The following is a 110,492-nucleotide window of genomic DNA, read 5'->3' as shown; positions in this document are numbered from 1 at the left end:
ATCGCAAGGAATATAGAATTCTTCCGTCGAGCTGGCTAAAGGCGTCTGCTGTTTTGCCTTGGTACACGATCGTGCCTAAAATTATACTCGGTCGGTCAGGGTTTTTTTTCTCCACCAAAAGAAATATCTGCAAGCCGCCAGAAGAAACTAAACGGACACATGAAAAATAACAATGATATCAACATTGTATGACACCCCTCCTAAAATATTTGATTGAATAATGTTTATAAAATCCGCGTATAACTCAAATCGGACACAAAGCTCAAAACATAATAGGCATTTCTACTAGGTGTTGGTGATATATATCAAGTTTCATTTCAGTCAGATGGAAACCGAAGGAGGAGTTGAACACACAATTGATGATGTAGTTGTCCAAAAATGAGCTGTTACTTCAGCAAAACAAAAAAAAAAAAAAAAAAAAACAAACAAAACAAAACAAATCCTGACATGGAAGTCCCTACAATATGCGCATGTCCATTTCATAATGTGTATAAAGCTGAGTACGAGGGCTGTTAAAAATAATGTAGATTTTTTCTGTTGCTTGTATATACTTTCATGAAATAAAACCAGAAACAATATATAATAATAATGCCCCATCTTTCTTCTTACTTCTTAGCAAATTAGCAAATCATACTGTCAACAGTTATTTCTCATTGAAAACAGTCAATAACGAGATCCCGGCGCACGGGCATCACATTTCATTGACGTTATCGACGTCGTTACTTCAGCAGAATGATTCATCAATTTTATATTAACCATATTTGTAAATTACTGTTGTTGTTTTTTTCATAAAATGCGATAAACAATACATAAGTCATAATCAGTTCGTTTAGAATATTGTAAAAATAATTAGCTTAAGCGAAACACCCACGACAGAACGCCCACCGTAAATAATCTGTCTTCTTTCAAAGCATCCTGGATTGGCGTTAACGTAATTTCACTGATTTCTTTTTCACTCTCGGCCTTTATAGTCTTTTAGCAATGTTTGGCCATCCGCGAATCGTTTTTATCATAAAAAACACAGAGGCAAGGATGATTGAGCATGGCCATGACGTGTGTTGTATTAATACATAATTTTTATATTTCAGAATGCGTTGGCCAAAATCTCTTCGGAATTGTCCGATTTTCTTGGCGGCTCGATTACGTCATAACTGAAGTAGAAACAGCAATACACACTTAATTTAAACTCTCATACGTCCGAACTGTTCTTTGTTTTCGGTGCACGTCATCCAGATGTGCATTTTAACGTAATTTCTGGAGAAATATCTGACTGTCAGTGAGAATATAAGCAGGCAAATTCAAATTATCACAGGTAATAAACGCAAACGCGAGCTTCACCTACCAGGGAAAATGCTGTGAAAATTTATGACCAAAACAAAAAAGAAAGCTACGCAAAGATTGAAGTTAAATGAAAATTTCCTTTGCACAATGTACATTATGCGACTTTTGACAGAGAAAGCCACAGGAAAGTGTGACGGATGGACAGGCAGTTCAAACACAATTTGCCCCTGGGTTTTCGACACCGCAGGATAAAATATGGTTCAGCAGCACGTGTTAATGTAGGCAAAGGTCCATACGCTTAAAAAAACACACTTATTAAACATATTCTGAAGCTTAAACTGAAATGAAATTTCCGTTGCAGACTTTGCTTGTTAAAAGAGATTCTGTAACTTATATCAGGGAGAATATTTAGCCGTCACTCAGTATGACCGAGTAATTGCTCTTTCCATTTAATTCAGACAGCCGACTATTACATTAAAGAGACCATTTACAGCCGATACATAGAACATGTTGTAAATCATGCTATAGGTCATAATTAATCAAAAGATCAAGATTCTGGTAACTTTATTTCTTCTACGAGTATAATTTCTTAATAATATAATGTCATTTATGTCCATATTACATTACCACATCATTTCCCAAACGAGTCCTATGGGACGCCAACTTTCTCAAATCATTTGCTTTAATGATCCATATATTGATAGACTATCATGGAAACTAAATCGAGGATAAATGGCTACAATTTGTTACGATTTGCTGTGCTAGCAAACATGTCAATTAAATGCGCATGCAAATCTATTCTTGAAATAAATATCCCGATTATCAATTACAGAAGCGACCCGAAGGAATTGTCTAAAGTCGTTTGTGACATTTATAATGGAATATTCTTGATCTATTTTGTAATTCATACGAAAGTGTGAATATCTTGGAAGCCTCTATAGCGTGTAAAGGAAATCAAAATTGCATTTTCCAGTTATAAGGTCAAAATGTTTCATTTGGCACCGGCAGATCTGAATGTCCCAAACGTATAAGGAAACAGTCATTTGAACATTATCAGTTAATACTCCTATTTCAGCGTTGATATGAATTTTATCTGGGGAGAATAATGATGTTTTTATGACGTGACAATACTCTGCCACATGAAAACTCCATGATCCAATTGGGAAATGTCTTTAGATTGACCTATTACGATGAGGAATTTGGAGCCATTTCGTTACATGATGTATTAAGGCAATGTTAATAGACGTCATTCCCAATTTTTGTTTGAGAACAAAAGGCGACGGTGAGCTGGAAATGTAATTCTTGGAATTGGCTCAGATATTATTTTTGTCATAAAGGATATTTCAAAACTTGGTTAGCACTTTTGGGGAATAAGAAAGAAGAAAATCTGCGTAAAAAATGCCTGAACAGTAAAATAGCGGATTTACTAGAAATATAAAATGTTTCCAATAGCTATTAGGCAAAGGCCTACCCAGGATGAAGCAAATTAACCCTTACTCTGCTAAATTTCTATATTGAACTTGACCATCTTTCAGTTTGGACAGTACAGGAGTGCTTACAAAGAACTAATGATGGCGCACAGTGCGTCTGATCAGACTGCACGATTGCAGCTGACCATGTCTCCATGGCTGCAAACCAGAATAATTCGGTCCACATGTAAGGTTTAAAACTAATCATTGGCTTTTTATAATTATGGTGAGGGACAGGGATCTGTCCAGTACTGTAGATCCGAGCTTCTCCCATTGGTATCGAATCATCGCTAACTAACTTTTAGGATCAACCCAATACAAATAAAAAAGTCTGGTAGGCAGACAGAATCTTTCCGCGCGCATGAAAGATGCGATATTATCATCGTACCTGGTAACAACTGACATTTTTCGGCTACAACTAGGAAATGACTCAAACAAAGTCTTTGCTTGTACGATACTGATATATTAAGTTATAAGAGGTATACTGCATATGATTTTAATACCATACTGGTATCTGATGAGCTTCACTGAGCTGAAATATAAATGAATGGTATAAATTAGGTAAAAGTACTATAGATCAATATAATTACATCTTTACTTATCCTACCTGTTATATACTATAACACCTGTTCATAAATGTGTCGTTTTGTTACAAGCAAAACTGTTTTATGTCCACTATTAAATATTGAGTGGTACTTCAGTTTATTGTAGAATTGTTAAAAGTCATTGTGGTTCTTTTTTTTTTTCTTTTTTTTTTCAATAAATAAGCTGACAAAAACATTTGAAACATTGAAACAGAGGTTAATTATACACAGTAGAATACTGTCTTGATAATGAAAAAAATAGTACGTTGCAATTGTAAAAGTGCACGGGAAGTAAACTAATAGCTGTACCTCGTAAACAACTACGCCTGACGGCTTATAGTCTTTGAAACTTTCAGGTTTCTTCGCTTATCCTCGAATCCTAGAATGACTTAATGTACCATAAGAATGCATGTTGTTTCCCGCCAATATCTGATGAACCATATACAAAAATCTATAGATATTCAAAGATTCTTTGTATGCATTCTGTAAAATAACGATATGCCTTTTCGAAATGCTGTTTTCTCTCTTTCCAGGCGGAAAATGAGAGCGATGCTGAATAACCTATTCTTTTTATTGAGTGATAATTGAATTTTGAGGATAATTATTTACTGACTGAGCATCTTTCATTAAAATAGCTTATTTTCAGGCACTTACTTTAAATGAAGAAAATCTTCATCATTTGAACTGACTTTACTAAATGTATAAACAATGCGTTTGTAGAGCTATATTCACAATTCAATGTCATATATAACAGTCATTTGTAAAAGAAAAAAACAACTTCCATTTTAGTGGTAGTACATATTTATATTATGCTTAGCTATACATGCTTTAGGTGTACACCACATTAAAGGTGCCACATTTTCCGTTATGAACATAAAATACATTAATTTCTGGTTAAATCCTATTTCTGATAGTTACTTTCTTTAACATTAAATTTTGTCAAAGGTTTGAATATTGGTGAATATACTAGAATGTTTTATGGAATCTATTGGTTTTTTATTACCTCCCTTTAGCAGTTCATGTACAATATTAAAAGTAGTGTTTTTCTAACCATGTAAGTACGCGTAACATCTATTTGGAAACTGTTTCATTTGTTATTGAGATAAAAAAAAAATTAAGCATTATGGACCTTTAAGCAAACAGTACTGTTATATGTTAAATTTATTTGTACACATATACCAGTAAGCAGTTATTCATAAATTCAGATATGAATTTGGGTCTAACATGTCCTTAAGCCTTAAGCCTGTAAATGTGCGCAGGTTTTACGATGGAAGAAGGACGTACAAAAACAGAAATTAATGCGGTAAAAGTTTTATCTATGTCAAATGAGAAAATTAAAGAAATGTTTAAATTATTAATGATCTTCCTAATTCAATGAAGAGGCAAATTAACTGTAGATTTTCTACATTTAAGTCGACGGTAGCGACTATCAAAGTCAATAAATTTCGTGCTAATGCGCTTAACATTGTTAATCAGTGATGATCGCAGAATCAACGTCGGATCAAATATCGGACAAATCCATCTCATTTCGGGCATAATCGCTTGATATTTGTCTTAATTCACTGGCATTGATCGTAAAATTCGAAGAAAAAAGACCAATTCTACACCAAGTATGACTACTGGCTAATATACAAGCAGCAGAGTAAGTTAAATCATCTCCTTCCTCCAATACAATTTGACCTTTGGAGCGTCCTGACAGAAGATAAGACAGTTTCTGAATATAGCAACCAATTTAAAAAGGTGTGACAAAATGCTTCATACGGTTTTGGCGAAACTTACAAACTTTTGTTTGTGTGTGTGTGTGCGCACGTGCGTGTGTGCCTGTTAATTTGTTTGGTGCAAATAAGCCAACTGAAATGTTATTTTCCTTTTACAGCATTTTGAATACTGCTTTCATGTGCAGTCACATAATTCTGCCTTTGGCTTTGTTAAGATCTGTCTCACAGTTTGAAAGAGTTAAACTGGACAAAAAGAGTGACCATGTTTGATTGGATTTATGTTCTCAATTATCTGTATTCAATATTCCATATTGCGAATGAAATGTTTAAATAAGCAAAACGAGCGATAGATATACGTTCAGCACTTTTTTAGAAGCCAACATCTTCCGGATATATTATTCTAACTTTTTTGGAGGACAGGCTGAAATCTAAATTTTATCTTATAAAGTGTTATCTACTTGAAACAAAGAAACGGATGCCTGTGGAAACATGATACCATTTAAAGAAGTTGCTGTCTCCAGATGATACTGATAATATAGTGAACAATATAAACCCTGATTACTGTTGTAATCTCGCAAATCTGAAGAATTTCAGAAAATTTTACCAAATCATCAACAATAAGTGTCACATTTCACATTTCTCCTGTTTTAAAGATTATGTTTTATTATGTTTTCACGATCGGAGATAGAATTAAGATATGAAAACCATATACTTTGCCAATAAAATAACGCTGTTGCGTGCTTTATTATAACATCTTTCATATCTTTTGTTTAAACTAGCGTGATGGAAAAATCTAATTTTCACAACACATTTATTTCAATGAAATTCTTTTCCTACTAAAATGCTTATATATATATATGAAAGAGGTTTTGAATATAAAGGAAGTTGAACGTTTTGATATATACCAGTTTTCTTTTTTTTTTCTTTTTTGAAAAGGCTCGCAGTGCCTTTAAATATATTCTATACATAGGAAATATTTAAATAAAACTGTGAAAATAAAATGTTCTATATTTCTCGTTTCTAGTATTGTGGTAACAGTTTTTTGAAAACTCTACAAATTCTAATTTCTCTTCCCGTCTTCTTCTTCACCGTTTCCCATCTCATGTTCTGCAACAATCACTTGTTATCTTCTACTCCTTATCTTCTTCTTTGACCTTGTCTTCTTTCATCTCTTCTTGTTCACCACATCTTCTTCTTCCACCTTTTTGTCTTCATTTTCTTCAACCTATTCTTCTCCATCTTCTTGCATCACATCTTTTTCTTCTTCCGCTTATTCGTCCTCTCCTTTTTTGCCACCTCTCCTTCCACATTTTCTGCATTTCATGTTCTTTTTCCGGTGCCTTGTAAATCAGCAGTGTTTACAATTCTGTTAAAGGCGTATGCTAGAATTCCCTGTATATGAGATGGGCGAAAATTTTCCCAATAACAGAATTTCTTTAAACTTCGGATATTGAAGGACGATCATCTAAGAAACAAAAAAATGCAATAAAAATCATAGGTCACCGGATTCGAAAAAGAGTTATCTGCCCTTGAAAACGTCATTTTTTGGGAAATGCCGGTTTCAAGGGCAGATAACTCTTTTTTGATACCGGTGACCTATGATTTTTATTGCATTTTTTTGTTTCTTAGATGATCGTCCTTCAATATCCAAAGTTTAAAGAAATTCTGTTATTGGGAAAATTTTCGCACCAAATTCTAGCATACGTCCTTAAATCTTTTTTTACAGGAATATACCAACTAGAGCAAGTACCCAAAGACTTTGACAATCTATAGCATATCAAACCATAATATTATACAGCATTTATCGAATTAAAAGGTGTTTTTTTATTATTTCTCCATTATATGTTTGTTTAATCTCGCCGCCGAACTGCCTTTTTTAATAAATGTGTTACAATTTATGTGAGCATATGTTGTTTAAAGAAAGTGATTTATTAAGTGCTTTAATACTAAATGTTCTTCTCTTTAAAGGGATGCTCGGGAACTTTTTTCATAGAACCATGATTTATCTATACTAAATTACTCGGACAATCAAAGGAAACAAAAAGAGGCTGATAGATGCAGTGTCTATTTTGGAAGTCGCCAAACATGGGACAAATTGCCCAATCACTATTCCTAATATGAAACTCTAATATCATTTGAAAAGAATAGTGAAATTTGACATTTTATGGCAATTGTCATGTGTTACGGTCAGGTTAGCAAAATAATGAAAATTACGCACTGCTATCAAAGAGAAATAATCTATCATAGCGCTAAATTTTAAGCAAGATCGATTCCCCAAAAATTAAAAGGATTTTCAATTTTCATCCACTATTCCGTCTGTCGTGTATCATTTTAAGGCTTTAAAGAGAATTGCTTCACACTGGTTCCAATTTCTGCTTGTGTCTTTATTTTAGAAGATAGATTCATGATTAAGTATTTATTTAATTTTAAAAGGGAAGGGCCGTTAATCAATAGCTCTAAATGGAATTAATTTGTATCCACCATTGTGCTACTAAAATACATTGATAATGGTGCAATTTTATGTGAATGCTGCCTCTACAATGTGTCCCATATTTATGATACAGATCTATGAATGCCGAATAAAAACAACAAAGAAATATCTAATTGTTCTTTACTGTAAAATATTAACAATTCCCATTTATTACCACGCTTGATTAAAATCCAACTGAAATAACATTTATGACAATAAAGTGTCATGCAATTCGTTACATTGTTAAATGCGTTTGATATGTTTAGAAATAGGAAAGATACCAATAGTTTAATGTGGTAAAACTGATATTATTACATATGAAACACAAGTTTGTCATTTCGAAAATTAGATTGTATCACAATATCAATATATTCGATATGAAAATTGCCGGCGCCTTATTCACAAGAAATATTTATTGCAGCCATATCAGTTTTATTGAGACCGTTCTAGCTGTCGGTCACATTACACGATTACATGCAGATAGGATTCTATAGATAGAAAATTGCTCGATACAACGATCATTTCTAGGTAATTCATCGAACTTAATTGTAAGATTTTCAGTAAAATCGTTTGATTTATTAAGATCCAATAAAATATAAAAAAGAATATTTTCTGAGCAAAAAAGTAATTTCCGCAGGAAAATCCCAGTATGGAAGAAAAGTATATATTATATATTTCATATCCAGCAATTGGCAGAGTTTTTCCCCAGAATGCTGGAAATTTACAACGTTATTTTCAAATTAATCTAGATACATGTTAGGTTCCTTCTTAGAACCTTAGAATGATGTAAAATATTAATTGTAAATGAAGGGACACCTTGTAACGGAACGGTGATTCTACTCTACACATTTTCTTTTGAATAAAGTTGTACGAAGTTCATAGGAGACAGGTTCTGCAGGAGTTGAAGCTTTTTGAGGCAATTCTATACTTTTTTTGATATTCATGTAGGGTGAATTACTAGCAATCGTATGCGTACTTCTGAAACACCCTGCAAACTGTTGGGGGTCTGTTTTTCACAAGATATGTTCTAAAGTCACTGTCCTTGCACATGAACTAGTATCTGACCAGCTGAATTTTAGAAGAATAACTTTACCACTTTTCAGTAAATGTAGACAAAAACATTTCTATTTGCGAAAAATTTTACTGTAAAAGACACTGGCAGAGGGAGATTCGACATAGACTGAGCAGTTATGCGTATAGGTATGATGTCCAAGAAAAAGAAGTGATTATCCCGACGTCGATAAGACATCATTTCAGTACACAGAAATTTATATATAGTAATATGTTTATAAAGAAATGCTTTTTTTCAGTAAGCATCTTGTACTATTTTCGTGAAAATCGCTTCAGTAAATTTCTGTTGTATCGGACCCGTTTATCTTTAACACGGTGCTTCTATAACATAACACCTCTCAAATTTCTTTCACTTCTATTTCATAAGCGATAATATCAATTCAAAAATTATTAAAAACCGAAATTAAGTGAGTCGGTTATAATGTTAACTTGAACGCGATCAATGATTCATGAAATAATTAATAGACACGAAAAGAACGTGTCGAAAGTCAATTGGAAACTCACACCGTTTAAGGCCACATTGAAAGGGACGAGGCAGTGTTTTAGATTTTATCGCCGTTGACACAATTTGACTCAAGATTATTTTGTTTTTGAACGCTCTGTAATTTAAAGCAATGTGAAGAAGATAAAAAAGAACGTTGATTCTTCGGTGAATAGATAAATTGTGAATCAAATAACGACCACTTTCATAATTATGGTATTTAATTCATTGAAAACTGCGGTTTTGACATTAAACATTTTGCTAAAAATGCAATTCCAGTTTTGTGGCATAATCGATTATTAACTAGTAATTTTTACACCTTTAATCTATGCATTTTTCTCTGTTATTATCGGTGACTAAGGGGAACGAATAGAATACTTTAAATATTATCAAAGCCAAAAAATTAACATTTATTTTTTTGACACACACTCATAGATTTATCAAAATGATATCAAAAATACATGTACGGACTGTTATGATTGAGTCACTGTCTACTAATTTCGCGCTATTTCACAAACCCTAGAGATCAGGAATAAGTGCACGCGTTGTCAGAAAATTAGCACCATCGTCGGCTTATCAGTACTCTAGTTAAAATGTATATAAATATGATGAAACAGTAATATCAGTAATTTAACCCCATCCCAACTCGGACAGGAAGTGACGGCCCAGTGTTGTATTTGAAGTAGTCCCATACAGTTCCATGTTGTTGTTTTTTGGGGTTTTTTTTAAATGAATGTTGTATATACAGCGAGTTAGATAAGGATGTAGAAGTTATATTCTGGCTTAGTTTTTCTACATACGGGTAATTTCTCAACATCAATTTTCATTGCAGCATTTTCAGAGGGTGTTGTTTTTCAAATCAGTTTTTTTTTCTTACTATACATCTTACATGTAGTGTAACGTATCAACAGTTTTTCTTTCATTTATTGGTAAGAGCCCATGTTATGCAAACTGGTTTTTAATATGGTTTACGATTTTCATATTATTGAAATGCTCTAAAGCACTGAAATCAGTTCAAGATCTAAACTGCTGTGAAATTAAGAGGACAGGCATGTAACTGTAGATAGACATCTGAAAGCCGAACTCAACCCACTACAATTTGACATTCCTTCGCTTTTCTTCCACTTTTCTCATCAAGATATCATCTCTCGGCAAAAAAAGAAGACCCCTCGCTGTCTATAATTAAACAATTAGCTTTAAATGCTTAATTAATTCACGACAATACACAAGTTGTTGCTTCAATTGTACAGTTAAGTTTTGATAACTTTTCGATGTGTGCGGCTTTCGTAAATCATATCTACAATGAATGAATATTTGAAATAGAATACAAAATGTACAAGAGTTTATAAATAGTTAATTAAATTAAATTCTAGAATATGGTGTTGATATGCACAGTTGGTCTAAAACTTCGCACCGATTGTTGCAGGAATCAAATCAGCGATTTCAACGAATCAATCGCAGTTCTAAAAGATCGGAATAAAATATATGAGCCGTGCCATGAGAAAACCAACATAGTGGCTTTGCGACCAGCATGGATCCAGATCAGCCTGCGCATCCGCGCAGTCTGGTCAGGATCCATGCTGTTCGCTAACAGTTTCTCTAATTCCAATAGGCTTTGAAAGCGAACAGCATGGATCCTGACCAGACTGCGCGGATGCGCAGGCTGGTCTGGATCCATGCTGGTCGCAAAGCCACAATGTTGGTTTTCTCATGGCACGGCTCATATGCCAAGAACGTTCTATGCTTCCTGTTTGATTGACTTTCAAAACAACAGTCTTTGAGAGTCGTATGGTGGCTGTAAAAGTATCATCTCAGTCTGGCTTGGCGTCGAAAAGGTATGCGCGTAAGTCATTGCTAGGGACCGCCAGGATAGTTGCGAATTTGCCTATCATGAACAGAATCAGTTTGCTATTAATATGCTTTAATGCTTTCATTACCAAGTGTGATTGAAGTGCAGTCGTTGATAACGGTTTGGGAGAAGTCCGGGCATTCGCTGTGGCAGAGGAGTAGAATAAAGTTACATGCAGCAATGGATATTTTGGGGAGCCAGTGCAGTTTCATCCTTTGAGCACCATACTGAAAATACTGGCTAACGAATGTACATGTAAGTGAAATTCCAAATATTGAAGAACGAACTAGAACAAGGGACATTTGTTCTTCCTTAATAATTGAAACGATTCAGAATCTTGTATGAGATTTCTAAGAAATCAGACTCTGATTGTTCAGTTCTCATTCGATCGACCTAATATAAATTACGATTAACAAAGGTTCTCATAATGGTCGCTAACATCATCTAACATAAGTAAAGAGGCCAAATTGTATAGACAATAGTGATCAGATCGATTTTAACTCGCTGACACCGTCTTACTTTCTAAATAAATAAAAACCCTTTCAAGATATATGATCCCTCCAAATAAAATATTTACAAATCAACAGGCGCCAGCGATGTGTCTATATAAGGGGCTAATTTAAGGGTCCACACAAAATAAAAATTACAGTTCAATGGACACTTTATATGGTTTCTAATCGCTAGCAATAGCTGATTTCTATATTTGAACTGTCTTTGTACGTGGTTTTTAGATCAAACGATGATTACAAAATAAAAGAACTTAATGCGTATTTATTCGTTTAACACTTTATTTATTCCTTTGTAAGATGTTTGAAAAGATGAAAGATTAAAACTTGTGTGACATTTTAGGTATAAAGTAAAAACAGATAGCTAATGTGATATCGAATGTTGTTTTCTCTTAATTGATAGATTAACAGCTCATAATTAGCTGCCTTTTCTCATGTCAGGCAGAAAAAGGTAGTCCGTAAACAGCGTACTAATCTAACATACGGCTAATTAGTACAAATCATGCAGACGATTGTTTGTGAATGTTTCGTTCATAATTAGATTAAATCTTGTCTGAAAAGGAATAACTGAAATTAAACAAATTCATTACTTCGCACTGATTAACAGGATGGGAAAAGTAAAGTATGCACAGCTGAAAGTAAAAGTTACATGTAGCTATTGATGTATAGGGTATGAAAATACTAATAGGATTGTTTAACTTTTACTTTCCTTTCGTCACAACAAACGTACCAAACACAATAAACCTCAGCATACAACAGTAACAACCACAGTCCTCCTTGTTCTAGTGTTGTTGTTGTTGTTGTTGTTGTTTTGTCTAGTATGCTTGCCTCCTTGTCTGCTCCGATTAAAGAAATTTGAAAAGTTTTAACCATGCTGAGCTAATTTTTGGTTAATGTTAATAAAATTTGTCACGTTGAGGACTTCCTTCAACGTATATTATTATTAAGACATATTTCGGCAAGGCTACTATAAGCATCATAATGCGGATTAAATTGAAGGCAGTCCTGCGACAAGGTACAAATGTATATCGTAGGGCCGTTATATACAAACGTCTTAAGATTCTAGGCAATGACAGTATTTGGTATAATCATAACGTAAGGTTTTATCAAAACGGGCTATGACTTGATTAATCTGATACCTTGGACGGCATGTTGTTCTTTTAACTGTAGACTGTTGTCACGTGGTGACGTATTCCACTTTGAATCCTACGGGATAGATGGAATGCATCTGTGGCTCAGCAGTTTTCAAGGCCTGCTTTGATGTTTGTGCTCGTAGGTTCTCGTGTTGTGCTGAATACATGCATATGTCTTGAATACATGCATAATTATGTCTGTAGAGCGTTAGGTTTTCGTTTGACGTATATTTTCGTGAGCATGTCTTTGAATTACTTAGTGTGTCTTTATTTTTTCGATGCCGATGTTCATACGCGGACAAGGACATTTATTTGAAGTGGGATCAAGTAGGTTTCATGTACATTTAGCCTGTTTATAATCCCCGATACATGCAGATATTGAGTTGATATTCAGTTTGTATCGCTACAGATCGAAATTTACCTTTTTTTCAAGTCGTAATATTCATGTTGCAGTTATGGTCCTTGCACTTCCAACTTTTACCGTGTCTTCTGGGCGTACATTATGTATGTTAGTCTCGTTTTATGTAGACCTACAATAAAATTATACACCATGACTAGCTAAGCCCCTATAGTTTCATTTTTTTTATTATAAAACATAATATAATTTGAGGTCTGAACGGAAAACAGAAGTAACTCTTTATATAAAGGAGTTGCGACTGTTTGCCGTTCAGACCTCTGCTTATCATTTGCAGTATGTCGCATCATGCGCACAACAGGTCATGCACCAGCAAGGAACGAGAAATGAAGACTTCAGTGCTATTTTTTTTTTTAAAGATTTATCTATTTTAATGAAACTGATATGAGCAGGTACGTTTTCAAGCGCAGGATTTCACATTCGTCATGAAAGTGATCTTCAATTTACCATCATAGAAAACCAGTGGCTCGGATGAAGCTAAAAACGCTATGATCTTATCTGACTAATCCCTGATTCAGTTTTAATTTGAACAATGACTTTTTAAATCGTTGAATTTGATAAGCTGTTATTTGGTGGAACAGATTTATCACAAAATGTTCTATTGGGAATCGAAACCAATTAATTGAACGGAATTCAGCTTTCGAACACAATAAATGAACTCGGTTTTTTATTTTTTTTATAACGCGATGCCAATCCGTGGCATTTTTCAAACCGAAGGACGAATTCCAAGTGAGCAATAAATAATCAAACATCTGTTCAAGTTAGATTACCATCAGATATGAAAAGAAAATTTTCTTCAACAATAAAATCATCATTTTGACATCCAAAGTTAGCTGGTGAAGTGATCAGCCTTTTTTTATCGTGAAAATCAAACTGTTCCTTCGAGTCAGGCGAACTACCCAAGTGCCCAGGACAAATTCAAGGCATATGCGGGAAGTCACACATGCTTCTACCGAAGATGACACGGGAATAAGTCGAAATCTTCGCGTTTAGGTAAATGATTGAACCGTTGAACTTTGAAGAAAGTAGTCCGACTCTTAGCGGAAATGAGCACAGGCTGGACTTAAGCGGACGTAAGACTGAAACTTTGCCGTACCTGATCTGACCTGTGGCAAATAAATTAAAGAAAGCCAAGAGTTGATAAAGGTCATAAGGTATTATCATTTCTTTGGCGGTACTCAAAATGAAAAAATGAGTTGAACTTGAAATGAAAATCGATGTGTTAGCAGACGACAAGAAAGCCGAGTTCTTGTTCTGCCAAAGCTATTGCCGTTTCAAAGCTGTCACCGTTATCCTAGTCAAAATAATGTGTATTATTTTCACTTAATTGTTAAACATTAAACCTATCAAGGACGCAGAACCATTAAAGCAATTTAGAAATAAAATGTAACAATTCCAAATGAATTTTTAATAGAAAAAGTGGCCACTTTCGCATGCAATAAACATATTAGTAATAAGAAAATATTTAATATCCTGTAATTTTCAACAAAATGGAAAACCGCATTTTAATGCGCAACAATGTTATCTTGATCTATCATCTTTGAAGTTAAACGCATTAAGTTATACAAATCACTTCTATTTCAATGGCACTTAATAACCATCTTTCTCCACTGAATGAACTAATTCGACCAAGATTCACCATGCTTCTATTATTAACCTTTATCCTGCTAAATTCCTAAAATGGACGGGTCCATAATTCAATTTGGGCAGTACCACTTATTATTCAAAGTAGTGTTCTCTGAAGATTTACTGACTGAATAGTGAACAGTGCCGGTGTAATGAAGTATTTCGACCCCCATAGAATAATGACCCCCCGGTCATTATTCTATAGAAAAAGTGACCCCCGGTCATAGTATTATGACCTCCAGATCATAGTACTATGACTCCCCCACGTGAAGTAAACTGAACCTCACGAAGAATATTGACTCCCATAAAAAAACGACCCCCGGTCATTTGGTCAAATTTAGTGATAACTCATGTATCTAAGGCTAATTGCTGCATTTTATGCCCCACCCCTCGGGGGAGGGGGGCATATAGATTTGCCCTTGTCCGTCCGTCCAGCCGTCCGTCCGTCCTTACGTTTGACCATTAGCCCCAGATACCATCCCTTGACACAGAAATCAGAGCATTCCGCAACGGGAAAAGGGATTCTATTTCTAGACGCTGTATCTTGGTGTATACATTTTTTTCAGGAAAATCCCTGCAAACTTCGGTATGAAGTAATTCTTCAGAAGAAAACTGCACAAGAAACTGCTAGCATAGAACTTAGTATTATTAGAAGTTGCAATACTTAGCAGTGGCAGTAAAGTACGGTAGCGGCAACAATAGAAAGTAGTAGTAGTAGTAGTAGTATAGTAGTAGTAGTAGTAGTAGTAGTAGTGGTAGTGGTAGTGGCAGTGGCAGTAGCAGCAGCAGCAGCAGCAGAGGAATAAGTGACAGCAACAACAGCAGCAGGAGAAGAGGTAGATGTACAAGACGTATTAGTGGAAGCAGGTATAGTAGTATCAGTAGTAGCAGTTGTAGTAGTAGTAGCAGAAGTAGTAGTAGTAGCAGAAGTAGAAGAAGAAGAAGAAGAAGAAGTACATGTAATAATAGCAATAGAAGTAGAGGCACCAGTAATAGTAGTACAATCAAAATGTTAACTATTGGCAATGGAGGGTATTAGAGTTGTAGATCTAGTAAAATTGTCCGTTAGGTTTGGTGGGGATCACTTTTTAATAGATATCATCGTCGACAGTCTTTTTAGGAGCCGGTGTTCTACACGGAAGGAGTAACTTTTTTAAATAGAATAATGTCCGGGAATCGATATTGTATGAGAGTTCGAATGTAGTAATTTCGGCAGTGAGTATTTTACATGAAAGGAGTCACCTTTTCTATAGAATAATAACCGGGGTCGTTATTCTATGAGATTCGAAGGGAGTCATCTTTAGGGAGTCAGTATTTTACTTGGAGGGGTCAGTTTTTCTATAGAATAATGACCGGGGGTCGTTATTCAATAGAGTTTTCAAAGGGAGTCAGTTTTTTTATAAGGGGAGTCAATATTTTACAGGAAAGGAGTCACATTTTCTATAAAATAATGACCGGGGGTCGTTATTCTATGGGGGTCGAAATACTTTATTACACTGGCACGGACGCGGAGGCTGATGATCTGCACTGTTTGCCGAGGCGGAATCACTTGCCGCCAGCAGGCTAAAAGTTAATATTTTACACGGTCAATACGCACTTTCATTTTAATGGTAAAAGACATAGCTGGGACGAGGACGGACGGAGGAAAGCAGTTAAAAGAGGTTGCTACTTTTTTGCAGTTAATGCCATGTTAACTTAACTTCTATCTTTTGTTTCAAATAACCGCTAGTATTATACCATTATATTCCTACTTAGACTGACCTGAAGATTATATATTTTTTTGTTTTGTCTCTCAAGTTGAGCGCAGTGTGAGGTTTGCATACTAAACAGGAAAGCTAAGGTGTCGGCCGCTCAACTCAGGTGTCGTGGGTTCGACCCACACTAGGGTCACGACCATGACTTTTCATATGACACAAGTACTGATTTTTCCGGGAAGCGGACGAGATTGGTTACAATAAGCTTGAAGCTTTCATCACAATCGAGCTAAGACAAATTAGTATTAAACTAAACTAAACAGATTGAGTCACCCCATTGCCTTACTTCACAAATGTAGGTTTTGCTTGTTTTTAATTTGCTGTCGGTTATAACCATATTAAATGGAGTTTGTCTTTCCTCTTTCTTTTACTTTTATCATTTGTGGTGTCCCTATTATGACTGCATTTTGGTAAAGAATCTTTTCTTTAAATTGTGCTGAAAAGCAGAAAGAATCACAGTTAAGCACTCGAGTCAGCAGCATCAACGTGTACCAGCATTGGACATGAATCCAAGAACTGGCAATTGTTGGTAGCCCAAGGGAAGAAGCTTAAGTTTCCTGAGGTTGTGACCCACATATCCCTCCAGCAAAATCATATAGTTATTTGGTCCAAGCCTTCCGGGCCAGTGATGTTGTTGGAACTTACTGTCCCCTGGAAGAAAACTGCAGACAAGGCGTACAAGCTCAAGAAAGGAAAATACCAAAACTTGGCTGAAATTTGTAGAGAAAGAGAGGCTGGGTATACAGACTTTCTATATGTCAGTGTGGAGAATGCTGGAAGCTGTGAGCACCAAAGAAAGAACCTAAAAGACAGCAGGTTAAGGTTCTGAGAAAGCTGATGTGGCTCGATGCAGTGAACCAGCTTGGCAGCCTAGGTTGACATGTTACTGACTAATCAACACTGTGTGCTCCGCCATCTTAAGGGTGTTCAAAACACCTAGTGACAGATGGAGACTGGACTGGCAATGCTCAATGTTCAGCAGTACAAATATATTTTCACAACACCTTGTTGATCAATATAAAAAGTTCCTTCTACCTTTCTGCTACACCCTTCTGAAATGTCTCAGCAGTTATCATTCTATTTCACTCTGAAACATTACAGCTGATACTTAGAGGTGTGCGAGAGGGAAGAGGGGGGACCGCGGGGTGGGGTGGTGGGGGGGGGGCAACTGTACCCTTAGTTTAGTATATATAAAGGCAGAGTGACCATAGGTAACAACCCTTTACATATAGTCTGACTTTCAATTCAAATATTTCTACCCAAATGTGGAGATATAAAAAATGATGATGCTTTACCATTCATTGTCCTCAAAATAAGTACATGTTCAGCCTTATATTCATTTGGACCCAAAGTCACCAATTGAAATAAGAAATGCTTAATATTTAAAGCAACACTGTGGTTTGTCAAGGATGGTTATATGATACATGTATATATACAATAAAGTTGGAATTCATATTTCTAACACTTGTTCCTTTCAGTCGTCAAGACTGCTGTGTATATCCAAAATATATTCTTTATTCTATCCAGTGTATTTAAAAGTAGAAAATAATCTTGAAATAAGCATTGAAATGATCTAAGGTCAATGCTGCTAAAATATTATGAAATCTTTCTGTGCAAAAATGGAAAAGAAAATATTTAGAAAATGTGTTCCTGAATATATCTTTTTATATAAACAAGTGTGTGTTCGGGTTTAACGTCTTTTTCAGTCGTACAAACGATGGTGTCTACTTGTAGCAGTAAGCACAATGCCCAACTTTATAGTGCTGTCTCACTGGAATATCACACAGTAGACACTTGACAAGATACCCCACCCAGTCACGTTATACTGACACCCGGCTGACCAGTCCTAGCACTATCCTCTTTACGCTGAGCCCCAAGTACCATTTTTTAAGTCTTTGGTATGACGGGCCAAGGATAGAACCCTGGACCTTCTGCAATCGAAGTGGGTGCTCTACCATTAGGCTACCAAGGCTTTTTTTTTCATATAAACAAACCTTACCCTTTTAAGTAAGATTAAATAATATGTAAAGGTTAAAAAGAATAGACCTGTATAATAACTTCACCAATTTAATAATAATTAAAACCAAAGGGAAGGATTTCAATTCTTAAATTTCTAAAATTATCTAATTTGTTTTCCTCACGTGGTAAAATCACGATTTATAATGTCCGCTGAACTTATTTGACTGTAATTTGCAACGCAGATTTTTTGCCACCACAAAAATAGTCTTGGACCAACTGTAACTTTTAATGCGTTATAATCATTAACAAAACAATAAAGTCCTATCCCTCAAGTTCAAATGTAATCAATAGAAGGCAAAGTTTATCTGGCTTATTTTACGATTCAGCAGTATTGTTATAATTATAAGGTTCCCTCAATTTCAATACGCATTATAATTCGCTTTCATTTAAACAATAATTTTGTCATTTACTTCAATAGGTGATTACAATGTATTACTTTAATCTATAGGCCCATGAAAGCAAACAACAGAAGAATATTTTAATTGTATCACATACTAAATCAATAATTACACAAATTAGAGATTTAGAGATCAATTTCGATTGTTTTTATATGGGCTGAATACTGAATATAAATGTCTTTTTTTTCCAATCATTGTACAATACTGAGAGGCCCTTCATTCAATTCTGTGACATTTTACTTTCCATAAAAGAATACTGATATACTAGTCTTGTTTCATCTGTTAATAAGTGTGGATGCTGGAAATATATTTCTAAACAATCAATTATCATCAATTAACCTGTTGCTTACGATGAAAATATCCAAAGTTGAACCTCTTTCCTTGTCTGGTTTGGGTTATGAGAACATCAGCAGTATTTCAGTATTCTAATGATTGATATTTAATCCAGCCAGTAAATTACTTGCCTATTCACCATATTCATTAGAGATGGCCGGATGCAACCTTTTGTCCAAGCATTATGGAGAACATACAACTTATGCAAGCAACAAAACTGAAATGAAAACTAATAAATTGACATTTTTGGTATCTCGTTTGTGTAATTATTGTGTTCTTTCGATTGAATTCTAAAGGTTATAAAACCAAGTTTCTAAACCAGTCTCAAAAAGCAGCCTTGCCATTGGTTGAATTTAAGACTCTGCTCAGAATCAACCAATCAGAAGCCTTATTTTAAGACTGGTCTTCAGGACTAGTCTTTATAACCCTAGGCACAGGGCATGCTCACTCTCATTTCAAGTTAGTGACAGTTGGTTCAATATATTTCTCTTGTTCAATTCATATTCTAAGATTTGTATAAACTAGAATTATCACAACAGCAAAATGCCTCCACAGAAGTCAAATGAGCCGTGCCATGAGAAAACCAACATAGTGGGTTTGCGACCAGCATGGATCCAGACCAGCCTGCGCATCAGCGCAGTCTGGTCAGGCTCCATGCTGTTCGCTTTTAAAGCCTACTGGAATTGGAGAAACTGTTAGCGAACAGCATGGATCCTGACCAGACTGCGCGGATGCGCAGGCTGGTCTGGATCCTTGCTGGTCGCAAACCCACTATGTTGGTTTTCTCATGGCACGGCTCAAATCATTTTTTCTATTATTGTAGGTGAAGTGTAACAACTGGTTTTCATTTTATACACTTGTCTAATCTTCTCTTTTTTACCGGAAATATGAAGTACCACTTAGAAGCTTCTGAATTTTTCTACTAACTCTGAATGTTGTTAAGAGCACCTTTGATTCTCCTTTAGTTTTAGTCCAAATTTTGTAATGTCGTGTCCTATCTTTTTTTCTTACTATAATAATAACTTGCTCATTTTTCAGGTCAGCAGATATGTTACGTTTGCAGTACGGAGACCAGAATGAGCATGTAACCTTGTGATTGATGTATTTCATAATCATGCTCTTAAATATCCAGCCTGATACTGTATCACAACTATAAGCAATCTTAAGGTAGTGGGCCTAAAAATCTATACTCATTTATTTAGGTCGATTGTGAAGCAAGTTCTACAACTTATATTAATCACTCTCAACACCCGATTGCTATGAAATCCATCACCACAAGGACATGAGAGAACAGAAGCAAATTCCACTTTAATGCCGAGCGCCAAGCAAGGGAGCTACTGGTACCATTATTTATGTCTTTGGTATGACGCAGCTGATGAATGAACCCAGGACCTCCCACACTCAAAGTGGATGCTCTACCACCTGGCTATCGAGGCGGTAGTGGGTCTGTAATGATAAATGGCAAATTACAGATATACTCCACATGCGATATCTGAATTAACTGCTTTTATAGAAAACCATGTGCACCTTGAGCTATATTTATGTCCAAAGAATGCTGAAGTGCCTAACCAGAAGATGTATTCACACGGAAATTGCTCAGTCCATTACCTTAAATAGAGAGAATATATTTAACAATTATTTGAGCCGTGCCATGAGAAAACCAACATAGTGGCTTTGCGACCAGCATGGATCCAGACCAGCCTGCGCATCCGCGCAGCCTGGTCAGGATCCATGCTGTTCGCTTTTAACGCCTATTGGGATTGGAGAAACTGTTAGCGAACAGCATTTTTATGCTGGTCGCAAAGCCACTATGTTGGTTTTCCCATGGCACGGCTCATTTACAAGAGAAGAACTAAGTTACAATGTACTTTAATTCTGATGCATCTAAACTGACCTCATAAACCCCTATGTGAGCATTTGTTACAGCCTTTAAAAAAAAAAAAGATAAAATTTTGAATGCATATTTTTCGATGACTCAACAAATCATATGTTTTTCATTATTTTTTATTATTAGCATATTTGAGCATCCAAAGAGCTTAGAAAAAAGAAGATAAAATTTTGAATGCATATTTTTTGATGACTCAACAAATCATATTTTTTTCATTATTTTTTATTATTAGCATATTTGAGCATCCGTAAAGCCTTAGAAAAAAGAAGACAACATTTTGAACACATATTTTTCAGTGACTCAACAAATCATAATTTTTTCATTATTAGAACCTCACTGTTATCCAAGATGACAATAACTTTCATACAACAATACCAAATTATTATCTATTGTTAACACTCTTTATTATCAAAGATCCTTGAAACAGTATCAGATCATATAACACTATTGTTTTAATTTACATTTTATTCCCTACAAAGACGTTTTAAACTTAATTTCATCCAATTACAGAGATAGTTTATTTCAGTGATTGTCAATATGAAATATGCTAATTGTAGAAAAAGGTATGAAATGGTATTAGAAGACTACAGGTTAACAATTAAGTGTACATGAGCAATGTTAATTGAGGTTTAATTGGACAAAAGTCACTATGAATCATGGCGATAAACTATGGCCCAACTTTTTTTTATCTTATCAAAATAATACCCAAAAATCTTCACAAATGAATCATCGTTTTGCTGCAATTGAAGTCAAAGCATTTAAATTCTGTACTTTTACCTTAAAAACTATCAAATTTGAACATGTCCATTTCAGTGCTATGAATCACTGTTTTTTTTCCTTTTGGTTGTTAAAGAATTTCCTTTCTAAAGTCTTAAAGGAACTGGCTTCCAGATCGAATGACAATAAAAACCAGAAAAAAATAGGTATCAGAAAATTAATGCTATATTTCTTAAGAAAGCTTTGAAACTTAATTACTGACAGACTATATGTTATGGAAACACATGAGAATTAGTTCTTTTTCACTAATTTTTACACTGAAAATCGAAAATGGCAGTATTGGTAAAGACAGTGGCAAAGTTTTTATTGCCATGGCGGCCCGGGTTTGATTCTCAGCACGGGCATCTTTTTTTCCTTGATTTGGCATTTTTAAGATAGTTTAGAAACAAAAACTCATATTCTAGTGTTCATAATATGACCAAACTTCAGTTTTAAAGAAAGATTATTTTTATGCAAAAATCTGGAGGTCACTGCCTTTAAAAGTATCATATTTACAATGTAACTCATGCAAAAAAGGCATTCATGTAATTTTATCAGTATGTAATTTATGAAGATGCTGTGTATATAATATATTTGGGCAAAGTATACTTTTTTCATACAAAATGTATTATTCATACCTATATATAGCAGTGAAAACTGAAATGAGCCGTGCCATGAGAAAACCAACATAGTGGGTTTGCGACCAGCAAGGATCCAGACCAGCCTGCGCATCCGCGCAGTCTGGTCAGGATCCATGCTGTTCGCTTTCAAAGCCTACTGCAATTAGAGAAACTGTTAGCGAACAGCATGGATCCTGACCAGACTGCGCGGATGTGGTCTGGATCCTTGCTGGTCGCAAACCCACTATGTTGGTTTCTCATGGCACGGCTCAAATTATAGAAAAAACTCATAAGTTTACTTCTGTTATTTCCTGGCAATACATTATATATATTTCAGTGCTCAGAAAGTCCTTTAATGATATTTTTTATTATTGCATGAAAGAGAGAATTATATCAAACAAAAGATTCAACTATTACGCGAGTTATTCTACTAAGACACTTGGAGGGCACGTCTCTATGTAAATCACAGTATCAGAGAGCAGTGTCTGTATAAAATATCATAAATTAGTATTATCTTTTGATTTCTATTATATAAAAGTGTGGGCCAATAATGTTTGGACTTGTGTCTTGAGGAAAATAGAATGGGAAATTATCAAAAGTTAGAGAGTATAGAATATTGCATGCAGCCATAACTAATCAACAAAAAATGAAAACAAATAATTTGACTGGAAGACTGGAGAGAGGCACCTCTAGACTAGACTTGGTACTGAAACTATATGACAGTATAAACCAAGTTTGGTTGAAATCCAATGTTGTAAGAATGACAAAAAACCTTTAAAACATCTTCTGGTATAAATTCCTAATTAAATCATAATTTAATAAGTTCAAGTTCAAAATTCTATTCATGCATAAATGTTGAAGAGACATGTCAAAAATAATCACTAATTTGGACAACAACAACAAAACTAAACATGGTTTTTCCTTTTTATTTTTTTTTTTCATTCTTTGAATCAAGATACTTCAGCACTCTGAGATGGTTTTAAAGTCAAATCATTTGTTTCTTGTTTAAGAGATGCACTGCTGTTTTCATTGATTGCCTCGAACTGTTGCGATGCCGAGAACAATGTATCTAGTTCCCCAATCACTTCAAGTAACTGCTTCGTGTACATTACTTCCTGTTCGATGGTTTCGCGTAGTTTATGTAACTCTGTGTCGAGAACGGAGGACGTCCCTATCTGAGGGTAGTAGATATCTGTGAAAATGTACAAAAACTAGCGGTAGTTAATTTTTCTTCAGTAGAAAATAAACATTCTACATTAGACAATGCCAGTTAAAAGAGAAACTATAAATAAATACCAAATACTATGTCAAATCAGGTTAATCAGTAAAAATTATCTGTTAAACAAAAACTTAAAATTAACTGGAACTTCTATCAAAAGACAGCAAGTTAAGTATGTTAATCACAAACCACCTGGAAAAAATTCTTTCAAGGATGGAAATAATCTAAATGTAAGTGTACTTTAAAAGGAAAGAGAAAATATGTCAAAAGCTAAACATCTATCAAAAGATGAAAGAAACAGAACAGGGTTGCAGTCCTGTTGGTAAGTCAGGATGGTTTGCAAACAAATAAGGCAGCAGTTTTATATAAGACACTGTAGTCAAAAAAATTCAAAAATAAAGATCATTTTAACTTGCTCCTATAAAATAAGGTTTTGAGACGTAAGAATGTAGCTGGAAGAAGAAAGCACTCTTACCTAATACCAAGTTAGCTATGTCAATCAAGGTGGAGGTAAATCTGGGATTTGATATATTCCTGCAATAGAGAGCAACTACTTAACCCTTAGCCTGCTAAATTAAAATGGACTGGTCCATCATTCAATTTGGGCAATACCATTTATTATTTGAAGGGGTGTTTGCTGCAAATTTACTGACTGAATAGCGAACAGTGCAGACCATGATCAGACTGCACGGATGTGCAGGCTGATCTTGGTCTGCACTGGTCGCAAAGGCAGAATCACTTGCCGCCAGCAGGCTAAAGGTTAATAATGGCATCAAGATGATAAAATATCACAGCCAACAAACTTTATAACAACTCAAAAATCTTTTCACATTACAGGAATTTTGTAAAGATTCCACTGGCACTATCCACTCTTAATTTTGAATAAAAATTTCTAAAAAATTCACAATATGAAACAAGTCAGATTATACATTTCTCGGATTAAACACTTCTCTATACCTTCAATGAAAATTAATTCATTGGATGATTCAAATTGTAAAGTAGGAAATTACAAAAATTGTTTACTTCAGTTAAAGTAAAGAAAACGTGATTTTGAACTCAGAAAAAAACAAGGAGCTGCGTTCAATAAATGCTTGGTGCCCCCGGTGGCATCCTTGTCGATACAAAGCAACCTAAGTCCAAAACGAGGTCAAGTTCAAGGTCAAACTGAGGTCAGGTGAAGTCTGAAGATGAGGAATTGTCACAGGTTTCATCTGCATTAGTATCAAGTCATTCTAGTTAGGGGTATTGATGCTAGACGAAACGGTCCCATTTGGTTAACCTCGTACGGACGGAAGAACAGACAGGACAATCACTATATGCCTCCCGCATCAGTAGATGCCGGGGGCATAAATAGAAGATGCTTTTGTAGAAAAGCGCATGTCTCTCCCAGTGCATAGTTGTATAGGCAAGAAGTAAATAGGGGACAGGAGCGAAAGTCAAAGAGACACTGATGATTGGCTGCAAAAGGGATCATCTACTTGGCATGTCCAATCATCCGACTAAGTTTCAACATTCTGGGCCATTTGGTTCTCAAGTTATGAATTGGAAATCATTTTCCATGTTCAGGACCCTGTGACCTTGACCTTTGATCAAGTGACCCTAAAGTCAGTAAGGTTTATCTACTCTGCATGTTCAATCATCCTATTAAGTTTCAGCATTTTGGGTCAAGTGGTTCTCAAGTTATTGATTGGAAAGCATTTTCTATGTTCAGCCCCCTGTGACCTTGACCTTTGATGCAGTGACCCCAAAAACAATAGGGGTCACCTACTCTGTAAGTCCTATCACCCTATGAATTTTGGAGGTTCTCTATGTCAAACGGTTCTCAAGTTATTAACCGGAAATGGATTTCCATGTTCTGTCTGCTGCAACCTTCACCTTTAATAGAGTGACCCCAAAATCAATAGGGGTTATCTACTCTGCATGTCCAATCATCACATAAAGTTTCAACTTTCTGGTTCAAGTGGTTCTCAAGTTCCTGACTGGCAATGGTTTTCCATGTTCAGGCCCCTGTGACCTTGACCTTAAATAGAGTGCCCCCAAAATCAATAGGGGTCATCTACTCTGCATATACAATCATCTATGAAGTTTCAACATTCTGGGCCAAGTGGTTCTCAAGTTATCGATCGGAAATGGTTTTCCATGTTCAGGCCCCTGTGTCCTTGACCTTTAACAGAGTGACCCCAAAATCAATAGGGGTCATCTACTCTGCATGACCAATCATCCTATCAAGTTTTAACATTCTGGGTCAAGTGGTTCTCAATTTATTGATCAGAAATGGTTTTCCATGTTCAGGCCCCTGTGACCTTGACCTTCGATGGAGTGACCCCAAAATACAATAGGGGTCGCCTACTCCATAAGTCCTGCCATCCTATTAACCTTTACCCTGCTAAATTTATAAAATGAACTGGTCCATCATTCAATTTGGGCAGTACCATTTATTATTTGAAGGGGTGTTTAATGAAAATTTACTGACTGAATAGCGAACAGTGCAGACCATGATCAGACTGCATGGATGTGCAGGCTGATCTTGGTCTGCACTGGTCGCAAAGGCATTTTCATTGCCGCCAGCAGGCTAAAGGTTAAGTGTGAAGGTTCTAGGTCAAATGGTTCTCCAGTTATTGATCGGAAATGAAGTGTGACGAACGGATGGATGGAAGGATGGACAGGGCAAAAACAATATGTCTCCCCCAGTTGGAGGCAGACATAATAAGTCACTTATCAAATTGAAAAGCAATTTTTACTAGAGCCCAAACTTACTTCTGTATGAAGACAATAAGTACTTTAAGAGATGATCCCTCTCTACCAGCTAATGCTGATTTAATCGCTCCCCTTCGTATCAGCTCCTGCATTACAGCTATAGTTATTTCTGGCGTAGTCCGCCGAATCCTGTGCTGAAATTTCAACAAAACCACTTAATTAATATACCTAGTTTTTGCATCTTTTGATGTTAATAATTGTTTACAAAAGATATCTTAGTCACTTACTTCACTCCCAAACATATATTCAAGTACAGAAGCCATACAGATGTTTGTAACCGACAGGCTGCCATCAAGAAATATTCTAAAGTATTTTAAATGATGTAATAAACAGATTTACAACTTCAAAACTGACATATGCAATGTTGAACACGATTTTGAGCACAGACCAAGACAAAGACCAGACAAATAACAGCATTACATCTACACAGCATTTAAATACAGACAATCTCTAATTCTACTACAGTAATATTAATTAACTTATTATATATGAATGGAAATGTTCTAAAGGATGAAGGATCTAAGATTAAGACCACTTACCTCTAAGACAGCATTAAGTGCTTTACTGTGTTCAAAGTGTTTGAAATATTTGTCATACTTGGCCAGTTGTTCTTTCTTCTTGTGCTCGACAACAAAGTCATCCTGAAAATATACAGTGATATATATAATAAACAGTTTCTTATTTATACTGTTACAACAGGCAAATACTGTGACACTGTGAATATTCATGATGGTTGTGTGAGAGGTGGGGACTAATTTTTGTGGTTTTATCAATCCATCGAAAATGTATAATTCCTATTCATTTTATATCAAATGTTGAAACCCACAAATTTATATCCCCGTCTGCAAGCTTCGTGGATGGCTTGCTAATATACAGTTCACTCAACTTTGGAATCACCTAAACAAACACCCATTACTGCAAGAAAATTACTGCCTTTTGTAAACAAAATATCAGCTCAACCAGATTCAATGTATTACCTTATTAGGAATGATAGTTTTCCCTCTGAGACCGTATCTAAAAGAGACAGGTTTCTTTTTGGGTTTCTTTACTGTCACTTCATCCTCGGGTTTCCGTCTTTGCAGCGACAGCAATCCTTCAACTGTACCAACGGCTAGTAAACTGTCATCTGCCTATAAATGTAAAGGACAAATTTGGAAATGTTTGCAGGCAAAAATTGTGTACTTGTAAAACATATGGGTCAGAACACTATGAGCTTTTCCATTATGCTCAGATTTCTTTTTTAGTTCTGTGACATACATGATACTTATGTAACAACTAAAGCCAAGATAATCCAGTATATGCAAAATGTATATCAACAGTAATAAACAGAGACTAGACAGTAAGTGTATGTATACTTTATACTTACAAAACACCATGAACCAGAACAATACGTACTATGTATATGTACTACATATTCACAGTAACCAGTAAGTGTATGCATATTAAATACTTACAGTATCACCTTGGACCAAAATAAGTGTACAAATGCTATATACTTTTAGTAACAATTTAAACCTTGACAATGAAAAAGTATGCATGCTTATACTTAAATACTGTAATACCTTATAGGCTGATCACTACCAAATAGAATGTAAGCCTCCGCAGGTCTAGTCACAAGTAGTCCAAATATAAATAGTACTAATCTTTTTTCCTTTCCTAGTGCATTTTCTCGGCAGCAATGTGCTTACTTTTACCCTATCGCGTTTCAGTATGTATCACTTTGCATTGTAATGAAATCGGCATGTTCCTATCGCATGCTAGATAAAAATGGCGGCGTAAGAATTTAATGTCACGAAAAGAGAAATTGAAAGAAGCGAAAAGTAGTAAATTCAGCGGGTTGTATTTAACGAACTGTAGTTTTCTTATATAAAAGTTAACACCCCTTTTCTTTTTGTTTTTCTAAAGTAGCGATCTAGCTCTTTATGGGAATATAAGTCTCTGAAAATCTGATATGCTAGAAAATGTCGAAACACCGTTATGAAGTGAGTGGATTTTATATGAAATAAAGAACAGCTGGATTTAGTGGTGTTCAGCCTATAAGGGGCAATACATGTTATTTTCTGAAAGCCCTCGAAAATGAATGGAAATGCCATTAATCTATTCTTTATGATGTAAAACGGTAACAAATGGCTGAAAACGCTTAAATTTCTTGTGTTTTTGGAATTTAGATCGAATTTTCGACCAGGTGGCACTATTTTGGTTCGTTTTAGGACCTAGTAAATGTCTTTTCTCGCATTTTAGCACTTCATTTGTCTAAATAATATTGAAATTAGCATGTTTCTGAATGAAAATGACAAACATCGTAACGATTAAATGGATGGTAAATGTAAATTCCACGAATAAGGTAAAATTAATTGAAATATTGCTTGCACAGGGCTAAATTTTGCATATTTTTGGGGATGGGGGTGACCTGTAATGAATGGTTATTTCTCTACATTTTCTCAATATTTTGCACCAAAACAAAGCAGAATCATTGTGAAATAGGTGTACCTTGAGAATGAATGCAAATTCATGGAAAAATCAGACAAAAATTTTCTCTTATAGGCTGATCACTACCAAATAGAATGTAAGCCTCCGCAGGTCTAGTCACAAGTAGTCCAAATATAAATAGTACTAATCTTTTTTCCTTTCCTAGTGCATTTTCTCGGCAGCAATGTGCTTACTTTTACCCTATCGCGTTTCAGTATGTATCACTTTGCATTGTAATGAAATCGGCATGTTCCTATCGCATGCTAGATAAAAATGGCGGCGTAAGAATTTAATGTCACGAAAAGAGAAATTGAAAGAAGCGAAAAGTAGTAAATTCAGCGGGTTGTATTTAACGAACTGTAGTTTTCTTATATAAAAGTTAACACCCCCTTTTCTTTTTGTTTTTCTAAAGTAGCGATCTAGCTCTTTATGGGAATATAAGTCTCTGAAAATCTGATATGCTAGAAAATGTCGAAACACCGTTATGAAGTGAGTGGATTTTATATGAAATAAAGAACAGCTGGATTTAGTGGTGTTCAGCCTTAAGTGTGAACTATCAGCACATGACTTGTATACTATACACGCGAGTAAAACCTTGGACATTTACAGTAACAGCAGAATTAAATATAGAACCTGGATACTCTAGTGTTTGCATAATCTATTTAAGGTAACACCAAGAACAACCTAAGACCTACTGCAATATTATACTTACGGTAAGACCAGACTGAAGAACAAAAATCAGGTAATCTAGTATGTGCATATTCAAGGGTAACACCAAAAATGACTTTAGAGCATGGATAAATCGCTTGCAATATATATTTCAGTAAAACCAGAACAAACTATAAAACCTGGATAATCTAGTATGTGCATAATGTATTTAGGTTATACACAGAATAACTTCATAGTAAGGATATTTCATCTAGATTTATACTTACAGTAACACCAAGACTGAGTATGGCACCTGGATAATCGAGTGTGTGCACCACTTGGTATGTACCAACATCATAAATTTTCACATGCCTGGAAATACAGGAAATAAGAAATAAGCATATTTGTAACATTGTTGGACTATTTCTTGGATGAACTGCTACGATTGATAGGATAGGTCCCTGTGACCTTGACCTACTGACCCCAAAAATAATAGGAGTCATTTACTTCATAAGCCCATTATCATGCTATAAAGTCTGAAGGTTCTCAAGTTATTGTGCAGGAAACCGTCCACTTTATCGACAGATGGACACACCAATTGATGCGACCAAGAGGTGCAAAGCAATATACTCTGCCTCCTCAAAGGCGGGTTTAACTCTGTATAGAGTACTAAAAAAAGGATTGAAGCGTAAGTTTTTTGAGACCTTGACCTTCTTTCATATTGACATATTGACAAAATTCAAGGGAGAAAATGATCCAAACATCCAAACACAGTATTTCACTACCGTCTAGCTAGAGCCTCTGTGAGGATGTTGCAAAATTGCTCCCGATGAGTCTTTTCTTCAACCATCTCCTCCTCTTATGTGTATATTTAATATAATTATAAAACACATTATGAACAATTTATATACATTAGGGGAAAGACTCATTAAGCTTGTAAGACAATAAACTATGCTAATATAAACCACAATCATAACTTTATGAGTGAAAAACATAATAAACAGTTGTAAAAATACCCGCAAGGTGTGCTTAAATTAATTTCGCGAATTTTGTCCCCGCCTCCCCATTTTTTTCTGCTCACACATATCTTTTATTCTATCCCAAGATAAAACTCATTTTCGTTTTATCATTCATTTAGGACAATTTACACTAATCCTTCAGACTTAAACGCTGCAGTTTATAAAACGTAAGTGTGCCGTTATTTTCAAAGTGCACCTGCTGTTTTTTGTTTAAATGCATTTATACGTTTTCATAAAGGCTACAAAACGAAAAATAAAAAATTCTGAATCATCTTTACGTTAAACAGACGGAACAAAAGTCTTGAAATGATTATGAAAATGATGTACCTATTATATGAAGAACATTTTATAAATGAAATTATATCATTCTTCATCAAGAAGGGATTATAAACTTAATTATAGCCAGTCTGAAATGATAAAATACAAGATTTTTACAAACTTTTTGATGATTTGTTATGAAATTTGGTATATTGCCTCAAATATAATGAACTTAAAGTCTCTCTTTGAAAGACATTAACATTTTCTTTAATCATACGAAACAGCCCTTCTTACCTCCACGTAGGAATGTTTTTAAGTGAATTTCAATGAAAAAAAAACTGATGGACTGGTGTTAATAATGTAAAAAAACTTCTAAAATGATGATATCCAAAATTAACTGTTTAATTATACATAGCATTTCAACAAAACAATTTTGTGTTTTGTATTGCTTTTATGATTTTGGAAATATGAAACTGATAATTTTTTTCTGAGATCAGAGACTAATTATTGTTGGAGTATGTGCACATTACAAACCTCAATTGCAAATACACAAGACATTTAAACAAAAATTTTGGAGTGGGGGTGGGGGTTAAAATCAAAGAAATTACTACAACTCATCAACACTGGAATGTTTTAAAGTTTCTTTGTACATATGAATATCCTGAGCAAGATGTTTTCAATACAACAAAACCAAAAAAACTGAGGACGAAAGGAAAATTCTGCACTTCTGAAAGATCATTCAATACCATTAATAGCAAATTCTCGGCAAATAATAATTTCATCATTTTGTAAAATGCACCGAGAGAGAGTAGTATTTTTTTGTACCTTTCCTATATTTTCGACATATGATTGAGTGTGGAAGTAATTCAGGTGTCAATTTTCCTCTATGATTTACGAGACAACAGATGATGGGAGTATAGTTCTTTACTTCAAGTTTATTTCTCCGATTCAATCCATCACTATATGCTTAATTTCCTCAAATCTTCTTCACTCTGGCACTTTTATTGTTTCATGTTTGTAAATATTCGGGAACCAAAAAAACATTCAATACATTATCATAAAGGTTCACATTCAGCAGCACTTAAACACTGGAAAAGAGGATGTGTAAGTACACAAGGAAGTGTGGTAGCAGTTCTCCCCCTTTATCAGAAAAAAAGGCTGTTTTTTTCTGTACGTAACAAACTTTGGGAATATTTTTCCCACTGTACCAGAAAATGTACAGACTGTTTCTGGAACGACTTTGTTTTGCACAGAAACAAAATAATAACACCCAAGTTCAAGTTTAGTGCCTTTTTTCAGCAGTATTTCAGTTAAGTAATGGCGGGCAGCTAACCTAACCAGTGTTCCTACATTCTGTATCAGTGCTAATCTGTCCTCCACAAGTAACTGCAAACTTCCCCCACATAAATCAGAGGTTGCAGATGAATTATTCCGGAAACAATGTCTTTTATCAATTGTCATGGAGAAATTATACCTTGCACAAAGATCAAACTCATGACCATGTGGTCCATAGATCTGCGATCTCCCTACTGAGCTAAGTGGATGGACCACTGAGTTGTAAATATTGAGAATAGCAGCTGATTTTTCCTATTATTCTGGGGGAAATGTCGTTTTCAAGGGCAGATAACTCTTTTTCAATACTGGTGACCTATGACTTTTATTGCATATTTTTGTTCCTTAGATGATTGTCCTTCATTACCCAAAGTTTGAAGAACTTCTATTATTGGGAAAAATTTTGCTCATCTCATATACAGAGACTCTAGCATGCGCCTTAAATATTTATATTTTCTCTGTTTGTTCCTTGAAAATAATGACTATCATCTTGTATGAACCACAAAAGAAAAGGTGTTAAAATTACTATAATGCAGCTTAGTGATAACCTGTTGCTGTTTCTGATGATGTCAAAGTGTAGTCAGGGAAAAGTTCATTTAACCCTTACCAATTGCTACATTTCTATAATGAACTTGTTCATCTTACAATTTGGACTGAACCATTAACTGTTAAAAGGGGTGCTTACCAAAAAGATACTAACTGAATGGCGAACAGTTCAGATCATGATCAGACTGCATGGATATGCAGGCTGATCATGATCTGCACTGGTTGCAAAGGCAGAATCAGTTTTGTCCAGCATGATATGGGATAATGACATCGCCAATGTTCTGCCTTGTGAACAAAATCACCATGAAGAAGATTCTAACATAAAAGTACAACAAAAAAATGTGCAGCATAGGAAAAGAACTTGTTAACAATTGGAAAGGAAATAACTTGTTAATATAAAAAAAAGATTTTTTTATTCATTCAAAATGAGAAATGGAATATGATCTGCAAATTAACCACAAAATGCACTGCTATTCATGGATTTGCAAATCATTCTGTCATTTATTTAAAAAGAACTCTTAAAAATAATTTCATTTCTTAATTGACTAGGAAAAAATGAAAGGGAGTTAAGTACTGTACAAAAATAACAACTGCTTTTAGTAAGCAAAGGTTTCAACATTCGGTCTCAACTTAACATTAAGACAACTTTCTACAAAATAAGCTTTATGGAACTAGAAGATTCAACTGTAAGTTTTTTTTCTTTTCAGGAGCAGCTCACCTTCAATTTGTTTTAAGTCTTAGATCTTTTAACAGTTTTCAGTTTCAGTTGCTCTTCATTAGGGAGATAAAATAACTATACTTTATTATTAACAGTTATGACAGAAATTCTTGAAATCATTAAATGCTGACTTATAAACATTTGCTATGAAGTATAACTTCAGAAATGGGGTAAGTGTACCTCCACAAAAGAAGAGTACTTTTTCAATTCACGGTCCCATTAAGGCACTTGAACAATACTTAATAGATAAAGTGAAAGTTGTTTTTATTTCCTGGTATTAAAGAAATAAAACCTCCATACTGAAGAGTCACAAATTTATGAGGGACAGGTGTTAATTACTCAATACATGAAATTTCCATTTGTGATTCTTCAACCATAATTATTTGATAGTTTTTGATGACGTGATTTACCTGACATATAAAAAAATTTCGACTGATGTTGCCTCTGCTATAATTATCATTCTATTATTTTTTTGTTTGTATCTGTGTGCGGTTAATGAGATTATTTCATAATTACAAAAAAATCGTAAGTACATCGTTATGAAAATGTAAAGAACAGTTTCTACAAATATACAATGATGTATTATAACATATGAATTACAAATGTAAAATATTTTTAAGTGTATTTGCAGGAACAGATGCTCTCTATCGAGTGCTTTCTTCGTAACAGCAGTTGAAAACGTGTTTTGTATAGCCTATTAATTAATTTACACTCCAGCAGTATCATTTTAGAATAATTAATTTGATACAAAATTTCAAGATTTTTCAATAATTCAGATTTATGATAAAAATGTAAAAAGGTAAACATCAATAAAGAGAATATAAAACCCTTCACGTTCTTGGCAATGAGGTTAAAGCTGTCACTCAAAATAACTGAACACTTTGGTGAAAATCCGTTAAAGGCTTAAAATGTGGCTGCCACATTTTTCCGTCATGAACAAAAATATATTAATTTCTTAGTGAATCCTATTTCCAATAATACTTTTCTCTTATATTTGTCAAAGATCTGAATATTGATTAACATAGTACAAAGTTTTATTGAATCCATTGTTTTTTTTATTCCCTCCCTTTATATTTCTAAGTGTAAAAGTTCACTTACAGTATAAAAGGTAGTGATTACCCTTGTAAATATGCAAAACCTCTATTTGAACAGCTATTACATGTGTTTTTAGCATAAAATTTAAAGCCTTGTGGAACTTCAAGCAGTTTGTTAAGAGTTACTCAAAAGTTTTTTCTATTTTTTTTGCTGTGGCAGCCCCCAAATGGGACCACATGCTCTCATTTGAAAACTAGAACTGTGTCCATAGGACACCGATACCCCCAAGCCAGTGTTGACAGGCATATTATAACAGTAACCATGAAACTGTCAATGTAGTATATATAAAATCTATCTACTATTGTTCCATTTTAAATGCAATTTACTTGTATACTGAAAACAGATCTTGAAATACCAGACTTCTATGGCAAATATTTTTTTCTCCAGCCCTTTGTCTACAGGTCATGTGAGAGGCATTTGAATTATTAATTCATTCATTTCTACGATTATACTTTATGTGAGGTTATATCCTTGGCATAACCTGTGATATTCCAGATGAATCCATTGTCCCTTCTCATACTGACTGTCAACTCCGAGCTATAAATAACATAATTAGAAATGCATTTTACAAAATTTCAGAATGAATTTCAGGGGAAAATAGAGACGTATCACTTTTCGCTTTACAATTAAGTTCAAATGGAACTGATAACTCTATCAATAATGCATAATGATGCAAAACAGTCCTTAAAAGGTATGACCATCATTTTCCTTCAATAAAAAGGGAAAACAATGTCAGACATATATGAAATAATGATAAATAGGGCTGGTATATGCAATTACCTCTTAAGCATAAATTTTGTATTTCTAAAAATATTATTTTGCTTAACAAATTCTTTTGTCTTTGAAGTCATTTTGAATTGTAAAAAATCTGCTTTTGTTCTGATGTCAGTTTCATTTTAAAATGAAGGGTAATTTTTCAGCGTTAACAATACACCATTTTGATAACAAGAGAACTATGAAAGCTCTTGATTGCTAACTGGGATTTTTTGCTGCAAAAATATGTGTATGACCATACTAGGCCAGAGTTTTTTATTTTTTTGTTACTCGGATTTTGGGCAGAAAAATGTTGACAGGAGGAGGGAAAAAAATAAAAATAAAAAGGCAGTAAAATTACTAAAACAACAGACGATAAGTGATCACATCAAATGTGTTGCCTGAAAGGATTTTAACACTACTTTAATACGCATTTAACATGTAATACAAAGAAAATTACCATTCTGTGTTTGATTATCTTGAACATAAAATTGATGTTTTCAAAAACTTTAACAAAATCACTCTTTGGGCATGGGTACTATTTGCCCTTGGTCATAATATCTCCGGCGAGTATTAAATTGATAACTGAATAGCAATTTTCAATGGTCTGATCGGCTGGTTTCATTTTTAGCATGTGCATACTTTTATTTTTAATTCATAAACTTTTCTGACCAAGATCTTTATTTAATACATTTTAATATTTATTTGTTGTGTTATAAGTCACACTGACACAATTTTATAGGTCATATGGTGACTTTCCAGACTTAAATGGTGCTGGAAGACCCCAGGTACTCCTCTGGGCATCATCTCAGGCAAGAGTTGGCATCTTGGTAGAATGGCCTACCTTCCGTCAGCCAGCTGGATATCTTTTTCACATGATGACCTGAGTGGGGCTCGATCCCACAGTGGTCAGGGGCACGTGATTCAAAGTCGGGCCACTCTTTATTTTATATTCAATGGCCAGAAAATGACTGAAAGCATAAGTAGCTAGATAGGTCCCTGAAAAGGATTTGTATGCAATGGAATATATAGATAAATACCTCCAATCAGGCAACTTGTAATATATATATATATGTCTTCATAAGCATATCACAGGGTTTTATCCCCTTCATAATAGGGTCCTTCCTCAGAACATATCTTTTAAATTATGCAGTTTTCCCCAAAAACTGACTTTACATAAGGTTTTTTATTCCCCTTTGCCCAAACACCGAGCTGTTTTTGCTCCAAATCACAGGCCTGGGCCCCTTTCCCTCCTGGTTAAAAAAAACCCCCAAAATCTGAAATCTGAAATCTGCACACTCGTGATTTAATTATTACGCATCCAAACTCCTGCCCATATTTTATTAACTGATAAAATATAGGAACAGATTTATTATTTCTTAAGTAAAATTTTTCAAGTTTCCCCTATATATCTGTAACGTAAAGTGACCACACCTGGCAGGTATTGGAAAAATTGTAACTGTCATCAAGGAACTTTTCTGTGAAATAATATCTAAATGTTTAAGATCACTGCATGACTTCAAATCACTTGCCCCTCATCGATGTTGGTTCAAGCCTCACTCAGGGCGTTGAATTCTTCATGTGAGGAAGCCATCCAGCTGGCTTACATAAGATCAGCGGTTCTACCCAGGTGCCCACTAGCAACGAAATAATGCATGGAGGGGCACCTGAGGTCCTTCTCCACCATCAAGGCTGGAAAGTCACCACATGACCTATAATTGTGTTGGTGCGACGTTAAACCCAACAAAACAAACAATAAAGTTGTCACTTGAAGATTTTTCTAGATTTAGCTCTGGCTGACCTGAAGTTCAGAACCTTCTGAACACCTTTGAAAGAGGTCCATCAATAGCAAGTTTCACTGACTTCTATCAAATGGTTCCAGGAGACCTGTCACTTGCAGAAAACAGTTCATGGCGACAATAACAGACAGTAAGAGATCACACAAGCTCACCTCACAATAAAGTGGGCTAAAATATATATTTATATGCAACAATCAGGGCTTCGGAAATTTGCCGGTTTGTCGGTTTTGGACCGATTTTTGACTTTTCAGACCGATTCGTGAAGTGAAAAAACGAAAAAAATCGGTCCAGTAAAATTGGAGAAAAGTATGAATTTCGGTCTGATATCTCAAAACACGATCACCTGTCAAGCAGGAAATTGTTGGTCGCATCCTCAGATAATCAATAAACGTGTCAAACTCTGATTGTCACTTTGATAATCGGTCTGTAATTAGCGCGTGACGCAATCAGTGCTCGCGCGGCACATCCTTTAATGTTTACAGACAGCCGACTGCAATGTATTAAACATTTTTGACTGGTTTCCAATTGTTTCTGACTGGATCCAAATCATTTCCACTTCATTTATTTAGAATCCGACGGATGGCTTATTTCAAAAGGCTATACAATTGTACATTATAGGTCTTTGATTTAATGAGACATCACACGGAAAACCGATAAAAATAATTTCTATAATTACTTGATTAGAAAAAATTACATGATTCATTTTTTGGGGCTTCAGTTGAAACAAGTGCAGAAAATCGTCTTTGCAACCCGGCCGTACAAAAAAGAAAAAGAAAAAAATGGACTGGCAAACACGAATGATAAAGAAAACCGGGGTGGCGCTGTTTATCAAATCGGTCTTTTAAAAAACGTTTCAAAATGAAATTTTGTAAAAAATTTAGTTGCTTACTGAAGTACAACGTAAGTGAAATGAAATAACCATGGCCAACCTACGTGATCTTTTGGTACTAGTACATGCGGGAAATTCGATCTCAGCATTCACATAACGGACACATTCGGTCCGCGGCAGAGTATTCTTAAAATACTGAGGCTGTTTAGCAGAGAATATATGTCGTGTAATTCACTTTGACGCATTGTATTTTATAGAATTCCATCAAAGAATGAGGAAACATCACAAAGTATCTGCCGTGTATATGGTACCGAAGTCACGTGCGTTGGCTTTTAGACTAGTTATGTGCGCCATGTCAATGCCTCGGCAATTTTATCCTTGCAAGTATTTTCTCGGAAAAACATCAAAATTTAAACAAAGTAACACTGAATAACTGTCTTCATTGTACGGTAACTCGCGGTGACCGGTAACTCATATTTAATGAATGACATGCTTATTTCTTTACTCTATCACGTTTTACAAAATGTGTAATATTGAGAATGCGGTGGGTGGGGTAGTGCCGATATCAGGATTTTCGTTTCGGACCGATTGAGTTACCAAAATTTCCGGAGCCCTGGCAACAATGAAAGATGAAAGTCGCTCTCTGTTCTTTCAAACAAAACGCAGAAGGGTGCCCGCAGTAGATTAAATATTGAGGCACTATCATAGCAGAAGACACGTTTTACTATTCCAACAAAACTGCTCATCAGCTTGACTGTTTCTGTTAAAACAGTTTAACTTTAATAAATGGTAGCTTAAAATGCATTAAATTCATCAAAACATATTTTTCATAATTAATCAAAGTTTAGATACAAAACTTTCCCATTGTATATTGAGCGTGAAAGTGAAAAGTTGCTAAGGCTTATCTGATGCCAAATTCATTTTCTGATTAAAGGGACACTACTGCCAGGAGCAGTGAATTCAGTTGATACCATAGCCTAACCTTTAGCCTGCTAAATTTCTAAAATGGAATGGTCCATCATTCAATTTGGGCAGTATCATTCATTATTCGAAGGGGTGTTCATTGAAAATTTACTGACTGAATAGCAAACAGTGCAGACCAATCAGCCTGCGCAGAAATGCAGGCTGGTCTTGGTCTGTACTGGCTGCAAAGGCAGAATCACTTGCCGTCAGCAGGCTAAGGTTTAAAATGACCAAATCTGTTACACAAGATTACTGAAACTGTGATGTTATTATGACACAAAACTGCTATTTGTACATCAAGATTATCAAGCAAATGCCATAGTGGCATGCTGAAAATGAATATGACACAAAACAAGGAAATATTTGATAGATGTTCTAAATTTCTACAAGGCAGTCTGAAAGACAGCTAAATCCCCCGCCACTGCTGGATAGTGAAAGGGTAAACCTTTGACCTTCAGCTGTGACCTTGACCTTGAACTGACATGGCTGACTCATGAATTTTGCACAACATCTTGATGAGGTGATCATTTGACCCAAGTTTCATGAAAATCCTTCAAGGGGTTTAGGAGATAAAGAGCTCAAACCTTTGACCTTGAGTTGTGACCTTGACCTTGAGTTGACATGGCTGACTCATGAGTTCTTGATGAGGTGATCATTTGACCCAAGTTTGATGAAAATCCTCCAAGGGGTTTAGGAGATACAGAGTGGACACAAAATGGAAGGCTCAAACATTTGACCCTAAGTTGTGACCTTGACCTTGAGCCAGCATGGCTGACTCATAAGTTCTGCACATTGTTTTGATGAGGTGATCATTTGACCAAAGTTTTATAAAATTCCTTCAAGGGGTTTAGGAGATATAGAGCAGACAAAAAATGGAAGGCTCAAACCTTTCACCCTAAGTTGTGACCTTGACCTTGAGCTGGCATGGCTGACTCATAAGTTCTGCACATCGCCTTGATGAGGTGATCGTTTGACCCAAGTTTGATGAAAATCCATCAAGGAGTTTAGGAGATATAGAGCGGACACAAATAGAAGGCTCAAACCTTTCACCCTAAGTTGTAACCTTGACCTTGAGCCGGCATGGCTGACTCATGGGTTCTGCACATCGTCTTGATGAGGTGATCATTTGACCAAAGTTTTATAAAATTCCTTCAAGGGGTTTAGGAGATACAGAGGTGACACAAAATGGAAGGCTCAAACCTTTCACCCTAAGTTGTGACCTTGACCTTGAGCTGGCATGGCTGACTCATAAGTTCTGCACATCGCCTTGATGAGGTGATCGTTTGACCCAAGTCTGATGAAAATCCATCAAGGAGTTTAGGAGATATAGAGCGGACACAAATGGAAGGCTCAAACCTTTCACCCTAAGCTGTGACCTTGACCTTGAGCCAGCATGGCTGACTCATGGGTTCTGCATATCGTCTTGATTAAGTGATCATTTGACCCAAGTTTTATAAAATTCCTTTAAGGGGTTTAGGAGATACAGAGGTGACACAAAATGGAAGGCTAAAACCTTTGACCTTGAGTTGTGACCTTGACCTTGAGCTGACAAGGCTGACTCATGGGTTCTGCACATTGTCTTGATGAGGTGATCATTTGACCCAAGTTTCATGAAAATCCTTCAAGGGGTTTAGGAGATATGGAGCGGACACGAAAGTGTTACGGACAGACGGAAGGACAGACGGAGACCATTCCTATAACCCCCCACCACTTGTGGCGGGGGATTAAAAATGGATTGGTCTATCCTTCAATTTGGGCAGTGCCACTTCTTATTCAAAGGGGTGTTCACTGAAAATTTTCTGACTGAATAGCAAACAGTGCAGACCACGATCTTAGTCTGCAATGGCCGCAAAGCCAAAGCAGGTTAACGGTTAAAGCAATAATTGTAGTGGAAGATCACAAGTAAAAGTACCTCTTACACACTATATTAAAAAGTTTTAAACAAAATTTGTAAAACCATAATGATATTAGAACACCTTCTGACAAAAAAATAAGTTCATAAAGTTGGCAATGGTAAATGGAAAAGTCAAGTCCAGAAATATTATTAAACATTCATCAATACTAGAAATTGCTTTTGTAAAAAAGTGCATGTCTCCCCCAATGCAAAGTCCTATAGGCAAGAAGTCAATAGGGGTCAGGAGTGAAAGTCAAAGAGACACTGATGGTTGGCTGCAATAGGGATCATCTACTTGGCATGTCCAGTCATCTCGCTAAGTTTCAACACTCTTGGCCTAGTGGTTCTTAAGTCACTGTTCAGGCTCCTGTGACCTTGACCTTTGATAAAGTGACCCCAAAATAATTAGGGGTCATCTACTCTGCATGTCCAATCATCCTATTAAGTTTCAACATTCTAGATCAAGTGGTTCTCAAGTTATTTTCCGGAAATGGTTATCAATGTTCAGGCTCCTGTGACCTTGACCTTTAATGGAGTGACCCCAAAATCGATACGGGTCATTACTCTGCATGTTCAATCATCCTATGAAGTTTCAACATTCTGGTTCAAGAGGTTCTCAAGTTATTGATCGGAAACGGTTATCAATGTTCAGGCCCCTGTGACCTTGAACTTTAAATTGAGTGACCCCAAAAATAAACAGGGGTCATCTACTCTGCAGGAACAATCATCCTATTAAGTTTCAACATTCTGGGTCAAGTGGTTCTCAAGTTACTGACCGGAAACGGCTTTCGATGTTCAGGCCCCTGTGACCTTGACCTTCAACAGAGTGACCCCAAAATCAATAGGGGTCTTCTACTCTTCATGATCAATCATCCTATGAAGTTTCAACATTCTGGGTCAAGTGGTTCTCTAGTTATTGATCGGAAATGGTTTTCAATGTTCAGGCCCCTGTGACCTTGACCTTTGACGGAGTGACCCCAAAAACAATACGGGTTGCTACTCCAGCAGCCCTACAACCCTATGAAGTTTGAAGGTTCTAGGTCAAATGGTTCTCCAGTTATTGCTCGGAAATGAAGTGTGACGTACGGACGGACAGGGCAAAAACAATATGTCTCCCCCAGAGGGGGGGAGACATAATAACTGGTGAATATCCAAAAGTTTGTTTTTATCGGCGCACAACACTGTAAAATTCAACGGACGGACGGACGGACGGACAGGGCAAAAACAATATGTCTCCCCCAGAGGGGGTGGGACATAATAACTGGTGAATATTCAAAAGTTTGTTTTTATCGGCGCAAAACACTGTAAAATTTGGCAAGAGGTTTGTGTAATAAGACCTTGTTTTGGTCAAGACCCATCCTGTGACTCATAAAAACCTGTTACAGAATAAGGCTGAAGAATTTATTTATTTTGTTGGGTTTAACATCGCACCGACAGAATTATAGGTTATATGGCGACTTTCCAGCTTTAATGGTGGAGGAAGACCAAAGGTGCCCATCCATGCATTATTTCATCACGCGCAGGCACCCCATGGATAGAACCATCGACCTTGCGTTAACTGGCTGGATGGCTTCCTCACATGAAGAATTCAACGCCCCAAGTGAGGCTCTAACCTACATCGATGAGGGGCAAGTGATCTGAAGTCAGCAACCGTAACCACTCAGCCACGGAGGCCCCCTAATGCAGAAGAAAGATACCAAATAATGGATGACAGTACAACATGAGTTTTCAGCTATTAAATTTTAAATTAACTTTATAACAGGCTAACAAAATATTATCTGTGATAATTTATTTCTTTAACATGTGTGAAACAATAAAAAGTACTTTAAGCAAATTTGAGTGTATTCAAATTCAAGAAAAATAAAAAAAAAAAGATAAAAAAATATTCTGCAAGAAAAAGTACTTTCCAATGCCACTGAGTTCCCCTTTAACACATTCACACAGCATTGGTAACAAGAGATATAAAATAATGGAGAGAAACTCATTTGGCCACTTTGATCAACTATCTGATAAGCCTGCCTTGATGATTCCAGCAGACACAGGGAAAATTTAAAAACAAAATTAAATGGATATTTATTGCCTTGGAAAATACCAGTTGATTTCAATCAAAACACAGCTTATTTTGGTTCACATACATCAAATGTTCTTAATTTCTTTGTTTCTATTTTCAATCATTACATAATTAAATCATTTAAGATTGAGAAATTATTCAGGCACCAGTATAATTTGGTTACTGTTCTATTTGATATTTGCTCTCATTGCATGAAAGTAAAATGGAATTAACCCTTCCCTGCTATATTTCTATAATGGACTGGTCCATCTTTCTATTTGGACAGTACCACTTATTATTCAAAGGGGTTTTCACTGAAAATTTACTGCCTGAATAGCGAACAGTGCAGACCATGATCAGACTGCACGAATGTGCAGGCTGATCTTGGTCTGCACTGGTCGCAAAAGCTGAATCACTCGCCACCAGCAGGCTAAGGGTTAATCAATGAAAAATTTCTGATCAATAATCTGCTGATCTTTAAAAACATATTTCCATCTTGTTTTTTTTAGTGGAAAAAACTGTTTCACCCCACGCATGTATGGTTACTAACGCATTTCCATGCTGTTTTTGGTGAACATAAATGAACTGTTTCATCTCATTCATTTATGGTTACTAACATATTTCTTTGCTGTTTTGGTGAACATAAATAAACTGTTTCATCTCCTTCATTTATGGTTACCAACATATTTCTTTGTTGTTTTTGGTGAACATAAATGAACTGTTTTATCTCATTCATGTTTGGTTACCAACATAATTCTTTGTTGTTTTTGGTGAACATAAATGAACTGCTTCATCTCATGCATGTATGGTTACCGATATAAATGTATGTTTCTTTGCTGTTTTTGGTGAACATAAATGAACTGTTTCATCTCATTCATATATGGATATATGGTTACTAAAATATTTCTATGCTGTAAAATGAACTGTTTCATCTCATGCATGTATGGTTACTAACATATTTCCATGCTGTTTTTGGTGAACATAAACGAATTGTTTAATCACATGCATGTATGTTTACTAACATATTTCTTTGCTGTTTTGGTGAACATAAATGAACTGTTTCATCTCATTCATATATGATTACTAACACATTTCCATGCTGTTTTTGGTGAATATAAATGAACTGTTTCATCTCATGCATGTATGGTTACTAACATATTTCCATGCTGTTTTTGGTGAACATAAACGAATTGTTTAATCACATGCATGTATGTTTACTAACATATTTCTTTGCTGTTTTTGGTGAACATAAATGAACTGTTTCATCTCATTCATATATGATTACTAACAAATTTCCATGCTGTTTTTGGTGAATATAAATGAACTGTTCATCTAATGCGTGTATGGTAACTAACACATTTCTATGCTGTTTTAGGTGAACATAAATGAACTATTTCATCTCATTCATATATGATTACTAACAAATTTCCATGCTGTTTTTGGTGAATATAAATGAACTGTTCATCTAATGCGTGTATGGTTACTAACATATTTCCATGCTGTTTTGGTGAACTATTAAACGAACTGTTTAATCACATGCATGTATGGTTACTAACATATTTCTATGCTGTTTTAGGTGAACATAAATGAACTGTTTCATCTCATTCATATATGATTACCAACAAATTTCCATGCTGTTTTTGGTGAATATAAATGAACTGTTCATCTAATGCGTGTATGGTTACTAACACATTTCTATGCTGTTTTAGGTGAACATAAATGAACTGTTTCATCTCATTCATGTATGATTACAAACAAATTTCCATGCTGTTTTTGGTGAATATAAATGAACTGTTCATCTAATGTGTGTATGGTTACTAACACATTTCCATGCTGTTTTTGATGAACATAAATGAACTGTTTAAACTAAGGCATGTATGGTTACTAACATATTTCCATGTTGTTTGTTCAGAGAACATTTTCCTTTCAAGCATGTTTGACTCCATCAATCCATATAAATGTTATGAAGCAGAAATATTTTTATTTGACCTTCAATAGTGACCTTTGACCTACAAGAATAAGTCATGTATGTGCAAAGTCTACATATTGCCCTCTATTCACATACCAAGTTTTATGAACCTAGCTTGAATACTTTTTGAGTAATTGCAGGATCAAGACTTGCGGACAGACAGACAGACAGCATTCATATAGTCTCCTCTGGTGTTCCACCGGTAGGGGATTTCCTCTCTGGTGTTCTACTGGTAGGGGACAAATAAAACCTGATGGTGCTCGTCTAATGCTCTAACAACTGAGCCTACTCTTCGGCTCAGTGGTTAGAGCACTGGACTAGCAGCCAAGCAAACCAGGTTCAAATCCCACCACAGGCTGTTGGGAGTTTCATTATAAAATGCTATGCTCTTTCAGTTTTTACCTGGCTATCTTCTTGTGAAAGTCATCTATCTTCCACCAATGAGACATTGTAGATCAGATGTTTTGTTCCAAAGTGCGAAAAACAAAATGACATAAAATACATTTGGCACTGGCAAAAAACATGCCCCCATTATTCTTATAAATTAACTAGAACCTGCTGCCTCGCACCAGCTATAAACAAACATGCTCAGTAATGTATCGTTTATTACATTCATACGGATTATTTTAATGCAGTCACTATATAAACATCCATTAAACTTCATTACTCTCATATGTGCCTACAAATTACTAAAAATTGGGGTGCTAAAACCTTTTTAATTTAATTACAGTACGAGAAATCGGCAAATATCAAAACATTGCTTCCATTTGAATTATATGCCATTAAAGACATAAAAAATGTCACCGGGTCCCTCCCATAACCCTGAACTTCCCTAGAGGGAGGTTAGGAATCAATTTGTCTATCATTTATAAAACACCATTATTTCAAATGGATTCTTTCATAAAAAGACACCCAAGAAAAACTCACATGCTGTAATAATTATGGCTATCCATGAAAAATCTGAAGACAAAACAGAAAATATGAAAAATGGCCAGTATGTTAAAAGGTCTAAATATATGTGACCCTCCCACCTGTCATTTTACACCCTCTTTTCCCCTTTCTATTCATTCAGATATCATATTATTTCTTAATTAAATGCAAGACTACTGTATAAAGTGTTGAAAAATTAACAGATAATTTCATAAAAATCTCCTTCTGCAGTATCCTACCTTTGATCTACCTAGATAAAAAAAAAAAACCTATAAAACCGTGTTTAAAGCCTAGTTCTAGAACTTATTAATGGTAAATAACAAAATAGCCAATCACAACAGTTCCAAAAAAGACAAAAAGCAAATTTTTGAAATTTTCGATTGTGTAATGACCCTCGATGGATAATGAAAACAGAAGTCTCTGTTCTCTGTCTTCTAACAAATGATTCTAATTATGGTTTTTAACCTTAGTTTAAAACAAGCTTTGTAACAGCAGTCTTTATTTGGAAGTGGTATTTTGACTGTAAAATGATCCTTTTTTATTACCATGACATCTTTCATATGTAACACATTCTTGTTCATTTCTACGTAATTCTAACATACTGATACATTACTTTCCGTTATTTTCTAACTTCCTGCTGTTCTTTTTTTCACATCTTTTCTCAAACGTATGGAAAAAAGCTCTAAAATTTAACAATAGTCATGAGATATCTACGAACTATTTCTTCTAAGGTATATAACAAGGAACGCCAGTAGTAAATGTCAGAATGCATCAATTCATACAGCGTAAAAAATGTTCGTTTTCATCAAAAACATGCCTGTAATCAGCTGCTGGATATATAAGCTTGTGATCCCTCGACATTTAGTGTCAGTCATTGTAAATTTGTTATTCTCTTTTCCTTCTCCGTCTTGTTAACAAATTTTAAGTTATAAGACATATCCTGAATTAACAGACTAAATTTGTGTTCTGTAAAAATGTGCAGTATAAACTTAAATGATAAAATAGACTGACCTCTGAAAGTAAAACAAAAATCTCTAGATATTTTGACTTTGAACAAGACCCTATGAATGTAGACACGTCTTTCTCAAGCCTGCTAAGTTATCTTCAAATATCCAAGTAAGTTCATGTTCTTACAGTTCATTGCATGTGTGTTAATATTCTCTTTGGTAACAAAATTTCCTGTCAAATCTCTTTGACCTTATGATCTCTGAAACAGCCAAGGTCGCATACTGACTACAGGCAAATATCATATGAAGTTTGAAGCTTTAAAGGCCATATACCCAAGCACAGTGACTTTGACCTTTGTGGTATTAACACCAAAAACAAACGGCTGCTGACCATATGCAATCATCCTAAGAAATCCGACAGCCGAAAGCTCTAAAGACATTGATCAGAAAACTGATTTTTAGTTCAATGTCATTGTGCTCTTTACCTTTGACCCCCAAAACACTAGTATTCATCTTTTGACATCAGGCACTTTCCTTCACAGTGACCTTGACCTCTGAGCAACTGACTCCAAACACTAGGAACCATTTACAGACCATATGCAATTATTCTATTAAGTTTGATGGTAAGTCAAATTGTTCAGAAATGACTGAGTGGACCCTATTTCCAATCTCAAGGTCGCTGTGGTCTTGAGATAGTGATCCTCAAAATAAAGTGGGTCATCTAGTGATCACAGCCAATCATCCTACAAAGTCTAAAACTGCAGGCCAAAAAGTTCTTTAGTTATCCAGCAGTTTCCATTTTTAGTCTCAAGGTCATTGTGACATTGATCTAAAGGTCACTGTGACCTTGACTTTTAATTTACTCAACCCTAAACCTTATGAACTTTGACGACTGTACGTCCAAGTATAATCTAGGAATTTATAAAAAACAAGTAAATTCGATGAATTGGTATCCCCCGCCGAAACGGTGTGTGGTGAGGAATGGCAAAAAAATATATCCGGCAAAAAGTTTAGGATGTTAATAAGAAGCAAATAATTTCATTAGTCAAAATCAATTTAACAGAAAACAAATGTTTAATAAAAGAGTACATAATAAATGTATGATACTTTGATCCTGACTAAAGAAATTATTTTGAATGGGATATACTTAATGTAGTAAGCTTAGCTTTTAAAATTAAATGCAGTTAATTGAAATGTGAGCTTGAAGTTTAACTGGAACGAAATATTGTCTTTGAGTGGTTTGGCACCAGGTGTTGATGTTTAACATGTACATTTAAACTTAAAAGAACAGATGTTCTTAAGAGAACACAGGTAAGATATCTTGAACATGGCTGAGGACAAGGTTTGTGCAGTCACAACTTAATATATTTATTTTTTTAGGGGGTGGGGGTGCGGGGGAACGGGAGAGGAAACAAAATTTCACATGTTGATTATAATATTGATGGAAAATTAAAAATGAAACAAGAGCTGTCTCCATAGGATGACACATGCCCCCGATGGCACTTTGAATGAATAGTTATGGCCGATGTTAGAGTTTAGGACCTTTGACCTATGGAGCTGGGTCTTGCGCGCGACACGTCGTCTTACTGTGTCACACATTCATGCGTAGTTATTTTAAAATCCATGTATGAATGACAAAGATATGGACCGGACGGGCCCATCAATGCACTATCATGAAAAATGACCTTTAACGTCTAAGTGTGACCTTGACCTTTGAGCTACGGATCTGGGTCTTGCGCAGGACACGTCGTCTTACTGTGGTACACATTCATGCCAAGTTATTTGAAAACCCATCCATGGATGACAAAGATATGGACCGGACATGCCCATCAATGCACTATCCTTTAAAGTCTAAGTGTGACCTTGACCTTTGAGCTACGGACCTGGGTCTTGTGCGCGACACGTCATCTTACTGTGGTTCACATTCATGCCAAGTTATTTGAAAATCTATCCATCGATGACAAAGATATGGACCGGACACGCCCATCAATGCACTATCCTTTAATGTCTAAGTGTGACCTTGACCTTTGAGCTACGGACCTGGGTCTTGCGCGCGACACGTCGTCTTACTGTGGTACACATTCATGCCAAGTTATTTGAAAATCCATCCATCGATGACAAAGATATGGATCAGACACGAAAATTGCGGACAGACCGACAGACTGACAGACGGTTCAAAAAGTATATGCCTCCCTTTGGGGGCATAAAAAAAGGGTAAAAGGGTGAAGTTGGGGGGGGGGGGGGGGGGGGCAGAGGATGCATGATCAGTGGTGGGCATGACTGGGTGGAGGAGTGAGGTGGGGGAATGGTACAACTTGCATGTTGATAAATAATCATGGAAGGTGTGAAAAAAATCTAAAATAAGAAATGAAAAAAATAAAAAAAAATTTGGAGGGGGGTGGTGGGGGAGGGGGAGGGGGGGGACAAGGCAAGTGGGTGACCAGGTGTGGGTGCGCAACTTCACATGTTTATAATAAATGTTCACAGAAAAGAATGAAAGAAATTTAATGAAATTCTGCCAAATGGTAAATTTGTTATATACAAATATGTGGATTTTTAGAAAATTTAAGGGCAATAACTCTAGTTACAAAAGAAACCCGTTCGAAACTGTGTGTGCACAACCACATTATAGTGCTCTAAATTCTGTTAAAGTTTCATAGTTCAAGACAAATATATCAAAAGTTATGATGCAGAAATTGCCATATCTATAGATCTATAGTACCCCATATAGTTAAAACTGGAAACTTCTAACGGCCATAACTCTGGCGTTACTTGGGCAATATGTCTGAAACTTGATGGGCCCCATAACCTCATAGTGGTGAACATGTATATGAAGTTTGTTTAAAAAAATTTAAATAAGGAATTTCTTTTTTTTTTGTGTGTGTGTGGGGGGGGGGGAATAGGGACGGATGTAATCAAGGTAAGGGGGTGACCAGGTGAGGGTACACAACTTTACATGTTTACAATAAATTTTCATGGAAAAGAATGAAAGAAATTTAATGAAATTCTACCAAATGGTAAGTTTGTTATGTACAAATATGTGGATTTTTATACAATTAAAGGGCAATAACTCTTAATTTACATATAAATCCGACTGAAATTGTGTGTACACAACCACATTATGGTGATCTAAATTCTGTTTAAGTTTCATTGTTCTAGGTCAAATATATCAAAAGTTATGATGCAGAAATTGCCATATTTATAGTACCCTATATAGTTAACACTAGAACTTTCTAAGGGCCATAACTCTGGTGTTACTTGGGCAATCTGACTGAAACTTGACGGGTCACAAGAACTCACAGTGGTGAACATGCATATGAAGTTTTAAATAAATATTCCCAACCATTTCCTAGATATGGCTCCGGACGGATGGATGGAAGGACAAATGGACGGACGGACGGAAAGACGGACAGACAACGCCAAAACTATATCCCTCTGACTTTCGTCGGGGGATAACAAAATGGGCCTAAGTCACTCAATTGAGGAGGAACTTGACCTTTCGACCATATTTGGTGAACATTCTTTAAGCAGTTCATTAAAAGTCATTTCAATGTTTTTTTTTCTATTTTTCTATTTCACCAATAGTCATTTAAAGGTTTTTTTTCTAGTTTTTGTTCTAGCATGCCCTACAAGGGACCAAGTAGAACCTTCTGAATTAACTTGAGAAAGGACCATACAAGGATGCTATAACCCAGGTTTAGTGGAGACCCATCAAGCGGTTAATGAGAAAGTCAATTAAATGTTGTTTTTTTTTTATTTTTAGCTCTGACAGCTCCTTTAAAGGGCAATGCGGAACTTTGAAATAGAGCCATATTAAGATGCTACATACAAAGTTTGGTGAAGATCCAGCAACCAGTTCATTATAAGAAGTTGTTACTTTTTCTATTTCTAGCTAACCAGTTGAACAAACTTGACAGAGGTCATGATGCCAGGGTTCTACAGACCAGATTTGGTGTAATTCTCACCAGTTGTTTCAGACAAGATATTTATACCAAAGTCACACATACGGCACGGATAGCTATGTCTAGGCAAGGATAGAAACGTAGTAATCCGTATCGATCCGTACCTGAGCCGTACCTTAAAGTAGTAATCCGTATCAATCCGTACTGCTCCGGTACAGATCGATACGAATTACTACGTTTATACCCGTGGCTAGACGTAGCTATCCGCACCGTATGTGTGACTGGGGTATTGAGTATAGGATAATGGACACAGGAATACTGCTGCTGGACCATCCACTTATGCTAATAGCTCACTCTAAACAAAGCCCAGGTGAGCTAAAAAGTGACATACCAATCCAACACCTTCTTTGGGTAAGGACTGAAGGCACATTCAACAATATTGTCAACTTCTTTAATCATATAAGCTTATAAAATGAGTTTTCCACAAAGAGTGGTAATATATGCCCAAAGTTTTAGATAATTCTAAAAGATGAGCAAGTTTCATCGACACCTATCTATGTACAAAGTGAAAGTCAATACCTTGAATGGTTAAGTTATGCTTCAATCTGACTAAACTACCTGATCTTCTAAACAAAAATCTGAGAATGACCTATTCACATTCATCTTTCTGTATATTTGGATTTCCGATATTGCTATTTTTATTTTCGCATATCTATTTTTATTTGAACCAATGAGAAGACTCGTTTCAACAAGCATTTGGCTGAACCATCAAAATAGCGTCGAATGTCACAGGGTGAGAAAAATATGCAGTCGGTCTGGGGCTTGACCCGGGACCCCTCGCTTACAGGGCGAGTGCTCTACCAACTGAGCTAACCGGCTGCCTGACACATATTCTGCCCTTACATGACCAAGTCCTTAGAGTGACATATGATACCTCTCAAAACACAAGGGCGCAGTCATGATGTATTATTATTAAAAACATGAAAAACCCAGGCTAAATACAGAACAAGTCTATCAATAGTACGTCTTCAGATCCAAAGTGTAGCATAAATTGGAGATGTACTTTAGTCAGATTGAGTTATGCTTTGTACACGGGTTATGATAGACAAACTGACCTTTGAGCTCCATTTGTTACCTTGACCTTTGATATACAGACCCCATTCATGTGCTCTGCATATTGTCTCATAGTCACCTACCATGAAAAGTTATTAGGATATGCTCAGGACAGATACACAATGGATAGACAGTGTTGACAGACAGATGGATGAGTCATCAAATGATAGGTGCATTTTTTCCAAAACGGGTGAAATAAAACTCAAAACTAACCTGTCCAAACCTCCAGACATCAATCTCTGGTAGTTACTACAGAATGATAAACATGTAACTGTTTTGTGATGGTTGCATAATGTAGTTATCAATTTGCCACCTGCCAAAGCATCCCAAACTTTCACTGTTGTTCCACCTGAAAAGACAAAAAATTTTTACTGTTTTGTGATAACTGTACACTGTTACATAGCATTTACAAGCGAGTTTTTTCTCTTCAAGATCAGCAACATCAATTTACAGTTTTGTCTCACATACAGAATCAAGCACACTGGTTTCTGCTATGAGAATATCGTGCAGACAGTATAAAATCTAATCAAGTCCCTTTTCTCCATTTTGTGTGTGTATGGTCACAAATGTACATTTTCCCAGGCTACAGTTGACAGGGACCATAACCCTGCCTTGCTCCAGTGGTTACTTTATAGCCTTTATTCTTCCTTTCAAACAAAAGATTTTCTATTCATTCATTAAAATATAATGAGAGAGTCCTGCAATGTAAGGACATGGCTAGAAAACTTCTTGAGACCCAAAAGGTGACAAGTCATAAATATTCATAACAAGAGTTTCAACTACACGCCTGGTTCTTCGTTCCATAGTATAAAGGAGTTAAATTTAAATTAAAAACAATTTTTATCACATGGTTGGCATTGTGGGAGTGAAATAAAGCCAAGACGTTATTTTGGTATTACACTAGTGTAATACAGCTTCGATGTTGACATTGTTACAAGTATAGGAAATGCTGGATGAATTGACTTGGTCTATGATAGGCAAAGAAAGGAGGAAAAGAATATTACATTTTGTGTGTTTCCAAATTGAATATATTAAACTTGTTGGCAGAGCCATGCATTTTATTATTTCATTCCACTTGTTTCAAAAATTCAATAAAACAAGAGGGCCAAGATGGCCCTAGGTCGCTCACCTGAGAAACACACCATAACAGTATAAACATGTTTGACCTAGTGATTTCATGGAAACAAATATTCTGGCTAATTTTCATTAGGACTGGACCAAAAATGTGGTATCTTGAGATTAAACAAGCATTTTCTTTGATATGACCTAGCTTTTGACACCAGATAAACCATATTCAAATATGGTCTAGATTTCTTCATGGCAATCATTGTGACCAAATTTCATGAAGATCAATTGAAAAATACAGCTTCTATCACATAAATAAGGTTTTTCTTTGATTTGACTTAGTGACGTACTTATTGACCCCAGATGACCGATATTAAAACTCAAACTAGATTTCATCAAGGCAATTATTCTGACCAAATCTTATGAAGAACAATTGAAAAACACAGCCTCTATTGCATACACAAGATTTTTCTTTGATTTGACCTAGTGACCTACTTTTTGATCCTAAATGACCCATATTCGAATTTGACTAGATTTCATCAAGGCAATCATTCTGACCAAATCTTAGGAAGATGACTTGAAAAATACAGCTTCTATCGCATACACAATGTTTTCCTTTGATTTGACTTAGTGACCTAGTTTTTGACCCTAGATGACCAATATTCGAACTAGAGCTAGCTTTCATCATGGCAATCATTTTGACTAAGTTTCATGAAGATCAATTGAAAACTACAGCCTCTATCGCATACACAATGATTTTCTTTGATTTGACCTAGTGACCTATTTTTTGCCCCTAGATGACCCATATTCGAACTCGGCCTAAATTTCATCAAGGCAATCATTCTGACAAAATTCCATGAAGATCAATGGAGAAATACAGTCTTTATCGCATACACAAGATTTTTCTTTGATTTGACCTAGTGACCTAGTTTTTGACTCCAGATGACCCATATTCGAACTCAACCTAGATTTCATCAAGGCAATCATTCTGAACAAATTTCATGAAGATCAATTGAAAAATACAGCCTCTATCGCATACACAAGGTTTTTCTTTCATTTGACCTTGTGACCTAGTTTTTGATCCCAGATGAACCATTTTCGAACTTGGCCTAGATTTCATCAAGGCAATCATTCTGACTAAATTTCAAGAAGAACAATTGAAAAATACAGCCTCTATCGAATACACAAGCTAAATGTTGACAGACGACAGACAGACAAGACGGATGCCTGACATCGAGCGATCACAAAAACTCACCTGAGCATTGCTCAGGTGAGCTAAAAAGACTCTCATATAATATCCTCTATAACACTCGAAGATCTTAATCTATTTTTCAATAAAAATGAAATTCCATTTTCGTGTCTTACAGTGCAGGCTGTGTGTGCATGTGAGAATATTATGCAAAAGCAGGAATTATTATTACTTAATTCCTAAGTATTCCATATTATGTAAGGACAGCTCTCTACAAGATGTAATATGTATGATGCTATCACGTCACTAGCTGTAGGGTTTTCATTATTTATGGAAGATGCGAAGCAGAGCGGGGTTTCAGGGTTCATCCATTTAGAACTTTTCTAGCTCCTACAGGAGAAGTAGTTGGTGCTTCAGACCACTACAGCTGGTGAAATCCCAGCCCCCACCCTCTCTAACCCTACCAGCTCTTTATGAAACCCCTGTGGCTGTGGAGGCAAATGGGAATATCTGGATAAAGCCTCGTTACTGCCAAACAGGTAACCGAAGAGCTAAATATCCTCACAATGGTAGATTTTTTTTTTTTAATACCATATTTTTTGAATAACAGAATAAATAAAACAGAATTAAACAAGGAGCTGCGTTCAATAAACGCTTGATGCCCCCCGTGGCATCCTTTCGTTAGATTTTGCACCTAAGTCCAAAACGTGGTCAAGGTCAAGGTCTAACTGAGGTCAGGTGATGTTTGAAGATGAGGAATGGTCACAGTTTACATCTGTATTAGTATCAATTCATTCTTGTAAGGGGTATTGATGCTAGACGAAACGGTCCCATTTGGTTAACCAAGAGATGGCACATATAAAGCAACCTAAGTCAAACTGAGGTCAGGTGATGTCTGAAGATGAGGAATGGTCACAGGTTACATCTGCATTAGTATCAAGTCATTCTAGTAAGGGGTATTGATGCTAGACGAAACAGTCCCATCTGGTTAACCTCGTACGAACGGGCAGACGGACGACAGGACAATCACTATATGCCTCCCGCATCAGTAGATGCTGGGGGCATAAAAACTTCCTTTCTAAATTCATAACAGTGCTTTTTAAATTAAAAAAGTGCAGGAAACTGAAATTACATAAAGAAGTTTCAAAGTTGCATAATAACGTAAGACCAAAGGCAAACCAACTACTGGAGACACTTTAAACAGGGTTTAGGAAGACCAACAGCAAACCGACTAGAGACGTTTAGGAAGACCACCAGCAAACCGACTACTGTGAGACACAGTCACTCTTCAAACAAGGTTTAGGAAGACCAATGGCAGGCCGACTACTGTGAGACACTGTCACACTTTAAGCAGGGTTTAGGAAGACCAATGGCAGGCCGACTACTGTGAGACACTTTAAACAGTGTCAAAGAAAACCAACGGCAAACTGACTACTGAGTGACATTTTAAGCAGCATATAGGAAGACCAGCAACAAACTGCTATGTGACACAAACAACTTTTTGAATTGATAAGTAAAGAACTGCGCTATGCCATTAACTCAGTGCCTTTAAAATCTAACTTTTTTCTCCCTGTTAAGGCCAAAAAAAAGTCGCTCTTTTTACAGCAACAGGAGAAAGTAGTATCTTAAGCTATCTATAAGATGATTATTGAACCCCCATTTTAGACATAACAAGATTTACCACCAGAAACCTGCCTAGAGCAATAATAACCAAACATTAAACCTTCTTTTGAATATTTCATACTAATAAATATTTATTACCTTTCTTCTAATAGACCACAGTGTTTTCCAGACAATATTAAAGACAGTTAGGCCAATTGTAGTCCTTTTGCTGGATCATTAAGAACTTTTCAAAATGAGATTAAATTTAGTTACAAGTAATTACGAGAGAAGTTGATTCCCACAGAATGGGTCTAATAATTAAAGTGAAACTGAGCCCTTTAACTATTTCACTATAACAATAAACAATTTACTCTTTCATTGTCAGACAATTGCTTAATTATTGAGGGAAACGCTCGAAAAATGCTCACAAAATGCTTGAAAATACTAATTTTGTATAAAATAGACTGATTAGTCTGACACCATTTCAAAATAAATCTTAATTTTGATGCTTGAAATTTTAAAGTTTAAAAGCAAATACCAGGCTGTTTATGCAAACTATTTTCTCCATTGCCCTTAAAACATTTAAAGTTTTATGAAGACGTACTGTAATATTGCAATTACTTCAACTAGTTCCAACTTAAATTTGTAGCTCAGTTCTAGCAAATTGTAGCTGAATAAAGGATGCTTTCTATGCCTTCCGCATAGACAACCTTGAAACCAAAGCAGTTTCCAGGCTCTAAATCAGACCAGGTAGGGACTCCTAGTGCACCTCCTGGCAGTTAGTAACAACCAGATTAGAACTAGCAATCTGGTTCAAAAACAGCCAAGTGGTACAAATGATTTTCGATGTCTTTCATTTTATCTGATCAGCCATGAACATCAACAAACAACAAAATGTTTAGTTGCTCATATGATTAATCTGATTTAACAGTTTAATTATCTCAGTTTAGAGTAACACTAAAACAAATTAAGTCATATAGTGACAATTCAAGCTTTTGCAAGTTGAGGAATTCTCCAGGTGCCCCTCCAAGCATAATCAGGCATGGCTGGGCACCGAGCTGGGCACCGAACAGAGCCCTTAACATTCTGTAAGCCAGACAGATGGTTTCCTAACATGAAGAATTCTACAACCTAAGCAAGGTTTTGAAAGCCTTTCGGTGAAGGGACAGGTAATCTGAGTCAATGAACCTTAACTACTCTGCCACAGAGGCGCCTAATGTAATAGTAAACATAATATTGCTGGTTATCAGTCAAAAGTTTTAACCTGAGACAACAGGAGACTTTCAGTGAAATATTACCCCATGTAAAAGCAAAAAGGCAAAATTTACTTTATCCTTCCATACTCACAAGATCCCTTAAAACTATATAAGGATTGAAATTAAAATCAAAACTGACCAGGCAGCCACAGTGGAACTACAACATACACAAAGAGTTGACAGACCCTATTAGGAAACACCAAGGGAGGTAACCTGTCATTACTAAGTAATTACTAGAACCCAGATGACTTGGCATTACTAATTCTTGTGCCAGTGTGAGGTAAGAACCAGCTATCATTAATTCCTCTATCCTACTATCAATCATATTCCTGCCTGCATCATTTTTTGTATCAATTAGAATTTGTAATGGAAAATATTCACGCTTACCCTAGCATACAAATAAACAGTTTTGTATAACAATATAGAGCGTTATGTTTAACATCATGTTACCCCATTAAATTGGGCTAATTATATTTCCATGCAAAACAGTCATTTCCTTTCACTTATGTTTGGCATCTTAACATCCCGTTTCTATTTCTGTGAGAATAATAGAATGTGAGAATCACTTGTTATGATTTATCTTGCAGTGGTCATAACATGCCTTTAAACGAAAATGAGGATCAGTTGCTCTTTAACTGGCAACCAAACACTTCTGTTAGTTTCAGTACAGCCCTGCTATGTACATTTACTGTACTAACAATTAATCGCAAAAATTGCTTAAGGGGATAAGAATGAGATGTTCTCATTAAAACATAGAAGGGCAGTAACTCTAGCTGGTGACTGTTGGAGTAACATTATTGGTTATAACTGACAAGTGCTGCAGTTAACAAGTAGCATAGCAGTCAGTCTGTAGTACTGCAAATAACATGTAGCATAGCAGTCAGTCTGTAGTGCTGCAGTTAACATGTAGCATAGCAGTCAGTCTGTAGTGCTGCACTTAATGTGTAGCATAGCAGTCAGTCTGTAGTGTTGCAGTTAACATGTAGCATGGCAGTTAGCCTGTAGTGCTGCAGTTAACATGTAGTGTAGCAGTCAATATATAGAGGAACAGTCAACATGTATTGCAACAGTCAACAAGTATGGCAGCAGTCCGCATGCAATGACAAAATCAACATGTAATGTAGAAATTAACATGTAGTGCAGCAGTCAACATGTGGTATAGCAGTCAACATGTGCAGCAGTCAACATGTGGTATAGCAATCAACATGTAGTGCAGCAATTAACATGTAGTGCAGCAGTCAACAAGCAGTGCAGCAGTCAACATGTGGTATAGCAAACAACATGTAGTGCAGCAGTCAACATGTGGTATAGCAGTCAACACGAAGAGCAGCAGTCAACATGTGGTATAGCAATCAACATGTAGTGCAGCAATTAACATGAAATGCAGCAGTCAACAAGCAGTGCAGCAGTCAACATGTGGTATAGCAATCAACATGTAGTGCAGCAGTCAACATGTGGTATAGCAGTCAACACGAAGAGCAGCAGTCAACATGTGGTATAGCAATCAACATGTAGTGCAGCAATTAACATGTAGTGCAGCAGTCAACAAGCAGTGCACCAGTCAACATGTGGTATAGCAAACAACATGTAGTGCAGCAGTCAACATGTGGTATAGCAATCAACACGAAGAGCAGCAGTCAACATGTGGTATAGCAATCAACATGTAGTGCAGCAATTAACATGTAGTGTAGCAGTCAACATGTAGTGCAGCAATCAAGAAGCAGTGCAGCGGTCAACACGTGGTATAGGAATAAACATGTAGTGCAGCAATTAACATGTAGAGCAGCAGTCAACAAGCAGTGCAGCAGTCAACATGTGGTATAGCAACAACATGTAGTGCAGCATTAACATGTAGGTAGCAGTCAACAGTAAGTGCATCAGTCAACATGTGGTATAGCAATCAACATGTAGTGCAGCAATTAACATGTAGTGTAGCAGTCAACATGTAGTGCAGCAATCAAGAAGCAGTGCAACGGTCAACATGTGGTATAGGAATCAACATGGAGTGCAGCAATTAACATGTAGTGCAGCAATCAAGAAGCAGTGCAGCAGTCAACATGTGGTATAGCAATCAACATGTAGTGCAGCAATCAAGAAGCAGTGCAGCAGTCAACATGTGGTATAGCAATCAACATGTAGTGCAGCAATTAACATGTAGTGCAGCAGTCAACATGTAGTGCAGCAGACAACATGTGGTATAGCAATCAACATGTAGTGCAGCAATTAACATGTAGTGCAGCAGTCAACATGTAGTGCAGCAGACAACATGTGGTATAGCAATCAACATGTAGTGCAGCAATGGACATGTAATGCAGCCGTCAACATGTGGTATAGCAATCAACATGAAATGCATCAACTAACAGTCAACATAATTATCATGACGGCTGATTTATTTTCTGGCTTCAGTAATTTACTCCTTAAAGACGTCATATGGTCAATAAATGAATGCAGTTTATAAATCTCAGTTTTACATTAAGTGTTTGATTAAAATCAAATTTAGAATATCAATTACTTAAAGCCACAATGGCACAAACTGATAAATTAATATTTCAGTTCCAGTGAAAAGAAGAAAAAAACAGAAGTCTAGTAGTGTATAATAACAGCTGCAAGAAAGCATTCAATAGCACTGCATTATTTATCAACATCAATTGTGGGGAGGAAAAAAAACTACAAATCAAAGAAACTGCAAAAAACATCTACACAGATTTTGATCAACAAATTAATTAAATAACTATTATACTGTATTAACTGAACAGACAATTGTTATGACATCAATAATTCACAAATAAATCAATCTGGCAATGAATTTTATATTGTAAATGTTTAGTCTGACCATTGATGCCTGACCTTTCTTGAACCACTGGCCAATTTAACAAACTGACACTTTGATAATGTGGCAATTTAATGGTAAATAAATGCCCTGAAAACACAGTTCAAACCAGTGGGATACCACTGTCAGGAGTTGAGATAATCTGCCAATAGAATGCTAGAAATTTAACTCCCAGTCTATAAAATGTGCAGAATTTAAATGGACCAATCTAATTATCTGATAGCGGCCATCAATGGCTTTTAGCCACAATGATTTCTATGTATCTAGTATCTCATTATCTCAAGGCAAGTAAGACAATGTAGGCAAGGATTTAGATTTTTTTGCCGCAATAAACTATTACAATAAAAAAAAATTTGAAAAGAGATTTTGTCGTAGAAATTTATCTTACCTTGAGTATCAAGAAAATCTAATTTACTGAATACTTCAATCATTTAATTTCAAGAGCATAAATTTCCTGGTTTTGGCCAAAGTGGCTATTTCGTGGGGATATAAGTTATGGTATCCGACATTTTGGACATGAAATGAACATAAATTTTACATGTTTGTTGGAACTTAAGGTAGTTCTGCATGTCTGATAAACCGGAAGTGATGGCATAATGTCATTTATCTGTAAAACGTAGAATAAAGCCTGCATTCTGCATATGGAAATGAAAATCATTTTATGAACTAGAGATGCTTTTGAGAAAAGCGCATGTCTCCCACAACTGCCCCTATGAAAAATGTAAGTTTCTCTAGATGTTTTAGACGAGTGGATCCAATCAGATGGTCTGGATGAATGGATCCAATCAGTAATTCAAGGGCCATAAATCAAAAGTGCCTGGGCGGATTTGGCTAGTTATCGAACTTGGGTAAGGTCTTATGGCCAAACACATTTTGTTCAAGTTTGGTGAAGATCGGATGAGAAATGTTTGAGAGCAACAAGAGTAAACAGACAGATTTTTTCGGTAATTCAAGGGCCGTAACTCTAAAATGCCTGGACCGATTTGGCTAGATATCGAACTTGGCTGAGGTCTCATGGTCAAACACATTTTGTTCAAGTTTGGTGAAGATCGGATGAGAAATGTTCGACTTAGAGTGCGGACAAGAGTAAAGAGGCCGATTTTTCAATAATTCAAGGGCCGTAACTCCAAAATGCCTGGACTGATTTGGCTAGTTATCGAACTTGGCCGAGGTCTCATGGTCAAACACATTTTGTTCAAGTTTGGTGAAGATCGGATGAGAAATGTTCGACTTAGTGTGCGGACAAGAGTAAAAAGGCAATTTTTCGATAATTCAAGGGCCGTAACTCCAAAATGCCTGGACCGATTTGGCTAGTTATCAAACTTGGCAGAGGTCTCATGGTCAAACACATTTTGTTCAAGTTTGGTGAAGATTGGACGAGAAATATTCGAATTAGAGTGCGGACAAGAGTAAAAAGATGGATTTTTGGTAATTCAAGGGCCATAACTCCAAGACGCCTGGACCGATTTGGCTAGTTATCGAACTTGGCTGAGGTCTTATGGTCAAACACATTTTGTTCAAGTTTGGTGAAAATCGGATGAGAAATGTTCGACTTACAGTGCGGACAAGCTTTGTGGTGGGAGACATAATTAATTGAAACCTGTGAGTAAATTTATTACCATGGCACGGTTACTATCTTTCTAAAGTTAAACTATGATATTAAAATATCTGACAAGTTAAATAATTCAAAATAATGTCTTAAAATAAGTGTGAAATGTGTGGTGCACTTTAATCATGGTCAAGTATCTCAAAAATAAGCACATGAACCTACACATTTTATTCCACTACCCATTATAGGTCATGTGTTTATTTACAACTGCGAGAAGTTTCAATTTTCTAAATATATTCTAAAGTTTTGAAAAATCAGAGTTTAATCAAATTCAACATTGTAGAAACAATTTCGACCCTAATGTGCAGAACTACCTTAATTTCGTGGACTGACTATACCAAGAAATCCACAGAAATTAGTCCCCAACGATTATATTAATGATTTCACCATATCTTAGCTAGGAGCTGTAGAAATGTACCAAAGTACATATACATCACTGTTGAAGTTTCATAGAGACGTGCTGAACTAAAATACTCTGAAACCATTCTATTTTATGATTTGCCATTGTACATGGAAAATTTTGCTGATCCAAGGGTTTGTCAAAAGTTTATAACCTTATGAACTGTTGAAATATCATTAGATTTTCATGAAATTTTCACTGTCAATAAGTACAAAAGTTCATAAATCACACGTAACACAAAGAAGGTTTATATCAAGTTTACGAGACTTTTCAAGCGGCCTAAGTTGGCAGCTATTATAAGATAATCTAAGTACAATAACATCACTTCACTTGTTAATTATGTCAAAAGTTCTCATTAGTTTTAAAAGTTCCTATGTTTTAAATGGTCTTCTATAATTTCTTAATGTAAATACAGAAGTACACTATCATACCTTAATAAAAGATCTTAATGGGGCGATAAAAGTAAGTAATAGCTTTTAAGGTGCAGTTCGTCATTCACCTATATGTTTCATATAAATCACAGAAAAATTTCACTCGAATTTCAATTTCAGCATCAAAATAATGGCGTATGAATTGGCTCTATTCATCTTGGACAATTAAATACATCAGTTATATGACAGCGCTCTTGGGAATTTATTGAAAAGTGATGTTCGTGGAATTTCAGCACTTATCTATATGCATTTGTATAATTAAGTACAAGTGGGTATCTCTTATAGTAGAAAATTAAACAAGTGATGTTTGCTAACATGTGATCATGCAAAATGAAGAAGTATTCATATAAAACACATCTGAATAACACAAAAGGAACAATTCAAAAACTGTCATTATATATTAAGATTTATTTATCTATATATATAAGAATTAAGTGAAGTTTGTGAAATACTTGGAAGAAGTCTAAGCCAGATTTTCAAATAAAGTACATAGAACTAAGACTAGTGATGTTTGTGAAGAAATGCTTGAAAGAATTTACGCGAGAACATCAGAAAGATGTGTATCATCTCCAGTGGTAGAAGACAGCTAGACGTTTTGAAGATTTAACCGCATACCAAAAAGATACTGACTGAATGGCAAACAGTGCAGATCATGATCAGACTGCATGGATGTGCAGGCTGATCATGATCTGCACTGGTCGCAAAGGCAGAATCAATTGTGTCCAGCATGATAAGGGTTAAACTTATTTCTTATAAAGAGGGCTTTGCTCTATGGAAGCTAATGTAATAAGAAACTGATAATTAACTTGAAAGCAAATGTATGCTGTAAAGAGACATTTGCTTTTCAGACGTTTCACCTCCGATTAAGCTAGCGCTAAACTTAATTCTGAACTGGCAATACTTTTTTTCTTTAAAATTTCACCTAATTTGCCTTTTGATGAAAGATAGATAACTTCTCAGACTTTTCAAATCCTTTTTCTATTTAATTGCAGCAACTCAAAGAGCGAAATTTAATTTCGCATAAATTCATATATTACATCTATAAGAAAAGATGGAAAATAAAAGGAAAGTCACAGAAATAACTAATGATAGCATAGCAGTAATCTTACATAATTATCTGTCTCTTTCTTTCATAAAAAGTTACAATAGTTTATACTAATGTGAAAATCTAACATAATTTTTAAGCTATTTAAGTATTATAGTTTCATTTTTACTTGGTTTAATTGGCACCAGTTTCTTTCTGTTGTGGAAACTGGATCAGTGTACGCAACTGACAACTTCCTCACATGGACAGAGGCATTATGGAAAGCAGTTTGGTTGTATCATCTTTCGGCTCTTTTATGTCCTGAAGAATATCTACCCCACAAGAAAGATCGAACTGGATAGATCTGATAATCCCAGATTCTTCCTGGAGGAAGCCCAGGGTGGATTCTTTCTGGAGGTAGCCCCGGGTGGATTCTTCCTGGAGTTAGCCCAGGGTGGATTTACCTGCACTGATTTGATTTAAGCGCTCCACTCATCACAGTGCTGCTATCCCTCTAACAAACAATACAGACTCTTGCAAAACAATAGAATATGAGAAATATGTTTGCATGAGAGCGAATGTATGATGTCTTCAAACTTGTGAAATCTGTAATATGAATCAAAAGGTTAATGAATTAGAACCGATATAGAATGATTTTGCTCTTGGCAGGGAATATATAATAACCATATCGCACCCCTGCCAACTCTTTGTGAAAATGAATATACCATGAAAATCTATTTTACACCTTCTAATGATCCTGATTTGATGCCATCTGAGAAGTGTATTTATGTATTCAGGGGCAATTTTCTATGATTATTAATGACTGCAGGCACAAACCCAAATGCCAAGATCAACATTTTCCAATATGGAATCACGTTTATTTCAAATTTCTGATGAGTTTTCCATACAGATTCTTGAGTGATAGAAAGATATAAAGAGGCGGTAAATGTTTTATATTTCTATCACTTTTGATGCTGTGAGATGTGAAGTATGGGTCATAAGAAGTCTTAAGGGCAAAATGGTGGAACAGTCATGCTCAGTTAACTTCCTGTCGCCAGGAATTGTGGGTCCCAGACTGGTTTCCACCATATCCTGTGACTGGTTCTGTGATGTCAGATACCAGCAATCTAAATCTCATTATGAATATGACTGGACATGTAATTATCATCTCAATATTTATTTTGCATTATCAGTATCCTAGGAAACAAGGACTTCAACCAAACTGCTGATAAAGTATATGAGCCATGCCATGAGAAAAACCAACATAGTGGCTTTGCAACCAGCATCGATCCAGACCAGCCTGCACATCCGCACAGTCTGGTCAGGATCCATGCAGTTTGCTTTCAAATGCTATTGCAACTAGAGAAACCATTAGCGAACAGCATGGATCCTGACCAGACTGCGCAGGCTGGTCCGGATCCAAGCTGGTCGCAAGCGCACAATGTTGGTTTTCTCATGTTGCGGCTCATATCATTTAATTCAGTTATTCATTTCCTTACATTGACTAATTTATGAAGGAACTTTTCCACTTCTTACAGGATCTTAATTCTGCACTAAAATGACAATATTATATTACAGACTGCTTTAAAGATCAAAATAAGCAGTAATGTGATCAAAATCAGCAACATTGTGCAGTCATTTAAGAAAAAAAAAAGGAAATTTTTGCTGGAAGTTCTTCCTGAATCATTGATGGCTTATCTTTTTCAAATGATTTACAATACTCTAATAAAGGTGAAATGAAAATCTATTAAATCAACATGCAAATCAAACCAAATGAAGTATGAATGCCCCAGTCTCAACCCAATTAAGTAAACCAAGCATGCTTGCTGTTTTAAATCTAATATTCCAATAATTTCAAAATTGTTTTGTTAAATTCATAAAAAATTAACAAGACTTTTAGTTGAAATAAAAACTACTAATTAGGCTTCCCATATGAATTATTATTATCTGACAAACACCACTGGAAATGACTTTGCAAAACCAATGTTCTAATGTTAATATAAATTATTAAGATATTAAAACTGAAACTTGATGTGTGTATATATAGAACACTGGTGCCACCACTTCCTATCATTGTACAGATGACAATGCCAGACAAAGTAAACTTTTATATTACCCTGGGCGTGAGGTGGGGTTGGGCAGGTGTATGAGTCATCAAGGTGATGGGGTTGGGTTGGTGGTATGGATTCTGCAAAACATCATCAAGAAACACAAGATAAAAGAAACAGGGAGATTTAACAAGAGTGCCAGACTGTCACAAAATACGCCTGTCATCGAACCTGGCCTAATTCAAGGGGCATAATCCAAGAGTGCCTTGAGTAATTTGGGTGGTTATCACACTTAGCCGAGATATTATGCCCACAAACATTGTCAGCAAGTTTGGTGAAGATTGGATGAAAACCATTTGACTTAGAGAGCGGACAAGGCTAAATTCGCATTTTTTTTAGTAATTCAAGGGCCATAATCCAAGAGTGCCTGGGGCGATTTGGCTGGTTATCGAACATGGACGAAACATTGTCAGCAAGTTTAGTGAAGATCGGATGAAAACTGTTCGACTTAGAGAGCGGACAAGGCTAAATTCACAGCTTTTTCGAGTAATAAAGGGCCATAATCCAAGAATGCCTGGGGCAATTTGGCTGGTTATCCAATTTGACTGAGATATTATGCCCACAAATATTGTCAGCAAGTTTGGTGAAGATCGGCTGAAAACTGTTTGACTTAGAGAGCGGACATGCTTTGTTTTTCACAATATACTCTCATGCCTCATGGAAATTGTCTGCATTGTTTAATCTTCTGAGTCGTTCACAATATATTCTCATGCCTCATGGAAATTGTCAGCGTTGTTCAATCTTCTGAGAGTCTTTCACACATTACTTCTCATGCCTCATGGAAATGGTCTTTGTCATTTAATCTTTAATGAGTTTTAGCTAAATGTCTTGCACACTATATGTTTTCATGTATAACTGAAATTGTATCAGTTAATCTTCAGTGAGTTTTAGGTAAAGGTTTTGCACATGGAAATTGTATGTTATTTTACTTTAAGTGAGGTTTAGGTAAAGGTCTTGCACACAATGTGTCAAAAGGTCTTGCACACAATGTGTCATACCTCATGAAAATTGTCTTTGTCGCAATTAGATAAAAGTCTTACACATAATAATATGTCCTCATGCCTCATGTAAATTATATGTAATTTTACTTTAAGTGAGGTTTAGGTAAAGGTCCTGCACAATATGCACCATACTTCAAGGAAATTGTCTTTGTTGCAATTAGATAAAAGTCTTACACATAATATGTCCTCATGCCTCATGGAAAGGTCTTGCACAATATGCACCATACTTCATGGAAATTGTCTTTGTGGCAGTTAGATAAAAGTCTTACACATAATATGTCCTCATGCCTCATGGAAATTATATGTAATTTTACTTTAAGTGAGGTTTAGGTAAAGGTCCTGCACAATATGCACCATACTTCATGAAAATTGTCTTTGTGGCAGTTAGATAAAAGTCTTACACATAATATGTCCTCATGCCTCATGGAAATTATATGTAATATTACTTTAAGTGAGGTTTAGGTAAAGGTCCTGCAAAATATGCACCATACTTCATGGAAATTGTCTTTATTGCAATTAGATAAAAGTCTTGCACATAGTATGTCCTCATGCCTCATGGAATTGGAATATATCATTCGCAATTCAGTCAGTATCCTTTTGGTATGCATCCCTTTTAACATTTAATGGTACTGTCCAAATTCAAAGATGGACAAGTTCATTATATAAATTTAGCAGGGTAAGGGTTAACTTTCAGGTTAAGGTAAAGATCTTGCACAAAAATATATCTTAACTGTAAGATCTTTGTCATTTACTATCAATGTACTTAAAGATATTTTTATACTGGACAAAATACAATAATTCAATTTACGGTTTTGACTTTTTGAATCTTTGAAGCACAAAATAATATTTTACTAGATTTGCAACACCTTAAAGTTATGTTATGGACTGGGAACAATCAAGATGACAGCCAGGAAGGTTACAGTGACATTAAAAATTCATTATCAAACTTTTAATCTATAAAACAAGGAAAATATATCTAGCTAGGTGTTATCATTCAGGAAAGAATACATCATCAAAACAATGAATATTAACCCTTACCCTGCTAAATTACTAAAATGGACTGGTCTATCTTTCAATTTAGGCAGTACCATTTATATTCGAAGGGGTGTTCATTGAAAATTTACAGACTGGATAGTGAACGGTCTGCACTGGTCGCAAAGGCAAAATCACCTGCCGCTAGCAGGCTAAAGATTAAAGAAAATGATATATATTGAGCAACATTTCGTACTTTTATTAATATCCAGTAACATAAAACAAAGGAAAAATATTAGCAACTTGTTCTAGCCTGACATCTTAGATAGCTTTACTGAAATTGCACCAATAAAATATACGAAAAAAAACTAACTAATGTTTATGCTTCGAGACAAAACAATATTTTTTTTGTTGATTAATCTATGCTCCGTTTCAACAGAGCAGCAATATCCATCTTGTATGAATTATTATACACATGTTTCTACATTTTCTAATAAAATAAGTATCAGTCAAGCCTGAAATTAGTGGGAGCCAATTTTCACAATTTCTTGATGAATTTCTGTAAATTCTGTGCTGATTTCCCCAACCAGTTGACAGACATGAGAAATGTTCACTACTATAATGTTGGCAGTTAAAAGAGGTTGAAAATCAAAGTCAGTCACAGGGGTTGGTGTTCCAGATTTGAGTACCCAATGATACACACAAAAAGTAAAACAAGAGCTGTCGGAGGACAGCAACGCTCGACTATTTAACAGCCTTGTCGCTTGAATGAATAAGAAAGTCGAAAAAGGGGCATAATTTAGTAAAAAAGTAAAATAGGGTTATGGAACCTGCATAGTGCTTATCAGCTCATGACAGTGGACAAGTGTATGAAGTTTCAATCCATTCCCATTAGTGGGTACTGAGATACCAGCTTACATATAAGAATTTAACCCAAAAACTCCTAAGTTGAAAAAGGGGCATAATTCTGTAAAATGCAAAGTTGAGTTATTGATCCTTTGCACTGCATGTCATATCATGACAGTGAACTAGTGTGTGAAGTTTCAATCCTTTCCCATTAGTGGATACTGAGATACCAGCTTACATACAAAAACTTAACCAAAAATTTCTATGTTGAAAAAGGGGCATAATTTTGTAAAAAAGCAAAATAAAGTTATGGGACCTGCTTTGTGCATGTCAGATCATGACAGTGAACAAGTGTGTGAAGTTTCAATCCATTCCCATTAGTGAGTACTGAGATACCAGCTTACATACAAAACCTTAACCAAAAAATTCTAAGTCGAAAAAGGGGCATAATTTTGTAAAAAAGCAAAATAGAGTTATGGAACCTGTGCAATGTAAGTCAGTTTATCACAGTAAATAAGTGTGTGAAGTTTCAATCCATTCCCACAAGTGGTTACTGAGATACCAGCTTACATACAAAACCTTGACCAAAAATTTCTAAGTCAAAAAAGGGGCATAATTTTGTAAAAAAGCAAAACAGAGTTATGGAACCTGTGCAATGTAAGTCAGTTTATCACAGTGAATAAGTGTGTGAAGTTTCAATCCATTCCCACAAGTGGTTGCTGAGATACCAGCTTACATACAAAAACTTAACCAAATCGGGACGCGGACGCCGACGCGGACGCCGAAAACAGAGTTATGGAACCTGTGCAATGTAAGTCAGTTTATCACAGTGAATAAGTGTGTGAAGTTTCAATCCATTCCCACAAGTGGTTGCTGAGATACCAGCTTACATACAAAAACTTAACCAAATCGGGACGCGGACGCCGACGCGGACACGCCGACGCATGGGCGAGTCCAATAGCTCTACTATTCTATGAATAGTCGAGCTAAAAATTAAGGGGTTCAGAAAAAAGATAACAAGAAAACTGAAAACTCATAAGAATGCAAAATGTTTTATGCAAATGAAATCTTTGGTATTTTTAAATATCTGAGAGCAAAAAAAACCCAACAAATTTCAATAAAGTCTTAGGGTTTTGTTCTAATACTGTATGAATTTTTATTTTTTTCTATTTTCACTATGACTTTTTATTTTTTTCTATTTTCACTATGACTTTTTATTTTTTTTCTATTTTCACTTCTAGTAGTGAAACAACACCACTTGGACAAGCATAAAGCATCAATCCAAGGATGCTTCAGTGTAATATATTTGGTGAAGATTCATCAACCAGAACCAGAGAATGCCATGTCAGGAGTTCCCTCAGTGTGTGTGTATGTGTTTGTGTTTAACTTCTTTTTCAACAATTTTTCAGTCATATAAACGACGGTGTCGACTTGTAGCAGTGAGCACATGCCCAACTTTATAGTGCTGCCTCACTGGAATATCAAGCCGTAGAAACGTGGCATGATCCTTAGTACCCTCCTATTTATTGTCATCAGTGGCCTACCTAACTCTTACCCAAGTTGTTTGCTCATTATAGTCATACATAACAGACAGAGATGCTGACTGACTACACTCAGGGCTTGGGAAGAAACTTGGCAGACAAGTTTTAATCCCAGAAAATGCACAGTTACTAAGAATTTGCACCCTCAGCAAGAAACACCTATCCAGACTAGCTAGGTTCTACATGTCCATATCCTGGATACTCAGGAGAAGCTAGCAAATTACTTAGCTGTCACACTCATAAACTGCCTCCAGTAAAAGAAGCTACAAACACTGTGAGCTATAGTGACAACCCTACACTGAAGTATACTTCTACAGTATGGGACAAACCAAGTTAGAACAAGTCCAACTCTGAGCTGCTCACTATGCCTTCAATGACAACCACTGTAAAACCTTGGACTTTGTCACCAAGCTGTTAATGGACCTGCACCGAGAGTCCTTAGAAGATCAACATTGTTCTGTATCAAGCAAAGAAGTATAAAATACATAGAATGGCAACTGGCTGTAATCTCGCGTGAGCTCGTGTCAGGGCGTGATTCGGCGTTATCTTACTAAAAACAAACATCGGCGAGCATGGAGTTACAATTGGTACCTTTAAAACTACATTTAAAATACAAGTTAGCTTCTAAAACAAAATTAGTTTAATGTGAAATGGTCTTAAAACACGAAGTACACGTTTTTTTTGCCATCGAAAGAAGTATGGTCATACTGTGATAATTATTTTACCAATGAATAATTGCTTTCGCATACAAAATGGCGCGTGGAGAAAGCGCCACTTCCGGTAAACGACTCTTACGAGATCTCGTTTTTTTGTCATGGGAGGTTGACGAGATTTGCTCTATATGCCTTTCAAGTTGCCAATCTATTTATTTTTTATAGCTCTTTGTATCAAGCATGACCTTGGTGACATCCAACACGACACTTACCTGTGGACTATTAACAGCTGTACAGGCCTGTATCTAAAACGGATTTCTCTCTGTCTGTTCTGGGGGCTTTATCTCACTCCCTCTGGTCAGACTGCTCTGTGTCTGTACTAGCAGAGGATGAATTTCACGCCCTGTGTGGCTCTATGTAAAGCGCCTTTCAACGTGTTTATCATGAAAAGGGCACTATACAAATCTGGTATAATATAATAATAATATATATACAAAAGGAAAGAACCTCACAGCCAATCTATTCCAGTAAAGAACCTCACAGTCAATGTACTCTAACTCCTTCTTCCCTAGGAAAGTGAGAGACTGGAACGCACTTCCCACCAGAACTGTACCAACAGCTCCCTAAGCTGAGTTCAATTCACTACCACAGGTTTGACCTGACCCGTCACACTATTTATAGTAGCAAATACTATGTCATTTCTTCAATGAGCTATGAAAGTCCACAAAGATCCCTGCTCAGTATTAGGAGGAAGAAGAACATTATACTGTTGTAACTATGCTTTGGTGATAATGCTAGTTCTTCTGAAGTTGGTAATGAACAGAGTATATTTTCAGTTGTTTCTACAGTTACAAATTAATGCAGATTTTCAAGAGACCCCAACCAGAACATAAATTGGGCTACAAGCCCCTGTGAATGTGGTACAACAAACATTTTTCTTAGCACCCCTGTGAATACAAAATTAAATGGAAGACAATGATCGTTTGGCATCACTTTTTTTTACCAAAAATCATTATTCTTATTGTCTGCAGAACTGATGTATTTAACACAGGTTTACAGTCGACCCTTGTCCTACTCAAGGTATTCATACTCCAAAAAATATAACACTTAATTATCTCTGCACAATAACACTTAATTACAAACAAATAACAAGAAGTCATTTTCAGATAGAAACATTTCTGCATTTATTAGACAGGGGTTAGGCTATAAATCAGACGGTATGTTCTAGGTACTGATTCTCTTCTAGCAATTAACATAAGCTTTATCTTCTTGCAGCTACCATATTCTGTCAGTCAGAATTAATTGTAAAATTAGCGGAGATTTCTAACAAAGCCTCTGAGTCCCGCTAAATTGTTATTCTAGAAATATACTACGGTTCTTAATGGCTCGCATATGATTAAAGGCCTGTTGACTTACAAGTGAGGCCGTTATTTGATTTATAACCTAATGAAAAGGGGGAACTCATAATATTTCGATCAGAAAACAAATCCGCAATAAAACAAAGAGATAATTTCCTCAAAATTATGAAGAACAAAAGAACTAAACAAAACACATATTAACATGCTATTTATTAATTAAACATGCAACTCCCCTACCCACACACACACTTCCTTGTAAAATTCCTGTTATGATTACAGGACTTTTTCAACTTGAGATATTTTTCAAAGAAACAGAATTTAAATTCACTGTAGATGAGATGGGCGAAATTTTTCCCATTAATAGAATTTCTTCAAACTTTGGATACTGAAGGACAATCATCTAAGAAACAAAAATAAACAATAAAAATCATAGGTCACCGGTATTGAAAAAAGTTTTCTGCCCTTGAAAACTGTATTTTTGGGGGAAAACGCCTTTAAAACATTATTATTATAACTGAGAAAAAGATACAAATTCAAAAGTTACTGACTCAATATTTACAACTTAACCATTTAAATTTACATATCTGGTCTAATGGTACATATGAGGCAATATCATGATAACACCAGGGATATTAGTGATGTTCTTCACAAGAAAAAAGCACTTCAAACTCTCCGTGCAAATGGAGCCGACATAAATTTGTATAATCTAATTGTTATATTTATTCTATTTACATATCATTCTCGCTCTCTACAAATCAACTTCTTCAATTATAGTTACAAAATCTTGCCAAATATTAACAAGGAGGAATGCAGTAAAGACGGGAAATGACAAAATAAAAGACAATAAACCTAATGAATGTTGTCATATGATGAAATATAAAGTATCTCTACAATAATCTTATTTAATACAGAATGCAAAATGTCAATAATTGTTAATGCTGGCGTACAATACGCTATGACGGTAAAATCTTATGTCTTTAATATGGTTAACAAACATACAGGAGAGCTGATGGCATGAAGTCATGTATCATACTGTTTGACTGTTATACAATCTGACATTTACCCTACAGAAAACATAATAAATACTGTAAATTTTGTGCTAATAGCAACATCTTACTTTTATACCTACAAATTCGCTACAATCGTCAATATTCATTAAAAGTACATCTGTCATCTCTGAAAATATACTTACCACTGAGTGAAAATCATTAAGGCAAGTTCTGGACAACTGACACTGCACCATCCACCTCTAATAACTCAGCCTGACCCTTTGGTTAAGGTGAGCTAAATCAAATTATTGAGGATTGAATTATCTTATAATGCTGCATTTCTCCTAGAAACCACCTACTACATTCCAAGTCTGAAGTCCATTCATTGCATAATTTTTAAATTAAGCTTCAGAGAACGGAAGTGAGGGCAGACAAAACAACTGACAAACATCTCAATTGTCCTTAACTAATGGATGAAGAATTCAATTGTCAATTTTCACCTGAATTTAGACATAATATAATAGTACATAGGGGTGACTATTGAGGCCAATTTTGACTATTGCAATACTATTGATATTGCTTAAAAACTATTGCGATACTATTCTATTACAGGTTACTATTGCGATACTATTGCAATAGTTATCGGCCATCCTATTTTATACAGTAAAGCTACCAACTGGCATTGTTACACAGTGTAAGAGACGGCACTGTTTATAATTGCTGTTAACACACATTGAGATGTTTGTATAAATGAAATGGACAGAAATAATTCTAACATGAAATATTTCTTGACTTCCTTAGCTTTGGAACAATAAGTAAAACAATAAACCTATGCAAGGTATACTCAAACGAATCGGCCATTTTGTTGCGAGTGTCAACATGTTTAATAACCCAAAGCATCGAAAAAGACGAAAATTAACGGATCGGTTTAAGGTGTACCAGCACTAAATGAAGGGCCCTACCGAACAGTTTGCTGTATAATACAAGTATCCTTCTTTCTCCATGTCCATAGTACATTTTCTCATCTAAGATTAACAGGTTATTTAAATATATTTAATCAAAGTTTCTAAGAAACTAAATTTATTAATTATCTCCAGACTTCTCAGTCCTTTATGGTAGTTAAATTCCGTGAGGGTAATTATTGTAATGGAGACGTAAACATTTTCCGAGGCGCAAATGAAAGCTGGCTCTGTTTCTTGGTTTATAAATTATAAATTATTTCTGTATTTACTAAAATTTCAAAACTATCGATTGTTGAAGGAACTATCGGTGATTGTTATTGGATCGTGACTTTTCTATCGATGCATGCTATCGGGACACTTAGTATCGCAATGCATCGATAGTTCGATGTATCGTTACACCCCTAATAGTACATACCAGCAGAGAAGAAGAGGCCCCCTGTGGGGAACATGAGGACACTTTCTACAGGAGCACCATGGTCCACGCTCATCACACACTCCCCAATACGTGTGTCAAACAACTTTACTGTGTGGTCATAGGAACCTGTAAGACAAATCTTAATTTGTTAGACTTACCTGTTTGATACTGGTTTAAAATAATATTCCAACTGTGTTTAAGTTACAGAATGGCAATCAGTTAAAAGTATTAACCCAAGTTCCCTTGTTCAGTACCAATTCATGAGGACCTGATAATTCCCCACCTTACTCAAAGGTGAAGGATGAATGACATCTGAAAGTTTCAGACATGCAGTACTGTGTCAGACTGTCAAAAAGAACTTTTGCCTTACACTGAAACACATCTTGTTCGCCCTAGATTGACTATCTTGTGCTCTTCTAACTGAAACAGAATATTTTCGTTCCAGATCATCCTGTGCTCGCCATACCAACCAGAACTTGTTCGCTACATTGTGCAAGTATACCTTGTGTTTTCCCCGAGTTAATTGTGCAAATATTTTCCCTTAATGAAAACAAAAAGATTTTCAACGTCCATTTTGTTTCTTACTTTTCTTAATTTATACACTCATAAAACAGAAAATGATTCTAAAATAATTCTACTAAAAGGTACTTGACATAATATTCTTATATCCAGATAGTTTTCTTTGACAGAGGAAACACTTAATTTACATGCACTTAGCCCATTAATTGTTCTTTTAAGTCAAATGCCAGCATAGTCAGATAGCTTCAAGCAGATGATCATGTCATTTAATATCTTTCAAACATGGTACATAATCTTATTACTCTGTAATACAGCAATATAACTCCTACATTGGACTTCATTATGCTATGTCTAATTCTTATTTTGTTTCTGATGGGTTTAGCACCGCACCAACACAATTAAAGAGGTTATATGGTAACTTTCCAGCTTTGATGGTGGAGGAAGACCCCATCTGTGCCCATGTATTATTTCATCACGGGCAGGCACCTCGGTAGAACCATCAACTTTCTGTCAGCTAACCAAATAGATTCCTCACATGAAAAATTCAACGCCCTTAGTAAGGTTCGAACCCACATTAGTGAGGGGCAAGCGTTTCTAAGTCAACAACCTTAACAACACGACCACAATGGCCGACTAAGTCTAATTCATCATATGCCCAATATTCTAAGTAAATTGGCCGCAATATGTGGACCTATAAGTACATACAAAAGTCTTAAAATGCAACAGTTTTTAAAACTTTATTTCAAACAAGAGCTGCCCAATGACAGAATGCTGCACTGTTTAAAACCCTTTCGCCTAATACTAACTTACATACAAAAGCTTCAGCAAAATTTTCCAACATGAAAAAGGGGCATAATTTTGCAAAACTGTAAGCCACAGTTATGAAACTTGTCAGGTAAAATCAACTCATAATGCTGAAGGTGTGGAAAATCTGAAAACAATTAGTCAAGTGGTACCTTAGAAACATGCTATATGCAAAACTTTCACAAAATTTCTCAGTTTAAAAGGGGCATCATCTGACAGTATAAAACGTGTCCTTTAAGGTCAACTCATGAAATAGGTACATATTACTTTCTACTCACCAGTCAATACTATGTCATTACTAGACTTGCTTGTAACACCACATCTGACATAATCCTGAAAACCAAAAATGCAAAAAAATTAATTTATCATTAGATTTTCTTTCATCAAACTGAGAATGTTTGTCAAAACAAGAGGGCCATGAAGGCCCTGTATTGCTCACTTGACCTACTGACCTAAAGATCATCAAGATTAACATTCTGACCAAGCTTCATTAAGATATGGTCATAAATGTGGCCTCTAATGTGTTAACTAGCTTTTCCTTAGATTTGACCCGGCGACCTAGTTTTTGACCCGACATGACCCAGATTCAATCTTGACCTAAAGATCATCAAGTCTAACATTCTGACTAAGTTTCATGAAGATACAGTCAAAAATGTGGCCTCTAGGTGTTAACAAGCTTTTCCTTTGATTTGACCTTATGACCTAGTTTTTGATCCCATCTGACCCAGATATGAACCTGACCTATAGATCATCAAGATTAACATTCTGACCAAGTTTCATTAAGATATGGTCATAGATGTGGCCACTAAAGTGTTAACTAGCTTTTCCTTTGATTTGACCTGGTGACCTAGTTTTTGAACCAATATGACCCAGATTCAAACTTGACCTCAAGATCATCAAGATTAACATTCTGACTAAGTTTCATAAAGATATAGTCATAAATGTAGCCTCTAGAGTGTTAATAAGCTTTTCCTTTGATTTGACCTAGTGACCTAGTTTTTGAGCCCACCTGACCCAGATATAAACTTGACCTATAGATCATCATGATCAACATTTTGACTAAGTTTCATTAAGATATGATCATAAATGTGGCCTCTACAGTGTAAACTAGCTTTTCCTTTGATTTGACCTGGTGACCTAGTTTTTGAACCCAGATGACCCAATATCGAACGTGTCCAAGATTTTACTCAGGATAACACTCTGACCAAGTTTCATTACGATCGGGCCAAAATTGTGACCTCTAGACTGTTAACAAGCTTTTCCTTTGATTTGACCTGGTGACCTAGTTTTTTTATCCTACATGACCCAGATTCAAAACGGACCTTGAGATCATCAAGATTAACAATCTGATCAAGTTTCATGAAGATACAGTCATAATTGTGGCCTCTACAGTGTTAACAAGCTTTTCCTTTGATTTGACCTGGTGACCTAGTTTTGACCCAACATGACCCAATATCGACTTTGTCCAAGATTTTATTGAGGATAACACTCTGACCAAGTTTCATTAAGATCGAGCTAAAATTGTGACCTCTAGAGTGTTAACAAGCTTTTCCTTTGATTTGACCTGGTCAGTGCCGTAGCCAGACACAAATTTTAACCGAGGCAATCTACGGGGGTGTGGGGGCATGCCCCCCAGAATTGTTGTGTTACATCACAGTAAAAATCGTTCTTTTAACCCTATTTATCTCAGTTACCTTCATATCTTAAGAAAAAAATACATTGATAACTTGTAAGGATAACTGAGGCTTTATTAAAATAAAATCAGAAAGCCATCAGTAAAGACATACAACAACATGCTGTTTATCAGTTTACTGGTAGTTTATTAGTTTATAGCCCGAGAGGGGATAGGTAATGGAGGGGTGAGGGTGAGGGGCTCTGTCCGTGTTGGTTGTGGGGTGGGGTCAGGGGGTCTCCCACTAGAAATGTTTGAATTACAAGTATATGGTGGCCTCTGGTGTTTTATTCATTTTTTTTTTTAATTTTGAGGTACTGAATGGGGCGTCAAGGGGCACTATTCCTAGGAAATTTTGAAATATAGATACGAAATAATGGCATATATTGCATTTTGTTTGGTCTAAATGTTGAGGTTCTGTAGGGGGAATCATCTCATTTTAGTGGGTTCAGGGGGCCACTCTGCCTGAAAAAATTTGAAAAACAGGTATGAAATGGTGGCCTCTGGTGCATTTTTGGTCTAAATTTTAAGGTATAGAAGGGGGTTTCCCCCTCATTTTAGTGTAGTCAGTGGGCTCTCTTCGTGGGAAATTTTAGAAATACATTTGTATATACGAAATGGTGGCCTATGGTGCATTTTTTGGTCTAAATTTTGAGATACTTTAGTGGAACCCCTCATTTTAGTGCGATCAGGGGCTCTCGCCCTGGAAAATCTTGAAATACAGGTATGAAATGGTGACCTCTGGTCCATTCCTTGGTCTAAATTTTAAAGTATGGAAGGGGTTCCCAACCCCCCTCATTTTAATGGGGCCAGGGGGATCTCTTCCTAAAATTTTGAAATATAGATACGAAATGGTGGCCTATGGTGAACTGTTTGGTCTAAATTTTGAGGTACCTTAGGGGGAATCCTCTCATTTTAGGGGGGTCAGGGGGCTCTCGCCCTGGAAAAAAATGAAATACAGGTACGAAATGGGGGGCCTATGGTGTACTGTTTGGTCTAAATATTGAGGTACTGTAGGAGTTTTCCCACTCACTTTAGTAGGGTCAGGGGCTCTTTTCCTGGAAAATTTTGAAATACAGACACGAAATGGTGGCCTATGGTACACTGTTTGGTCTAAATTTTGAGATACTTTAGGGGGAACCCTCTCATTTTAGGTGGGTCAGGGGGCTCTCGCCCTGGAAAAATTTAAAATACAGGTATGAAATGGCGGCCTCTGGTGCATTTTTTGGGTCAAAATTTTGATGTATTGGAGGGAGTTTTCCCCTCATTTTAGTGGGGTCACGGGGCCCTTCCCCTGGAAAATTTTGAAATATCGGTACGAAATAGTGGCCTCTGGTGCTATTTTGGGCTTAAATTTGAGGATAATAATAATAAATAATTGGGTGCAATTGGTCACTTCTCAGTCAACTTGTGGGGGGTGGGGGCACGGGCCTCCTCGATCCGGCCACTGAATCCGGACCTGGCAAGGCTATCAATAAGACTGCTAGGATTTCTGTCTCACCTTGCCTCAATTTATTTAATGTCATGAGGCAAATGATATTCTGATACATTCTAATGATATTAATATAGATTCTACTTTTTTAAGCTTTAATAACTGAATTTTTCATCAGTGTGATAAGCCTACTTTTTACTCTCTTTTTTTTTTTTGGCTCCTCAAATTTTAACCGAGGCAACTGCCTCGGTTTGCCTCAGTGTGGCTACGGCGCTGCTGGTGACCTAGTTTTTGATCCTACATGACCCAATATCGAACTCGTCCAAGATTTTATTGAGGGTAACATTCTGACCAAGTTTCATTAAGATTGGGCAAAAAATGTGACCTCTAGAGTGTTAACAAGCTTTCCCTTTGATTTGTCCTGGTGACCTAGTTTTTGACCCCAGATGACCCAATATCGAACTCGTCCAAGATTTTATTGAGGGTAACATTCTGACCAAGATTCATTAAGATTGGGCCAAAATTGTGACCTCTAGAGTGTTAACAAGCTTTTCCTTTGATTTGACCAAGTGACCTAGTTATTGACCCCAGATGACCCAATATCGAACTCATCCAAGATTTTATTGAGGGTAACATTCTGACCAAGTTTCATTAAGTTTGGGCCAAAAATATGACCTCTAGAGTGTTAACAGTCAAATAGTTGACGACGGACATAGGGCGATCACAAAAGCTCACCTTTGAGCACTTTGTGCTCAGGTGAGCTAAAAATAAACAAACAAAAAACTTATAATCTTGTTTCAAAAATGATTAAACAACAAGAAATATTATACTGAAAAGCCAGGAAATAGTAAGGTCTAAAGTTGCGTGCCTTGAACAATGTTACGTATAAGGTTATCAAAGATTTGCAGGTTAGCTGACTCTGGTCATAGAAATTATCTCTTGATGACTGGTACTGCTATTCTGGTAGTAATATGCAATTTATACAGGTACACAATAGATACGCATATTATTTATGTTTCAACACTATTTGTAGAAACAAAGTTTATTAATTCCTGGTAGATTCTGGCCACTGACCAGATTGTGCTCACCTTTCCTCACCTTTGGTATTAATGAGGCAAGCACCTGAACAAATTTTACCTCTTTGATAAATGATAAGACAACACTTTGGTTTATCTTCTAACCTTCAGTTTCAATTTAGGCAATGTATTTTATATTTGTTTCCACAACTGGTCAGTAAAATAAATACTGAATGTGTACCTGGCTACTGGTAAAAAAAGAAAGAAATACATAGAACTTTATAGAAAATGGCCACGAAAATCTTTTGATGTAAGAAATAGTAGATTATGATGAACCTTATTGTAAACTGGAAATATTCTGAAAATAAGATGATGAAAAATGAGTATTTACTAAAAAGAATATTGAAATATTACTAGTTATGAGAATATTTTTTCTTGAAAAGGATTGCAGTCCAAAAAATCAAATAAACAGTGTTTCATCTACATATTATATTGCAAAATTCACCTTGAGGACGATGATGAAATAACTTTTCATAATTTGCTCCAAAGATAAGAAAATTATACAAATCGATATAAGAAGCTATCGCTATAATATATTCTGTTACATAAGCCTTGTTTTTCATTAAAATATTAATGCACAGCTCTCAAATTTCTTCAGCGCCTCCTTAAGACTGATAAAACTTTAAAATCTCTATACTGCTACATAAAGTATTTCTCCAAGCAGAAATCTGAAATTCTTTGAAACAAATCTTAATGGAGTAAATACCAATCTTAAAACCCTTATCATGCTGGACACAATTGATTCTGCCTTTGCGACAGTGCAGATCATGATCAGCCTGCACATCCATGCAGTCTGATCATGATCTGCACTGTTCGCCATACAGTCAGTATCTTTTTGGTATGAACCCCTTGTAACAGTTAATGGTACTGTCCAAATTGATAGATGGACAAGTTCATTATAGAAATTAAGCAGGGTAAGAGTTAATGGAGTTATTACCAACCCATACCAAAATTATTACCAAAATAAATGTAAAGGTAAACATGTATCAAAGTCTGGCAACTTTAACCCTTACCCTGCGAAATTTCTATAATGAACTTGTCCATCTTTCAATTTGGACAGTACCATGAACGGTTAAAAGGGGTGCATACCAAAAAGATACTGACTGAATGGCGAACAGTGCAGATCATGATCAGACTGCATGAATGGGAGGCTGATGAATAAATTTTACGAAATTTATTGAAATATGACTATGACTCCATGAAATCATGTCCAGCATGATAAGGGTTAACCCAGAAGGCAGAATGATTATTGTAGCAGAATTTCTGCATATATATCTACAGATAAGTTAAACTGATTTCTCGATATCTGAAATCCATGACTCGTGCATGACCCTAATAACTGCAGTTTTATTTATTTACAAATCACAGCAACATGATTAGAAAACACTCAATCTGTCTGGCCGATTAGTAGCTAAGGCAAATAAAAGACTGGAGGATCAATCAAAGAATGTTACTTCCTTAAAGCTAATGCTAAATGTTATTCTGATATGAGGCAGCATCTGATGATGATGTTGATGATGATGATGACAATGATGTTGCTTTTGTTGTTGATGATAATGATGGAGAAAACAATGTTGATGATGTAGATATACTGCAGATAAAATTTAAGAGATCAGATCTACTGCAGTTTCTCTAAAAAAAGATGACAGTCAATTTTGTTATGAAGTTGTTGATGATGATGAAAAAGATTTTAATGCTACTGCTGTTTTTGTTGCTACTGCTGCTACTGTTGAAAATGATAACACCTTTCATGCTGCTAATGAAAAATAAAAAGATGACGGAAATTAGAACTATTATCATAATATTGAGTATTCTGATTTACAGTTAATGGTACTATCAAAATTGAATGATGGACAAGTTCATTATAGAAATTTAGCATGGTAAGGTAGAGTAAATCAAGCAGAGCTCACAGTCTCTAATGCTTTCTCAAAAGAAACTTATTTGTCAAAACACTCATTCTAGTACAAACCATATATAGAAATGCAGATGCGCAGGCTGGTCTGGATCCATGCTGGTCGCAAATGCACTATGTTGGTTTTCTCATGATGCGGCTCATATATTATATCACAGTGTCAACTCAGAATGACACTATTTTTCAAGAGTTCACAATATCTACAAACATACTCAAGCACTTGTAACATTTACTTTATCATACTGAAAAGTATGTAAGTGAGATCACAAAATGAAAATAGATTTTATTACATTCCAAAAAGTATTATTGCTGTTAAACCTAATACCTTTTTTAACTTATGTGCTAACACTAATATTTAATCATGAAAGCCTAATATTTTAGGGCTTATGTGCTATTTTTAGGGGATTTACATAATGAATTAAGAATTTTTAGCTGCTTCAGAATAGAATTTTATACAAAGAAATACAAGTATGATATAATAAAAGAACATGCCACCCTAACTTTGTTGTTGTTGTTGTTGTTGTTGTTGTTTTCATTCTAAAAGGAATGAAATTGAAAGAAAATGCATTTCTTCCACAAATCTCCAAAAAACTTGATTCCAAAGAATTCTGCCACCCAAGACTAGTAAAGTAGTAATTCCTCCAAATTAATTTATATCTCTTTAAATAGTTAATGTTCATAGTTTGGCAAATCAGGCACACTAACTTTGATCTGAGTCAGATAAGAGAATCAACTATCAAACGATAATGTTTTCTTTCCCTATTTTCCCCTCTAAACTGATGTTTTTAAAAACCAGAATTATCATTTTCTCAGTTTATATCTAATTCTTTTAGCACAAAACTAATGAAAATCTAAGGCATATTATATCTACTTCCTGTCAAACTGCAGTTTATATTGTGACACTACTAGACTAGCTCCTAGACTATGATCGATTTTTTTCTATTTTTAATTTTCAAAATTGTGAATATAGCTAGTCTATATCCAATATCATATTACAATCAGTTCTCAGAGAAGGTCTCTAAAATAGACTGGCATTTGTCACTTTTTACTTTTACATAAACCTTAAACTTTTACATAAATCAAAAATTACAAAAGTTGTATTTTTTGGACACATTCTTTATTATCACTCTAGTAGCTAGTCTATGATATTATGTAACATCAGTTAGTTATTTGTACCACTGTTCCGAAGTTTTATATTACCAGTTTTTGAACTTGCTCTCTGCAAGTAACTGACAACTTCTTCACATGAGTTTGTGGTGGAGAAAAAGTGACTTTAGATCCCAGACAACATTCATATCACCTGGGAGTTGAATTAACCTGTGGGATTGAGTTATAGTAAATGAGACAAGTTATTCCACAAGGTGGCTAAAATGTGACCCCAGCACCATTTCAAGCAGCCACCATCTTTTTTTTTTCAAACAGTCAACATACCCATATTCTTTGCTTATCATGTGGTAATAAGCATTTAGAAACATTACTGTCAAAAAAAGTTTATTTGAGAAGATACGGTATGTTAAACACCATAGATGACAAATGTCCAATTAAAACATACTCCAGAAAAAGATATAGACATGAATTAATCAAAAATATCTGCAAAATGTAGACACAAAAATTAAAAAATGGTGAAAAAAATAATTACAAGCAACTGTTAAATATTAGTTTTTTGGCACCATGTTTCTGTTAAGCGCATTATTCACATTTCTTTTTTCAATTTCACCTTGTTATTTGATCTTTATCCATGCCAATTGATGACAAACTCTTGAAGTTTCTACATAAAAACCATCAACAGAAGCATCCTAGATGATCTAGTATAGAAATTCTATACCATGTATGAGAAATTAGCCTCCCTCACCAGAGAGCTGGTGGTATGTTATCACAGGAGGCGGAGCTATACATCTGCAGTGTCCTTGTTGGCCAATAGAAGCTGGGCATACTGCTCAACGTGTGGTAACAACATTTTTGTTCCTTAACAATTAATACAATGTAGTTTAGGACAATTCTTTTTTACTTCCCACTTATATCACAGTCAAGCTATCTTTTGTATGTATCAACTGCATGATTTTATTGACTTTCCAATATAGAAACAATATAATTATCTTTTGTATACATGCATGTATATTAAGCCTTACACGAGGAATTAATAGAATCACAAAGAGTACTTTCTCATATAAATTTTTGCACATAAATATTATAAAACATTTTTTTCTGAAAATTAATTCTTTAATAAGAAGGCAAAATTCTTTTTTGCTACATTGTATTTTCTCATTGAAGTCTTATCATAAAAATACCATAATTAAACCTTCCCGTTTAAAGAGCAGAAAAACATTAATTCACAAAAATCAAAGTTTCACAAAAAACACAACTACATTATCTCGCTCTTTTAAAATGATTACCAAATATCTTACAAGACAAATGGAAGTTTCATAATCAGATGTGAAGATTTAATGAATTCAATATGTGTTGTAAAAGTGATGGAATTGGAGCCAGCGTTCTCGACAGCTCTCACAAAAAATACACCAAAATATGTAATGTGGCAACGTAATGAACTATCCATAAATCGCAACTTTTTGTATTTCTAACGATTAAAGAGTCTTATGTCCCATTAAATCTCAGAAAACAGGGAGCATGGTATGGAGAAATAATTATCACCAATAAAATATATAATAAATGGGTAGGTATCACAGATTTCTTATTTCCATTAATCATAGTGTTTTGTATTCACATAATCTTGGTACATTGTATATGTATTTAAATAACTAAGTGAATATTTTAAATGTCTGGAATCTACGGATAACCTTTCTCCAATACAAAATGTAATCAGATCTTTTTTTCGTGTGAACATCATAATATCTTTTATTTCACAGGTATAATACTCCTTCTTATGCTTGGATATATCATTCCTCTTCTAAAATAATATCCTTTGGTATGTAAAATAATATCCAACATAAAGTATATATATCATTTCCTCTTTCATGTGCAAATATTATCTTTCTTGAACTTTAAATTTGTTCTAGTCTAAATCCTGTATCCACATGTACTAAGTAAGGACTCATACTATAAATCATGTCTTTTCTTATACACATAACCATTTTTTGTTATAAATATAGATCCTTTCTCTCATACCCTTTCTCAATCATATCAATTCTCTCATACAGATCATATCCATTCTTTTCATTCTCTCATACAGATCTTGTACTTTCTTCCACACAGATAATATGGTTACCTCTATACAGATCATAACAATTCTCACATACAGATCTTGTACTTTCTCGCATACAGATTGTATCCATTCTCTCATACAAATAATACACATTTTCTCATACAGATCAAATCCATTCTTTCATACAGATCATATCCATTCTGTCATAAAGATCATACCTATTCTGTCATACAGATCATATCCATTCTTTCATATAGATCATATCCATTCTCTCACACAGATCACATCCATTGTCATAAAGATCTTACCTATTCTGCCATTAAGATCATATCCATTCTTTCATATAGATCATATTCATTCTCTCACACAGATCATATCCATTCTCTTATACAAATCAGATCCATTCTCTCATACAGATTATATCCATTCTCTCATACAAAACATATCCATTCTCTCATACAAAACATATCCATTCTCCCATACAGAGCATATTCATTCCCTCACACAGATCATATCCATCCTCTCACACAGATCACATCCATTTTCTTATACAAATCAGATCCATTCTCTCATACAGATTATATCCATTCTCTCATACAGATCATATCCATCCTCTCATACAAAACATATCCATTCTCTCATACAAACTAGAAAATGCTTTTGTAAAAAAGCGCATGTCTCCCCCAATGCAAAGTCCTATAGGCAAGAAGTAAATAGGGGTCAGGAGCGAAAGTCAAAGAGACACTGATGGTTGGCTGCAATAGGGATCATCTACTTGGCATGTACAGTCATCCCGCTAAATTTCAACACTCGTGGCCTAGTGGTTCTCAAGTCACTGTTCAGGCTCCTGTGACCTTGACCTTTGATCAAGTGACCTCAAAATAAATAGGGGTCATCTACTCTGCATGTCCAATCATCCTATTAAGTTTCAACATTGTGGGTCAATGGTTCTCAAGTTATTTCCAAAAAATGATTTTACATGAACAGGCCACTGTGACCTTGACCTTTCATACACTGACCCCAAAATCAATAGGGGTCATCTACTCTGCATGAACAATCATCCTATGAAGTTTCAACATTCTGGGTCAAGTGGTTCTCAAGTTATTGAACGGACCTGGTTATCAATGTTCAGGCCCCTGTGACCTTGACCTTTAACGGAGTGACCCCAAAAACAATAAGGGTCATTTACTCTGCATGAACAATCATCCTATGAAGTTTCAGCATTCTGGGTCGAGAGGTTCTCAAGTTATTGATTGGAAATGGTTTTCCATGTTCAGGCCCCTGTGGCCTTGACCTTTAACAGAGTGACCCTAAAATCGTTAGGGTTCATCTACTCTGCATGACCAATCATCCTACGAAGTTTCATCATTCTGGGTCAAGTGGTTCTCAAGTTACTGACCAGAAATGGTTTTCAATGTTCAGGCCCCTGTGACCTTGACCTTTCACAGAGTGACCCCAAAATCGTTAGGGGTCATCTACTCTTTATGACCAATCATCCTATTAAGTTTCAACATTCTGGGTCAAGTGGTTCTCTAGTTATTGATCAGAAATGGTTTTCAATGTTCAGGCCCCTGTGACCTTGACCTTTAATGGAGTGACCCCAAAATCAATAGGGGTCATCTACTTTGCATGTACAATCATCCTATGAAGTTTCAACACTCTGGGTCAAGTGGTTCTCTAGTTATTGATCAGAAATGGTTTTCAATGTTCAGGCCCCTGTGACCTTGACCTTTGACGGAGTGATCCCATAATCAATAAGGGTCATCTACTCTTTATGACCAATCATCCTATCAAGTTTCAACATTCTGGGTCATGTGGTTCTCTAGTTATTGATTGGAAATGATTTTCAATGTTCAGGCCCCTGTGACCTTGACCTTTGACGGAGTGACCCCAAAATCAATAGGGGTCATCTACTCTTCATGATCAATCATCCTATGAAGTTTCAACATTCTGGGTCAAGTGGTTCTCTAGTTATTGATCAGAAATGGTTTTCAATGTTCAGGCCCCTGTGACCTTTACCTTTGATGGAGTGACCCCAAAAACAATAGGGGTCGTCTACTCCAGCAGCCCTACAACCCTATGAAGTTTGAAGGTTCTAGGTCAAATGGTTCTCCAGTTATTGCTCGGAAATGAAGTGTGACGTACGGACGGACGGACGGAAGGACGGATGGACGGACGGACAGGGCAAAAACAATATGTCTCCTGGGGGAGACATAATTATATCCATCCTCTCATACAAAACATATCCATTCTCTCATACAGAGCATATTCATTCTCTCACACAGATCATATCCATCCTCTCAAACAGATCACATCCATTCTCTTATACAAATCAGATCCATTCTCTCATACAGATTATATCCATTCTCTCATACAGATCATATCCATCCTCTCATACAAAACATATCCATTCTCTCATACAAATCATATCCATCCTCTCATAGAAAACATATCCATCCTCTCATACAGAGCATATTCATTCTCTCACACAGATCATATCCATCCTCTCACACAAATCATATCCATTCTCTCACACAAAACATATCCATTCTCTCACACAGATCATAACCATCCTCTCAAACAGAGCATATTCATTCTCTCACACCATTCATATCCATTCTCTCACACAAAAGATATCCATTCTCTCACACAGATCATATCTCACACAGATCATATCCATTCTCTCACACAGATCATATCCATTCTCTCACACAGACCATATTCATTCTCCCATACTTGAATTTCCTCTATCTTAAGGAAAACTGTCATGGCACAACCTGATTTAGTAGAAAAGGAGTAAAAGACATGGTCTACTTTCTACTTCAAACATTGTTGACCAGAAGGCATACAAATCAAAAGCCACTTTCAGCCAGTTTAGACAAACTATGAACCAAATGAGCTTTCATCTTAAAACAGTGTCCTCATATATTTTAGCACAACTGTCATTTTCAATACAAATAATAGCAGTGGCATCTGAAAATCATTCCTTATCTTTAAATCTTTTTAAAAGTTTAAAATCATATTCAACAAGGAACCTAAAAACTAGCTGCAAAACAGGACTCCATTAAATCTTATCCAATTAGTTTGTCTAACCTGTCAATTAACAAAATGTTTATCTTGTTATGCCATACAATCACCTTTGTGAAAATCTTGTTAAGTCAACCAAAATTACTTCTAATGCGACTGAAATGCCTTCTTTCAATAACTCCAGCTAAAAAAACAAGATTTAAACTCAAAGAATGATAAAACTGTTGAAAATCATGTCCAACATTCAACTACAGCAGGTTTTCAGAAATCTGCAAATTTCAAGTAGTCCATTGGAAACTTTAAGCTATGGTAACAGAAATTTCAAGCTATAATATGAAATAAGGCACTGCCTCAATCTGGAATCGATCTGACTTCAACTCATCCTATAACATTTGAAAACATTTGAGGGCCCCCAATAATGTTGTTATAACTTCTGGCCCAGCCCCCTTTTTTATATTTACATTGATGTATTTATGTATGCTTGTTGTATGTGTGTGTATAGAATATGTATACATTCTTGATTTTCCCTATTTCGATAAAAAATTACATTTCTTAAGACAATACCTCCGATAATCTCTACAACAAAAAAAAAAATCTACATTTTTCTACATTTATGACACCAGTCCCATCAAATCAACAAAAAATTCCTAAGCAGACATCGTCTGTTTGTTTTTGCAACAAACGCTGAATATAACTCGGATATCAATCCAAAAATCTCGTCAAAAGTCAAAATAAATGGGTTCTACAATGATGATGGTGAAAAGGAATACCTGAAGAGAAGGTATAATGAGATTAACAAATTGCTTTGTTTTGTATAATGGGCACAAAGAAACCATCTAGACCATAACCTCTCTCTAACTATCTTCTAAACCTGTTGAATACAGTAGATATAAATCACTCACAATAATTGTCAAAAGGCAGAAAAATAATCTTAATGTTCTATATTCTTGTTTATTTGGTCTTCAACACTTTTGTTGAAATAATGTTAAAGCAATTTAGCTTAACAACTTTACAAATTCATTTTTATTTTAAAAACTAAAGACAAAAATTTTCTTTTTTCTTTCATCAACATGAATTGAATGTCACAGACTTGGTGTAATACTAGAGGAACCTGTGTGATAAGTCATCTACTAGTTATGAAATGTCCAAACGAATATATCTCATGGTACTGACTTCTTTAAGTTTCATTTATTGCAGCTCTATGTATAACACGTACTAACCCCTACAGCAGTCCCAAATCTTGCACAAAAGGATCCAGGTTGAAAAACAATTGATGTAACTATATGTGAAGCACTGATTCCTGTGGTAGTTCCAACTCTGGCCCAAGGAAAGCTTGGTAGAGTATCAGGACTAGCTTCTTGTGTGTAAAACTATAAAATCAATCCTTACAATATTAGGGAAGAAGATATTTAATTTTTTCTGTTGTCTTCTCGAGCCAAAGACAGCCCAAAGACTAAAACAGTTACTATTTCAAGAAGTACAACTTTTAGGAATGTCACAAAGACAACAGTGCCAAACAATTTTGTTTAGAATCCATTGCAGGAATGTCACAAAGACAAAGACAACAGTGCAAACAATTTTGTTTAGAATATGTCACAAAGACAAAGACAACAGTGCCAAACAATTTTGTTTAGTATCCATTGCAGGAATGTCACAAAGACAAAGACAACAGTGCCAAACAATTCTGTTTAGAATCCATTGCAGGTATGTCACAAAGACAAAGACTACAGTGCCAAACAATTCTGTTTAGAATCCATTGCAGGAATGTCACAAAGACAAAGACGACAGTGCCAAACAATTTTATTTAGAATCCATTGCAGAATGTCACAAAGACATAAGACGACAGTGCCAAACATTTTTATACCCTTTAAAACGGGACGTATTTGGAACTGGGGCACAGCATCCACAGACTTGTCGGAGCATATCTTCTCCTGATGGAGGGATTTGATGAAACTTGCACAGTTGTTCACATCATGAGACTGTCAGCGCAAGAACATCCATGCAAGGTCACTTAAGGTCAAAGGTCATTCAGAATGCTTGTCGGACATATCTTCTCATGCATGGAGGTGATGAAGTTCAAGTCTATCAGGACGAGTGTCAGCGCAAAAACCAGGTCCCTAGGTCTAAGGTCAAGGTCACACTTAGCGGCCAAAGGATACAAGAATGAAAAATTCAAGAATGACTTTGTCCGGAGAATATCTTCTTCATGCATGGAAGGATTTTGATGTAGCTTGGCACAGTTGTTCACCATAATGAGACGGAGTGTCATGCGCAAGAACCAGGTCCCTAGGTCTAAGGTCAAGGTCACACTTAGAGGTCAAAGGATACAAGAATGAAAACTTTGTCCGAAGCATATCTTCTTCATGCATGGAAGGATTTTGATGTAGCTTGGCACAGTTGTTCACATAATGAGACGGAGTGCCATGCGCAAGAACAGGTCCTAGGTCTAAGGTCAAGGTCACACTTAGAGGTCAAAGGATACAAGAATGAAAACTTGTCCGGAGCATATCTTCTTCATGCTGAAAGGACTTTGATGTAGCTTGGCACAATTGTTCACCATCATGAGATGGAGTGTCATGCACAAGAACCAGGTCCCTAGGGGTAAGGTCAAGGTCACACTTAGAGGTCAAGGCTACAAGAATGAAAACTTTGTCCGGAGCATTTCTTCTTTATGCATTGAGGGATTTTGATACAACTTGGCACAAATGTTCACTAGCATGAGACGGAGTGTCATGCACAAGAACCAGGTCCCTAGGTCTAAGGTCAAGGTCACACTTAGAGGCCAAAGGTCAGATACAAGAATGACTTTGTCCGGAGCATTTATTTTTCATGCATGGAGAGATTTTGATGTAACTTGGCACAATTGTACACCATCATGAGACGGAGTGTCATGCACTGGTCCCTTCTTTTGAATTACTTCCTTGCTGTTACTATAAATAGCTTATATTGTAACTTTTTCATTACAAGTCGTAGGGAAAAATCGAGACCACTTTTCTGTAGTACAACATGCATGCTACATCCAATTCTGAGGTGTATTTTGAGCTATCTCTACCTGGTAAGGATTTTTGTATGGACTTGCAACTTTTTTTTTTTTGATTTTTTTTTTTTTTTTTTTTTAGATTAACAACCCTTAGTTGTTACTATAAATAACTTACATTGTAACTTTTTTATAATTGACCGTAGGGAAAAACCAAGACCACTTTTCTGTGGTACAACACTGATGTTACATTCAAATTTTGGTTGTATTTTAAGGTATCTCTACCTGGTAAGGATTTTTTTTGTGGACTTAAAAAATAAAAGAATCACAATAATTTCTAAAAAAAAACAACAAACATTGTAAACAACTAGAAAATTAAAATTCCATTTGAAAATACAGGTGCTAGTTTAAAGAAATTTGCTGTGACGGGCGTATATTGTGACATTCTGGCACTCTTGTTTTAGGGCACTCTTGTTTTAGAATCCATTGCAGGAATGTCACAAAGACAACAACGACAGTGCCTAACAATTTTGTTTAGAATCAACTGCAGGAATGTCACAAAGACAAAGACGACAGAGCCTAACAATTTTGTTTAGAATCAACTGCAGGAATGTCACAAAGACAAAGACGACAGTGCCTAACAATTTTGTTTAGAATCAACTGCAGGAATGTCACAAAGACAAAGACGACAGTGCCTAACAATTTTGTTTAGAATCAATTGCAGGAAAGACAAAGACAACTGTGCCAAATTAATTTTGTTTAAAATCAAATGCAGGAATGTCACAAAGACAACGACGACAGTGCCTAACAATTTTGTTTAGAATCAACTGCAGGAATGTCACAAAGACAAAGACGACAGTGCCTAACAATTTTGTTTAGAATCAACTGCAGGAATGTCACAAAGACAAAGACGACAGTGCCTAACAATTTTGTTTAGAATCAATTGCAGGAAAGACAAAGACAACTGTGCCAAATTAATTTTGTTTAAAATCAAATGCAGGAATGTCACAAAGACAATGACGACAGTGCCTAACAATTTTGTTTAGAATCAACTGCAGGCATGTCACAAAGACAAAGTCGACAGTGCCTAACAATTTTGTTTAGAATCAATTGCAGGAATGTCACAAAGACAAAGACGACAGTGCCTAACAATTTTGTTTAGAATCAATTGCAGGAATGTCACAAAGACAAAGACGACAGTGCCTAACAATTCTGTTTAGAATCAATTGCAGGAATGTCACAAAGACAACAGTGTGCCTAATGGATTCATTAAGAATCACTAGCTTGAATGTTACAAAGACTACAGGCTTACCAATTTCATTAAGGATCAGTTGCAGGAATTTCACAAAGACTACAGTGCCTAATGATTACATCATGAGTCACCTACATGTATGTCACAAAGACTTCAGTGTTCAATGATCATTTGCAGGAATGCCTCAAAGACAATACAGGCTACTTGTTCATTAAGAGACACCTGTGAGCATGTCACATAATGGTTCATCAAAATTCATCTTCAGGAATGTCAGAGCGGACACAAAATGGAAGGCTCAAACCTTTGACCTTGAGTTGTGACCTTGACCTTGAGCTGACAAGGCTGACTCATGGGTTCTGCACATCGTCTTAATGAGGTGATCATTTGACCTAAGTTTCATAAAAATCCTTCAAGGGGTTTAGGAGATATGGAGCTGACACGAAAATGTTACGGACAGAAGGATGGAAGGACGGATGGAGACCATTCCTATAACCCCCACCACTTGTGGCAGGGGATTAATGAAGAGTTAAAATTCAGCTGGAATGTGCAAGACTGTTGCACTGCTTAAGTTCCAAGTATCAGTTACAATTGTATTAATCTTTAAGATCTCAAAAGTATTACTGGTATTCTATATCTTCCCATTATTTCTGGTGTTCCATACCTTATGTGCTTGTTTCTATTCAGCTGCACCAAATACTTATGGTGTTCTTTGTCTAGTGAACAACTTTCTATTCAGCTGTCACACCTACATAATATTATGGTGTTCCTTACTTTGTGGTGGACATGTTTCTATTCACCTGCACCAGCTATTTCTTGTGTTCCTTACCTTGTGGAGATAGCTTCACTACTTACCTCTCGTGTTAACTGTTGGACATGTTTCTATTTAGCTGCACCACCTACTTTTTATATTCATTACCTTTAGGTCATGTGTTTATTCAGCAGCAATACATATTTCTTGTGTTCCTTTCTTTGTGGACGGGTTCCATTGAGCTTCCAACCTACTTCTGGTGTTCCTTACTTTGTAGGCAAATCTCTGTTCAGCTGAATCACCTACTTCTTGTGTTCATTACCTTGTGGACATGCTTCTATTTAGCTGCTCCCACCAACTTATGTTTTCCTTACCATGTGGACATGTTTCTATTTAGCTGCTCCCACCTATTTCTGGTGTTCTTTACCTTGTAAACATGTTTCTATTTAGCTGCTCCCACCTATTTCTGGTGTTCTTTACCATGTGGATATGTTTCTATTTAGCTACTCCCACCTATTTCTGGTGTTCATTACCTTGAGGACAAATTACTATTCAGATGAACCACCTATTTCTGGTGTTCATTACCTTGTGGACAAGTTTCTTTTGAGCTGCACAGACTATATTTTGAGTTTTGCTCCTTTAAATCAGTTTGCAATAAATACCTTCCTATTGAAATGTCCTCAATTATTACTGGTGTTTTGAACATGTTGCATGTACATTTTCAGTTGGAATGGTTCCAATGCCTTACCATATGAAATGCCTTCAATAAGAATGTTGAAGCTGGTCAAACTGGTTTTTAGAAGTTTTAGAATATTACTACTGCTTCTTACCTTGTGGTCAGTGTAAGTGACAAGTTCTTTCTCTGTTGGAATGTCCCAAACTTTTACAGTGTTATCATCAGATCCAGACAAAACTTGGGTATTACTTGACAGAAATTTGGAAACATGAACTGCACTGTAATTGAAAAATATGTTTATTGTTTCTTGTAACATATACAGCAATGTGAAAAGTAAGTCTGATCAGAATTCACAACATACACAAGAATGAATGAATATGTTAGTTTTGGGTTCATGGCCATTTTTCAACAGCATCTTAGTTATTTAACAGTCGGTAGATAACCTAACCGGTGTTCCTGGATTCTGTACCAGTACAAACCTGTTCCCTGCCAACTTCTCCACATGAATCAGAGGAGGACAAATTATTTCTGACACAATCTGATATTTGCTTATTTATCCAATTCATTCATCTATGAGAGAACATGTAAATTGCAAATCTACCTAGCTAAATAAATCTTGATTGCAAGTTCGTTGAGGCTCTAAATTTCAACTAATCTGAGACCCTTCATGGATGTACATCAATCTCCGTAAGTACGGTAAACTACCACATATATGCTAATTCCTTGAATGTCGGACTTGAATGTCAAATAGTCTGCATATTGCACTGTATAATCTGACCTCGGAAAACACAATTGTAAGTCTTAAATGACCAATTTTTTTTTACTTTGCAGTGATTAAATGAATCTGAAGAAAGAATTTAAGTCAAATGAAATTATTTTTACCTTTGTTATAAGATAATGACAACTCGCTAGGAGTCTCTCACAGTCATACATACCACTAGCAATAAGTGACCTTAGTGGTATAGAGATCTGACAATGGCAGTTCCAATCATTCATGGCAATTACCCACTCATTTTGAAAGCAGCTATTCTCTGAAAATTACCTAAAATGACGTCACATCAGTGGCAATACATGATTCGCCTGGCTGATCTTGGTCTGCACTGGTCACAAAGGCAGAATCACTTGCCGCCAGCAGGCTAAAGGTTAAGTTTACAGAAACTATAGTTTCTCCCTTTTTTTCCAGAGATACGTCAGTTGCCAAATTTGTTTCAATTGAAAAATATAATTTTTTTCAATGTAATCAGATGTACTATCACCATATCTGTTTAGATAGAAAATTAAAATTTTCATTGATGCAAACTGTTCTCTTTTCTTCTAATACGAGTATACAAAGTTTCCCTGCAATTAAATCTTGATGCCAAGTCTAAAGTTCCTACAATCACAAAGCTCTATTTTCTTTAAACATTTAATCTTCGCAAAAAAATGACAACCCTCCAAAAAATAAACAGATGTTGCTGGATTTATATATCAACATGGTAAAATGCATCTAATTAACTTTAAGGAATTTTCAATATCTTAGAAAAATAAATTATGACAAGAAAATGTCTCTCCAGCACGGAGCATTTGTAAATGATTTTCCTGACATGTAACTTTTTTAACTGTAAAATCATTTCAATGCGTTGGCATTAAATTTCAAGGTTTCAGCTAAAATGGCTGTTTTGTAGGAACATGAATTTGTAGTTTTCAAGCTTTTAATTAAGAAATAATACTGTGTTTTAACGTTATTAATACATGGAAAATAGGAAAATAATTTTATTATATACTTTTTCAATTTTTTGTTTCAAGAAAATTGCCAACTCAAATTTCACATAATATATTTCATAAGAATTTATATTATTTTGCTACAAAATTTTCATTTTTATTTATCAAAATCTATATATATAGTATCTAGATCATTGAACTAGCGGTAAAAACTTTCTGAAATGCTAAAATCGAAATGCAGATGTTTATACAATCATTTCGGTTTTCTCCCAAGCTATTTTCTCAGATAGAACCCACTAATTAATCACTTCAATATAGAAACATAAGGGAGAAAATTAATTCTTATAACACATTTCATATCCCATAATTAAATTTATAGAGATAGGGGAAGAATTTGTAGAAATCTCAAAGGACGCTCCACTTCTGTTGTTTTCATGCGGAATTTCTAACGTGGATCATCATTATCCCAGCGGCGATGATCCAATGTGCCGTTACAAATTTTATCATATAGGTGAAATAGAAATACGTCAGATTTCATTTTCAGAAATATTTTTGAGGAAAAAGTAACAGATATTTAAAACAGGTTATTTTTTCCTCAAACATATTTAACATAAAAATAGTTCCCTTGAACATCTATAAATTTCCTACACTCTTTAATGCTTATTTCTTTATTTTCTATAAACTGTGAAATCTTTGTCAATATCATGGTTGAGAAAATTAATGATATTTAATTCAAAATCCCATGATTTCTCATTCAAACCTCAAAAACCACGAATTTATATCCCAAAGATATAATTATTTTGGCCTAAACCACAAAATTTCATTCCCAAGAAACTAAATTATTTTTATTGTTACAGTCTAATAATTTATATTTTTATATTCTGTAATTTATGGTTGTACGAACCAGCAGTAGCACAAATATGAAATAACAAGGATTGGACGGACGGACAGACAGACAGTGTGATTACTACCATAAAATGCTTTTTATATCAGTGATACTGGTATAAGAATTACAAGCTTTATTTCTTTCAATCTTACTTTTTTTTCATATTCTTCATGAAACCATAAAACGTCAACAAATTTGAAGCTGGAGTTAAGAATGTATCACAAATTATTTCTGCAAATCAATATAACGGCTACTATAATAGGGCCAATCTAATCACGGCAATGAAGATTCATCTAGGAAGCAGTATAAAATGAATTAGACGAGCATAGAGATCATCCAGTTTAAACGGGGAGCCTAATTACTCGTCTATTATTCATACAAAATAGACCTCCGCGCACACTGTAAGCAAAACCTGTCAGTTGTGTCGAAATTATTAAAACAAATGATTTCCCTAATTTGGCAATAGATCTAATGAATCTGTGAAGTAATGAATATACCATTAGCTCTTCCGAAGTCGGTAATTTAATTCAAGCCATCGTATCCTAATATTGCAGCAAAAATACAGACATTATTACAGTGGCAATCAATCTAATAGGTGGAAATTTCTGCCACATTCTTTCCAGTGGGCTTAAAGGAAATTCCTACGTAATAGTCTGAGAGTCTTCAGTTTTAATTCAATCAAATTACCTACTTTTAACAGACATGTAGGTCTGTAATTAATTTAACAAATCTCATTTAAAAAAAGAAGTTTTCAACTTCTTGTATAAAAGTACTGTACTATCAAAGTAGATTGTAGTCAACTCTGTATAGTACTTTTATATGTGGGTATTTTTTGCACCATTTTTAAATTGCAATCTGATAAACAGCAATTTAAAGGATTTACTGGCATTTCAAAATGGAGGCTGAATGTTAACAGAAAAAGGAAACAAAAGCTGTCAAAGAAGACAGCATGCTAAACTATTTAGATGTTAGAAAGCAATAAATACCCCTACAATACTGCAACCTTAGTCCAGAACAGTTGTGCTTCATGGAAATTGTTACATCTGATAAATGATTCAATTCCATTTAGTACCAATAATAATAATAGAGATGGATTCAATGTGCACCTAACATTGCAGGAACTAACCCACACCTTTTAAGCGAAAAATAATTTCTTTCAAAAATCCATAAAAAGTGAGTTCTCTGAAAGTGACTAGGGGTACTAAGTTATTCTTATAAATAACCACAAATATTTTGCAAAAGCTAGTAAACTGTTGCAACAATTTTTAAATAATACAGAAAATTTACATTCTGGTCTGCACAGTTTGCTATTCAGTCAGTAAATTTTCAGTAAACACCCCTTTGAATAACAAGAGCACCACAATTCGGAGCAATATACGCCCGAATGTATGACCTTTGACCCCTATGTGTGACCTTGACCTTATAGCGAGCCATCCAAAACATGCGCTCCCATATTGTCTTGATGTGGTGAACATTTGCGCCAAGTTTCTTTAAAATTCTTCAAATAGTTCAAGAGTTACAGAGTGGACATGAAACAAAGTCATATGACCTTTGACCCCTAAGTGTGACCTTCAAGCGAGCCATCCAGAACATGCGCTCTGCACGTCGTTTCGATGTGGTGAACATTTGTGTCAAGTTTCTTTGAAATCCTTCAAGGGGTGCAAGAGTAACAGAGCAGACACGCAATTGCTAATGGATGGATGGACACCGGCGTCATAACATTAGATGTGCCTTCGGGCGTATAATAAGTGGTACTGACTAAACTGGATGATGGACCAGTCCATTTTAGAACAAGAGCTGTCGGAGGACAGCAATGCTCCACTATTCAACAGCCTTGTCAATTGAATGAATATTCAAGTCGAAAAAGGGGCATAATATTGTAAAACTGCAAAACAGGATTATGGAACCTGTAAAATGCATATCAGCTCATGACAATGGACAATAGTGTGAAGTTTCAACCCATTCCCATTAGTGGGTACTGAGATACCAGCTTACACACAAAAACAGCAGCAATAGCAGCTTCATTTATGATTTGATTTTAACCAAAGTTGCACACAACTTGTATCACCACAAGATCTTGCTTCCTTTCTTCAACTGGCCAGATTCCATCATGGGTTCCAGAGTTATGGACCCCTTAAAGGTCCAAAATTGGCTATTTTGGCTTTTGCAGCCATATAGAGACTTCATTTATGGTTTTTTTTTATTTGATACAAACTTTCAAAATATCTTCAACAACACTAAATCTTGGATTCCATGACAAATCAGATCCAATCGTAGGTTCAAGAGTTATTTTATATCTGATTACCTCCCCTGATTGTAATCAAAATGGATTTATATTAGTAAGTACTTATAGGACTTATTTAAAATTTCATTATTGTTATTAGTTGGACTGAGATAAACAGGGTAGATAACTATGAACTGATTTTATGTCAAATTACCTCCCTTTATTTCAAATTAAAATTGGTATATCTCCATAACTAATGAAGATACTGATCTGAAATTTCATTTATGTCAACAGATTTATTTGGCAGATCCTTCTTTTGTTCACTTACAATATTTTTTTTTAATTACTTCCCTTTTACGTAACTATAAATAGCTTATTTTTAGTAACTTTTTTTTTATTGGCCGTAGGGAAAAACCGAGACCACTTTTCTGTGGTACAACATGGATGGTACCTCCAATTTTTTGGTGTATTTTGACATATCTATACCTTGTCAGAATTTTTTTTTCTTTTTGGTTAAATTTCTTCGCTTTGTTGTTCCTGTCCTTTGGACTTAGATATTTTTTCTGAGGACCTTCTTGTCCTCAAGTGCAATGATAACAGGACAGCGATATAGGGCCATCATGGCCCTCTTGTTTAAACTTCTACTTTCACATACAAAATGTTGTAAGTTAGGCTCTGATTGACAAGCGGAAGGGTTGTCAGAACGTGGCTATCAATAGCACGTCTTCAGATCCAATGTGGATAGCGTTAATTTGAGATGTACTTTAGTCAGATTGCTATAGCCTTGATGGCCTTTGAAGCAAGGAAGAAGCTTTGATGCAACTTGATATCCCTTAAAGCAAAGCAGAAACTTTTTTCTTGAGCTAAGAGAGTGCCTTCTGAAAATTGATGCTTCTTTCCTTACTCTGACAAAGCTATTCACTTCTTGAGATAATGTAGTCCAAACTAAGAAGGTGAAAGTTAATTTTGTTACAGTACAAAAAACTCTAGTTTACTGTGTCAGACTTGATATGTTGTGCCTGTGCCTGCTAATTTTTTTGTGAACTTAGTAATAATCTTATTGATCTGACTTGTTGATCTATTGGTCATTGACACTCCTACAAATATATCTGTAGTGATGGCAATAGATTGGGATATACTCGCTCTTGTCATACTGCCACCAACTACCCGCAAATTAGAACAAAGTCTTGCATATTAAGCATTTATCAATTTTATTCAATGAGTTTAATAAATTCCATGTGAGGAAAGACACAAATGTAATATTTTTTTTATCAAATGTAAGGTGTTCCTGCTGAAACATCAAAGTTTCTTTGCTTATTATAGACCAAGTCAAATCGACCAACGTCTCCTATTATATACCTGAAACGACGTCAATGTCAAAGCTTTATTACACTAATGTAATACCAAAGTGTTGTAATTTCTTTATTTCACAAGCACGATGACAAACATTTGATAACAACATTTATCATGATGTGACTGTGACATTATAACTAGGGCTGTCATTGATTGGGTCTTAGGCATATCAACGATACCGATATATCAGAAGACAAATATCAACGATACATCGATATATCGATTATTAAGTATGCATACTATATACCTTCCTGTAAATGCTATTTTTAGTTTTATTGCCTATTTTTCATATTACTGTTTGATGGTATTGTATTTGTATTTATGAAACAAAAGAAATAAATAAAAATTAATAAAATCTTTCATTTTTATTTTGCCTTCACTTCTCTTACAACTTTGTGAACTTAATAGTTTTTGAGGGTCTGACTATTTATCTGGATAGTTTTTTCTCTCTGTAAAATATCGATTTTTGAAAATGGGAATCGATAATCGATAGACAAAAAAATATCGTTGATACATCGATATCGTTTCTATCGATGACAGCCCTAATTATAACCCTTCCATCAATTTCATTGCTACACGAACCCAAACAACTTTGAAACCCATGAATTTTTTGCGTTCCCATAAAATATAAGTTTTGGCCGCATACATGGATTTTGAGCCAAATAGTTTACACGGCCTGTAAACACTGGCTCATCCTCTTTGAGGAGATGAGTTGAAAAAAGAGCCAATGATACTTCCGAGGAGGTGCAAATGACCGGAACTTTATGCAGAATGTAAACAAAGAAGAAAGGTGAGTTGATTGTTTCCTTTCTCAGATAAATTTAAGGCCCTATTTCAAAAAATAGCGAATGTAGTTCCATTCAGAAATGATTATACTTTTTATATATGAAGGCCATTTTGCAAGGTAAATGCATTCCTTGACGTGAGAACTTTTGAAAGTTGAAAAATAGAGCAAGTCCAAACCAAAAGTAGACATTTTCCCATATATTTCGCCCTAATTTACACAAATTTAAGATTTTATAGTCCCTGCATCAATCTTGCTGAAAAGCATATCTTACTGCTGCATGACTTATGTGGTTTACTAGCGTGTTTATCCCGTACATGTGCATTTAACACCATGTGGAGGAGCCATCGCCGCAGAGGAGGCGCTAAGAACCGGAGTGGGAATCAAAGCACTTTGAAATTGAGATTTTTAATGTATCATCAATTCCTACATACCAGAGCTATATCATGATTCCCTTGGATTGTGACAAACATCTGATGGATGATATTGTAACAACATCCTATTCATTTAGAATGTATTACGAGATATTTACACTTCTCTTTTCTTTTGCACTTGTCTAATGATGGGCTATCATGGCGTTACAAGTTGTATAATTATGATATTTTCTATGTAAGGGATATTTCCTAATGCACAACGGTTTTCGTGTCCAACGCATTTTGGATTTTTTAATAGTTAGTGTTAACTTTGTGGTAGTCTTGAAATGCAACTGCAATATGTGCTTCACTAGGTACTTACAAATGCTAAATAAATATATTTGTTTACTTGCTTAATTCGATTACATTTATGAGAAAATGCTAACACTCAAAATACTCTCCCAGATGTTCTAACGATAACAATGAAACTGAAAACGTTAGATGTTTATTCCCCGGTCGAACCGCATATAGGTTTTGTCTTATCCTTGTCCGTTTGTCAGTCGTTCTGCAGTCAAAGTCATATTAAGTTATTATTTAGTACTGCAAGTTTGTAAATAGGGTGCCATCTGTTGAGGCAATATTTGATGTCAGACTTTGTTTTTAATTAATGCTACGTAGTCAGAATGTGTACTGACCGTTACTGAGCTTACAGTTACAGAATTATAAATACAGTTTTTTAATTTTACTTAAATAACGTTTGTAAGGAAACATGTATGTTGTTAGTTTTAAACAGACCAATCTGGAGCGAACAAAAGTAATAATATCATACAGAATTGGGCATCCTTTCTTTGCGATTCCTTTCAAACATTTAAAATAAAATTGACCATTTAACATTAAACTATGTAGCCGTTGCATTGATTCATACACATATATTTTTAGCTCAATTTTTCAAAGAAAATGTACAGCTATTGCACTCGCACCGCCGTCGGAGTCGGCATCGCCGTTGGTCTTTTTTTATAAAGTCAAATATCTCTGTTACTATCAAAGCTATTGACTTTTAATTTAAAAAAAAGTTATTTACTATCAAAGTCTACACCAGGAGAAACAATCCCTATAACTGATTTGAATTTTGATGGAGTTATGCCCCTTTTTAACAGAGAATTTTTGGTTAACCCTTTTGGTTAACCCTTTTGATAGCATCAAATATCATTGTTACTATCAAACAGAACAGAACAGAACAGAACATAATTTTATTGAGACTTGTACATCGTACATCGTCTAAACACCAATATTACAATATACATAGTCACGTTCATACAATTTTAAAGAAAGTAACAAACATGTTGTTAACTAGAAAAGAGAAAACAATACCTAGACATATAATATATAATCAAATATAATGCAATTAACAAAGGAAGTGAGAATACAATGACATGGGTTCTTTATAATGTATTAATAATAACCAAATTTCTTTTTTTGATTGCCTCTTTGATACATTTACACACATTTATAAACTCATCTTTGTTGGTCGAATTTAGTAGTGAATGGAACTATTGACTTGAAACTTAAAACAGTTATTCACTATCAAAGTCTACACCAGGAGAAACAATCCCTATAACTCCGATTTGAATTTTGACAGAGTTATGCCCATTTTTAACTTAGAACTTTTAAGTTTTATAAAGTTTTTTACTGGCAAAGCTCTAATTCAGAGTCAAGCACTGAGAAAAGTCGAGTGCGCTGTCTTATGGACAGCTCTTGGTAGAGTATGTGCATTTGGGTAGTATAATACAATATCAAGCATCAAATTACAAACACTAAAACGAAATAGATATTACATTGCGAGAACGAAAACGCTTTATACGAGTGTTAATCAGCCAGGAAAAGAACTCGTCAGTAGCTCCGACTCTGGACATTTGCGCCTCCTCCAAGGCTTTGGCTCCTCCTCTTAGCCAAAATTGAACATAAAGGGGTCAAACCCGCCGTTAAAACACATAAATAATTCAGATTTAACATACCATTATGGGAAAAATTGGTACAATGTATGTTTACTCTTATTTGTGTAAATTAGTGCGAAATATATGGGTAAATCTCCACTTTTGGTTCGAACTTGCCCCATTTTCCAACTTTTAAAAGTTCTCACGTCAAGGAATGCATTTACCTTGCAAAATGGCCTGCATATATAAAAAGTATAATCATTTCTGAGTGGAACTACATTGGCTATATTTTTAAATAGGGCCTTAAATTTATCTGAGAAAGGAAACAATCAACTCACCCTTCTTCTTTGTTTACATTCTGCATAAAGTTCCGGTCATTACCGCCTCCTCGGAAGTATCATTGGCTCTTTTTTCAATTCATCTCCTCAAAGAGAACGAGCCAGTGTTTACAGGCCGTGGTTTAATTAAATTTGCATTATAAACATGGTTTCTAGAAATCAAGTGCAAGATTTATCTTTATAAATGTTAAGCGAAAACATGCTATTTATTTTAAATCTTTTGTTTTTAGCTTTTATCCTGATACATTAATTAAGACAGTTAAAATCTGCTTCTGCAATTTTTTTTACTGTACTTTTAGTGCAATTACGAACCTACTTAAAACTTAGCCGTTACAACTTGACAACAATAAACAATAATTTAACACATATCTTTCTTAATGAAGGTGAAATAAAACTTCACAAACTCCCGACATTTCAAAATACTATGTGTTCGCATCATGGGGTAATCAAAATAATGGATGTTTATGACATATTCTATAACAGAAATTGTGCAGCCAAGAATGCATCAAGTTTTAGAAAATTGTCTATGTGTCAAAGTAAAATATCTGCTAAATGCATGATTCCAAGTTAACTTTTTCTGGCTTAATGACAGTTTTGTAATACAAAGGAATGAGTTGAAGCAAGTTTTGAAATATTTCTTAGCACTGTTTAGATTAAATACAGATTTCAAGGCCATTTATTTATTTATTTATTTGGGTTTTATGGTGCACCAACACAGTATAGGTTATAGATTTCAAGGCCAGTTTCAAGGCCAGTTTTTGATAAAAATATGTTGTTCTAGAGATAAATCTTAGGAACATAAACCATGTATGAGCCACACCATGAGAAAACCAACATAGTGCATTTTCAACCAGCATGGATCTAGACAAGCCTGCGCATCTGCACAGTCTGGTTAGGATCCATGCTGTTCGCTTTCAAAGCCTTCTGCAATTAGAGAAACTGTTAGCGAACAGCATGGATCCTGACAAGACTGCGCAAATGCGCAGTCTGGTCAGGATCCATTGCTGGTCGCAAATGCACTATGTTGGTTTTCTCATGGTGCGGCTCATAATCTTTGCCGAAAGGTCAACTTGACATCTTTCTTATAAGATACATCTGAATGCAAAAAGAGAAGATTTTTTTTTTTTAAATCCCTCCCATTCTATAAAGACAATGAAATCAGACAATAAACATGTATTATTCATACTGCATTCAGAACAATGAAGTAAACGTTTATTGCTGGCAACATTTATTGCCACGGCAACCTATAATGTACCATAGACGTCTGAACAAAAAAAAAAGTTCAGAAAAAAAGAAAGATTTCGATAATTTAATTTTTCTTGTGAAACAATGGGTAAGAATAGACAAATCTGGGCCAATTAATTTAAAATTTCAACTTGTAGCTCTGATTGGATGTGATTTAGTCTGGTGTTTATGTGCTGGTGAAAACATTTTAAATGCTAAAGATTTTATGGTGTGATTTGAGGTTTCAGTGTATGTGCCTGTAAAAAAAAGTTAAAGATTGTGAAAATTTTATTTATCAAATAAAGACGAGGCATCTGCTTTTGATGGACAGCAAAATTAGTGAACAAACAGAGAACACACCTTGTTAACCTTTAGCCTCAAAGTGTGACCTTGACCTTTGATCAAGGAATGGTTTTAGCTGCATATGATACAACATCTCTCTATTGTGTATATTTGTGCCAAATAACATTAAAATCCCTTGATGGATGGAACATTTATATGCAGCATACTTAATAGACACTCTCAAAGTGTGACCTTGACCTTTGATCTAGCGATGCTTTGAGTTGCATATGATACAACATCTCCTTATTGGGTAAATCTTTCCCGAATAACATTAAAGTCCCTTGATGGATGGAATATTTATGGACTGCATATTTAACAGACATTGTTAACCTTTGACCTCAACCTTGTGTGACCTTCACCTTTGAGCTTTGGATTTTGGTGTTGTACACAACAGGTTGCCTCATTAAAAACAAGAGTGCCAGAATGTCACAATATACGCCCGTCACAGCAAATTTCTTTACACTAGCACCTGTATTTGCAAATGGAATTTTAATTTTGTAGTTGTTTACAATGTTTTTTTTAGAAATGATTGTAATTCTTTGATTTTTCTAAGTCCACAAAAAAAAATCCTTACCAGGTAGAGATACCTTAAAATACACCCAAAATTTGAAAGTAACATCAATGTTGTACCACAGAAAAGTGGTCTTGATTTTCATTACGGTCAATTATAAAAAAGTTACAATGTAAGTTATTTATAGTAACAACTAAGGGAAGTTAATCTTTAAAGAGAGAGAAAAAAAAATTGCAAGTCCATACAAAAATCCTTACCAGGTAGAGAGAGCTCAAAATGCACCTCAGAATTGGATGTAACATGCATGTTGTACTACAGAAAAGTGGTCTCGATTTTTCCCTATGACTAGTAATGAAAAAGTTACAATATAAGCTATTTATAGTAACAACAAAGGGAAGAAATTCAAAAGAAGGGACCAGTGCATGACACTCCGTCTCATGATGGTGTACAATTGTGCCAAGTTACATCAAAATCCTTCCATGCATGAAAAGGAAATGCTCCGGACAAAGTCATTCTTGTATCTGACCTTTGGCCTCTAAGTGTGACCTTGACCTTAGACCTAGGGACCTGGTTCTTGTGCATGACACTCTGTCTCATGCTTGTGAACATTTGTGCCAAGTTACATCAAAATCCCTCAATGCATGAAGAAGAAATGCTCCGGACAAAGTTTTCATTCTCGTATCCTTGACCTCTAAGTGTGACCTTGATCTTAGACCTAGGGACCTGGTTCTTGCGCACGCCACTCCTTCTCATGATGGTGAACAATTGTGCCAAGCTACATCAAAGTCCTTTCATGCATGAAGAAGATATGCTCCGGACAAAGTTTTCATTCTTGTATCCTTTGACCTCTAAGTGTGACCTTGACCTTAGACCTAGGGACCTGGTTCTTGCACATGACACTCCCTCTCATGATGGTGAACAATTGTGCCAAGCTACATCAAAATCCTTCCATGCATGAAGAAGATATGCTCCGGACAAAGTCATTCTTGAATTTTCCATTCTTGTATCCTTTGACCTCTAAGTGTGACCTTGACCTTAGACCTAGGGACCTGGTTCTTGCGCATGACACTCCGTCTCATGATGATGAACAATTGTGCCAACTTTCATCAAAATCCCTCCATGCATGAAGAAGATATGCTCCGGACAAAGTCATTCTTGAATTTGACCTTTGCCCTCTAAGTGTGACCTTGACCTTGGACCTAGGGACCTGGTTCTTGCGCATGACACTCCGTCTCATGATGGTGAACAACTGTGCCAAGATTCATCAAAATCCCTCCATGCATGTAGAAGATATGCTCCGGACAAAGTCTGTGGACGACCACCCGCCCATCCACCCATCCGCCCGCCAGGGGTGTTCCCATACTACGTCCCGTTTTTCAAACGGGCGTATAAAAAATATATATGAAAATTTCTTCTAAATTTATATTTACAAGCATCATGGTATTTCTAATAATACTGAACTCCAAACATGAAGGACATTGAAAAATCAAAATGGATGATTTCAGATGGGATGCCTCTCATGGTGGTGGATTCAGGGCTCACAAGAGATCAAAGTCTTCAAGAGAGGAAACTGTCTAGTTATTTTGTAGGTCGGTGAATGTACCCAGTTATCCAATCTTGCCTAACACAATGCCCTACAGGAATGTCCTACCTGCATACCCTACAAGGTACAAACATACACCTTCCTTCTTGAAACAAACAGTGAAGCTGCAGATAGTCATTAACTGTGAAACTTTAAACAAATTCAGTGAAATCATAAGTTGGAAATATTCTCAAAGCCAACAAAGCGAGAGATGAAAATCCTTTTCTATAATACAAAATTAGACTGACAGGCTTGAAGAAATGTTTTAATTACATGTGAAATACAAATTTATGTCTATTTTTGTTCGAATATAATATCTTTTGAATATTTAAATATAATGGATAAAGCTATATTCCCGGCAGAATACTTCCTTTCTGAAATGATGGCTCTGCACAAATATAAAATACCTGTCAATGCTTCAGTGCTCAGAAGAAATGAAAAAAAAAAACAAATACAAAATTATGAGCAATTACGGTCTGTATTATTATGGGTGCTAATATTATTTCTGATGAAAAGAAAAACATGCATGCCAGAAAATCTATCTGATAAGACGATAAAAAATAAGTTTTATTAAATATTCATGTATATATAAATGATATACAACAATTTATACTTTAAATCAATAGGGAAGATATAACCATTACCTCTTGAATCAAGAAGTTCAATTATAAATCAACTAATTATCAAAGCCATAATGAGTATCGACTGAATGCATGATTTGTTTTAATGATTATTGATGTATTTCTACACAATGATAATTTTTTTATTCCAAGTATTCAATTATTATGCATGAAAATAATTTGCTGAAGAGATGTTATCGTTCCGGTTGATTACTGTTTGAAGGTATAGCTCAGACTTAAGGACAAATGTCTTTGATTAAACGAAAGGTCTGGAAAATAATTGTTACTGTTTAAAAACAGTTCCAGTTTTTTTTTAAGCTTTAACACAGCCTGTAATACGAGCCGCTAATGATCAAGAAATAATTAAGCTTATTATCTGCACATCCATGCAGTCTGATTATAATCTACATTGTTTACTACTCAGTCAGTATCTTTTTGGTAAGCACCCCTTTTAACTGTTAATGGTACTGTTCAAACTGAAAGATGGACAAGTCCATTATAGAAATTTAGCAGGGTAAGGGTTAAGCAATCAACTGAAATAAAATATGAAAACTACATTTTTGTATGCTATATGGTTCTCATTGCAGAAACACTCATAACTCTCTTCCCTTAATCATCACAGAAAATTCACCTCTCACACAGATCAAACTCACATCCTCTAGATTGACTTCTAGCTAACTGGGCCATCTAAAATACAAGAAATGTGGAAAGTCCACAAAAACCAGGTTTTCAATTGCATCATGCCAACAGGTTCTTTAAAACTAGATGCCCACGGGCAACATGTCGAGCCCACCAGCTGTAAAAAGGTCTAGGAGTTGCACATGACACCCTGTCTCATTGAGGCAAACATTTATGCCAAACAAGAGCTGTCCTCATAGGATGACACATGCCCCCGATGGCACTTTGAATGATTAGTTATGGCCGATGTTAGAGTTTAGGACCTTTAACCTACGGAGCTGGGTCTTGCGCGCGACACGTCATCTTACTGTGCCACACATTCGTGCGAAGTTATTATAAAATCCATGCATGAATGACAAAGATATGGACCGGACATACCCATCAATGCACTATCATGAAAAATGACCTTTAACGTCTAAGTGTGACCTTGACCTTTGAGCTACGGACCTGGGTCTTGCGTGCGACATATCGTCTTACTGTGGTACACATTCATGCCGAGTTATTTGAAAATCCATCCATGGATGACAAAGATATGGACCGGACACGCCCATCAATGCACTATCCTGTAACGTCTAAGTGTGACCTTGACCTTTGAGCTTCGGACCTGAGTCTTGTGCGCGACACATCCTCTTACTGTGGTACACATCCATGCCAAGTTATTTGAAAATCCATCCATGGATGACAAAGATATGGACCGGACACGCCCATCAATGCACTATCCTTTAACGCCTAAGTGTGACCTTGACCTTTGAGCTATGGACCTGGGTCTTGCACGCGACACGTCGTCTTACTGTGGTACACATTCATGCCAAGTTATTTGAAAATCCATCCATCGATGACGAAGATATGTACCGGACACGCCCATCAATGCACTATCCTTTAACGTCTAAGTGTGACCTTGACCTTTGAGCTACGGACCTGGGTCTTCCGCATGACACGTCGTTTTACTGTGGTACACATTCATGCCAAGTTATTTGAAAATCCATCCATCGATGACAAAGATATGGACCGGACACGAAAATTGCGGACAGACTGACAGACCGACAGACTGACAGACGGTTCAAAAACTATATGCCTCCCTTCGGGGGCATAATAAAAAGTGATTGCAAAAAGTTACAATATAAGTTATTTATAGTAACAACAAAGGGAAGTAAATCTTTTAAAAAAATCAAAGTCCACACAAAAATCCAGTAGAGATAGGTCAAAATACACCTCAAACTTGGATGTAACATACTTATTGTACTACAAAAAAGTGGTCTTGATTTTTCCCTACGACCAGTAATAAAAAAGTTACAATATAAGCTATTTAAAGTAACAACAATGAGAAGTTATTCTAGGTTCTTGCACATGACACTCCGTCTCATGATGGTGAACAATTATGCCAAGTTACATCAAAATCCCTCCATGCATGAAAAAGAAATGCTCTGGACAAAGTCATTCTTGTATCTGACCTTTGACCTCTAAGTGTGACCTTGACCTTAGACCTAGGGTTCTGGTTCTTGCGCATGACATACCGTCACATGGTTGTGAACATTTGCATGGGTGAAAGTATGGAATATTGAAAATCCTGAAAAATTTGCTGGGGGCTTGGGGGCCGCTAGGGCCCCCGGTGGGTCCAGGGCAAAGCCCTGGTAGGGGGGCCAGGGGGGCGAAGCCCCCCGGAAGCTTCTGAGAATTAGTGATTTTGAACGCTTAGAACAGCCCTATTCTACCCTTATATGTGTGCCAAAAATTTACTTATTATATTGCACAAAATGCATGATTTTCAGTTAACAGTAACTTTTTTAAGTCAAGGACTTGTTTCAACAATTTACCCTCAACATATTTTTGTAAGATTCAGACTGAAACTACCTGAAAATTCTAGCAACCAACATATTTTAATGTTTTGGCACAACATTCACAAAATGCAGATCCTGCAATATCCGGTTTTCGTAGCCAAAGACCCCATCGATCACCATCAGTGTCACATTCAGATAGCCAAGCCCATCTCCATTTGTTACCATGTTTGCTTTCTAAGTCCTAAGTATTGTACGCTGGCGGTAAAAACATTATTTTTCACGCACTAACCCGTGCAGCCCTAATCACGGCGTGTTAATCCCCGGAAGAAATCATGATCTTCCTCCTGTTCCTGGTGGAAAGATTGATACTTTGGAGATAAAAAGCGTGCAAACCGTAGAAATCAAGACATGCGTGTGAAAGTCCGTACAAACTTTGACGCGGCAACTTTTAGGCGCACGTGAAAGTCATGAAAAACGTGAGTGAATAGTTATATAAACGGTCGTCTAAAATGATGTTTTAAAACAAACAGTTGAAGTAAATTTCGGTACGTAACGGGATCGAGTAATCATCACTGCAATATTTTTTATAAAAGTGACTTTTCCGTGGTTGATGCTTGTTTTATAATTGGAACTCTTTACAAGGTGTGTATAATAAAATCCAGACATCACGAAAGTTGCCAAAAATGGCCGGACATTCGGTCCTGCACTGCCGGGACGAACATTAAATATGAAACAAACAGGAATCTTGCTTCCTTTTATCAGTATGCAGCTGTTAATTATTTTTCTTGTATCCTATCTGATCTAGATTGCTTTGGATTCGAAAATCCCGAAAAATAATTATCAACCCACCCCTGTTCAAAGCGAAAAAAAAACATTAACAATTATCGGTAAATATTCTGTTGATAAAATAAGTACTGGCCTTGTTTTCGTCATCAGTTAAAACCCCCTTAAAGAGCTAAAAGAAGTGTGTCGGTATCATGGCATCTGAAGTGAAGATCAAAGTTGCCCGAGATTGTCATGGCATTACGTCATGTTTTCGCGCCATGTGACACATCACTGTCTGATCGTACCGCCTCGGTTCTTTAAAACAGTAAAAA

General features: G+C 35.7%; 1 protein-coding gene across 1 annotated transcript; it reads right to left on the bottom strand.

Moving 5' to 3' along the window:
- Positions 1–23,281: 23,281 nt before the first annotated feature.
- Positions 23,282–93,418, bottom strand: LOC123523031 (U3 small nucleolar RNA-associated protein 15 homolog). Its single transcript, XM_053549401.1, has 10 exons — positions 93,242–93,418; positions 75,434–75,488; positions 73,833–73,958; positions 51,795–51,930; positions 29,752–29,836; positions 27,325–27,477; positions 26,887–26,988; positions 26,348–26,481; positions 24,066–24,124; positions 23,282–23,563 (listed from the first exon to the last, which is right to left on the bottom strand). The coding sequence occupies exons 1-10, from the start codon at positions 93,401–93,403 to the stop codon at positions 23,322–23,324; spliced, it is 1,254 nt and encodes a 417-aa protein (XP_053405376.1). The 5' UTR covers positions 93,404–93,418; the 3' UTR covers positions 23,282–23,321.
- Positions 93,419–110,492: the final 17,074 nt, after the last annotated feature.

The sequence above is a fragment of the Mercenaria mercenaria genome, chromosome 8, assembly GCF_021730395.1.
Source record: "Mercenaria mercenaria strain notata chromosome 8, MADL_Memer_1, whole genome shotgun sequence".
Classification (NCBI taxonomy): Eukaryota; Metazoa; Mollusca; class Bivalvia; order Venerida; family Veneridae; genus Mercenaria; species Mercenaria mercenaria.
The sequence above is the reverse complement of the archived record's forward strand: the minus strand, read 5'-3'. Positions and strand labels throughout refer to the sequence as shown.

Bases quoted from the DNA above. Each gene is read 5' to 3' on its own strand.
- LOC123523031 (XM_053549401.1), bottom strand. From the start codon at position 93,403: ATGTTACAAGAAACAATAAACATATTTTTCAATTACAGTGCAGTTCAT. The intron at 29,837-51,794 runs GTTAGTTTTGAG...CTGTATTTCCAG, and splicing joins ATGTCTGGAGGTTTGGACAG to GCATGTGAAAATTTATGATG. The intron at 26,989-27,324 runs GTAATACATTGA...GTATATTTTCAG, and splicing joins AAACTATCATTCCTAATAAG to GATGACTTTGTTGTCGAGCA.